This window comes from Sebastes umbrosus, chromosome 9, assembly GCF_015220745.1.
Source record: "Sebastes umbrosus isolate fSebUmb1 chromosome 9, fSebUmb1.pri, whole genome shotgun sequence".
Lineage (NCBI taxonomy): Eukaryota > Metazoa > Chordata > Actinopteri > Perciformes > Sebastidae > Sebastes > Sebastes umbrosus.
The window spans coordinates 16,389,198-16,495,464 of NC_051277.1; the positions used below are offsets into that span (position 1 = coordinate 16,389,198).

At 40.1% G+C, this 106,267-nt stretch overlaps 9 protein-coding genes across 18 annotated transcripts; 6 read left to right on the top strand and 3 right to left on the bottom strand.

Moving 5' to 3' along the window:
* Positions 1-314: 314 nt before the first annotated feature.
* On the bottom strand, positions 315-13,634 carry clcf1 (cardiotrophin-like cytokine factor 1). Its single transcript, XM_037779295.1, has 3 exons — positions 13,344-13,634; positions 4,091-4,245; positions 315-3,614 (listed from the first exon to the last, which is right to left on the bottom strand). Exons 1-3 carry the CDS (start codon positions 13,360-13,362, stop codon positions 2,310-2,312), a joined length of 1,479 nt encoding a protein of 492 aa, XP_037635223.1. The 5' UTR covers positions 13,363-13,634; the 3' UTR covers positions 315-2,309.
* Positions 13,635-17,344: 3,710 nt separating this feature from the next.
* ssrp1a (structure specific recognition protein 1a) lies at positions 17,345-33,072 on the top strand. Of its 2 annotated transcripts, XM_037780586.1 has the most exons (19): positions 17,345-17,474; positions 18,973-19,052; positions 20,683-20,868; positions 23,466-23,571; positions 24,427-24,620; positions 24,720-24,820; positions 25,068-25,197; positions 25,314-25,417; positions 25,692-25,820; positions 25,898-26,119; positions 26,478-26,550; positions 26,674-26,679; positions 28,758-28,890; positions 28,983-29,028; positions 29,130-29,262; positions 29,436-29,603; positions 30,252-30,367; positions 30,466-30,652; positions 32,509-33,072. In XM_037780586.1, the coding sequence occupies exons 2-19, from the start codon at positions 18,999-19,001 to the stop codon at positions 32,572-32,574; spliced, it is 2,154 nt and encodes a 717-aa protein (XP_037636514.1). In that variant the 5' UTR covers positions 17,345-17,474; positions 18,973-18,998; the 3' UTR covers positions 32,575-33,072. The 2 variants fall into 2 exon arrangements, with proteins under 2 accessions (XP_037636514.1, XP_037636515.1); XM_037780587.1 differs by lacking the exon at positions 26,674-26,679 and having other exon boundaries at positions 17,346-17,474.
* A 5,678-nt stretch (positions 33,073-38,750) lies between these two features.
* Positions 38,751-47,063, top strand: p2rx3a (purinergic receptor P2X, ligand-gated ion channel, 3a). Its single transcript, XM_037781254.1, is given in 16 exon segments — positions 38,751-39,113; positions 40,360-40,495; positions 40,685-40,756; positions 41,937-42,006; positions 43,459-43,552; positions 43,666-43,720; positions 43,722-43,744; positions 43,827-43,968; positions 44,219-44,312; positions 44,315-44,354; positions 44,446-44,483; positions 44,486-44,538; positions 45,989-46,054; positions 46,148-46,225; positions 46,367-46,459; positions 46,461-47,063. Coding segments are annotated over 16 exon segments (1,224 nt in total). The 5' UTR covers positions 38,751-38,979; the 3' UTR covers positions 46,497-47,063.
* A 1,686-nt stretch (positions 47,064-48,749) lies between these two features.
* Positions 48,750-58,242, bottom strand: zgc:113229 (uncharacterized protein LOC550612 homolog). 3 transcript variants are annotated; one of them, XM_037780466.1, is made up of 8 exons: positions 58,089-58,242; positions 54,617-54,934; positions 53,513-54,374; positions 53,289-53,431; positions 51,875-52,238; positions 50,951-51,062; positions 50,616-50,827; positions 48,750-49,800 (listed from the first exon to the last, which is right to left on the bottom strand). In XM_037780466.1, the coding sequence occupies exons 3-8, from the start codon at positions 53,990-53,992 to the stop codon at positions 49,504-49,506; spliced, it is 1,608 nt and encodes a 535-aa protein (XP_037636394.1). In that variant the 5' UTR covers positions 53,993-54,374; positions 54,617-54,934; positions 58,089-58,242; the 3' UTR covers positions 48,750-49,503. The 3 variants fall into 3 exon arrangements, with proteins under 3 accessions (XP_037636394.1, XP_037636392.1, XP_037636393.1); XM_037780464.1 differs by having other exon boundaries at positions 53,513-54,934; XM_037780465.1 differs by lacking the exon at positions 58,089-58,242 and adding an exon at positions 57,000-57,223 and having other exon boundaries at positions 53,513-54,934.
* On the top strand, positions 57,235-64,300 carry rad9a (RAD9 checkpoint clamp component A). 2 transcript variants are annotated; one of them, XM_037780467.1, is made up of 12 exons: positions 57,235-57,500; positions 58,096-58,166; positions 58,311-58,384; positions 58,511-58,559; positions 58,994-59,108; positions 59,279-59,378; positions 60,107-60,213; positions 60,853-60,959; positions 61,261-61,325; positions 61,420-61,518; positions 62,399-62,639; positions 63,873-64,300. In XM_037780467.1, exons 1-12 carry the CDS (start codon positions 57,467-57,469, stop codon positions 63,981-63,983), a joined length of 1,173 nt encoding a protein of 390 aa, XP_037636395.1. In that variant the 5' UTR covers positions 57,235-57,466; the 3' UTR covers positions 63,984-64,300. The 2 variants fall into 2 exon arrangements, with proteins under 2 accessions (XP_037636395.1, XP_037636396.1); XM_037780468.1 differs by lacking the exons at positions 57,235-57,500; positions 58,096-58,166 and having other exon boundaries at positions 58,320-58,403.
* Positions 64,230-74,814, bottom strand: tbc1d10c (TBC1 domain family, member 10C). Of its 3 annotated transcripts, XM_037780463.1 has the most exons (11): positions 74,669-74,814; positions 74,145-74,285; positions 71,745-71,844; positions 71,277-71,384; positions 69,839-69,945; positions 69,545-69,659; positions 69,353-69,418; positions 68,879-69,068; positions 68,039-68,196; positions 66,377-67,399; positions 64,230-66,295 (listed from the first exon to the last, which is right to left on the bottom strand). In XM_037780463.1, the coding sequence occupies exons 2-11, from the start codon at positions 74,279-74,281 to the stop codon at positions 64,469-64,471; spliced, it is 3,831 nt and encodes a 1,276-aa protein (XP_037636391.1). In that variant the 5' UTR covers positions 74,282-74,285; positions 74,669-74,814; the 3' UTR covers positions 64,230-64,468. The 3 variants fall into 3 exon arrangements, with proteins under 3 accessions (XP_037636391.1, XP_037636388.1, XP_037636389.1); XM_037780460.1 differs by having other exon boundaries at positions 64,230-67,399; XM_037780461.1 differs by having other exon boundaries at positions 64,230-67,399; positions 74,145-74,281; positions 74,669-74,773.
* Positions 74,815-75,491: 677 nt separating this feature from the next.
* On the top strand, positions 75,492-80,106 carry ndufs8b (NADH:ubiquinone oxidoreductase core subunit S8b). The gene is made up of 7 exons (XM_037781266.1): positions 75,492-75,595; positions 76,502-76,550; positions 77,317-77,382; positions 77,510-77,599; positions 77,933-78,105; positions 78,943-79,071; positions 79,584-80,106. Exons 2-7 carry the CDS (start codon positions 76,502-76,504, stop codon positions 79,713-79,715), a joined length of 639 nt encoding a protein of 212 aa, XP_037637194.1. The 5' UTR covers positions 75,492-75,595; the 3' UTR covers positions 79,716-80,106.
* Positions 80,107-81,909: 1,803 nt separating this feature from the next.
* ran (RAN, member RAS oncogene family) lies at positions 81,910-86,032 on the top strand. 2 transcript variants are annotated; one of them, XM_037780845.1, is made up of 7 exons: positions 81,910-82,009; positions 82,947-83,004; positions 83,151-83,235; positions 84,763-84,888; positions 85,013-85,200; positions 85,324-85,494; positions 85,651-86,032. In XM_037780845.1, the coding sequence occupies exons 2-7, from the start codon at positions 82,960-82,962 to the stop codon at positions 85,693-85,695; spliced, it is 660 nt and encodes a 219-aa protein (XP_037636773.1). In that variant the 5' UTR covers positions 81,910-82,009; positions 82,947-82,959; the 3' UTR covers positions 85,696-86,032. The 2 variants fall into 2 exon arrangements, with proteins under 2 accessions (XP_037636773.1, XP_037636774.1); XM_037780846.1 differs by lacking the exon at positions 81,910-82,009 and adding an exon at positions 82,086-82,109.
* Positions 86,033-88,856: 2,824 nt separating this feature from the next.
* Positions 88,857-104,779, top strand: stx3a (syntaxin 3A). Of its 3 annotated transcripts, XM_037780555.1 has the most exons (11): positions 88,860-89,251; positions 98,276-98,350; positions 98,478-98,577; positions 99,022-99,096; positions 99,278-99,348; positions 99,716-99,824; positions 99,905-99,978; positions 100,591-100,725; positions 101,360-101,470; positions 103,974-104,093; positions 104,480-104,779. In XM_037780555.1, exons 1-10 carry the CDS (start codon positions 89,222-89,224, stop codon positions 104,061-104,063), a joined length of 870 nt encoding a protein of 289 aa, XP_037636483.1. In that variant the 5' UTR covers positions 88,860-89,221; the 3' UTR covers positions 104,064-104,093; positions 104,480-104,779. The 3 variants fall into 3 exon arrangements, 2 of the variants coding, with proteins under 2 accessions (XP_037636483.1, XP_037636484.1); XR_005208242.1 differs by lacking the exons at positions 103,974-104,093; positions 104,480-104,779 and adding an exon at positions 100,904-101,147 and having other exon boundaries at positions 88,857-89,251; XM_037780556.1 differs by lacking the exon at positions 103,974-104,093 and having other exon boundaries at positions 88,864-89,251; positions 104,480-104,776.
* The last annotated feature ends 1,488 nt before the right edge of the window (positions 104,780-106,267 follow it).

Here is a 106,267-nt window from a genome sequence, read left to right on the forward strand (position 1 = left end):
AAAGAAAGCAAAGTGGAAGGAGGAGGGATGATGCAGTGGGAGGTGGGAAAGAGAGAGATGAAAGGAAAAATGAGAGATCGTAAATTTTCACCAGGACAGACAAATAAAAACTCTCTCATACCCCGCCTCTCTCTCGCTCTAGTTTTCTGTCATGAATGTGAGCCGGCCTTTGTTTTCCAGAAAACGCCCCGACCCCGAACTCCTCTCCCCTTGTGCCAATCACCCGAAACCATCCCTATAAAACTGAAACCATTGCAAACAAAAATCCCATAAGCATTTCTCCGATGGACTCCCAAAGGACCAATAACACCACGCTCTGTACAAAAGCTAGTATTTATTCTCTCTTGAGTTACAATACAGTATATTCACACTGGAGAAAAAATAAATAAACATCTTGTTCAATAAATATTATAGAGATATGATCCATAACCTTTAGCCACATCATCCAAGGCACATTGTAAAGACATAACAATAGATTTATTCTGGAAAAGAAATTAAGCTGTAAGTTGCCAAAGGAAAAAGTCTCTGATTTCATGTTTAAAAAGGCAGAAAAAAATCACATCAATGTGTGTAATGTTTGGGTTAAGGAGTGTGAAGTCATTTAAAGGAATAGTTCGACATTTTTTGAGTTTTTTCTGAGAGTTAGATGAGAAGATTGAATACCACTCTCATATATAAATAGGGATGTTAAATGTTAAATATATTTCATACACAAACAGAAATGTAAAAATGACAGTTTGCGGTGATTAGAGGGAGTTACATGCTACACCAATCTGTCCTCTACAATTAACACACATTAAAAGTTGTATGGTTTTATGTACCGGACTATTTCTGAGCTAAGAACGCCAAATTCACACCAGAGCAGCGGCAAAGTGCGGCCTTGGGAGAGCTGCAATGCAATGTCTATGATAATCTGCAGTGGTTGCTCCAAAACTCAGCGAGCTGCGGCCGTTTGATTCTGCGGCCAAGTGCAGCGAAACAAAAGTTGGGAAAAGTTGAACTTTTAGCGGCGAAGTGCGGCCAGAGAGAAGCCGCAGCCAATCATTTAACAGATCCTGTGACTCCTGTGACATGTTGACCTATGTTGCGAAGAATTTCTTCCTGCCTGAAACACATGAACAAGCCTCCCGGCCTCAGAAAAATGTAATTATAGGGCGAGCTGCACTTCGCCGCTGCCTGGTGTGAATCCGGCGCAAGCTTCCACGACTGCAACATGTTGATTTTACACTTCGGCTTTTGTCTGGATTAAACCAACAAGATTATTACGTGTTAATCAGAGAGCTTCAGAGGTGCTGAAGGTGCATTTTGTCACTTTTGGACAGACCCAACCTAGCTGTTTCCAGTCTTTATGCTAAGCTAAGCTAACCGCTCCATCTTCATATTAGTATATAAATGTGGGAATGATATTCATGTTCTCATCTTACTCTCAACAAAAAATATTTCTTTATACAGAGAACACAAAACTGTGGCATTTTTTAAGGGAAATTATTCTCTTTTAAAACATTTTTTAAGATTGTGTTAAAAATGTCTTTCTTTGCAGTGAAATCATCTAAAAAGTGGTCAAATGAGTGAAAGCAGCACAGAAGTGAATGGTTTGTTAAGGCACCAGATACCACAATAGGTGTGTGCGCTGCCCAGCTCTCTGTCTGGACAGTATGTGTAGCGCTGTTGTAGAGTTACTGTAACTGGCCAGCCGACTTCTGATTACTCAGCAGTACCCCTCTGCCCGTTATTTCCCTGACTCACGCCTCCTCCCGTCTTCCTCTCCCTTTCTTGCCTCATCCTCTCCTCCTCTTCATCCCTCTGGTCATTTCCTCCTCTCCTTTTGTCTTTCACCCATTCAGAAATGTTCTTCCTTTAGAGAAAATGAATGTTTGCTGATTCACACATCTGGGGGTCACTGAATCAGTTTTCACTCAATGGCACTGTTTGTCTCTCTGCCTGTCCTTCGGTCTGCCCCTGTGTGTGTGTGTGTGTGTGTGTGTGTGTGTAACCACCTACAGTGGTATTTCTGTTGATCTATGAGCCGTGAAGTTCGGTAACTCAGCCCAGTCTCGCTCAATGAGCTGCTATGTGCATCAGGCGGATGACGGTGCTGGTAATGTGTTGGCATTGTGTGTGTTATATTCCATTAGCGCTTCTGGTGACCTGCCAAATAGTCCTTCATTCACTTATTCCAGTCCGGTATGAATGAATGCGTTAAGCATGAATGTGTTTATGTGCTTTTGGTCTGTTTAAGCTCCCAATTTGTTTCCATTTGTGCAAATAACAGATTTCCGATATACTGCTCTTGTGTGTGTCTCAACGTCTCAGCCTCTGAGTCTCTTCTTGAGGCGGTTAAAGTCCTTCGCCGACCGCCACAACCAACTCTGCAGCTCTCGCAATATCCAAAACCCCTCCACCTTCCTGGCGAAGTCGTTCATCGTCGGCCGCACCGACAACAGCGAAGAGGAGGCGGAGGAGGTGGAGGAGAGGAGCGGAGTCAGGGCAGGCGACAGGAGGGAGGTGCCCCGTTGTAGAGACAGAGGGACGGGCTGGGAGAGGAGGGTGTGCTCCTCGCCCGCTCTGAACTGGTAGAGCAGGGAGAGAGTGGACAGAGCAGGTGGGAGGGTGGGGGAGAGGAGGGAGCGAGGAGGCCGACGCTGGTGATAGAAAGTGGAGGAGGAAGCTGCCATGTCTGTTTGCTTTTCCTCCTCCACCATTAACCTTCCCTCCACAATAAACCCATCTTCTTTTCTGAGTGTGTCTATGTGATGTAAGTTCATGTTGTAGCTGTACTGATTGTTGTTGTTGTTGTTGGTTTGGATGCTCGGTTGTCGAAGGGAGTCGTCTGAGCCCGGGAACAACACTTCTACCCTGTGTTCAGGCTGCGTCTCCTCCTCTCCATCCTCATTGATACTCAACAACCTTCTCTTCCTCCATCCCTCCTCTCGCTCCAGCTCCTCCTCTTCCTCCTCTGCCACTCTCTCTTCTTCGCTGGCGGTCCATTTCTCCGGCTCTTCCCTCCTCCCTCTCCTTCCTCTCTCTCCTCTTCCCTTCTCCCTTGATCCGCCGCTCCTTCCTCCGGCTGCGGGCGCCGCCGCTCTCCTCCCCTCTTTCCCTCTCCTTTTCTCCGCCGGGTCCACGGCGACGCCGTCCTCCCTCTCTCCTCTGACCGCCCTCGTCTCGCTTCTCCTTTGGCTGTTACGCTGACCGGACTCTGTCCTCGTCCCGGCTCTGAACCTGTAAAGGCTCTGGCTCATCAGCGGAGCAGGTCGGTCGCCTCCCCCTCCCCTCTGAGGGTACTGCAGCTCTCTGTCGTTTGCAGACGGAGGAGGAAGTGCGTAACCGAGGGTGGTCATCAGTGCGGATATGGAGCCCAGCAGCCCGTCCAGACCTGTGCAGAAGTGCAGCAGAGAGGTCTTGAGGGAGGGGCAGAGGGTGGAGCGGGCCAGCTCCCTGACGGCTGCCAGCAGGACAGAGTAGGCCTTCTGGTTCTGGGCGAGGCGAGCTTGGTTCTCCAGGCCGTGCCACAGCTCCAGGCGGGTGGCGGCGATGGGCAGGGACAGAGCGGTGCTGTTGGGCCGTGGAGGGGAGAAGTCTTTCTCATTGAATGGAGGGCCTAGGTAGGTCAGCTGGAGGAGAGAAGAAAGGATGAGAAGGTTTAATGTATAATTCTGGTTTCTTAGTTATTTTCATAGTTTGGGCCATCATTCATCACAACACTTCCTGCTACTGTGAAGTTTGCCAAGTTCGATACTGCTGCATAAGGCATCCTTTAGTGTCGGTATGAGATGCACCGGGCTTTCCATTAACTACAATGTAAACCCATCCACAGCAAAAGTAAACGCTCAAGGAAAGTGTTGTGGTGACGTAGTTTAAAGAGCGAAAGAGACACACTTGAGGTGGATGGGTCCAACAAACACAAGGTGCCTGCTGCGGCTGAAAACGACACAATGAGAGCTGAAACTCGCTATAAAGCAGAGAGGAGCTGCTGGTTCAGGTGATAATTCTCTTTAGGTTGATCATTGTCATTATAAAAATATACATTTTAACGGCTTTACAGTAATGGGAACTCAAAAAGAGATCATACTGAAACAAAATGACTCACATATATGTCTTTGATTTCCTTGAGCTGATACTCCAGATACTTGGTCAGCTCGTACGTGCTTTCTATCGAACTCCTCTCACTGGCCAGGTTGTGTGAAGGATCCAGGGCCGTCGCCATGGCAGCAGCCAATAGCAAGACGAGCTGGTGTTGATGGACTGTGGAAAAAAATAGAATAATTAAAACTCCAGACAGTGAGAGATGTTTCTTTAAGGACATCATGGGTGTCCGAGTAATAATTAACACATAGCAGAGGTATTTGTAATCATAACAATGAGGTGAAATTTATCTCAGCCGTTATTTTCTCAGCCATTTGGTGATTGTTTAACTTGGATGCCTGGTTTTTAATTAATATGACGATTTGAGAGCTCAACGGACAAAAATGACCTCCAGCAACAGCTTCGCTCCGGTCGCTGCACCATCGCACTGTTTATAGGAGTTTTTACAATATTCTGGTTTATTTCTTTGTCTCTATGGCGATGGCCTCGTCTGTTTACGTATCGCCAGGTCAGAGTCATCTGACACTGCCAATAAAGCTTTTTCCGTTTTCTAATTTTAGAGGTTTCTGGCTGTCGGAGGTTTACTCTGGCTTCAAATAAAACCTCACTTAATGGCTTCAGACAGGCAGACAAATGGCTCTTATGTTCAATGCACCAGGCTGTCAGGCAAACAGCCGCTTTCACACACACACACACGCACACACACATTCATTCCTGACCGATAGCCCAAAAACAAAGACATGTGGCTTTCTTTACAATCACAAACATTAATGTGTTTGTATCAGTTGTATGTTTGCTGTGGACTTCTTGTTTAGGTTTCAGAGTGTTTGTGTAGGTGTTATACGTTACTGTGTGAGTGTTTGTGAGAATGTTTGTAGCCGTAATTTAATATGCGGATGAAATTCACATCGCTGTGAGTATATACAATGATTTTGAGTGTGCGTGTGTGTGTGTGTGTGTTGGTAAGTGTGTGTGAGGGAGAGCGGGGGTTGTAACACTGGAAACCTTTTAGTGCCCTTGGCTCTGGTTTCAAACAGAGAAAATTGGAGCTGAAAGGTGGTTTTCAACATTAAGGGACTTCATGTACGTCCACTTCTCTTTGTCCCGTGCTCGCTGTCTCTGCACGTCTTTCACTTTCACACTCTCTCCCTCTCTCTTGACAGTTCTTCGGCCTTTCGCTCGAGCGCGACACACATTTCTCTCGTCGTCTCTGCTCTCCGTCATCCTTTTTCCTTCCTCTCTGCGCTCTCTCATCCTCCTGACACCCAGACGGAAGGCAGGTGGTGATTCATGCTTGTAATTAGGAGCAAAACATGCTGCTGTTCAACAGGTGTGAAATATGTATTTCACAATGTGTGTCAATTTTCTCTCTGACTCACCTCGGGCCTCCCGTTGCTTCACTAATTTACACCCTTCCTCCTCTCAGACTTACTGAACTCAGACTTTCCTTTTTTTCCCATCATACCTTTCTCCCCCCAACGCTCTTATCTCTTTTCCGCCTCGGGTCAAAATAACAGCAGCCAATTAACCCCGATTAGCTCCCCTGCTCTTTCTTTCTCTTTCATCTATCCATCACGACGGGCCCCACAGGATGAAAAGATAAATGACTTAAACACTCGCAAAACGTTTACCTTCGACACGTTTTCAGTGGTTCTACGAAGACAAGTTGTGACCTAAAACATTTCTTCCTCTGACTCAACCGCTTAAATCTGACGTATCGGTATGCACGCCCCCAACAAGGGTTGGGTAGAAACTTGATGATGTTACTCACTCTATAACACAAAAATGTGCAATCTGCTATTTAAAACAAGAATGTTATATAATTTAATTATATTATTTAATTTATTTATAGTTGAGAAATTTGTTGTATTTGTTTTTTTGTCTTCTGTGCCTTTACCCAAATATGTGAAGCAATCAGAAAGAAAGAAAATCATCAGATTGACAAGTAACGTTAATCCTGTTGATCATGTTACAAATTGCAATGATGACATGACAACGAGACATATTTTTAAATCAACAAGCTCATGCTCGCTGAAAAAAAAGTTGTACCCATCCGTTGAGTTTCAGTGACAGATTGAATGACAGATTGGGGAAACTGGCAGTTTCAAATTAAACCGAATTAGAAATGAGTGACACGAACAAAACCTGAACAAACAACTGCTTGATTTAAGAGGGAAAAGAGCTGTCGCCTTCGTGCCTGGTAACTCTTCCACTACCTGAGTTGTCGGCGACATCAAAGCGTCCTTTCGCACGATTATCTAAAACACTGTGGTTGGGCCCGGGCAACTCCCACATGCTCCCACACACACCTTGAAATCAGTCAACTAGTTCAAGCCCCCGTCAGCCAAGCCTTTTCCGATCCTCTCAACTGCAAAAGCCTCATCACCTGTCAGAAGCAATAAGCGTCTTTCAGCGACGCCTGAACATTTGGAGCTCATCAAGCCGCGAGCTCCTCCCACCGCACATCCTCCATTAGCATCAAAACACCCCGACATCAACACGACATTCGCCGAGTAAACAGCCCTGAAGGGAAAGGACACACAGCGAGCAAAAAGGGTCGCATTCAGTGGGAATAAACAGGTACCAAAAAAAAAAGGAGTCTGGGACGGAGAAAAAACATTCTCCTTGGCAAAAATGAACCCAAACTGTTCCAAACCGTTTCCTTTTGTCTGCGGCCACATGCTCGGAGATGATTGCCAGACGTGAAAGGCTCTTGTTGTTTTGATTGAGCGCTGACATGTCTAAAAGCATCCTTCGCTGTGGCTCAAAACAACTGCTCTTTTGTACGAGTAAACTGAGATAGCTCCAACCCAGGGCCATGTTGTTGTTATATAATATTACATTGAGCAATATGCATTATAGTCGGCGTATAGCCCGACTTCAAGGAGAGCCCTGCAGGCGTGGAGCTGTGTACCTGGCAGTGGAAGCACACTCCGCAGGGCAGGGTTGAAACCAGAACATTCTCCGTGGGAGGATTGCATTACAGCAACACAGGGGTTCCCTACAACGGCCGACCATGACCTGCCGCTGCACACTCATGTGTGTGTGAATCTCTACACATTTTGGCGCACATACCTATTAGGGTTACACACATGCACACACACAGGGGAGCTCCATTATTCACAACAGATCATATTTTTAACTACGGTTTGTTCTGCTGATGTAAAGTCAGATCTGGCACTCTGGAGTCTGGCTGCCATCTGCAGTACAGAGCTCAACATGAGGTTCGGGCGCCAGAGCTTCTGAGCTCCTAATAGGTCAAAGCCAAACATCAGCAACAGGGTCAGGGTTCGGAGTTGAATTTCGGGGCGCAACGTTGCGTTCAGGGGCGAAACGAGCCTTGTAGCACACTTGACATTTACACTCCAGACGGTGTTTTGGTAAACCAGTGACCTGGTGTTTGTGGGCGTCGCACCGCTTCCCATCCAACAGGGCTAGTATTTCATCTTTCCCAACGTGCACCACCATTTGAGGTTTTGAACAAGCACTTAAACAGAATTTGGTATTGTGGGAAAACCATGTGCAAGTTAATCTCTCCAGTCTGGTCCAGGAAAAACTAGCTCCAGTTGCCAAAAGAGGTTGCCCTTCATTGCTCTAACCACTTGAAAGAGGTCTTAAACAGAAAGGAAACATCAGTATCATGTAAGAGATGTTAGAATCCGGTCCAAATTAGATGTTTTATTTATTTATTATGTTGTTTTCAAGTGAAACATTGATCAGGGCAACTTCGACATATCGTCATGCCATGCTTTCAGCGAGCATACATTGTAAGACATTGACAAGATTTAACATTAATCAAGCCATGCAGCCGGATTTTGGAACAAAATGTTGAAACATCATCCGCGGTGAGTTTTCCAGAACCAACACAACAAGCTGCAGGCTACATCCTCTCTCATCAGAGGACAATATCAGACGACATTAGGCACAGAAGTGACTGATGTATCCAGCCATGTTTCATGCTATATGTCATGTTGTGAGTGATTTAAAAAGACAGATTTAAATTCAGTCTGAGAGTCTGCAGACACATCTCTGTTCAACTGATTTAATCTAATTCACGTTGTAATGTTTTTAATGTGGTTTTTTTTTTCTATCCAGAAAGAAATCTGATTACGATCTGATAATTTGATTTGGGCTGCAATTCTGAACAGTTCAGTTCATAACATGAGTTAATTTCCAACCTGCTACTTATACATTGTAGAAATAAAAAGTTACGGTGATGAAAACACACATAAGTAGCTAATTTAGGCTGATTAAATGATGTGACTGCTGAGCTATCGGTGGGTTTTACTGCCCTTCCCGTTCTGCCGACGTTGAGTGAATGCACCATAAACTCAACGTTTACTTACTAGCTTTTCCCAGAGTTTTTAATCATATCTCAGAGTCTTCTTCAGCAACTGAACTTGACCACTGACATCTGATGACGCCTGAGACATTTCCATTCCATGAAGAAGACTGTGGGATATGGTTGAAAGCTCCAGAAAAAGCTAGCAACTGAACCTAGAGTTCAGGATATTTTATCACAGATTTGTGTTCCCAAGATTAACAATGATTCTCTCACAGTCTTTAAATAAGTTCATCATTCAATATCACTAAAATCCACATACACTGAGTTACTTTTTGTTATCTGTTACCATTTTGTTTAACCACACAAGTGTCCCATTTCTTTCTGAGAGTGTGCTCCCGTCCTCTTGCATGTTTGTTGTCATGTAGCTGTTCCCTGTCAGAGACGGAGCTGGAGGCTCATTGTGGCTTTGTTGACAGAAAAGAATCACCGGAGCCAAACTCAAAGGAGCTGTTTGTCTCTTGCATAGTTTTTTTTATTATTCTGCAGCACTGTACCTGGTGGCAACTCTGTCTTCTGTCATAACACTTTACCCCAAACATAAACACACCTGTGCAGGATGCCAGGGGCGAAAACCAACGCACACATCAACGGGCAGATGATGTGAAGGGATGGAGCCACGGTGGACGGAGACACGCGTTGGGTGAGGTGGGGGGGTAGGGGGGTTTGACAGTCTGGGGTCAGGGTCGGTGTTGTGTGTCTGTGTACAGTTAAAGGCCAGATTTATGTGCAGTCTGTACTCAATCAAGTGTGCATTCCTTTACTAACTCAACACACACACATGCATCCAGATTGTGCACTGCAGATCCATGTACGCACAGACGTTATCCTGAATAAATACATATAAACAAACACATTTTCCCAACTCTTGTCCCATGAGGTTCCTTCCTCTGGAGCGCTGGATTTCACATTGATCCTCTTGGCACCGGACACACGCTGGGGTTGCCAAACAACATCAATGACCCAAAAACAAAGGCAAAAGAAAACAACTTAAAAAATCCAATAAAATTTTTGTTTATGCCCAGAAACTATAAAACTATGTCTCACTGGTCGTAAAATCAACGTCCTCTGTTTGGTTCCCCTTCTTACCCCGATGTCTGTCTCCCTCTTCACCTTATAAGCCAATCCATCCATGCTTCTTTTTTTTCTTTTTTAAATCTGTGGATTCCAGTCGCTCCACGCTTTATCGCCATGTTTGGTTTCAATTTCGTTGTCGCTTCATCTGTCCCCCTCTCTCCCTAAATCTTCCTGAAACATCAAACCATCCGTTTTAAAGTCTCCTTCCTTTCTCTCCCTAATTACCGTTCCCCTCTCTTCCTTTCACTAATTGGCTCCACTCGTTCCCTCCATCGACATCTTTCACTCCCTCCTTCCCCTTTTTCAGACCTTCGGGTTTTAATTTACCTCTTAAACTCCCCCTCGCGTCCCCGGCTACTCCACATCATGGTTTTCTCTTAAATAATACCTCAAAATAGAATCAGGCAAGAACGCGCTAATGAATTATAATGAAGTCTCTGCTCTGTCACTAAAGCAGCAGTGGAAAATAACAGAGTAATGTGCTGAGGTACAGCTCTGACAGCTCTGAGGTCGTACTTATAGAGCTGAAACAATTAGTCAATTAATAGAAGTTGACAGAAAGTTAACCGGCAACCAATCTGATCATGAATGCATCTTTTAAGACATTTCTTCTCTAGTTCCAGCTCCTCAAATGAGAGGATTTGCTTCTTTTTTTAATTTAAACTCAATTTGTTTTTTTTTTACTTTTGGTCGACACAAGTGATGATGTCACCTTTATTTTCTGAAATTCTAGACCAAAGAACTGATCGATCGATTGACAAAGTCATCGGCAGATGAATTGCTATTAAAAATATTTTTTAGCAGCCCTATTGTAAGTTTTTCTTTGCCCTTGTTAGTTATTAAATGTTTTAGTTATCGCCTGTTTTACTGGTCATTTTATTGAGGTGCATCACTTATGGTCTTTTTATTTATTGATTAATTGTTTCTATCAATATATTATATTCTAATTTAGTGTCTAGTTGAACTACACTAATGTCTTGTGTTTCTATTGTTGTGGCAGTTTGTCTTTCACATGCTGTCTTTCTTTGAGCTGTTTGACTTGTCTGTCTTTTGTTATTTGTTACTGTGCGTCAGCGACCAAACTAGTTTCCCCTCTGGAGATTAATAAAGTTAATAATAAAAGGACTAATTTGCCTAGTCTTTGCAGGTCTTTAGACCGCTATGGAAATGCAGACAACAGGTCTGAAGGAACCTTTTAGTTCCTTGAAAAGTAGTTCTAAAATTACCAGGAACTTATTAGTGGAAACGGGGCTTATTCAAGTATTAGCTTTGTACTTCAACTACATTTCAAAAGAAAATATTGGACGTTTTATTTCATTTTTATTTGAAAACAGTATTTGGTTACTTTGCAGATTCAAATAAAATAATAAAATATGATGCATTATTATACAGCCATTTAAACTACCCAAGAGTATCCTATATAAATCCTTAAAATTACCTCCAAATGCTGGTAACATATCGATCCATCAGTGAAAATAATTTAACTCTGACAGGAGCCATTCTTCCTGCATAATGAGTAACTTCTAATGCTTTAGGGGTATTTAGCTTATGATACAATATACTTAGAGTACAGATCTGAATGAACAGGAGTATTTCTACATTGTGGTATTGAGGATCTGAATGTGGAGAGTGAGGAGAGATATCTTGGGGTCTTGAAGGATAGAGACAGAGGTGGAGGAGGAAGAGGGGATTTGAGAGGAAGGAGAGAGAGAGAAAGAGAGAGAGAGAGAGGGAGAGTTTTCTGAAGCGAGGGGCCATGTTAATTTGGGAAAAATGTAAACAGCATGTGTAACTGTTCAAAGCGTGACCGACTCATTTTATATCATTCCCCCTACTCTCTCCTCTCTCTTTCCCTCTGGGTGCTGCTAACTTCTGTCAATCGGGAATCTGCACTGCATTAACCCCTCTACCGCCAGTTCCTCTCTCCTCCTCCCTCCCTCTCTCTCTCTATTTACTTTTATCTGTCTCTACCTCTCTTTACTCTCCCTCACCCCCAACACACACACAACCTCCCCCCAACCTCCACAAATCCTCCTGACATCCATATATATATACCGTGAATAATTGAGGATGGCGCTGAGCGAATCAAAAGATGTGAAAGGTTCACTTTTTCCTCTCTTTTCCACATCCCCTGCTCTCTCTCTTTTCACTCTTCCTTTGTTTCCTCCTATTGGCGGGTGTGTTTGAGCTCACTGGTCCAACACACACTAACGCTTTTATCTGAAACACACCGACACTAATTCAACCCTCCCAGCAATAACAGGCCTTGTCTCTGTGTGTGTGTGTGTGTGTGTGTGTGTCTGCATCTGTGTGTGTGTGAGAGAGAAAAGGTATTTAAAAGGGAGAAAAGACATGTGTGTGTGAACATGTTGTTGTGTGTCTACCTGGGGAGGTGTGTGTGTGTGTGCGTGTACATGTCAAAGGTGGCATGTTCTTCAACAGCTGAACTCTCTGGGTACTTATTTTGAGTATCAGAGGGAGCAGCAGTTTGTTCTCCTCTTCCCGTCTAGGTGGTCACATCATGTGAACCGGCCGGCCATCAGCTAATGTGACCTCACGGTGTGACCACCTAGAGGAGAGGGAGGGAGGATGGCAGGATGGGAGAGAGGGAGAGAGAGGAAAAGAGGAACTTGGTGATCTTTAGTTCAGCGCATCATTTCATCACGCAGCCGTCCTCCTGTACTGTCTGTCTTTCACCTCCTTTTCCTTCCTTTCATAGACATGGAGCAGCAGCCGCACCAGTCGTCCCAGGGGAGAAAGTGTCTGTGTGTGTGTGTGTGTGTATGTGTGTGTGCACGCATGTGTGTGCGTGTCTGTGTGCTCTCACACCCTGACTAACGTGAATCATGTACTTTCTCATATCAGTGACAGCTAACTAGACAGGGGCTTTAGCTGCCTCTGACCTCCTCAACCTCTGTCATTATTCACTGTGAATAAGAGCCCCCCCCCCCCCTCACTTTTATACACATAACACACACACACGCACACACACACACGCACATTTTCTTTCAGTCTTTTTACTCCCTCTCTCTTTTTGTGGTCTGTTAATCTCACATCCCTCTTACTTATCCCTCACATTTTTTGGCGTATACATTAAAAAATCTCTGAAATGAATTAAAGTTTGCCGCTGTGTTGGACAAGTCTGTTCGAGATATATTTTATTTTTTCTGTTTGTCATTCCTTGGTAACCTTTGAGGTTTGCTGATGAGCCAACAAACCCATCTGTTTCATCATAAATTTTCTAATGTAAAAAAAAAAAAAAAAAAGATTTGGAACCACATTTCAACTAATTTGGGATGTTTAAAAAACTTTAATGAATAAAATATTTTTTTTAATTTAAATTTGTTTTTCTTTCCAGGGTTATAAAAACAACTTGAATGCAATATGAGGGCATGTTTTATAATTACATTCTTTAGTTTTAGCTGCCAAATGCACAATTAAACTACAATAATATAAGTGTGCACAAACAGAAAACAGACAGCTTTATATTCCACACCCACATTTTTTTTTTAACTATATTACACTAGGCTGAATGAAAAAAAAAAAAAAAAATACAGATTTCTTAAGGCACTTTGTATGAGACATGATGGAAGCTGATCTCTTACACCTCATAACAAACAAATATATTGTACATGAATTAAGGAAATTAAGGTAATAAACATAATACACATTTAGCCTAATATGGATTCAACTGGATTTGCAAGAAAATCGACGAATGACAGATAAAATGCAACTGGATAATTATTAGAGCAGGAAATATTATTATAGAAAAGTAACCTTTAAGTGTTTTCCTGTTTTGTTTTAAAACTTCCATAAAAACTATTAAAATTTTACTTACCTCCGCAAAATCTTTTCATTTTCTCCTATAGTCCTTTTTATTCCCTTCAGGTCTCAGCTCTCACAAGTTCATCCACTGAAATAAACTTCTTCAATCCTCTATAGTTCGCTCTCTAAAAAAAAAAGCTTTTCATCAGTTCAATCTGCTCTTCTTCTTCCTCACGCAACTTCTGGAGAAGATGAAGGAGAAAAAAAAAAGCAGGTGATTAAAGGATGGAGTTTAAATATATTGACGCTCCTGCTGACTTGGTGTGTGTGGTCTCTCTGTGTGACAGACTGAATGACTGCGGAGTCTTTTTGTACCTCCTCTCTCTCTCTCTCTCTCTCTCTCTCTCTCTCTCTCTCCTTCCTCCTTCCTCCTCATCCCTGTCTATCTCTATCCTCCTCCTCGGTGCTGCCGGTGATTCACCAGGTTGACGCATCTCAGCTCAAAATGAACCTCGAGACTTGTCCAAACTCATCTGCGCGCTCCTCATCCTCCTCGACGCGCTCTGACTGCGGCCGTTTGATCTCTAATCCGCTTCCCTATAATAAACCGGATCAGATGAGTCCAGTACCAGCAGGACCTGGCAACCCTGCGACCCTTAAAATCATCCAGCAAAACAAGGAATAACTACACACCGTTAAGAATTTCCCAGTAAAATAACAGTAAAGAACTGGCAGCAGGGTTGCCTTTATGTTACTGTCAAATTAACATTATTATACTGTCGCTGACATTTACAGCTTTGTGCTGTTAATGAAAAATACAGTTTGAACTTTATTAATTTCACAGTATTTTACAGTTAATTTACTGTCTAAAGATACATTATATAGCTGTTTTTCACATTTATTTTACATTATCTTACTGATAATGCACTATTTAGGTTGTATTTTTTACATACATTTTAATAAACATTATTTTTTGCCTAGATGAATAGACTTAGCAGGTTACAACATAGGAATAGTCACACTAAATACAATTTAAGGCACTTGTTAGGAAAAAGGCTATAATAGACTTGTTGACACTTCCCAAAATGTCTGTCTAAAGCTGGCTACAAGCACAGAATGCAAACCAGAACAACATGTGAGTGAAGAACAATAAAGCTAATTCACTGATTTTACAATCATGTGTACAAGCCTCACATGTGCAGATCAGGCACCAGAATTAAAGAAAATACTGCATGAAACTGTTACTGATGATACTTTAGACAGTTGATCAGCAGTAAAGTGATGTTTTTTAAGAATGCATTATAGTTCAGTTAAAAAACGGTCTATGAGTGTAATTTAACAGGTTTTCCTTTGTATTGACAGTAAAGTACTGTTTTTAGCAATAACAGGTTAATACTGTTGAAATCCTGCTGTAAATTAACAGCAATTGTTTACGGTGTATCCTCCTGAGACCCAGCCCATTGACATGTGTCCTCAGTAGTGGACATTTTGTCCACATGCATATCCTCTTACTCTTTTGACCTACTCTATCAACCCCTGGTGTCTTGTAAAGAGGACATCATAGGCTTTCCAGTGATATGACATGTGTGTTTTTTTAAATCAATTATAATGTATTCTTGGTTTAATATCACTCTACAGCCATAATCTGTTCATTTTTTTTGTCTTTTCACACTGAAATAGTCCTGTAGTCCATTACAGTGGACAATAAAAATAAAGTTTAACAAGCCTAAATTGTTAAGATTTTCTTTTAACCCTATAAATAGGAAGGAAATCACAAAAAAAGTAATTGGAAGACACTTTTTTTTAACTCGGTTCCCAGGAGGATATCTTTAGCCTCTAAAGCCTTTCTTTATATATGAGCCTAATTGTTTTTAATTCTCCATTGCTTTATTAGACTATTCCTTTCTCTCTAAGTAAAAAAAACAAAATATTAAGAGCAATTAATGTTTCCTCAAGGCCCAAAGTAATCTTAAATTAATTTATAGACATGTGAATTAAAACTTTCAAATATCATGAAAACTAAAAAAAAGCCTTCAAAAAGCGAGATTTTATTGAGAAGCGTATATAATGTGAATCGACAGGAATATTTGGACACTAGGGCCTATAACTTTAGAGGCCTCCCATAAATACGACACAAGTTATCAATGGAGCATATAACACACTGAGCTCCTGTAAGGGAATATTCCTGTTTTTTCTCAGTCTGTTTCTTAGAAAGGGAGAAGTTGAAGACAAGTGTTTGCTTGCTCCACCACGGCGTTTCTTTCTTCTCTCTTCATTCCTCAGGTTTTTAGTTTTTCATTGACTCTGGGATTAAGGTGATCTTCTTCTCTCACCTCCAGCTGTCACTCAGCATACCAACCAGCTGCAGAGCGCGCACAGACACACACACACACAGCGTGGAGCGCGCGTGTTTGTGCGCGTTCACGACGGGAGCCTCGTGCACTGATGATTGTCAAATTGTCCTGGATCCAACTTAAATCGTTTTAAAAAAGAAATCTGTCAATTGGTTTTGTTTGATTTAAATGAAATTGTGTTTGGGAGTATATAGGCTATATTCACCATTTCACTTTACATTATAAGGGACTTAAATGGATCCTGATTTATTAGGCTTTATACTGAAGTTGTGATTTGAAGAGGGTTCATTTGTTTATTTCAGTTTTTTACTATATGTCACATTTTTCTTAAATTCATTTGTTTGTTCAAATTTCAATATAGCAAATCTGGGTCCTATAGTGGGAAAAAAAACTGTACACACTGCACAGATTGTGTAAGCAACAGAGGAGCCAAACTGTTCATTTTTGCTCCAATAGGAGGATGATCTGGTCATGAGTATCCTATGAGTTTTATTTGATCCAGGGCCTTCCCACAGTATTAACTCTGCTCATGCAGTTTCAAAATCTAAATAACTATTTAGACTGTGACCTAGTAAATAATAATAATAATAATAATAATAATAATAATAATAATAATAATAATAATAATAAACAATAAAATATAGGCTCCTCTTGCACTGTTGCACTCTGTGTTCAGTACTGTTTTATGTTACTGTAACATTACAATAAAATTGAATATAATACAAATAGGCCTTTTTTTATTAGCTGTGTTGTGTGCCACCCAGTGGTGATGGGTGGTCACTGCAGGGTGCTCTGCACAGCAAGGACTCTGCAACAACTTTATAGTTGAAAAACATAAAGTTTCCATCAGAGGAGCAACTCAATAGTTCAAGAACTACACAAAACAGCTGCATCGAAAACACTTTTGAGTGTGAATGCTTTGAAATGTAAGGCTTTAAGACAGAGCATTTGGAATAGCCGCCCAACTCACTCCCCAAACACATCAGAGATTGCACCAACCTGTCCACATTCAAATCACTAATCAAAACTCACCTTTTTAGAACTGCTTTTAATGTGTGATTAATACTGTGTGTTTTACATCTTTTTTTTATGATGTCCTTGTTTTATGATCTTTTTATCTATGTAAAGTGTCTTTGAGTTTTTAGAAAAGTGCTATATAAATAAAATGTATTATTATCATTATTATCAGTGAGTCTATCTTCCTGTCATAATAACAATTATAGTTTTGTTCCAGTACCTGCATGAGAGCTACCCCTTAAAATCAGTTAATAGAACACATAATGAGCACAGATATGCATCATAGTTTCCAAAGCATGCCCTGAGCAGGCTGATCAAACAGAAGTGGTCAAAACTTACACATGAATTCAACTTACAGTTTAATATTTCTTAATAATAAGATTAATATTGTGTGTTTTATATCTTTTTTTATGATGTCCTTGTTTTATGATCTTTTTATCTATGTAAAGTGTCTTTGAGTTTTTTTAGAAAGCACTATATAAATAAAATGTGTTATTATAGTGAGCCTGTCTTCCTGTCATAATAATAATTATAGTTTTGTTCCAGTATACCTGCATGAGAGCTATCCCTTAAAAATCAGCACATAATGAGCACAGATACGCATCATAGTTTTCACAGCATGCATCATTTTATCTATGTAACGTGTTTTTGAGTTTTTTAGAAAAGCATTATAATAATAAAATGTTCTATTATTATTATTATGAATGATTAAAAACAACTTCTTCTTCAAACCGGAAGTAAATACAAACACCCTCTGATCGTTTCCGGTGACGTAGGCGCTAGCTCCCGATGCTACACGCGGGAAACAGAAGAAGCTGCTCCTCACATTGACAGTAAGACATAAGAAGTTGTTCAAACTGCATTTTATCGCTTGTTTAGAAACTCATTTTGATATATTAGTAAGTAACAAGACAGTATAGCTCTCCTACGTGCTTTAAGTGGAGCTATTTCACTTCCAAATATAACTCTGAATAACCACTTTCATTTCTCTACACCGGCCTAGCAACGCTGGAGCGCTCCATTTGATGCACGCTGCTGTCTCTACTGGGGCGGTGCTTATCGCCCGCTCTGTTAAATTGAACACTCTATCGAACAACAGTGCAACAACTTTGTATAAAAGAAGCGCACCTTGTGCAGTTTGAGTTAGCCTAGCTATTGTTGGTGGCGCAGCATGGATGTTAATGGTGGTTTTTAGGCAAAAAGGGTTGGTCTGAATAGTTAAACCTTACTGTTACTGATAGATTAATGTCAGAAGACAATAAAGACTTAAGTGTGAATAAACTGAATGTCTCTGTTTGCTAATAGACAACATTAACTGTTGTGTTAGCTCACAACAGAAGCTTTAAACTGAGAGCACAGTGAGGATAACTAGCAGCAGGGAAATGAGAATATCACGAGGACAGACACAAGTTAACAGATATAAATACAATACTACATGTAGCAATGTTATTTACACCTTTACAGGATGACAGCTTTCTCTCTCTCTCTCTGTTCAGTGTGACTCAGTGCTCATACATTAAGTGTCTGACCATCATGTTTATTGTTTATTTATTTTTGCACTATTTAAGACTATACAACAAAACAAAAACAAAAAATAATAATATAAAGTGCAGGAAGAGGCAAAAAAAACACTGGGCTTATCTGAAGCCTCCACCTAGAGACAAGATTAATATAAAGAAATAATATGACTACATAATAGTGATAACAAACAATTAGGACAAGATATATGTAATAACAACAATAACAATACAGTAAATATATAAAAAAAGACAAGTGTGTGTGCATGGAAGTGTATGGTTAGTGTTTGTGAGGAGGATATTGATTTAAATATCTATAAAGACTTCTGGGTAATCATTACCAAACAACATTGTGAGTGGGAAAAAATTAAAAAACAGAAACATGGACAACATGGGGAAAAGCAATTGCAAAACAGCAATTAAATGACCCTTTAAGCGACTTTTGAAACATTTGACAGATGAGCAGTTTATTGATAGATGTGAAAAGCTACTCCATAATTTGGTTCCCCTAAATGTTATTGAAAAATTACCTCTACTAGTGAGGAATTTAGGAGGATGAAGATCTAGAGACTGACGGGTTGAGTAAGAATGGACCTGAGAATTTGTTTTAAAATAGGTCTGCTCAGGAATATGTGTATATATTATAATAATGTTTTCATCAATTAAGGAGCTCAAACTAACAGTGGAAGCAATTAAAAATGACAGTTTTAAAGATGAATGGGAACTTCATGTCCCCAAACGGACAATGATAAAAAATACAGTGCTTGTTGTAAGGATGTTTGTATCTATCTAATGCATTTTCTTCTATCTGTAGAGCATCAGTCGTCGTCTGTAGCTGAGATGGGAGACACACTGGAGTTCAGCGACATTTACCAGGAGGTGAAAGGCTCCTGGGTCAGTACATCAACCACCTTAGCTCTCTGTTATTTTTACTGTTATTTATTACACCTTTATTTAACCAGGTAAAGTCTCATTGAGATTAGAAAATCTCATTTTTAAGAGAGCCCTGAGCCCAAGACAGCAGCCATAGAGTGAACTGATGTGTAGAGAGGAACCATACTGGATACAGTTCAGAATACAGTACCATCAATACAGACTGATATCCACTTTATAAAAGTAGTAATTAGCTTAATGTTTTTTTACTCCAAATATGTGTCTATTTGTAGAGTTAAAGGGACTGTTTGTAAGAATCAGAAATGCTTGTTAACAGCGACACCTGTGGCCGGTAAGTCAACGAAAGTCAACGTCGGGCTCGCGCTTGCTCGCTCTAAATAGACATGAATGAGCATCGCTCAACACAGTGAGGCGACACACGTCAGATAAAACCACAATATCACTCTATATTTCACCTGCTTGGCAGTAATGTTAGCTGACCAGACGAAGGTCTCTCCATGAATCACTGCTGATCCTAGTGTTGGCTTTTCCTGCTTCAGCCTCTCGACCGCGGCCGGAGGGAGACAACGGCACCGGGTCGGAGACGATAACGTTTCTCACTGCGGAGCCCCGTCACTTCACAAGACACAGGAAACCTCTGTTGGTCTGGAGGAGCAGCAGCATTTTTATCTGCACAAACATCCACTGTACATTCACTAAATATTCTCAGAGCTAAACTAGCTCTTCTGCAGTGTGTAGTGTGCGCGCATGAACGTGTGAAGCGAAATAGCGAGAACGAGCGTGGTGTGTGACTGAAGGCAAGCAGGCAGAGGAGCAGAGTACAGCAGAGACTCCAGCCATGGAGATGAAAGCTACAGTCTCCCCCGCGTCCTCCGACCGCGGCCAACACTGTTTTTCAAGACGGGCTTCACTAGATATAACTTTGCAGTTTTGGTGCTTCCGTGTAGTTTGTGTTGGAGTGTGAGTCTGAACAGCGTAGCCACACGTGAGCGCGCATGGGACCCCGCCCCGGATTAATTTATACGTGTAAGAAGACACCTCTATGCTGAATTTAAAAGTTAATTTATGTTACTCTGCTTTGGGGCAAAATTGGTTTTGTATCGTAAGTTGGGATGAGGAAAAAGATCAATCATTATTTTCCTGCAAAAAAAATTCTTGTTAAGAAGTTATTTCTATGAACTAGGCCAGCAGCTAGTAGTTTTTTTTTAATTATTGTAAATTTATTTGCAGATTATGTTATTAAGTAAACTATAAAATTTCAGAAAAAGGGAAAAACGTACACACCACATTTTACCAGAGCCCAAGTTGACGACTTCATATTGCTTGTTTTGTCTGACCAACAGTCCAAAACCCAAAGATAAGTTTACTAATAATATAGAAGACATGGAAAATCTGAAAATGTTCACATTAGAGAAATTGGAACCAGTGAATTTTTGGACATTTTTGGTTAAAAAACTACTTAAACAATGAACCTATTGTCAAAACTGGCCAATTTTATTTTTTATCAGTTGACTAATCCATCTCTTTACAGCTTTAATATAGACACATTCTTTCTTGGGACTTTAAATCCCAGCATTTTAACAGTCCTGTGTCTGTTTTGTATCTGTGTCTCTTCCCTTTGTCGCTGCAGAATGACGGGCGGCTGCGTTTTAGCAAGCAAACTGTTGTTTATAAGAGCAGCAAGACGGGGAAGGTGGACAGCATCCAGGCTGGCGAGCTCAACCTGGCCCAGTGGAGACGAGTGTGTTTAGGTCACGGCATCAAGCTGGGCACCAACTCAGGACATGTCTACAAATACGACGGCTTCAGGGACACGGTGAGTGTGTTTTACTAAAGCAGTGGTTTTACCGTTTTAGAAGGCAGATCAGGCTCTCAAGCTTCTGTCTGATGCTGTCCTTAATTTTCCTGTTGGGATATGTCAACAGACTAAATCTTTCTCTCTGGTTGTATTTTTCTTTTTCTGGGAAGTAATTGTTACCTTACTCAGAGGAGAACAAGGCAACAGTGGAATATTACAGACTGACACACACTGCTGGTTTGTTCAGTGTTTATGACAAGGGATGTAACACGAGTAAGGGGACCGCCGATAAACAACTTCCATCCCGTGTCTGACATTTCCACGGAAAAACGCTGCCTTCTTGCAAAAAGGCCACCACTTGGAGTGTGTGTTTGTGTGTGTGTGTGTGTTGTTATCAAAAGTATGTGAATGAGTCGGCTCTTCTCTCCAAAGCTCCTAATGGGATTAATGAGGGAAACCAGCGCTAGCATGTGTGTTCCATAAACAGTGTAATCATCGGCTCATGTGAGTCAGTGTTTATATCAATCCACTGAAACAATTTGGCTCAGAAGACAGACAAGAAAAAAAAAAAAACTGTGGTCGTGTTTGTTTTTTATCACCCTAGTTTTTTTCCTTTCCCCCGCTGCTAGTGAGTGTATGGGGAATGTCAACACGCAAGTATAAAACTGGGATGGAGGAGCGGGTACAACCTGGAGTCTGTGGCTGCGAGCGGCGGCATCTCCTGGGGTTAATCAGTGTACTTTTTTGGAGATGGATCCTCTCGTCCTGGAGCACAGGGCGTGATGTCATTGTTTATTATCCCACAGCCAGTGTCAGTAATCGGGGAGTTGGCTGGAGGTTGAACTGCTGGCGAGCTCTACAGGAGCTTTGATGCATCTGTCCTTCTGTAGTGTCCTTGAGCAAGACAACGAAACTCTGCCAGAGAGGCTGTTATGTAGCTGACCTGTAATTGTCTACTTGAGGACCGTGGGGCTAGAGGCATGTCTTTCTCTCAAACTGATATTAAATATTCGAGCCGATACAATTAGTCGATTATGCAACAACTGTTTTGATTATCAATTAACTGCTCAAGTCATTCATCATGAAAACAGGCTAAATAATTCTCAAACGTGAGTTTCTATCTGCTGTTATATATCATCGAAAATCACTAATCTTTTTTGTTTTAGTCTTTTGTTTGGACAAAACAAGACATCACCTTGAGCTTTACAAAACAACAACTTGATTAATCAAGAAAATAACCGATAGTTTCGTTCATACTGGAACGCTCTATCAGATTGATACTCATTATCTTCTTTCAAATAAAATACATTAATATCTAGATTGAGTGCTCTTGTTCAGGGCTGGGTATCAAACCTCTATATGGTTTAGGTTACAGGACGAAAATGTTCTTTCGTACACAATCATTATAAAAAGAATGGTTGTAAAAAGCTGAATATGTTTTTCTGAGTGTCATAAAACACCCCGACATGACTCTTTGTATAATCTGAATTTGATCCATTCGGTCCAATAAAAAAGTCTTGAAGAGCCTTATCGTGAAATAATTTTATGCCATTCACGTGTGCGGGGAGGCAACAGGAAGTTGGCCGGCTCTATGGGCCCAAAAATGTGGAAGCAGGAACGTATTATTCCATTTTTCTTGATACATCCATAGTTTTTTAACAAATGCGAGGTTGAAGGTTGTTAGGAAAGCATGGTTGAAAAATGTCGTAATAAAAGACAGCCGGTTATGTTGGGTAAGACTGTGTGTGTGTGTCTGTGGTGGGTAGTGGGGGGGCCTGTGTTTATTATGATTAAATGAGCTGAGCAACAACAAATCTGCCAAAACTGTAATGAGGAGTAGAGAAACACTCAACAGCAGGCCTGATGAGGACACCGGGAATGAACACACACATCGACACAAACAGGCCACTTCTGCACAAACTCCTGATTTTTTTTTTTTTTTATGCATTTACACATCTGCTCACACATGTTCTCGTATCTAAACAATGCCTTAATCCAGGCTAACGAACACGCTGATGAACGCGCACACACACTCACACACACACACACTGACTCTCTGGGCTCTAATTGGCTGTAATAACCTTATGGACAGGCAGATATCCAGGTGCGTAAACTCTGTTTCCCACAGAGTCTCTACCCTGGCCTGCACACACTCGCACACCACAATCACTTCCACATGTGTGTGTGTGTATGTGTATGATTGAGCATGTGTTTGTCGCTGTGTGTGACTGTGTGTGTGTCCTTTCCAGTTGTAAGCGGGCCTGCAGGATAAATAAACAGGCTGATTGTCAGCGGCGGTGTGGAGGGGAGGAGGACACGGAGGGCAGATGGATTACATTCACCTCCAGTGTTCCCAAGAGGCCTCAGCGGCGGGCGCGGTTATAATTGCGTCGTGATTAATTAGCCCTCCATCCCCTCACCCTTTTTCGGAGGGTGTTTTTCTAAGCTTTGACCCATGCGGTGCCAGCGTGTTACTGCCTTACTAACATGAAGCTTTCCTCTTTTTCATTTATTTTCTCCTCCTTTTTATCGCTTCCTCTCCTGTCAACTTTGTCTCCTGCTTCACCTTGTGTCTCCCCACCTCTCTGTTCCCCCTCTTACCTTTAATCCATCAGGACCAGGAGAAGATCACTGAGTTTTTCAAGGCCAACTACAAGGTGGAGCTGACGGAGAAGGACATGTGTGTGAAGGGATGGAACTGGGGAACAGCCAAGTTCTCAGGTAAAAAATACAAACACAACAACCAAATAAAAGTTGTTGCATTGAGTGTGCGAGTTAAAATTTCACGTGGTCCCTTTCATGCGAGTGCATGGGATGGAGACATCAGCCACCGTCTATTCCATCCCCGCTGCTTGCATGACCGCAATGCTCCTGCGTGAGGATGCTCGTTCTGTTCGCTTATATGACATGTATGCGCCTGGTTTTTATGTGCGCAGTTTGAGACTAATTAAGTCCCATACGAGTGTACGTTGCGGTGCACAGCGTGTGTAGCGGCTGAAAACGAAACGATCCATTTAGCTGTTAGCGTGTTCCAAAATTGAAGAGGTCTACAGCTGATTATTTTAAAAAGCAGAGAGAGGAGGAGGCTGGTGGGGACGGAGAGATGACGACAGGTTCGGACTCACTCGCCACTGATGATGAAAGTGCAGGCAGGGAGAGACCCATTGAGCCAGTGTCATTGATTGATAGCCTACCGGTGGAGGAAGATGTAATCAGATCTTTTACTTAAGTAGAAGTACGAATACCACGATTTAGATAACAGTCTGTTACAAGTAAAAGTGTATTCAAATTCTTCCTTAAGTAAAAGTATGTAAGTAAAGAAAATGTACAAACAAGTTCAGTTTATTCTCAGTGATTCAACGTGGTTTTTTTATCAACCCTATTGACCTGAAGAACAGACCAAAAGAAAGTTTTCTTACATGCTGACAATCCTGATGATGTTTGATAGCTTTTAATTAAAATGCTCTGTAATTATTGCACCACAGTGAGCAATATAGATTTTTAAAGATTTGAAAAATAAGCTTCCACTGACATTAGGTTTTCCTGTTTCTCTCTGCCTCCCCTCTCTCACCGCAGGGCCGCTGTTGTCATTTGAAGTAAATGACAACACAGCGTTCGAGGTGCCGCTGTCCAACGTGTCCCAGTGCGCCACGGGGAAGAACGAAGTCACTCTGGAGTTTCACCAGAACGATGACACCGAGGTCTCCCTCATGGAGGTCCGATTCTACGTCCCGCCCAGCCAGGCTGATGAACGACAGGACCCTGTGGAGGTGAGGAAGGATGGGCTACTACCTTTCCTACTTCTAGTTCTTTCTTTTTAATCACCATTGATAATAGTGCTAAAAGTGTGTGTGTGTGTTTTTCCGCAGGCGTTTGCCGAGAATGTGCTGTCTAAGGCCGATGTGATCCAGGCCACAGGAGACGCCGTGTGTATCTTCAAAGAGCTGCAGTGTCTTACACCCAGAGGAAGGTAGATGATCAACACTTCAATACAAAACAAAGTCACTCACAGAGTTCCTCATTTACGTTATCCATCAATTGGAAACTAAAATGTATATAACACACATCCATTTGGTGGGCGAATTATCCAAAATGCAGTTTCATGAATGAATGCAGTGTTGGCATCGGTAGCCACACTGGTGGATAGATGATGCTGTTTCACTGTAGTTAAGACTTTAGCAAGACTGCTCTCTAATTTCTCTCTTTTCCACACTCAGATACGACATTCGTATCTACCCGACTTTCCTTCACCTCCATGGTAAGACCTTCGACTACAAGATTCCCTACACTACCGTCCTCCGTCTATTCCTGCTGCCACACAAGGATCAGAGGCAGATGTTCTTTGTGGTAAATTGAGACTTTTCTGTCAGACTTCTTTTTGTTTTGCATTTTTCCATTGCTGTTTCTCTTGTTCCTTCTCACACTCGTTCTCCCCGTTTGTCATTTTTGTGTTGTCTTAATAGATCAGTCTGGATCCTCCCATCAAGCAGGGTCAGACGCGTTATCACTTTCTCATCCTGCTCTTCTCCAAGGAGGAGGACCTCAGCCTCACCCTCAACATGAGCGAGTGAGTATGTGACCGTGAAGGACACCGTGATTTTATGGGCTGCATGTAGCCAAGTGCGATATGAGCTATAGATGCGTCGGGGAGCACACTGTTTGATGTTGTAAAGCATGTGTCCACTAGGGGGAAGCAAAGGTCTGGAGGAGTACGTTACATGCGTTTACAGTGGCACCAGCTACTTCTGTTCTTTGCATTGTTGCTTACAAATACCAGAAAGCTGTCTTAAGAGTTTGATTTCACAATAGTAAACCTGTCTTGTCCTCTTCGTGTCTAACAGGGAGGACGTGGAGCGCCGTTTTGAGGGCAAACTCAGTAAAAACATGTCAGGGTCTCTGTATGAGATGGTCAGCAGGGTGATGAAGGCCCTGGTCAACCGCAAGATCACGGTGCCCGGAAACTTCCAGGGGTAAGCACCTGATAGACACATCCAAAACACATTTTCTTATAAGTGAAATCAGCTAAACGTGCCTCATTCATCCACAGTCACTCTGGAGCTCAGTGCATTACCTGCTCCTACAAGGCGTCGTCAGGCCTCCTCTATCCTCTAGAGAGGGGCTTCATCTATGTCCACAAGCCTCCCGTGCACCTGCGCTTCGAGGAGATCTCCAACGTCAACTTCGCCCGAGGCACCACCACAACGCGATCCTTCGACTTTGAGATTGAGACCAAACAGGGAAATCAGTACACCTTCAGCAGCATTGAGAGGTGAGGACGCTACACACATAAACTCTGTCACTCAGGAAGAAGTTCAGCCAAACAATCAGACCAAAGTCCAGAATCTTAAAGTGGTTATACTGTAATGAATCTGTACAAAAAATGTTTAATTCACAGATTCGAAAGCCAATCACTGTCTAATATGCAAATGCTAAAATGCTTAAAGCTAAAGAAACCTGAAACCTCCAGCGCAGAGCGGACTTGTCAGTACAGAGAGCGAGAGTTTGCATTAGCATAGTGAACGTTTTGACAGCAAATATGGTGGAATGATTTTGGATGTAAACTGGATCCTGGAGCTTCCTTCCATGGTCTGCCAAAAATAACCCCAGTCTTTCTCCTTTCCTTTCAGAGAAGAGTATGGCAAGCTGTTTGACTTCGTTAACGCCAAGAAGCTCAACATCAAGAACAGAGGCTTCAAAGAGGTAACTCATTTGTCATTTTAATGTCTCCCAGTTTGTAATCAAAGAAATAACACGTCAGATTTCCATTCCAGATATTGATGCTTGTTGCCCTTCTCCTATGTGTCTGTCCTTGTACCCCCGTAGAAGAAGGTGGGTATGGTCATGGGCATCATGTGTGAACTAGACTCTGGATTTTATCGGTGTGGAGTGATTTCTGCTTGCATGGCGTGGCGCTGTGTGTGTGTGTTGCCGAGGATTGTTTCCTATAATCTTGATGTTGGTTGGAGGTTATCTATACGATTGCTGTTGATCTGATAAATCCTGAGTGATTTATGACTAATTGTGGGACATGGGGGTGAAGGAGTATGAGAGTGTGTGTGTGTGTGCGTTTGTTTGCATCGTGCTGACTAATGTGTGGCCCGGGGGCTTCTGGTGTGCTTTAACACTCGACTCCGCTGTCGGCATGACCACTGCTTAACACAGGCAGTGCTGATTGCATTAATGCTGTCTGTTGACATGTACAAGTTCCTGGTCTGTCCGACAACACAGTCGAAGCAGCAACTCAGTTTCTTCTGGTGACGAGGCCATCTGTTGCCATGGTGACAGGGTCAGCAGAGTAGGTCAATGAAAACGAATGGGCCTGCTCTCCATTTCCTGTTGGGTGTTTTAATCAGAGGCTCCCTGACTTGTCGTCTGTCTGTCCCCTGGCAGACACTGATATAGATGCATGGAGATGGGAAAAGACCATGTGGGAGATGAGTGAAGCTGTTTGGTTTTGGTTTAAGATAACATTACTATACAAGGCCGTGAAGTTTTTCTTTGTACTCTTGGGTCTCTTTTGTGAGAGAAACTTGGCACAAATAAAAAGAAACAGGTAGCCTTTTTATAGAAATTTGGACGCTACATTATTCTAATCTCACAAAAGTGCACCTGCTCATGAACATCAGATGTCATTCATCAGGTAGCAATTTTGTAATTTACTACAAGGTGGTGCAGTTAACAGATTTTGCTGACTCTGACTTGGACTCGGACTCCTATGAGCGAGCATCACGGAAAACAGTAAGAGATTTACTATAGGTCGAGATTATGAAAATGGTCTCACATGAGGTCCAGTGTTTGTGAAGCTTGAAATTCATGAAATCCAACCCGACATGGTGTGTTCTTGTATTTTATTAATTGGTTAATCATTTAGTCAATCGAAGGAAAATGGAGTACAATATTGATGATTCGTAAATCTAAATTTAAGTCCTATATTAAATTAATAATTGCCACTTCTCAAGTGAGTGTTTGATGATTTCTGTGATATCAGAGTAAGTTAAATATTTATGGGTTTTGGCGCTTTCACAAGCCAACACTTGGTCTGCTTTAATCAATCTCTGATGCGGTTTGTTTTGGGGGTTGTGAATGCAGTAATCGTATTCTGGTGCGGACCAAAGCAACAGTTCCGAGACCGCATGTGAGAGGGGGTCTCGGACTGTTTCCAAGTGAACCAAAACGCAGGCTGACTGATCTTTGTTGAGATGGACACAGGTAAACGACAGGTTAACATGAGTGGGAGAGGACTGACCTGGACTTCTGCAGAAGTCCGATTTTTGCTTGACATCTGGGCCAAAAAGAAACATACAGAATATGCTAAATAAAGTCCACAAAAACAGTGACGTTTATAAAGTCAAACACTGGAGGATAAGGGATTCGTGTGCAGTCGATCAGTGGTGGGTCAAAGTGAAAAAACGTTGATAGCATCAAACTGCGATTCCCTGCAGAGAAGTGGCAGATCTCGAGATGAAAAAAAGATCAGTTCGCTCCTTTGTACACGGTCCTCAGCAATTTTTTAAAAAATTTGGTCCGCTTTGATTTGAGCACTGTGAAACCAGATCAGACTAAATTGAAAATGAACCAAAACTATCAATTTAACTCTGATTCAGACTAATCAAACAGGCTATGGCTTGTGAAATCGCCCTTAGTCCGACAAAACAAGCAATTTGAAAATGTACCCCGGCCGCTGTGAAATTGTGATTGGCATTTTTTCATTTTCTTACATTTCATTGACTAAATGAATCATTGATTATGAAAGTAATGGTTACTTGCAGTCCTGACATAATTGTATCTTACTAAGATGAGCTTTGTCTGGCTGCTAATAGGTCATGGAAGACTCTCCAATGGCTGTGCTGCATTGTGGGTACTGTTTGGTTTGTTTTTTGTTTCTGACCATGCGTTTTACTTTTCAGGGCATGAAGGGTAAGATTGACGAGTACAGTGACTCAGACGAAGACCAGCACGACGCATACCTGGAGAGGATGAAGGCAGAGGGCAAGATCAGAGAGGAGGGCAACGACAGCGAAGAATCAGACGGCGAAAGCGGTGAGTAACAGTCTCTGCGTGACGGAAGTAGGCAACACATGTTGAGTTCAGAAGATCAGGGTTTGATTTTTCTGTCCTGTTTCACTCTTTAGATGAGTCGTTTAACCCCGGAGAAGAAGATGAAGACATCGCAGAGGAGTAAGTGACTTTTTCCTGAAATTGATGTGAGTCTGTTCACCCCTTTTTTTCTGTCACTCTGGTTTCTTAACTTTCCCCATTTCTCCACCTCCGTCAATCAGGTACGACAGCAATGCCTCAGCGAGCGACAGCAGCGAAGACGGGGAAGGTAGCGACAATGACAGCGCGAAGAAGAAGAAGCCCAAGAAAGCCAAAGTGGTGAAGGAGAAAAAAGAGAGAAAACCACGCAGAGAGGTGAGAGAGTAGTTGGTACAGGCACAAAACATGAGACATATTAGGTTGTAAGGGTTAAAAGAAGACGAGATTCAAACAGAGATTTTTCTTCTTCTGCCTCTAGTATTATAGTAGTATATATAAACCTGTATAAATTACCTTTCAAATCCCGTCCTTTTCTTCAATCTGAGTAGAAGAAGCAGAGAGATGCTGGCGCCCCCAAGAGGCCGATGAGTGCCTACATGCTGTGGCTCAACGCCAGCCGCGAGCGAATCAAGTCGGAGAACCCGGGCATCTCCATCACAGAGATTTCCAAGAAGGCCGGAGAGATGTGGAGACAAATTGGCAAAGAGGAGAAGGAGGTGAGGCAGGAGAACGATGAGGAGGAGAGAGGACTTGCTTTAGTTTTACTCCTCCGCTCTCACAACACTAGATGGTTAACGTTACAAGTATTAGTTTGCATTTTAGTTATGTTTTCTTTGTGACTCTCAGTGAGTGCAACAGAACGGGATGATTGTGTTAGAGTGACTGTGACCATAGAATTACATAAAAGCAAAGTATGCAAGTTGTAGGTATGATCATTTTAATTTAGATAGATTTGAATTTACTAGGAAATTTTTCTATTTCTTTTCTCCACTTGGGCAATTTAAAAAAAAAAAATTCCCTGCAGTCAGTGTTGCTCAGTGCATCATCAAGATTATAAATACTTTTTTAATGTAATTTAATTAATCCAATTAAATCTTTGTCAGAAGGGAGCCTCTGCATGTGGAACATGTCGTATATTTGGGTTACAAATGTATGCCTGTATTGATCGATCGAAATACATTTAGTTTTATAAAGTAATGAAAGAATGATGACAAACAGTTTTGAAGTGCAATATATCAAAGATCAGCCAGATGTGATACATTACATTGTGATTTCATTACATCTGTGCCACATTGAGGGTTTCAACAAACCCTGTCTGTATTCACTTGTCCCATTCATTCCTGTCCTTTACACTTTCCCTTCAGGAGTGGGACATAAAGGCAGGAGAGGCGAAGAAGCAGTATGACAAAGCAAAGAAAGAGTACAAAGAGAGCGGTGGCGGTGCCGCTGCCGGCGGAGTAGCGACCTCCAGTCCCAAGAAGTAAGGCTGGCAACACTGAAACTCCTGTTTGTTTGTTCTTTGATACAATCAGTGTTTAATATACGTGACTTTTTCTCTGCCCGCCCTTCACCTGTAAGAGAGAGCAAAAAATCTGGAGGTAAGAAGGAGGACAAGAAGAGGAAGTCGGCCGGGGGAGATAAGGACAAGGAGCGGGGAGGAGGAGGAGGCAACGACAGCTTCAAGAGTCGAGAGTTCATCGAGACCAGCGAGGACTCTGACTCAGACTCTGACCACAAGAGCAAGTCCAAGAGGAAGAAGAAGAAGGTAAAGTAATGATAAACGTCATTATCAGGCAGGCTGCAGCAGGATCCATTATCAGATTTATCCTCTGTGTGTTTGTCTCTATTCACCGCAACTTTCAGATATCACTCGCTGTAGTGAGTCAGTCTCTGGATATGTAATGTACAATTTTGTAATGATAAACACATTGATTGTTTTCCACCACTCGTAAGTTTGCATTGCAGCACAATGCAGAGATTATATTGAGTTACAGAGCGGACATGAAGTGGTGATTTATTTGCTGTTATACCATGGCCACTGAAACTTGTTGGTTCTGATTGACTGGCAGGTTTCCATTAATTTAACCAGTATAACATTATAACCGAACTCCAGTATGATGCAGGTGTCAGGGTTCCTATGTATGGAAAAATATTTATGTGTCCAGACTATTGCCCCTATTCTGTTTTCTTAAATATAAAATTCAGAATTTCTTAAAATGAATTGATCACACTAGCAGATTGTTTTCGTGGCGTTTGGAGCAGCCAGCACAACCAAAATGTTTACCACTGTGTGAGAGAGCACAGGCGAGAGCGAGCTCGATGTTGAGGTAGGCTATGGCGTGCGATTGAACACATGCTCCTCCGCTGAGCTGCCTCTACGCCTGTACATCACAGCCTGCAAAAACAGCTCTGCCCCAAATGCAAGATGTTTGACAGTGAAACGCTGTTCAACTGTCTGCGTAGGGCTGAACAGCCACAATGGGTAAATGCAAGTTTTCCAAGGGCTCGCTCGACAATCCCAAATACAAAGCCCGGTTGGTTAACAATTCCAAATGGGAAAAGAAAGCTGGATGCAAACTTAAGGTAAAATCGTTGCAGTTCTAAATAAATGTGGCGGCACTAAGCTCTAGTTAGGGAAAGCAACAGTAAGACATACTGCAGTTATTTGGGTGATTTGAAATTAAAAAAACATACATAAATAGCTGCTCATTGAGAACGAGGCAAATTTTTATGTTTGAGTGAATCTGGACGTCCAAATCAACTAATGGTAGGAGGAGGAAGAGGAGAGAGGACTTTTTAAATAAGGTAGTCGGCAGGTCTTATTGCGAGCAACAGCTGCAGAGGAAAAGGAAAAGATCAGAGAGGACTTGTGAAAGGAAGAAATGTGGAGCAGTCGCAGGTAAGAGCTAGAGTAAGAGCTAGAGAGGGGAAGAGTGACAGCGATAGAGAGATAATGTGTGTGAGAGACATAGAGAGCGCTATGTATCGCCTCTACTGTATATTATGTACAAAAATGCACTGGTGTTCTCTATTCTTGTTAGTTGAGTGCGTTTTCAGATTTAAAAGCAATTAGTGAAATGTATATTCATATGTGTGATGCAGCTATAACCAGATACTGGCCAACATATGTGTATATCCAATGACATCAGCCCGTAGTCTTTTTTTTATATTACATAAAAACAGCATTTTTGATAAGGAAGTTTGGTGGGAAATTCAGCCTGTGAATAAAGAACTCGTCAGTGCTCTCTGGTGTAAAGGAGACACAGTTTCTAACTTACCTCAAACATTGCCGTGTTCTGTTGTTTCTGTTATTGGCAAGCTGATATCCTCAGTTTAGCTCTTGCCTGATTTCAAACGTTGTCAGGATTGTAAACTCCTGGCCCCGCCATGTGAAACATACTTCTTCCTGTTTAGCCAGATGTTTTCTAGCAGCGTAAGAGGTAAAGGAAATATTTTTCATGATATTTAAAATGGGAAACCAGATCAAAATTATACAAGCAAGTGTTTATTACATCTGGCATTTTGTTAGTCTCAGATTACAGAGGGAATAAAAAGCATTTTGTCTTTATTCCACATAACACAAACATATTTAACCCCCCCTTTCTTTATATTTTTAACCAGGAGTCAGAGGAAGAGGAGGAAGAGGCTGTGTCCACACCTGCCAGCTCGGAGGAAGACTCTGACTAAACACTCACACTTTTACCCATCCGACACACAAACCAAGGACCAAGCATTTATACTCTCCATGTTGATCCTCAAACAAATGAACTCGCAGAAAAAAATCAACAGACTTGAGTTGTATTGTTTTTCTTCTACATGTTTTGTTTTAAGAGTTCAAACACACCTCGTGACTCTGAAAGCTCATGTAGTATTTGATATTTGAACTGGTTTTTCCTACTGACGGCTCAGTGTAATGGTGGTATACTGGTGTACCACTTTTCCAAGAAGTCTTGAAAGGGTTTTCCTCATCTCACCCACGGGGATGGTTGTAGTTTAATAGCACTGAGGAGTTATTAGTTGGTTTAATGTCGATAAGAGACAGAGGAGCAGATGCGACGCCGTTTTGTTCTTCCTGTGTAGAACATTTAAAAACAGCAGTGTTTTTTTGTTTGTGTTTTATCATGTCATGTTTTCAGGCTTGAGTAAATAAATGAATCATTTTTAATAAAGCCACACTTTTCAGTTTTTTTTTGTACACATCTTTTTGTATCATGCTGCTCGTTGATAAAAAGAAACCAGCAGCTTTAAGTAGTTTATTAATGGTAGCTACTAAACGAGTTCCACTTAAAAGGCCCTACAAACCCAGGGTTCACCCACATGGTTCACTTATTTGGGATGTAGATGTAGAATTTAGATTTGCCTAGAAAAAAAGACAACTTGCCCAGAAGTTGTGGAATATGACGGATCATTACAGAACAATAATCCAACTAATCAGTGAGGTTTTTGGTGAAACTGACAGCAACTAAGGGCTTACAACAGCCTTATAACTGATAAAGTGGGTGAAAATTGATAAACTAAAACGACGAAGATAAACTCAAAGTAACTTTTACTCCGGTTTTACTCAAATCCATTTCACTTATCTTTTCGACTTCATAGGGGTCAAGGAACGTCAATTTACAAAAGCATCATAACCAATAACGGAGGCAACTATTCATTGAGCTCTTTACAGCCTTCTCTGCCATTAAGTAGAATGGGACACAACAAAACTTTGAAGCTCACATGTTCACTGGATCATCATAACGCCCGAAGAGGGGTTACAAACAATCATGATGGCTCATTTTGCTCATAAGTACCAGTATTGATATGTTGATTGACGGTGAGATAAACCAACCACCTTGTGTGCAAACCTCACTTAAAACAGTGGATGGGACTGATGGGGTCAACAATGTTTAATATGCTTTTTTTTCAAGGTGGTTCTGCTTTAAAGGTGCTAAATTTGAAATTCAGATCATTAATATAGCATCAAACAACTATTTGCTATGTAAAGATAGAGAGGAGTAATGTCTACCTGAGCAGAGAATGAAGTCAACGCCGTCCCGACCCATGCAGGCGTCACGGAGCACCCAGCCTCCAGGTTCCCACCCAGGTTAACACTGTTAGCTCTTTCAGTACTACTGTCGTTGTTTGCACTGTTTGTGCTATTAGCATCATTAGCTGATAGCCCCCGGCTCGTATTGAGCACCTTTAAGGCCAGCTTTCATCACTTCAATGCATGTATGTGATGGATACAGTTGCATTAAGAAAAATATGTCAATGTTCACATGGTAACTACAGGCCCCAAAGAATGAACTTTGAACCTCTCCACAGGCCATGTTAAAACGCAGGACTAAAATCCTTTCAGCGTTAACTGTTCTCCATATTCTTCCAAACTCACTGCTCAAGGACACATTTATACATTACATACTCAGGACATTCCCTCAGGATTCCTATCCACTGTGGTGTTGTACATCAGGCCCATTTAACCAGGCAGGGTGGTTTGAGAGTATGTGTTATCAACGGGAAGTTAGATGGCGACTAGTGAATGTTGGAGAGACAGGAGTCCGATGCCTAAGTACACAGCGGTTTGTAAAAGGGCTGCTATATTAGGGTCAAACAGGGTGGTTTTTAAGAGCTAAATGGATGTGTGGTTCTCTTGGACAGGGATGGTTTTGAGGATAAGATGCTGTTCCTGCATTTCCTGCTGCAGTAACACTAACTGGATGTCCTTATAATAACCCCTCGTGTTTATTGTCAGCAACAATATCTTTTCCACTGAGTCTTTTCATTGATTTTTCTTGCCTCTGCGCCGACGACAGCCGTGACCGAAGGCATTATGTTTTCGGGTTGTCAGTACGGACATCCGTCCCATTCTCGTCAATGAAATATCTCAGGACACGCCTGGAGGGAATTTCTCAAATTTGGCACAAACATTCACTTAGACTAAAGGATGACCTGATTAGATTTGGGTGGTCAAAGGTCAAGGTCACTGTGACCTCACAAAACATGTTTTTGGCCATAACTCAAAATTCACATGCTAATTACGACAATTTCACACGCATGCAGAGGCATATAACTGCGAGGCGTTTAATTCTAGTTGCTAAAAGATCTCCTTGTGTCCTCAATTTGTGAAATCACAATATCCCTGATTCCCAATGCACATTCTTCTCTAAGTCTTATTTTGAAGCGTTCAAGGAAATGATGAGTCTAAAGCCATGCAAGTCGCTCTGTGCAGCTGGGTACAGCTGTGCTTTGAGCTAAATGCTAACATCAGCCTGCTAACATGCTCACAATGACAATGCTGACATGTTGATGTTTAGCAGATATGATATTTATCATGTTCACCATCTTAGTTTAGTATATTAGCATGCTAACATTTTCTAATTAGCAGTAAACACAAAGTACAGATGAGGCTGATGTCATTCGTTTTGCAGGAATTTGGTCAAAAACCAAAGTATTGGACAGATTAAAATGTTGACCTGATTACGATGCTTGATGAAGAGTCAGGAGATCACTAAAGTATGACAAATGTCAAGCTCATGGTGGCGCTACAAGAAAAGTCAGGTGATCAAGTCATTATTCATCATCTGGGAAACATGGATATACCAAATTTTCTGCCATTCTTGAGATATTTTATAGGTAAACTTTGACCTTATGGTGGCGCTACAGGTAAAGTCAGGTGGTCACCAAAATCTGTAAGATGCACTGGGGAACATGAATGTCTGAACAATGTTTCATGGAAATCCATCAAATAGTTGTTGAGATGTTTCAGTTTGAACCAAAGTGCCGGACCCGACCGTCATCACCATCATGATTCATGTCACTGTTCGTGTGTGAGGTTGCGTTCACGTGATCTCGGGATGTTTGTGTGCTGGCATGTCCTAAATGTAGCGGTCAAATACAGATCGAGTGTGAATGTGTTAATATAGATCCCTTCCTGTTGAATGATGATCACTTTCACGATGGTTTCCCCTTTCACGAAGAAATCAATCGGACAATCTTCCGCAAAACTCCTTACGCGTGTCCGCGTCTGCGATCTGACAAATGGCATCTCATTTTTGTAGATGTGTTTCATAGTATCATTGGCCATTACAGGAATGCTCACAGTCTTTGTAATAAACGTTACAGACACATGGAGCCTGAAAGCTTGTGCATGTGTGTTTATCCTGTCTTGTATTAGGTTACCGTTAATTGACCACAAACATAATGGACCCACTTAAGAAATGGACAAAGTCTCCAGGCACATACATCTACACACACACACACACATGCACTGTCATTGCATCATTACATTATCTCCCTGATGTGAGAGGCAATAATGCTGTTGGTGCTCGTGAGTGTATTGAGAAGTGGTCGTATCATATGTCGCAATTATAGCACACTTGTCAATAACACAGATTATAATTTATTACAGTGCATCAAGCCTCCTATAGAATCAGATTTATTTTGTCAATACTGTTGATGTACAGAAATGAACAAAATGGTTTGTTTAATGGAGACACATTGAACATTTGGATTTGTCCGAGTGGTTACCTTTTAAAGTTATGACATTTTCAGTAGTTTTCACCGCTACTTTCAAGAAACCGTAAACGTACCTCAGATGAACTCGGTACCGACCTGTCCTGTTTGTAGAGTTAAAAATAGAAGAAAAAAAAATGTGCATGTATTTGTAAAACATGGTTCTTTTTTCATGAGCCAAACTATATATGAAAACACATTTTCTCACCCCGGATGATACAGATTCTTTTGGGCCAATACCAATTAAAACTTTTTGATAAGGATCCCTTGAATTGTGACACGTATGTACTGAGCGGGACATTTTACAGATACACTTATCAGTGCTTTCTAGTGGGCAATCTAATGTAATTGACACTATTTATACATTTTTATATAATATTTAGCATTTTGTATTGTAATTTCATGTCACTTATCAGCTGACATATACAGAGAAACCACTATATCTGCAATAATATGATAGAGAGAATGAGTCCTAAAACCAGGAAATGACTTGGCATTTTTCTGGTTCCCTCGTCTGGAAGTCAATGGGTTTTTAGTTAGATGCCTGAAATAAGGTCTGTGGTTAACACAAGAGATTTTAACGTTTTGTTCTACAATGTAAAATACGTCAGTGAATATCCCACTTGTGAATTTTGAAGCCTTTACATGTCTTAAAAAAAGGCGGTTGGTAACAAGTGGCTAAATGAGACTACTAAATGTTATCATGCCGACTCGTCCGCCTTTACAGCTTTGTTGTGTATACTCACGTTCATGCGACCGTGGTTTAGTTCGTTAGATTTTTACTTCTGTCAATTGCATTTATGCTTCAAAAATCATAAGAGTGGTGTTCATTTGTGGAGATTATCTTGCTGAACAAAATGTGTTAGTTTCATAAACGTTTGTTTGCCACAGAGCTTATTTTCTGCAATAATCTAAAATCCAATGGAAAAATCCCATTGGCCTTTTTGTCGAGGGAACCAGAGCGATGCTAACTTCCTGTTTGGCCTACAAAAATACGTCACCCCTGCAGCGCTCTATATCTGCTGATAATATACTGTACAGTGTATCGGCTCGGCTGATTTAGCCGTTTAATCTGACCTCTGTGCAGATCTTCTGGTGTATCAAAAGATTAAGACCTGACTAAAAGAACAGCCTTTTTGGATATTTTAAAACTGATGAAACAATGGGGATCTTGATTTAAAAATGGCCATTAAGGCAAAATTGTACAATGAAAAATATAATTTCACTTTGTGAAGGAATACGTTAAAGTTAAGGCAGATTTTTTTTAACATCTAGAACTGAGGAGTAAAAAAAGCTGCTTGATCTCAGATGGAAACTAGATGATTGCATTTCCTGCAGAAAATGTGTGTGAATGCTGCCAGCTGAAATTAATTGCAAAGCATTGTTGAGAATAGAAATCTTAAAGCAACAGTGTGTAGGATCTGGCGGTATCTAGCGGTGAGGTTGCAGATTAGAACTTTTCCTGTGTGCTAAGTGTAGGAGAGCTACGGTGGCCAACGTGAAAACGCAAATGGCCCTCTCTAGAGCCAGTTGTTGTAAGAGTAGAGTGCATAGAGTGTGTGTGTGTATGTAGGAAGTGAGTGGTGAAGCGCGAGAAAGAGAGCGGTGGCGATGGGAGCGAGTAACGTTATTGACTCCAGCCCAAACAGGAAAAGTTAACAGTGTTTGGTTAGTCCGTACTGGGCTACTGTTGAAACATGGCGGACTCCGTGGAAAGGGGACCTGCTTGTATTCCTATTAGGAAACAGTTACTCTATGGGGCTTTTATTTTGAAGGGTCGGGGGGGCTGCTGTACAGCATTCACACAAATAAACTTGTAACTTGTCTAAATAACCATCTTTAGGAAGCCTGTGTAACATCTGACAGATGAAAACTAACCTTTTCACAAACTCTGTCCCATTTATAGTAATGCCCGTTAAATCGCTTCGCTGTGAAATAAACCAACCAAATAAACATGTGATGTATTGTAGAAGCTTAGCCCTTAAATGTGCAGGGTTGGGGGTTAGATTCCCTCTATTAGAGTCTCTCACTACCACTGAAACATGAATTAAGTGACGATAGTGTACTTCAGCTAAAAGCATCCATGAAACCTGGAAAACCCACTGAAAGGATGCCAGGAATGTGTTCGGAGCAAATGAAAATGGATGTATGGGATATTATGGGTGTGTGTATGTGTGTGTCTGGCTTATTGGTGAGAGAAAAGAGGCATGGGAGATGGGGATTTGTGGTGAAGAAAGAAAGAAAGAGAAAGAGGGAGGGACAGAAGGACACATTCTCATTTTCCTCTTGCTCATCTGAGTAAAGGAAGGGGAGGTCCAGTTTGTGTCATAAACGAAAGGAACAAAGAGGAGAGAGACAGTGAGGTTCAACCATCAAACATGCAACGAAGCAGATGAACTCAGGCCACAGCGAGTGAGTGAAAGACAGGGCCAGAGTGAAGGTTAAGACTACATTTCTCTCATTAGAATCAGGAGTGAGCTACAGTTTCACTTCCCTGAAGGCACCTGTTGAGGCTGGACAGGAGTTTCACTCAGACTCAGGAGGACCCGTCCCGTCGTCCGTCGTCCGTCGCTCTCTGACTTGCACTGACAAGCAGCCATGGGCTCCGTGGTGGGGGGCTGCGTCACTGACTTCTTCACCTACGAGACCACCAAGTCTGTGGTGGTCAAGAGCTGGTCGGTGGGCATCATCAACCGGATCGTACAGCTGTTCATCATCTCATATTTTGTTGGGTCAGTGATGTTTTTTTTTGCATGTTTCGTGGATAATTGTGATTTATTTTGTATTATCTGTCTGATTCTTTGTGAAACTGTGTAGTCAGTGGAAAGAGATTAAAGGCTCTGAGATTTCTCATGTTAAAGGATCGGTTCACCCAAATTACAAAAATAAAATATTATTATTAATTTAAATGTTAAAATTATTTTTTTTAATGACTTTTTTGAACTTGTTTGCAGTGCAATTATATTTATTATGAATACTTTTCTATCTCTATAGCACGGTGTTGATCAAATTTACTTCTATAGTAGCTCCAGTTGGTGCCTTTCATGTGTTCTCATTACATTCAAGAGTTAAGCATGCAATTTAAAAAAGAGAAAAACAAAAAAAAAGGTAATTTTTAAGGTTGTTTAACAACACTTATTGCTGTTCAGAAAGCATTGCAAGATTTCATAAAGATTTTTTGTTCTACTCTCCGGATGAAATAAATAATCCATCCACTGCAAAATTAAAAAAAAGTGTTTTAACTATTTTCTATTTTTTAACCCAAAGACGGTATAGCTGGAAATGACATATCCCCATGTGTGAACCAAAGTAATTTCTTTTACTATCACTTATATTTGTCTATATTGATGTTTTAATATTTTACTTGTGTTGTATTAAAAGAACAATGATGTTTCATTTCCGTCTTCTTGATCAGGAATTACAGTAGAAACTTGAGAAACAGGAACAGAAACTGAATATTGATTTCATCCAGATGATTAGAAGAGTTTTTCAGGTTTCTAGAAATACATTCAGAACAGCAGTAAGTGTTGTTAAACAAACTTCTGGGGTTTTTAAAGAGTGTTGGTTATATATTTTTTGGAAACTGGGATACTTAGCTCTGTGACTCGCATGTAATAGATGAGAGGCACGAAATGGGGCTACCAGTGAAAATATTGTGAGTTAGGGTTGAGTGCAATTTTGACCTGAAAGTTACTGTTTCACACAGGATGATTTTTTTTTTTTGTCTAGACTGATTATCTTCTGTCCTGCCACCTAATGGCGAGCATAAAGTTGCATAATACTGAACTAAAAATAACAAAACGTTAACTGTAATTTAGACTGGAGGTTAAATCAAAACTTCTCTTTCATTAAAACAACATTTTAAGGCTGAACTTGATATAAAGAGATAGTTAATTGTGTCCAGAAACGAGCCTCTTCATGTTCTCCACTTCTTTAACTGAACTCTTGACCTGCTGTTAAATCTTTTGTGTCTTGCAGCTGGGTCTTCATCCATGAGAAAGCTTATCAGGTGACCGACACCGGCATCGAGTCCTCTGTAATGACCAAAGTAAAAGGCATAGGTTCCCTTAACGGCCAGGTGATGGATGTGGCCGACTATGTCTCCCCACAACAGGTGTGTGTGTGACCCTGAAAACACAAGCATAAGAGTTGATAATGCCTTTGTGATCCAGAAACTGTGGTTATGTGTTTTATGATGAACAAGTTTTCTGTCCATTTTTTCTATGTGCGGCACATTTTGACCGTTGTATAGCATTATATATAAAAAAAAACAGCAAACCATAAATGTTCTGCTGTGTTTCAGGGTTCAGGTATCTTCTGCATCATGACCAAAATCATCATCACAGAAAATCAGTATCAAGATAAATGTAAAGAGGTGAGGACACATTGAAATCATGGTCACCAGTCAGCATTGTAACACTTTCTTTACGTTCATCACCAAATGTGTCTTTTCCCTGCATGATGATGTAAAGCCTACAGACTCAGGAACCTTTTTTTAAAGCCTTCTACAAAGGTTTGTCCTATTTTTTTAAATTTTTACAGTTAATGTTTTAACTTTTATACTTGTTTATTTTATTCTTCTATATTTATTGTATTTTTATTTTTTTATTTTACTTACTTACTCTTACTTTTACTTACTTTAACTGCCTCCTTAGAGGAATACTTCACCCACAAAATGATCATTTGTATACCAATTAATCACAGCGTGTCGCCTTGAATTCTTGAAGAGATCTTTGTTTTTCTTGTACGCCTCCACGGCGAACAAAAAAATCCAAAAATAGAGAAAAGTGAATTGAAGTAAATGGGTACTGCGTTTAACAACAGTTAAACTACATCAAAACATCTGTTTACAAACTCTCACACAACTCGTGCAGTATAATCCAAGTCTCATTTATCTAGTCGTATGCTCACTACTTCCCAAACACATGCATCCTCACTAAAACCTTACTATTTAAAACACTTCTGCATAAACGGTCTCACTCTTGCACAAGCGCGCTACTCGTCTGAGCGAGTCCGAAGTGTTTTAAAAAAGTAAGGTTTTAGTGGGGATGCATGTGTTTGGGAAGTACTGAGTCTACAACTGGATAAATAAGACTTATAATGCATGAGTTGTGTGAGAGTTTGTAAACGGATGTTTTGATATAGTTTTGCTGTTGTTGAACGCAGCCCCCATTTACTTCAATTCATCGAGACTTTTCTCAGTTTTTTTTAATCTTCGTTCACCGTGGAGGCATGTGAGAAAAACAAAGTTATCTTCAAGAACTCAAGGTAACACAGAGTGAGTGTTTGATATACAAATTATCGTTTTGTGGGTGGAGTATTCCTTTAAGTATAAAATCCAACAGTCAGAGCAATCATCGAAATAGTCCTTAGGAAAGCAGTGCAACAAAAAACATGGTCACATATCTTCTAACTTACTTGCTTACTTCATTATTACCATGTGTTCTATTGTTTAATAATAATGTTGTCAAAAAAAGCTCTACATCTACATTTACCGAACCAGTGAAAGAGTTTGTATGTTTGTGGACATTTTTACGTTTCTGTGTGTGTTTCAGCATGGGGATCGTTTTAAATGTACCACAGATGAAGACTGCAAAAAGCATTCAGGCAGCATCCTTTCCAACGGTGAGTCTTACTTCTGAAAGAGAAACGTCTTTATCAAAGATGTTAAGATTCTACCTCAACATGTATAAGCAAACTATTCTAAAGTACTCTCAATGTCATGCTCCTCGAAACACAAAAAGACTGCAGAATGTTCAATCAGTTAAGCTGTATGATTTTAAAAATGTTGTTGTTTAATTCCCACTCATACTGTACGAGTAAATCGTCTGTGATGTAAAGCCAAAACTCACGTTTTATGTGCTTACACTATACGGTCCGATGGTCAAGCCAACCTGATTGCTAACACTGTACGTGCAAAAAAGAAAAGGGGTGGCTCTGGCTCATTGGGTAGAGCGTGTCATCCTTTAATCACAAGGTTGGCTGTTCGATCCCCGGCTCCTACTGTCCGCATGTTGAAGTGTCTTGACCGAGACACTGAACCCTAAGTGTCTCCCCCCGGGAGCTTCACAGCAGCTCACTGCTCCTAAAAAATGCTTAGGATGAGTTAAATGCAGAGGTTAAATGTCATGAATGTATATGACGATTTTAAGTTTAAAAAAATAAAATTAAAATAAACCGGCCTGTCTGTCCCTGCAGACCGTTCTGACTATTAACAATTGCCAATAAAGATTTGTTTGAAAGCTCCGAGGCAGGTAGAAGTTTGTTTGCTAGCGGAGGTCTGTAACGTTACACCAGTACGGTTCCCCATAATGCTAAAAAAGCAACGTCTGCCAATGTTTCTCTCGTTCATATCGGTCATGATGCTTCACCTCAATTTCTGGCCACATTTTCAAACCAAAAATTGTCTGATAAGTCATATGGACCATTGTTGATTCTGATGACCAATACAAGTTAGTTTTGGCCAATCAGTGGTGGTGAAGGTGGGGTGACGTAAATGCAGAAAAAAGTGATGTGAAAGCAGAAAACAAAGAGTAAGAGTTAAGAACCAGAAGTAATCATCTTTCCAAGACTGATAACTCTTATGGCTGCTACTGTATTAATCCTAAACAGAGATAATTGTGTCTCCCTTAAAAGGTGCTATTGATAACATTGATAACAGTCAGCCACTAGATGTCACATTCTCCCTCCCCCATACCATTGCATTTACTTCACAACAAGTCGTTGCCAAGCACTAAACGTCAATCTATCCGTTTTTTTCCGCACTAACTGACAACCCAGAGACGCCACATGATACCAACGTTGTTTTACTATAGGATCACAAGCCTTGGTAGAAGTGGGAACCGAAAGTCAGATGTCTTCCACAGAGATAAAAAAAACATAATTTTGGACCTGCCAACATTTTTTAATGATTAATCACAATCATAATAATCAAAATATTTTTTTTCAGGAAAAGCCCATACTTTAGCACCTTTCTAAAAGTATTACTAAATAATAAGAATATATAAATTTGTCTACATAAAAATGTTATCAATAAGACCTTTAACTGTCCTCCTCCCTGTCTGTCTTACACACCAGGAAATATAACTGGTGTTTGCATTCCAGCCCCCAATGGCACGGGTCGGTGTGAGAGTAGAGGATGGTGTCCAGCCGAGGACGACACCGTTAAGATGTAAGATTTACACACACACACACACACATATGTTTGTGCACCAGACGACACTTCCCCATTGAAAGCCTTGATTGTCATCCTCACGTTTCCTTCTCTATCAACATCCTGCCCAGCGAACCGATGCTAGCTGTCAAAGACTTCACCATCTTCATCAAAAACAGTGTTCGCTTTCCCACTCTTCGATGTAACCAGGTAGGTCACAAACAGACATAAACTGGTACATGCTCCTTTAAGGAACCTTTCTAATCGTAAACATGAAATCATTTTCTCTCAGAGGGAACTTTCCCTCCACAATGAACTCCTCAGAGATCAAGAGCTGTACCTACCATCCGGAGACGCACCCCTTCTGCCCCATCTCCGTGTGGGGGGACGTGCTGAACCACACCGGGCAGGACGTGACTCAACTGGCAGAAAAGGTCTTATCCATTCTGTCTCCTCCTTCCTCCTCTTTATCCTCAACATTTCCTTAACTCCTCATCCTCAAGGCTAAAACGTGCAACTGCAGAGGAGTTTTCTTTCCCTATACCACTTTCTGGTGTGATCTGATGCTGATTATTTCAAGCAGGCTAACTCATGAACGCTAGCGGTTACTCTCTTATTTACCACATACTTTACAGGTGTAGAACCTCAAGGTGCATCTCTCTTTTCCTCATGCTTCTCTTTCAGGGTGGAGAAATAGGAATAAACATAGAGTGGAAGTGTAACCTGGACCTGGACATTGAATACTGTGTACCCAAGTACTCATTCACGCGACTGGACGCACGTTTGAAAAGAACGCCGTCTCCAAAGGCTACAACTTCAGGTAGCGAGGCTACATTTTTCCTCTTGATATCGACTAAAGTTTTATTCCTTTTCATTCTTTGGTCACTTTTTTCTCTTTTCTTTGAATGCAGATTTGCCAAATATTACAAGACAGAGAATGGGACTGAATTTCGACACTTCACAAAGCGTATGCCATCCGCTTTGATGTGATGGTCACTGGCAATGTGAGTTGCGTGAAATTTTGGGCGACCTGTGTGTGTGTGTGCGTGAGTTCATGTGTGTGGTGAGTGATGTGTTTGTATGTATAAATGTATAACACATTTTTAAACCTTGCTTTTGGAGACTGCACTCAACATTTATTGCAACACTGCTGAAAACTTGTTTAAATGTGTCCTTTTAAAGTTATAGAGTATTATAATATAATAGTTTCATACAGCAACATAAAAACATGACTTGCTGCAAGCGTCAGTTTGGCAGCAAGTGGTTGCCATTGAAATCGTGGATAGTGTTTATAGCGTTACTATAATTTGCCAAGAAAATTAGCCTCTTTGAAGGAGTGTCTGCACCAGTGGGGAACTCCGGGGTCTGAGAAGTGAAGCCAACGCAGAAGGTTCTTAAACTTGCATCTTTCTAATAGCCAGCAGGGGGCGACTCCTCTGGTTGCAAAAGAAGTCTGATTGTATAGAAGTCTACGAGAAAATGAGCCTACTTCTCACTTGATTTATTACCTCAGTAAACATTGTAAACATGAGTTTATGGTCTCAATTGCTAGTTTCAAGTCTTCTCAATACAGCATGATGTTCATTTAGTAAATTATGGTCCATTTAGAGTCAAATAGACCATAAAGCAGGGTATGCTTTAGGGCGTGGCTACTTTGGGATTGACAGGTCGCTACCACGGCGTTGTCCGATCTGGGAGTTATCCGTTTTTTTCGTCTTACAACTTTAACCCTTTCACAATGTTATCAGTTCATGAAAGTTAATTATAATCACCTAAAAATATCTTATTCAGCGTTCAGATATACTTAGCTTCACACCCTCTCGTGTCACTTCTGGTTGCAAAACAAGACCAAAACTGGCGACGGCAAAAAGGTCGAGGCTTCAAAACGACAGTCCACAAACCAATGGGTGACGTCACGGTGACTACATCCACCTTCTTATATATAGTCTATGGTCTGCACTCCAAATATGAAGCTGGAGCAAGCAGCCAGTTGGCTTAGCTTAGCACAAAGACTGGAAACTGGTTGAAGCACGTAGCCTAGGTACTTTTAGAACGTGTTTTTTGTTAGGAATAAATAATCAAAATGTAACGTGTTAATTAGGGAGCTTTAGAGGCTAGCTGTCTCCCCGTTTCCGGTCTTCAGGCTAAGATAAGATAACAAGTTGCTGGTGGTATCTTCATTTTTAGAGTAGGTATCGATCTTCTCATCTAACTCTCAACAAGACAGCAAATAAGTGTAATATTTCCAAAGATTTCAAACCATTTAAAATCTGTAATGAATGTAAATGTTTATTATATCGATATCATCATCTTAAGAACATATGCGCTTTTCAGCGAGCCAGTTTGTGCGGTTTTTAAAAGTGAAATACAAGTATCATTTAATTGAACTGAGATCAGTCCTGTCTTGAACTGTTTGTACATTATATCACCTTAAAGTGACTCTGTCTCTTCCAGGCAGGAAAGTTTGGCACAATCCCAACACTGATCAACTTGGTAGCTGCCTTCACCTCTGTCGGACTGGTAGGTTTCTGATCTGATCTGATTCTGATAAAAATGCATTTTTCTTGTTGTTGCCAGCTTTGATTACACTTTTTTCTTAATCTGTGTCGGCAGGGTACGGTCCTCTGTGACATTATCTTACTGAATTTCTTGAAAGGGAGAGATCAGTACAAAGCCAAGAAGTTTGAAGAGGTAATGTTTTTATAATACAGCTGCATGCATTTTGTCTACCGATACGTACAGTAAACTGTATAGACACTGATTCATTGAGTCCAGATGACCCTTTTCCTTGTAAGAGCTTCATTACACTCTCATCTTGTTGTGTCCATCCAGGTGACGGAGGCTCAGATAGAAGCAATCAGCGCTCAGAGCCCAGGCAGCCAGCTGTCGCTCAGACCAGGTATCAAGAGCTCCTACGACTCTGGAAGCCATTTCCCTCTCTGCCTCTGACCAACAGATCTGACTGACAACAACTATCTGAAGAAAAGGACTTTCCTCTTTTTTTCTCTTTCCCTTATTGCTGTATTACAATAGACTCATTATGCATTTTCTGGTTGTCAGGATCTTGCAGTCCATTTTAGTTTGGCAAGTTTATGGAAATTGGTAATGAAGGACAATGTTGCTGCCATCTTTGCAAATTCGCAAAACAAGAAGTGGGAGTCAGAAGAAAATAATTATGGCCTTTAGCTCAGAACAATAACTGTAGGCTCCTGGTTAGCAACTCTCAAGCAAAGGTCCCATGAGAAAGATTTAAGATGAAACTCAAAGAATGGCCTCTCTCTTCACCATTTAGATAAAGCTTATTAAAGCCAATAAACTCAGAGGGAAACATACAGTAGTAAACATGTTATTTTATTGTAAGCAGTTTCATTTTACAAGACGTTTAACAGCTACAATAAACTGCAACCTCCTGTTTGTCAGCCAAAAAAATATAATATATCCTCATTTCCTGTTAGCTTTGCTCGAACGAGCCAGAATTTTAAAAAACATGTTCGATACAACAACAATAAAAAACAGTGCTGAGAATAAACTATTTGCGTAACATTTTTAATGACTTCTCTTTCTTGTCACGTTCACACACTCACCATCCTTCTTCTCTGTCCTGCACAAATGAAAGCACTGAAGAGTCTCTAAATGGTGTAAAGACATGGTTAATAATGACGTGTGTGCGTGTTATGAGCGGGGGCTGCAGTGGGATATATGAGTGTGTGGTTTGAGGTTTACAAATGGGCAATTATTAGTCCACTTCTGGGCGACGACGCACAGTAGACGTTACTGATGCAGACTAATGGACTCATATTTATCCTTTTTTTCCAATCCTAAATGACATTATGATTCTCTTTTTCTCTGTTTATTTCTCTGGTTTACTCCCACAATGTTCATCTTGAACATTTACCTAAGTCTCTTTCTTGCTCTCTCTTTCATACAACCATATTATACTGTAACCCCCCCTCCTCCCTCCTCTCTCTGTGCCCCCACTGGTTCGCTATAAACGGTGACCAGGGCACTAATAGATGAGCTAAAGAGCCTCTTATGGCTCTGACAGTGATTTACGAGAGGAGATAGCTGTGAAGGGAGGCCGCAGAGGAACTGACAGCAGTTAGCCACAAGGTTTGATGTACTAATTTAATCACAAAAATCCATATAATGCATATAATGGAAATGACAGAATATGATACACAGCGCCATAAAGTACTCTCTGAGTGTTGTCTCTGGTCGCTCTTTGAAGCAAAGCTGCAACTCGCCTGTGGACACAATGAACAAATAGTTTACAGACTATTTGCACACTGTACAACATGAAAAGCAGATAATGTCACTTCTACAGACGAAGAATTGATAAATACAGTATATCTGGGATAATGATATAGCTGGAGGATGCTTTCTTTTTACATCTACAATGTAGACAAAGGCACACATTTCCCAGCACCCCCAGTCCAGGATAACAAGATGGTAGGGATGGTAACTTTAAGATAGAAGAGAAGACGGATACCACCCTCATGTCTGTATAGTAAATATGAAGCTACAGTTTAGCACAAAGAGACATCTGAACAGGGGGAAATAATGAAACTAGTGAAGATTTACAGGGTATATGCAGATTAGCATCCGGGAGAGACTCCAGATTAAGTATACACCCTCATGGTACGTGTCTACGGGATCCGTCCTTTCCACACTTCCCATTCATTGTCTATTGCTACGTTCCAAATCACATACTTTCTTTTCTTTTTACTTTTAGTACATACTGCAGCTGCTCTTACAAAGTACGTACTGTTGCATGCTATATGCATTCAATTTGGACATACTACTTTATCATAACATTGCGCCTTGAACTTTGACCCTCTTGTTCATATATCTTCTGTGCAGAGGATTGTGTGTCAGAATAGCCCAATAAGCATGCTGGCTTGAATATTGCAAAATGTGACCGAATGTACCTTTCTGATATTTTTGGCATACTGCATTTGACCAACTATATATTGGTACATACTAAATCTTTTTCTGGCATACTAAATAGTATGGTAGTATTGGGTATTGGGACGCACAGTATATAAGCATCCGTGAAATGCATTCTGGTAGCGTGGCGGCGTGATTCGAGAGACGGGGCGTCATGCTAGCCGCTCCTCATTTACATAAAGTTGAGATCTAGGCTACTTTATGCAAACTAGAGGTGTACGGCGCGACTCGCCGCCTCTGGAAAACTCCTGAGAAACTTTTAAAGTGCCTTGTGTCTAGTGGCAGCCCATCAAGCGTCCAATGCTGGGAAACGAGGCGATCCCTCGTGTCCAAAAAAAACGCCCCTGTGGACACGTACCATCACACAGACATGAGTGGTATCAATCTTCTCATCTAGCTCACAGAAAGAGACCAAGAAGGTGTATTACCCAAAATGTGGAACTATTCCTCTAATGTTTGTCTTGTAGCTCCACTGTCTCCCATGTTGCTCACACACTGTAGCTATTATTGGGCCCAGTCTGTAAAAAACTTAAACGGAGGATACAGATGATGACTAATGTGAGCCCTGACGATGATAATAGTTTCTCTCTGACTCCAGCAAGCAAATGGCTTCAAAATAGAAAAGGGTTTCAATGTTTCAAGAGCTGAACAGAGAGCAGCAGACTATCAGAAACCACCAATAGTCTCTCTTCTCCTCTGGGGGTTTAATTTCCCAGGAAGGCCGGACAGGGAGCCATTACCAAGAGACAGTCTGCTGCTGGGGAAGAGGGGGAGGAGGAGGAGGATGACAACATCTCTGATAAAAGCTGGTGGGAGAATATTTACTCCAGTTACCAAACACTTGTGCAGCTGATGCGACACTGGCAGTGTTAATCCAGTCTAGATAGACAGACACACTGGCCGTAGTTGCAAAGGCTTGAAATTCTCCCAACACCTTGAACAATTAACATTTTGAGCGATGGTGTGGAGAGGGACGAGGAGCAATAAGACACTCAGAGGTGCTTTAAGTGTCCAGAAAGAACTCAAGTCTGTGAGACTAAATGCTCAGTCTTTACAGTCCCTTCCTGAGCTTCCTCACGGTGTTCTTCCTCTTCAGAGCCTGTATCCAGGCGGGAAGAGCACTCCGGCGTGCTGCTGCTGCTGCCTGCTGCCACCACCTCTAACGCTGCGTGATCCTCGTCACTCTCCTGCTCGATCACAGAGTCCTGCTCTGATACAGTATCCTCCTCCGAGTCTGTAGCATTTGGATCCGGCGCTGGAGGATCTATGGCCAACACCTGCTCTGAAAAATGAACCCTCCGGTGCTCCTCAACTCGCCTCTGATCCAGAGTCGGATGAATGGAATAAGAGAAAAGAAAAGAAAGAGAGAGAGAGTCTTTTCAATTTTAGTCAGAACATTAACTAAACAAACTGTCTACAAACCGTAAATTCAACTTATGTGAAGTTTCTAATAAAAAAAAATAATGAGTGAATACTTAAATGGGTTTAAATTAAGAATTTCTTTTAAGGATATTCCTTTTTTTCCTTATATTTAGTACCAAATTACATAGTTCTTTCAAGAAACTTCTTGTTAAATGATTACAAAATGATTCAGAAGCTACTACTGAACTATAAAATAAAGTGTTTGTCAATATTTAAAAAATAAAAAAGACAATTTAATCAGAGAATACATGTTATTGTGCAGACAAAGATATCAACATGTTTATAAATTTATATCTGTTTTTCTGAGTTTTCTTTAAATTCGTTTAAATCTAATTTTCAAACAAAACCTTTAAGATCTATTTATCTATATACTGTATAGTATACTGATTTTTTCTAAGTTAGAATTACAATAAATCAACATACTTTACTTCTGATAATGTATATGATGTATAATAGTGTATTGTATAAAAGTAAAAAATATACTTTCACTTTTATAACTACATTTTCAGTGTAATATTAATAGTATCAGTAGCACACTCAAAAATCTTTAATTTTTTTAATTCACACAATGACTATTTTGAGTTATTTTATAACACCCTGTGTGAACACACTACAAACTCAAACCTGCCTAAACTTAGTATGTAGAATGCATTTTTACATTTTACACCACAAGGAGGCAGTGTGATACCCAATCACTTTCTTTTTAACTTACCCGTTTTGATTCTGTTTCCATTGAGTTGTGTGAATCCCGGGATATGGAGTGTTTGAGGACGCCCCGGCGTGCAGGAGCAAAAGGAGTAAATGGAGAGATAGGTGGTGGAGGAGAGTGTAGGGTGTAGAAAGGCCTGAAGTTATCACGTTGTGACTCTCCTGTCTCCTCCATCACGTGGTTGTTTGTTAGGCTGAACGGAGACATGGACCCGTCTGTGACACAAGAGACAAGAAAACTGAGTTTCCAACTTCTAACGATCATTTCAGCTACACTTACATACTGTCAACTCACATGCCTGAAACATGTGACTTTGCAGAGTATTAAGTTGTTCTGACCTCTGTCTGCCTCTATTCCAAGCCTCTCGTCTCCGCTGTGAGCTGTCTGATGCTGTCTCTTCCTGTTGAGCTGGACTCTGCTCTTCAGCGCTGAGCTGTCCACATCTGCAAGCTGCAAATAAAAACAGTTAGCACGGTAACCAACTCATGACTGAAAGACAAATTCATTAGAGTTTAGGAAATGTGCTTATCCCTTTAATGTTCTGCTCGACTGCTTGGTAGAGCACATTTGGAGTTGAACTTGACTGAGCCATCTCTACCGCTCGGTTCAGGTGTGTTATGCTAAAGAAATCCACTAGACGTCGCTGTGTTTTTCAATAGCATGTCTTTTCAGTCCACCTCCTTACAGGAAGATGGCAACAAAAAAGTAACTCCAGACATGAGCCATCATTTTCAAAGGTAGGCATATATTTTCAAAATATTCGTAGTCTCAGAGGCCTTACTGAACAGAATTATGTAACTTTATAAACTAAAATAAAAAGTCTAATAAGGGGCAAATCATTTTCTAAAAACATGCTTGACCAAACAATTCAATTGTCCTTTTATGGTAAAGGTAGTAAAGCTAATGATGTCATTCAAATTCAGTATATATCTCTCTCTCTCTCTCTCTATATATATATATATATATATATATATATGTATAGAGATATATGCAGAATATATGTGTGATTTTACCGTCTAAAAACATGCTCTACCAAACGGTTAAATCGTCCTTTACTGGTAAATGTAGGGTAGTGTGGTGCTAAGATAATAAATTTACAATTGTTATGAAATAAAAAAAACATTTTTCCATTGTTTTTTTCTCACTGAGGACATTAAAGGGTTAAGGGTGTTTTTATTTTGGTTCCATTTTTAGAGGAACACACTTCACATCAAATGATTTCTGTTAAAATAGTAAATGATGAACTATAATTTAGATCTAACCTCTACAAACAAAGGAGTTCTTCGGGTCTGTCCGTGCTCCATTGGTTCTGCAGCTTGTTTCCCTTCTGAAACGTCCATGCTGACAGGCTGGAAAGCATCAGGCGATATTTGTGCCATACTGAAATCTAAACCTGGTGACGCCTCAGTTCCCCTGAAACTCCAGTGGTTGTCCACACCTCCTTGTTGGTTCAAAATCAGAGATGATTGAGCACTATTGTGAGGTGGGATTTTGAGTTCTGATGGTCTCTGATTGGCTGAGGCGGCTGATCGGTTGGGGCTAAGGAACTTGGCCCACTCTTGACCCGTGGTGATCTCCTCCAGCAGGCTGAACGAGCCCAGGCCAAACTCAAAGTCACCGCTCGACCTGGAACAAGAGGAGAGTTTCTGTAAGTCACTGCAGCAAGTCTCACTGAAGCATCAAATGTGTATCAGTCACGCTTCAATTTTATGCATAGCACTTTTATAAGCTGTTTGTAGTTTGTTTTGTGTTTCTGCGTGTCTTTGTTTTATGTTGGACAGAATCTGTCTTTTTTTTGGGTGAATAAGTGTATTATGTGTAGGTTGTTTTATGACCAAACCTCTGCCGCAGAAAATAGTCCCCCCCAAAAATGCACTGTTTACTCATGTTTGAGTAAGTTTGCTAAAAACTAAAGTGCCCTGCTGTTTTAAGAAATTGTTGAACCTTCTAAAAAAAAAATGAAACTATATATTTGTTACCTGTTTTACCAAGTATATAAAACCCATTTTTACGGACTTACTTTGATGTGATGTTGTCCTTTTTATTGCTTTTTTCCTTTTCTTTGTATTTATTTAGTTGACATGGTTTTATTATTTTTATGTACTGTACTGTTTCATCTGTGTTTAAAGTTTACTTTAGTTTTTGTCTTGCTTTTGTTTGGCCTCACCGTTTGGCTCTCTATTGTCATATTGCTTTGTATCCCGCTTACTTTGTTTGTCAAAGCACTTTGTAAACTCTCATAGCACTTTTAAACTGTTTCTGAAATGGTTATATTTTTCTTCTTTTTCTTTGTGCAAAACAAATTACTGAGCCTCTTTAAAAAATGAAACTGTACATTTGTGACTATTTTTAAAGAGGCTAATTCTAATAAGAGTCTTATCTATCTATCTACTAAAACAACTGGCATTTATGATATGCAGTTATGACATCTCTTTTATCTCGAGACTTATTGCATCACGAAAGTGTGACTGAAGATGGATGATGACAGACGCAGTCAGTGACGGGGGTGTGTTTGGCACATCACATCACAAATATCACAGCCCAACGTCTCAGAAATATTTCACATACCTTACTCACGTTGCTAGGAGGTGAATCAACGAAACCTGACTGGGAGAACATTCAGCCTGTGTCATGTTGACATCAGTACTGTTTTGAATGATTTTGTTGTTAGATTACCTCGTATTTGTTTCGTTAGTGCCGTCTTCTGTGTGTGTAGGAGGGATGCCACTGCTGTCGAGTGAAGGGAGGGTCTTTTCTTCCTCTTTATTTGACGTGTCAATGACATATTCTGCTGTTGATAGCTGGTTTTGAGGTGAAATCTGTGAAGTAAAAAAAGTTGCACTCTTCAGTTCATACTTTTGTATTTTGACAATGTAAAATAATCAAAATGCACTACTCACTTCAGTTCCTTGCTCTACTGTCCTTCCTTCTTCTTTCCCCTTTTTGCCAAAACTCCCCGACCTGTCCCTCCACCTCTCCTTGATCTTCTGAGTCCATTTCCTCGCTTTATTCTCAGATGATTGCTGATTTCTTCTATAGCTGCTGTTTGTGTCTTTACTTTGCGCCGAAACTCCAAATCCTCCATTTCCCATATGCAACACTCCCTGACTTCCCGGGTCGACATTAGCACCTGTGGGCTTCGAGGACCACGTGTAGACTTTGGGTGCAAGACGCTGGTCCTGGTTCTGGTCCTGATTGTGTCCCATGCTTGTGACAGCATCTTTATTGCTAGGGATGTGCCTTGTATTTGCAGAACTGCCAAAAATCATCCTCGCCCCATCAGTACTCTCAAAGGAAGTGATATCAGCATCCTTAAGTGATTTAGCAGGAAACAGCTGCCCTCTTGCTGTTGCTGTTGGGGTGATCCCAGGCTGTCCCATCACCCTGTTCTCACCAGTATCACCATCAATGTTGTCTTTCTGGGAGGGGGAGGAAATAAGACCTCTGTCCACTTCACTTCCATGACCTGGTTGTTGTATTTCCCCACCTTTGAAGCCAAAGTTACCGTCCGCAGCAGAGATCCCAAACTCTGTTGAGGGGATACCATTTGTACCAAACTCAAAGCCATTTACGGGGAGTGCTGTTTACTTTCTGGAGGTTGGAGGCTCCTCTTTCTCCATCCGGCCCCCATGTGGAAGCGGCTGCGGTGGGTACAGGTGTGTGCAGGTACGGCTGGCCCTCTTTTCCCGGCTGGAGCTTCAGTCTCTGCAGCATGGACTGCAGCAAGGCCTGACCGTCTTTTGGATTAGGTGACTGAGACATCTAGGAACAGAACTGCTGTCTATCAAATCCAGGAGTCACAGAACAGCATGTCAACAATGACTGCTTGTAAACGCAACAATATAGTTCGAGACTGGACACATGACAGAAGAAATTAGCTGTGTGTGAATCACGTCACCCCTTAAGAGTCCTGTGATGGTTGTTTCCCTCTGTTTTCATATTCCAATCTTTTTCCATTATCATCTTAAGGGTTTTTCAATTAAAATATCAAGTCCATGTCTTACGGTTTAACTTCCTCAGCTGTTCTTCTTTTTCTCTGCGTATGCTGCTTCTTCTCATGGACGTTTCGCTGCCATACTGCCTTCACTCCACCATAATCCTCAAAAGTTTCAGCAGCAGTCTCTGTCTTTTTATGTTGTTTTGCCCCAAGACACAAAACTATTCCTGACTGTGGTCCACTCGTGTCTTTTCAGTGTCTCTCTTTCACCAAACGTCCGTGGTTTCAGGACACAAATGTTGTTTTAGTCACACCTCTTCTGCAACAGCCATTTATATCAGCGGTGATGGGAGGAGAGACGGTGCACGGCGGCGTTCCTCACACACTGAAGCAGACCAACGAGAAAGACCAGTGAGGTGAGATAATTTTGCATTGACAGTGACTCTCCCTCTCTCTCTCTCTCTGTCTCTGCCCATCTTTCTATTGCCCTTCCTTCCTTCCTTACTTCCTTCCTTCCTCCCTTTCCATTTCTTTCCCCAGCTCCCTCACTCACACATGTGCACACTCCCTCTGTCTTCCCACCATGACCCTTGAGTTGTAATTACAGGGCATTTTTAGTGAGCAGCTGCTATTTGTGTGTCTTCAGAATGAAAGAAATAAGAAAATGCCAACATGACCTTTGGACTTACCCCCTTTACAAGAACACTGTATACTCTATTACTTGTGAACTAAAATGTAAAAAGACAGTCTTTACTGTTGTAGGAAAAAAATATGATAGTTTTAGTAGAGTCCCATATCATGACCCTGGAGACTGGAGAGTACAAAAAAGATTTAAAAATGTGATTCAATGAGTAAAATCTCCAATGAACTATCATATTTCCAAAGAACACATAATAATAATAATAATAATAAGAAGAAGAAGAAGAAGAAGAAGAAGAAGAATGCAGCTATAAATACATGAAAATAAAATAATTTTAGCCATAAAATAATAAAGATAACTCCAAAAAGATATATATACAAAGTAAAATATTAAGTCTCTGAGGGTATTTTTTATGGTCAAAGGTGGGTGATTTGTTGAGTTAACGTGTGTTAAGTAGAAGTGGAAGAGTAGCAATACCACAATGTAAAAATACTAAAAGTCCTGCATTCAGACCTCTACATAAAGTATCATTAGTAAAATATACTTTTGAGTAAAAACAAAGTACTCATGCAGAATGGCCCCTTTCAGATTGTTATATTATTAAATATTAATATTATATTACTGGATTATCATTAAAACTGATTAATTCATGTGAAAGCAGTAGCCTATTTTAATGTTGCTGGTTGAGGTGGAGCTAATTAAGCATCATATTTTTTAACATGCAATATGTTTAGACAGTGCAATATGTTAGGACAGTGCAATATGTTAAATAGGGACAGTGCAATATGTTAGGACAGTGCAATATGTTAAATAGGGACAGTGCAATATGTTAAATAGGTGAAGTGCAATATGTTAGGACAGTGCAATATGTTAAATAGGTGAAGTGCAATATGTTAGGACAGTGCAATATGTTTGGACAGTGCAAAATGTTAAATAGGTGAAGTGCAATATGTTAAATAGGGATATTGCAATATGTTGCACCTGTGTAATATTGGGCTATTGTCTGTGCAATATGGGCAGGACGGTAGACGGTGCAGTGCATTACCTGGGTGCAATACCTGCTATGGTGTGTGTGATGGTATGTGCCATTATGTACGTGGACTGTGTATGTGTTTAAACATCTGTTTCTGTGGAACTGTTTCCCTGTCTTATGTGGAATCGTTTATTATTCTTGTTGTTGTTGTTTTAATTTAGTGTTTGTAACTGCAGTTGGACGGAGTCCAGGAAAAATGTCCCCACTGGGACAATAAAAGTATATCTTATCTTATCTTAACATGATCGTTTAGTACTATTTAAAATCTAATCTGCAAAGTAACCTGTAACTATGGTTGTCAGATAAATGAAATGGAGTAAAAAAAGTACAATATCTGCCTCTTAAATAGCCTACAGAGGGGTACAAGTATAGGCTATAGATTTGCATCAAATGGAAATACTGTAGCACATACAGAGTGAAGTACAAGTAGAGTACTTTAAACTGACATAAAATAAAATAAGATAAGATAAGATAAGGTAAGATATTAATTTATTAGTCCCGCAGTGGGGAAATTTGCAGTGTACAGCAGCAAAGGGGATAGTGCAAAAAACAAGATGCATCAGCTAACACAGTAAAAAAGAGCTAAACAAAGTGTAACAAAATATGAACCATTTAAATAGAAGGAAGTATAAAAAAATAGGAGCAGTATATACAGTATTTACAATAAACAGACTATTAACAAAATTGCACAAGTGGAAAATGATATTGCACAGTGAGAATGAAATGAAAATATAGACTACTTCAATATAATCATTTAATAATAATAATAATAATTACCCTGCATTTAATTTGTCCTCCACAATAATCCCATATCAAATATTTTCGAACCAAGCCCAATTGTGTTTATGTAACCACATGTTAAACCATTACATGGTGTTAAACCTGTGTGTTAAACATGCAGCTGTAAAATATGTCAACTTGGAAACACACTGCGCATGCGTATAAGTAAACCACGCCCCCTTTGAGTTTCCGCCTCTCTGATTGGTCGACAGTACGGAAGTGGATAATGGCGGTGTAAACAACGTGAAGCTCTTTGCAGGACACCGCTTAGTCAAACCTCTATTGACAATAACACGTAAAAAACAAAGCTTTTAAGTTAACGGAATATGTTTTCAGCACTAGGAGGACTTCTGCTCGGTGTGCCAACTATTAAAACCCCACTGATTCACTGCTTGGTGGTGTTTAGAGGCTAGTTTCACTAACTCTTTCAGCCCAGTTTGCTAACTTAGAGTTAGTGTGTAGAGATGGACTGCGTCGTGACAGGAGGAAACGTGAAAGGTAGAACACATTTCCTGCCTTTTAGTATAGAATAGAATAGAAAGCTTTATTATCATTGTATTAAATACAACGAGATTCACAGTTGCCACTTCTGATCAGTGCTTTAAAACAAATACTTGACAAGACTAAACAAGGCAGATAAAACATATAACAGGTCAAACACACACACAGTTATAAAGCAAAGTAGATGTAATCAATAAATATAAACAGAAGTGTTACATCAGAGGTATGAAATAGATGTAATAAATAAATATAAACAGAAGTGTTACATCAGAGGTATGAAATATAAAGTAGATATAATGTAAACAGAGGTAATTGCACTTGTTAAATAGGCAAGGGTAGATGTAATAAATAAAATGTAAACAAAGGTAGTTGCACTTGAGGTGTATATTGCATCAAGGTATAAATTGCTCAGACAAATATATTTCACATTCAGTGTATTAATATTGCACAGATGTATTGTTTGTTCGGTGTCAGTAAAGAAACTGTTCACGAACCCATCTTTAACTAGAACACCAGTATACTGCAATTATAAGCTGCTAATCATGTTGTGTATGTGTGTGTGTGTGTGTGTGTGTGTGTGTGTACCGTCCAGTGCTGGCCAAAGCCATCCATTCTCTGTCCAGGATCGGTGATGAGCTCTATGTGGAGCCTCAGGAGGATGGGGTAAGCTGCTCTGATACTGTCTAACAAACACCCAACACTTCCTCCACTTGTCATGCATGTAGTCTTGTTGCTTCCTGTTGGTGCACACTTTGCGTCAATGAGTGGTGCTGATTTGAGCCTTTTTTTTCTCTCTCTCTCTTGTAGCTGGCCCTGCGGTCTGTGAACTCCTCTCGGTCGGCATATGCTTGCTTCCTGTTCGCACCACTCTTCTTCAGCAGGTGCAGACTGTGTGTGTGTGTGTGTGTGTGTGTGTGTGTGTGTGTGTGTGTGAGTCACTGAACATCACATTTTTATGTGTCATTTTATTATAGGAGCTTTAAAGCCAACTCCCATTTTTTGTGCAGGTACACCATCCCCAGTGGGCACGCCTTCCGCTGCAAGATGGCAATAAAGGTGTGGTGAGAGAAAGAGATGAGCTTTTTAAATGCTTTATACAGTTTGTGTGTTCATATTCAATACATTTACATGGACTGTCTGTTATCATCTATGTCAGTGATTCCCCACCTTCTTTTGTATGACGTACACCCCATCTACAAAAGCCCTGTCAGATGAGCTTAAGTACTCCTTCATCAACACCTGATACTCCTTTGATGTTACTACATTTTTTTTCATACAAGACAAAGTGATCATAGAGTACATGGCATGTGTCACCCAGCAGTTGCATTGTCACATGTAGAAAAAACGTTGAGCAACTTTACATTTTACATTACAACGTTTTAGAGATTAAAGGAAGGTGAACACGTCTAAAATGTCCTTAAATGTGACCAACTTGTTTGTTTGTTTATCTATTTTCCCCCCCTTCTTATGTTCCTCTATGTGTGAGTCAGAGCGTGCAGGCCGTGTTCAGGTCTCTAGCGACTATGGAGAAGACGGTGGAAAAGTGTCACATCGAGCTGGACGAGCAGAAAAACCGCCTCACCTTCACCCTTCACTGCAAACACGGTATCCGTGCTTTTACTTCCTGCTCAGATGATTCACAACGTGGATGATTTCAAAATGACTACAACTGATTTATACTGACACATATTTTAGCCGTTGAAGCACATCATGCATTCATTACATTGTATTCTACCTGATCGTGTTCTCAATGTGTGTTGGTATTTTCTCTGCAGGTCTCATGAAGACACATAACCTGTCTTTCCAGGACAGTGAAAGCTTACAGGCTGTGTTTGATAAAGACAGCTATGCCAACGTATTCAGATCCCACCCGAGGTCTGTAAAGTTCTACACAGTTACAGCTTAGTCGAACTACTTCAAAAATGACGAGACGAGACTCTGGACTTAAAATCAGACATTCTCCTTTAGTGAATGAAAAAGAGGTTTACACATTAGCTTTTGATAATAAAGGGTACACATCTTGGCTGCTAACAACAAGAGCTAACTAATATCTCAGAAACGTTTACCTATTTGTTCTGCTCCCACAGCATTCTGGGTAGTGACCTTTGGCCTCCAGATTATCTTCACAATTCAAATAATCAAATGAAATCTACAGTCTTCTTTTAACTCAACATTAACTGTTTTTTATGAATTATTTACTTTATAACTACTCGTATGAAATATACACCAGTTTCATTAAAATAAAGTCAAAACATACATTTGTTGCTATAAAAATAATAGCGATCTTTCTTTCTCTTTCTACCTTTAATTTTTCTTGTATGTGGTTTTCCTATTGCCTTGTAATTGTTGTTTGACAAATATGGGTTTTTTAAGGCTGATACAGATACTTCTTGACTACAATTGATTGATTAAATCAATGAACAATATTTCTAAATAAAGGGAAATTATGTAGCTGTTGTCAGAGAGGAACCTGCATTGAGGCCGACTCACCACATCCCAACCACTGTTACGTTAGTCCAATACCATAAGTAGTGTGTTTTTTGTTGTTGTTTTGTTTGCCTTTCCTCACTCACAGCTCACTTTTTGTCTTCCCTTACTCTCAGGCTGCTGGTGGACACAGTCGTCCTCTTCCCTCCGTCTCTGGAAGAAGTGACCGTGTCCGTGAGTGATGAACGGATGTGGTTCAGGAACCATGTGGAGGAAGAAGCAGGTGACTCTATTTATTTCACCCAGATGTTACAAATTTACTTAATAAAATTTGAAAAATTTGTGTTTCACAAAGTCATACACCGTTTATTTATACAAATCTTACTAATCTTACATCAGACATTCAAGTAATTTAGAATTAAGGAGATCAACATTTTAGTGTGACAGAACTTAACCCAGGTTTGTTTTTATAGAGTAGGTTGTATTCAGTGAATATAACACTAAACCAGAATCTTTCCATAATAAAAGAAAAAAGGAGAATAAACATATCTTGATGATTCATAATGAGTAACTGCGTTTTTTAAAGGAGCGTTGTATAACAAAAATAAAGAAGTTGCTATTATGTTGCCATGAATGACATGTAGATGATAATGCAAAAAGAGGAAAGAGGATGGATTTGAACCCAGTGGTGCCCTTGTGTGGTAGAAAGGCAGAACAGCAGATTTGCACTGTGTAGTCTTGGCTGTCATTAGCCAATAGAGTTAGTCTTCTCAACTCTGCAAGTCAACAGCAATAGAATATAAAATAATATTAAGTAGTTTATTCAAAAATAAGTCTTTTTTTTGTTTTCTTGTTTCTGCGTTTGTCCTCCATTCACTCCTACTTTTCTGTCTGTTTCTCTCGCTGCCTGTTTCCCTCTCAGACCAGTCCAAGGCCATGCTGACGGAGCTGTGTCTGGCTTCAGACGAGTTTGACCATTTTGCCGTCCAGGCTCACAACAGCGTCACCTTTTGTCTAAAGGAGTTGCGGGTGAGACAGAGGACAAAGGGAGGGGTGACGGATCAACAGAATAGGAGGATTAGTCAGGAGGGAGAAGATTGGGGAAATTTACCAGAGAGAGAGAAAGGACACTGAGGACAATTTGCAGACAGTTTTACATTACATTCATTTAGCTGACGCTATTATCCAAAGCAACTTACAATGAGTGCCGTGTGGATACAACCAAAACCAAAACTATGCTGTGGTTACATTTTTTTTAAATAAAGACTTCTAGCATTGATTTACTCATCAAGGCGGTTCGCTAAGTGACGTTTTTTCATCTCTCCTCCAGGGCTTGTTAGTGTTTGCAGAGTCCACTGGTCTCCCTATTTCTATGTACTTTGATGAACCGGGCAGGTAAACATACTCAAATACATATATGTTAGTTAATCACTTGTGTAACTACGATGTCCTGACGTTTACATTGTGTGTGTGTGTTTGTGTGTGTTAGCCCTGTAGTGCTTTCAGTAACGGACAGTGTACTGGAGGGGAACTTTGTGCTGGCCACGCTTTCTGATGACCCCAACCACCGTAAAACCAACACTAGACGGTAACGCTCAAACAAAACTGAATGCATAAAATGATGTTGGTGGGAAATCGTTACAGGTTGCAATTTTCCTTGTTCGTCAGTCTTCGAAAAAGGGCAGAAAAGTGAAAGTGAAGTAAAAATAAAACAGTTTTGTCATTCATCCAGTGGTTTCTTCACTTCTAATGACAGGCAGGAAACCCTCAGCATTTACTCTGCACCGATGTTACGACAACTGTTTCAAAAGACGCTTTACTGTTGTCTTCCTCTGAGTGGAGGAGTCAGCTGACTACAAGCTGCAGGTGTTCCAGCCAACACATCTGTCCAGCTGTAGCTCATAGTCTAATTAAAGTTTGGAAGTAAAGTCTCATAGAATTGACACAAACGGCAACGTATTCCCTGAAAATGTATAATAAGATGAAATCTTACAATGTGTCATAAATGTAGCATGTGAGATGCATCGGACATGAGTGAGGGAATTTTCAACACTGCCACAATCTTCACTTGTCAGAAATGCAGCACTGGTTAGGTAATAGACATGTCAGACTGGGCTGATCAGCGTTTTTAGTTAGGATTTCATTAACTTGGCATTTTTAAGGCCTCTGATCTCTGTCGAAAATGTGTACAACAAATTTCTCCAACTTGTCAGCCCATTCTGGGTAGAGAGGGACATTTCTTTTTCACCTTAGAAAAAGTCTGTATTTGTGTCTTCATCCACCAGCTGTTGTGACTTCTCCACACGATAAATACTAAAGATTTCATGCTTGCTATCAGGACTAAAGAAGAGGAATAGTAAAACCTTCATCTTCACAATACAGTAAATTATTATTATGTCAGTAAAGGTCAGACATGTTTTTCCTCTTACTCATTCATGTCACATTTCTCTTCCTGTCTGTCTCCTCAGAGCAAGCACACCGCCACCGCCGCCCCCTCCTGATGACTTCATGAATGACGACATAGACTGCTACCTCATCGCCATGGATACCAGTATTGCGCCAGGCCCCTCGGCTACAGGTCCGCCCACACCTCCATTAGCTGAACCCATATGTTCAAAACAGACAGCCAATCACAGGACAAGGCTACACAGTGATGAGGAGGACGAGGAAGATGAAACAGCCGATTCAGCCAGACCGCCTAATAAGAAGGTATGGTTTAGTTTTCACATTCATGAATTAACTGTTTGTTTGTTTCTTTATTTACACATAAAACAAATTAAGAAAGATACAATATATAATTTGCAAGGGAATGTGAAGGAGGATTGCCTAAAAACCCTCCAGGGGCTTGAGAAGTGTCATTCTCCAGGTGGCACATTACAGGAAATAATTACAGTAATGTAATATACACAATTTGTATGTATCTATCAATAATTTTAGACATTGTAAAAAACACACATAGTATAGTACACATAGTAACAACACATAGTAATTAAAAGGCTCAAAATGGAAAAAGCTGGTAGATAAATGTGTAACGGAGGGAGATGAGACAAAATGTATTTCTAGATTAACAGCTGTTTCTTTGCATATGGCATTTTGTTTTTATAGTAATTGATTTAATCACCAACCGAATTTACTTTCAAACCATCAAAACAATAAATTACAAAAGGCATCATCTAGTCTTAGACTGCCCTGAGTTTCCATGCACACGATTACTGAAGCCTACTGCAGACTGCAAGACTTGAAAATCCCTCTTTTTTTTTCTCATGGGAGTTCACAAAGTACACAACTAATCTCAGACAAAGTGTACATAATTTCAAGATTAATCCAGTTATAGACTGGAAGCAAATGATTGTCATATTCATCCAAATCACGCTAGGACTAGGCACTAGGGGTGGGAGAAAAATATAAATTTTGCGTGGCAATATTGTATCGATACATCGACGTCAAGTATCGATCTTTTATTATATAATCTATTAACCTCTTAACAATCCTACTGTCCGATGGCAGGCCCGGACACTTTTCTGTCTTTCAGAGGTTGTAGCGGGCTGAGTTTTAAAGATAGGGTGAATATAAGGTATCATATTAACTAGAAAACCTAAGAAATCCATTGGTACCAACCATGTTACTTTGTCGGGAGGAACGCTAAATCAATAAAGTTCTGCTAAATTTTGGTGAGGAAAAACTGGCCTGGCCATTTTCAAAGGGTTCACAAAGGGGACATGTAAACTCTGAGATGAACAGAATGAAAACTGTATCTTATTAGATAAAACAGATGTTGACAAACTGCATAATTTGCAGTTGAATTTTTTTTAATAAATAGCAATATATCGCAATATATCTTAATAGGCTCTAGGTAACAATTGGCTGGACATAACTTGCGAAAATTATTATTTAAAATAAAACACATTCTCATAAAAGTCTTCTCTATTTTTCCTCTCACAGTTCTGTTCCTTGTTCTTTGGATCGGTGCTTCCCCCGTCTTCTCAGATGACCACTCAACCAGTGACGAGTCAGGAAGTGTTGGCCAGTGACAGTGAGGACGACACACAGTGAAGCAGAGTGACAGTTGGATGAGAGGTGGACTTTTACTTTTGGACACCTTGAACCCTTATTTCCCATCTTCTCCTGCCTATGCAGAGATTTTTTTCTTTTTTACATGGGCAAAAATATGCAAAGACAGTGCACAGCACAGAACAGGATGGACACTGCTGAATGTTTTATTGGACTATAATGTTAATGGAAAGTATGGGATTATGTGAACCTGGACTTGAAGCACTTCCTGTTTATTTTCATTCAAAGTCTGTTCAGTTTGTGAATCGAGATGCAACAAAAAAGCTCCTCTAAATAAAAGAAACCTATTTTTCAAAGTATGAAACCATTATTTATTATTTATTTACATGTAAAAAAAGATTCAAGTATGACAAAGGTTTAGGATGAGGGACATGAGGGAACAAAAAGACCAGTGAGATGTGGAGGCCTGAAACACTCAGTAAAACACCTCTCGTTCCTCCAGATCCCACAGCAAAGACATATTTTGGTCAAAAGTAAGATTCAGCAAAAGAAGCAGAATATCTCTGCGACCGTGATGCAGTCTTTGCAGGTTGAGTCACATCACTGCTCCCTTTCTTACTTGGCACCTGGAAACTTTTCCCCCTCGTCTGCGGTTTCCTCCTCTCTCGCTCTTTCTCCTTCCCCAGCTCCTTCTCTCTCTTCTTCCTCACCCTCTCCTCCTCTTTCTCCCTTCTCTCTCTGTCCCTCCGCCTCTTCCTCCTCTCCCTGGAGCTCAGTTTCTCCTCCTCCTCCTCCTCCTCCTTCTCCTCCTCCTCTACCTCAACAGGTTTCCCCATCCCTGTCCCATCACTGAAGTCCTGGATCAAGATTTGGGGGACTTGCATTTTGGGTGTCCCCTTTGCCTTTTTGGGCTGCTCTCCTCTCAGTCTGCGGAAGAGACCGAAACGTTTAGGGGGGTCGGGCGGCGGCTGCTCCTGCTGCGCCGCTATCCTCTCAGTCGCGTCTGCAGACAGTGACGAGGACTGTGACTCACTGTGTTTAACTTCTGGGTGATTAGCAGTAGATTGTGATTGGCTAGTTTTCTCTGGCATGGTGAAGAGATCCTCAGAAAGCCTACGTGCTAACTTGGACCCACGGGAGTTGGGTGACTTGCGGACGCAGACATCACCAGAAGTACGGTTGCTGCGATGCCCGGATGCTTGTGTCAGGCCGCTGCTATCCGGCTTCACAAGGTGAGAATCTTTGTCTTGGACTTGTGGGTTACTTTCAGTATTTGGAGAGTCTGTTGGTTCAGTAGAAACAAAGACGTCGTCCTCTGCTACAGTGTTTTCTTGAACATTTTCTGTGCTTTCTTCCTCCTCCACAGACACATGGCTCGTTGGTTGTTCAGGTGCAGGTTCCTCAGAGGTTTCTATTGAACTCGTCTTCCCATCAGGCTCGGCGGCGGTGAGAGTCTCCTGTGGAGGTGCTATGGAGTCAGTAGTCTCCGTTTCTTTTGGTGTTTCTTCTGATTGTGTTTGATTATGGTCAACCTGTACCTCTGGTTGTGCAGTCAAACTTCTTTCTTCTTCCTCCTGCGTAGCTGCAGATGCTACTGCGTCACACTCGTTCTCAAATGCTTCACTTGACTCCGCCACTATGTCGTTTGCAACTGGTATTTCTGCTCCAGTCTCAGTATCAGCTGCTAAGTCAGTGCCTTCTTTTGGTTGGATGCATTCAGGGGAACACGGTATTAATGTTTCTTCTTCTGTCTTTGGATCTATGTGTTGTTCCGAATCTATTTGTACTATTTCAACCTTCAATTCCGGTGTGTCTGCATCTTCCTCTACCTTTTCTTGAGTCTGTGCCAGTTCATCAGTTTCTGTTTGGGTGTGGGACTCTTCTTTCATGACTGTTTCTGCTAATGACTCACTGCTGTGGAATTTTCCTTCAGTGTCATCTCCCTGTGAGCTCCTGTCTGTCTCTGTGATCACTTGTTGCTGTTGTGTCTCTGTCTCTGTTGTAGGATCGTTGACAGTTGGAGCTTCGGCTTTACTGTCTGTCTCTGTGATCACTTGTTGCTGTTGTGTCTCTGTCTCTGTTGTAGGATCGTTGACAGTTGGAGCTTCGGCTTTACTGTCTGTCTCTGTGATCACTTCTTGCTGTTGTGTCTCTGTCTCTGTTGTAGGATCGTTGACAGTTGGAGCTTCGGCTTTACTGTCTGTCTCTGTGATCACTTGTTGCTGTTGTGTCTCTGTCTCTGTTGTAGGATCGTTGACAGTTGGTGCTTCGACTTTACTGTCTGTCTCTGTGATCACTTCTTGCTGTTGTGTCTCTGTCTCTGTTGTAGGATCGTTGACAGTTGGAGCTTCGACTTTACTGTCTGTCTCTGTGATCACTTCTTGCTGTTGTGTCTCTGTCTCTGTTGTAGGATCTTTGACAGTTGGAGCTTCGACTTTACTGTCTGTCTCTGAGGCTGGGTTTGTCACAGTTGTGACTCTGTCCACCACCGTCTGTTGCACATTTTCAGTTCCTGTGCCCTCCTCTGGTTTCATGTCGGCCTGAATTATCTGTTCCTCACTGGGGTATACACTTTCCTGCGTCTCTACCTCTGTTTTTTTATCTGCATCGGCATCTTTCTGTATCTCAGTCTGATTTTCCTCTACAGCTGCTGTATGTTCACTTTCTGCCACTTGTTTTTCTGCCTCTTTATTTGTGTCTTTCACCTCAATTTCCAGATGCTTGCTTTTGTCCAGCTCATCTCCCTGTTTGTGTTCAACAGTCTGATCTTTGGCTGGACTTTTGGTTTGTTCTGTCTCCACATTTGTTTCTTCCGTCTGTTCTGGAAGCATTTTACTTTCCTCTGTCTCTTTGAGTTGGCTTTCCTCCTCTCCAGTGATTCTTGTTTCAACTTCTTCAATCTCTTCTTCTGTGATGACTCTTTCTTCTACGTGCTCTGCTGGCATGTTTTGGATCTCCATCTTTTTAGGTTCTTCTAAAAATTCTTTCTGTTCAGTCTGTCCTGTTAGTTTCGGTTCACTCTGTTTTTTATGTTCCTCTATAACTACGTCTTCCTCCTCCTGAACGCCCTGCACCTTCTTAAAGTTGAACTCGGTCCAGCTCCTACAGTCCTCCTTCGCTCCCATTGAGAGATGCCTCACGACTCTGCCGCCGCCGCTGCCTTCCCATTCGCGCGTGGTGTTCGCCTTTCCCCCTTTCTTCCCCCACTTGTGAAGGAGGGAGGGAGACAGCGAGAGAGTGGAGGCCGAGCGAGCAAGAGGGACAGACAGGTTTCCTTTCTCTCTCTCTTTCCGGTCCCGCTCTTCCTCGCTCTGGCGAGCCCTCTCCCACGCCATCCGGTATCCCTGGCAGCGTCCTCTGGGGTCAAAGGTGGACGAGGGTCTGTCTTTCCTCCACTTTTGTAACTCCTTCTCCATCTGCTTTTCAAGATCTCTGGCTGACAGCTGCACCGAGCACACCTGAGAAAGGAAGAAAATCAATGGTCTCACGTTCGTTTTATTGTAATTTTCTAATAAGATATTGCCTCATTTGGTGTTTTGAGCATAGTGGTATAGAGTGCTATCTAACACGTCAGTACAAAATTCTCCACAGGTGTTGAAATCAGGTTACAAAGGTCATAATATAAGATTCACGCCATTTTCATCCTCATCAAACCATTCAGTGACCCCTTGTACATTGTCACCACTCCCGTCAGAATAGAGATGTTTCATTATAGGATAAAGATGACGATTACAGAGAATAACTTTGTATTGATTTTCAGTGATGTTTCACTCCGAGGGGATAAGTGAACCAAAAGATGCCAGGAAAATGCCTCCCACCTGTACAGAAGCATCTAAATTTGTTATGTTTATCTACTCATTTGTTCAAGTTTTCCTTGAATTTCGATTGTGTTTGGTGCAGTTTAAAGCTTCAGAAAAAGCTAGTAAGTGTGAATCCTGAGTTGGGTTTGTTTTTGTAACACTAATGTACATGTGGTCATGTTTTAAAAAGCAGTTAAATACATTTTCTCAGTAACATTAGTAAGGAAAGCTGTTTGGCTAACTAACTAACTAGTAAACCAGATGTTCGCAGTGGCTGCCCATGTGTTTCATTCTTACCTCTGCTATAAAGGTGTCGTCCTCCTCTTGGACCTGCTCCCTGACACCCCTCAGCCTCTCCAGAGTCTCCATCTGGCCCTGACACTGCTTCCTCTGCTCGGCCCGGCCCAGCACCCGACGCACCAGCACCACCGCCACCTGGAGCAGCACCCGCACCCCTGCACAGACGAGACGAAACGAGACGAGAGGAGAGGAGAGGTAAGAGTGAAATGGGTGCCACAACAATCACATCAGATGCTGTAAATAATTCCACAAATCACTTCTGAAGTGACGACAGATGCAGTGTGTAGGATTTGGGGGGTATCTAGCGGTGAGGTTGCAGATTGCAATCGACTGAAACCTCTCCTGTGTGCCAAGCGTGTCGGAAAACTACGGTGGCCGACGCAAAAACGTGAAAACACGAAGGGCCCTATCTAGAGCCAGCGTTTGGTTTGTCTGTTCTGGGCTACTGTAGAAACATGGCAGCCGGCTCCGTGAAGAGGACCCGCTCCGTATGTAGATAGAAACGGCTCGTTCTAAGGTTATTTTTAGGTGATTATACACTTAAGAAAACATACTTATTAATATTATATTCCATTTCTGCTAATAGATCCCCCTAAATGCTACACACTTTTCCTTTAAGTTCCTCATGTTTTGAAAAGTTGTGCATTTTTAGACATAAAAGATTAGCTAATAAGAATATAAATCATAGTACAACAAATAAGGCAATATAACTAATGTCATTCTTAAGTCAAATAAAATGATATACAGATTATTGTGTCTGAGAAAATACATATTTTTTCCCCTTTCACAAGATGATTTAGTTGTTATGACCCACAGCAGCCTCTATGTTGGACGTACCATAGCAGAAGAAGAGGTCCCAGACTCGGAGCAGTGTGTTGAAGGGCAGGTGACGTGTGAAGAGACACATCAGCCAGTCGGTGGCGAACATGAGGGGCTCCACTTCGTGGTGCTGCAGGTGTTTGTGTGCAGCTGGACTCGTCCTTTTCAAGACCCAGGTCAGCATGGACGCATCAAACAGGACTCCCTCCTACAGAGGTACACATGCTTAGATTAGTTTGGGAAAACAGAGATCCAAGTAATCATTTGTTTTATGGGTTTGTAATTTCATAATAATTGGAAGATTTCTTGGAAAACTATGTACAGTAACCTCAGACTCAGTATGAAAGAACATATCCTAAATTGTGGTTAATTCATAGTACAAAGGAACAAAAATCATCTTTCAAGTTCAATTTACTGATCTACATGTAAATTATCTGTGTTTATTATAAATAAATGCAGTGTCAGGTACATTAAGTGTGCATGTGTTCTCACCAGCAGAGGGCTGTAGTATCCAGGCAGGTACTGCTCACTAATCTGCACCAGACACCAGAAGGCTTCCTGCCAAGGTTACATGATGGCACATAAAGTGAGTCAACATCCGAAGCTCCTTCATGATTTGGACAATAATACAGAATTGTGTCCATTATCCTTATTATTGTGTGTTTGTGGGGTATTGATGGCTACCTCAGCAGGCATGTTCATCAGCAGCACTGCAGCCACAGGCCCCTGTGCCTGGCAGTAACCCTCCTCTGGCTGGTACTGAGTGTACGCTTTCAAAACCCGGAACAAACCCCGCTGCCTGCACACAGACAAACCACAGCAGTCAGTCACACAAACCACAAGTTTAAATCACATGTTTAGCTACAAATCATCTTTGAACAGAGAGGGGAATTAACAAGGAGGACCAATAGCAGCTGAGGCACAATGAAAACTATCAGCGTGTCAACAGAAACAAATAGAAGAAGAGATGTTTCTTACCCATGTCCGTCTTTGGAAAGGAACATTTCGTGGAAAGGAAACTGTCGGTCCAGGTCTCTCTCGATCACGTCCACCCAGCTCTGCAGAGCGGGCTGCGAGTCCAGACACTAACACACAGACAAAAGATAGTTTAAGTTACAAACACTCGACTATTTGTCTTTAAGATTAGTCACGAAAGGAAATGGACTTCCATTTACTGTAACAATAGAAAAATAGTGCAATATATGAACTATTTTCTATGATGAGCCTGATTTACGTTTAGTGCTGAAACTAACGACTGTTTTAACTGATTTATTGTTTAGTCTGTAGAAAGTCGATAGAAAATGTTGTACATAAAGTAGGGCTGAACGATTTTGAAAAAAATATTTAAATGCGATTATTATGACTGATATTGCAATTGCGATATGATTTGCGATATTAGAGGGAATGATCATTTTTATATAATGAAAGTGAAAATGATTATGGTGTAATTTTCTCTGGGATCTACCAAATAAAGATGTTTACTTAAGTCTGTAGAATACGATGTGTAGGCCAGGACATCTCTGCAGCATGACAATATTTATTTAAAAATGTTTTTTTGACAAACATTTTGCCTTTCAAAAATATTGTGCCTCCTGCGATTTGAAAATTACAGTAGGCCATATTGTGATTTTGATAAATTTCGATTAATTGTGCAGCCCTAATACAAAAGTCAGGAAATAGTGATTGCCTATGACAAGATCCCACAGGCCAATATAATGTGCTCAAACAGTCGAAACCTGAAAATTTTTCCATTTACAAAGATATAAAAACAGTGAATAGCAACTTAAATAATCAATTTCACAGAGCCCAATGAAAATTGCTTGTTTTGTCAGTACAAATACATTCAATTTACAGTGATATAAAACTGAGAATAACAGGAAATGTTCACATTTGAGAAGCTGGAACCAGAAAAAATATTTGTCATTAGAGCTGCAACTATTAAATTAATCACCAACTATTTTGATAATCAATATTTTTTTTTTGCAAGAAAAAAGTAAAAATTCTCTGATTCCAGCTTCTTAAATGTGAATATTTTTTCTGGTTTCTTTACTCCTCTATGACAGTAAACTGAATATCTTTGAGTTGTGGACAAAACAAGACATCTGAGGACGTCATCTTGAGCTTTGGGAGAAACACTGATCGACATTTTTCACCATTTTCTGACATTTTATAAACCAAAAAACAAATTGATTAATCTGGAAAATAATCAACAGATTAATTGACAATGAAAATAATTGTTAGTTGCAGCCCTGTTTGTCACATTTGCTTGATAAATTACACAAACGAGCACTAGTAACACTGCATCCTTTACCTATCAGATGCTGAAACAATATATTGTTGCATCTTACCATCTGTGGTTGTTGCTGCTGTTTTGAAAGCATTAACCAGACTGAGTGAGAGTGTTTAGTTTTCTTGCCTGGTAGCGGTTTTCGTTGGTCTTCATCCTGTCAGTAGCTCCACACAGCAGAGGCCAACACTTGGCTCTGAGTGAGGCGGGGATGCCTTTCTGACACTGCACTTTGACCTGAAGGGACGTTGGTAACAGACACCAGATCAGCTCAGTGCAGTCAGAAACAAATGACTGCATTTCATTGTTGTCAGTGTGAATGCTAACAGCCTGTTTCACAGCAGATCTTTTTGACTCATAGCAGGAAAAGCACAGTTTTTACATACTAGTAACGTTAACAATGGCTCTGTTCTATTCAAGTGTCCCAGTAAGCAAGCATGCAATACCAGGACCTTGAAACTGAAGCAGCTAAATGGCATTCAGCCATCATTCATTTTATTATTTACTGTGTTTTGTCTTTCATGGAAAAGGCCTCATCATCATCATCCTTCATTCACACTACATTTAGTGACTTTAGGTGTCTAAGACGGGACACACCTTACTGGTCTTCTTCAACAGCATGCGATCCCATTGGCTGATGATATTTATCCACTTGGTCTCCCTCTGTCTGACCAACTCAGGGGGTGGACCCACACACCTGACGCAAAACACCACACAAAAAACACCAGGTAAGTATTTTAAACATGAAATATTCAACAGAAGAATAAGAGTCTTTTTATGTGTCTCGTCCATTGACTGTGCTACGGTATTTAGGCTCATTAAACTGGAGACCTTTTCAGTGTGCAGAGTTGCTGCATGCACTTTTGTGTGTTGTCATTGTAGAAAGACAGCGCACCGAATAACAAGACAGGAAACAGGAAAACCACACGGTTAGCAGTGTGATGTCTCCATGGCAACAGGTCAGGATGTTATCAATGGGGAAAGCGTGAAGACGGCAGGTAGCAATTTGTTCGGCTGGTCTTATCCACTGCTTCATCTGGTCCTCCGCCAAGATTTTTGGTTTCATTGTTGATTTAAATGTTATGTAAATGTGTATTCTGCAAAGAGTTTGCTGGTATCTGAAAGTAAAAATGCTGAGTATTTTTCATGTACACTTAACTCTAGTTTGCACTCTTTCTGGCATGGATTTTTTGCCTTTTTACAGAATTATAGTTATTGCAGCAGCATCAGCTCCCCCATATTGTCTTGTAATGTTACAGAAGGTTTTGTCTCTTACAATTTCTGAAGTGTTTCCCAAAATGTGACGACTGTAGCTTAGGACTCCTTGCACTTCAAACAGGCCTGACACAGCTTTGTGTTAAAGGTCTCTGTCCTGCTTCAAAATGGGGCTTGGTGGTGTGGCCAAAATCTTCTATCCCGATATAGGTAATTTCATATCTCGATAACGATATACACTCACCGGCCACTTTATTAGGCACACCGGTTCAATTGTTTGTTAACACAAATAGCTAATCAGCCAATCACATGGCAGCAGCTCAATGCATTTAGGCATCTAGAAGTGGTGAAGATGACTTGCTGAAGCTCAAACCGAGCATCAGCATGGGGAAGAAAGGGGATTTAAGTGACTTTGAACGTGGCATGGTTGTTGGTGCCAGATGGGCTGGTCTGAGTATTTAAAAAACTGCTGATCTCCTGGGATTTTCACGCACAACCATCTCTAGGGTTTACAGAGAATGGTCCGAAAAAGAGAAAATATCCAGTGAGCGGCAGTTGTGTGGACGAAAATGCCTTGTTGATGTCAGAGGTCAGAGGAGAATAGGCAGAATGGTTCAAGATGATAGAAAGGCAACAGTAACTCAAAGAACCACTCGTTACAACCAAGATATGCAGAATACCATCTCTGAACGCACAACACGTCGAACCTTGAAGCAGATGGGCTACAGCAGCAGAAGACCATCGGTACTAGCAAGGTGTACCTAATAAAGTGGCCGGTGAGTGTATATTACAATACAGCATGTTTTCTGGTAATTCATTAAATAGTCTATATGATATAACCACATGGTAAAGCCTATTTGTGTATGTGTCCTGTGTGAATTAAATACTTGACACATGAAAAGTATTTTCTCATTCAATTAAGAACTTTAGTGCAAAATGAACATAACAGTTTCAAGTGAAATTATGAAGCAAAAGAAATAATATTTCCATTTATGCAGTACACATTTGTTAATTGCATTGAAACTGAGTGGTGAAACTGAGATTTTCTGAGAAATTTAAGTTAGCATGTGCTTGTTATTATCAATTTAGACGACATAATTGTGTATCACGATATCTCGATAGATGATACTTCAGAATGAAACTTAAAGCCACCATGGATGGCGCTCCTCTGCAGAACAGAGTAGTAGTTTTGTAGATGATCCTATAAAAATAACCACTCATGAATATTTCTGCCAACATATTTAACTGTAGCTTTTATGCGCTGGTTTATTGTCCCTTCATGTGGCTGTCTCCTCGTTCAAGCTCCCTGTGAAGTTTCAAACTTCACTTTCTGTGTGAACAAGGCTTTCTTTCACTCTTTAGCAGAAACATGTTTGCTCTTGTTTGGCCCAACCTGTTCATTTATTCTCAAATAAATGGTTTGCAGCTTTCTTATTAGGACCTGTTTACTGTCTTTTGACTGCATTTTACTAATCAGAGCAGTGTGTTATTTGCCCACTTGGCTCTGTTTTTTGGATGCAGACGCTGTTCTGTCTCATAAAAGCGTTGGATCTTCAGATACGTGGTCTCTGTAGAAATACACAGGCCCCTTAGAAACTCAATTAACCTTCAATCTGCTAATGGGATAGCTTTTCAGCATTTCATCATTTCTTTGAATCTTAAACTGTTTAAAGGTCTTTTTGAAACAAGAATTAAAACTACAGAACCAGTATACCTACTTTTAGTAACAGTGCCGAGCTCAATGACAGTACAGTAACGGTACACAGATGTGGAGCTGCTCACCCAGCTGTGGATCCATTTGTCAGGATGAAGCCAAAGCGGTCTGTCTCAGGCTCCAGACCGACCTCTGACCCTTCATCAGATCCAGAGCTGTCCTCTTCACTGAGCTTCTTCGGGATTGGGCTCGTTGGACTTAACATCTTACTGACAGAGAAGATTATTCAGCATGTGACTGTACTCTGTCGTCATGATTATGTGACTTTACAATGCCTTCTTCGTGTAGATTCATCTAAGATGTTCAATACCTTAATCCCTAAAAAACACTGTTCTGACTGGAGTATGTTTAGGTTGACATTGTTAGTAGTTGTATGAATAAAAATGTTCTGCTACACTTCACAACATCTTAAAAGTAGGCTACACGCTACAGTATGCTGCCTCTCTTCAATTCAAACCATGCTTATGACATCTGGCTCACTTCTGTTTTTAGCATTAGTGTAAAGCGGTTTAAATCAACTTTCTTCCCTCCAACCAAACAACCACAACAAGAAGACAGTTGTTAAATATGTTGAAATAGTAAATGAAATTACCTTTTTACATTTCCGTCATGTTTGATCACTCGGTTGTTGAAGGGGTGAAGTGTGACACCCTCCACTGATGAGGAAGACAAACTTCCTCTCTCTCTCTCTCTCTCTTTCTCTCTCTCTCTCTCTCTCTGAAGAACAACTGTATGACTTCCCTATTGGCTATTATAACAATAACATTGAATATTTATGGAATATAGTCATTTTTTCTTTAACTAACATGGAAGTGATACTCATGTGATTAATCAAACATGACATCAGAGTGAGTGATAAATGTGTATAATATGATGATTATGACCTTTTTAAAGTTGCTTCCTCTTGTCTGCACAAGTACATGTGTGCTGCCTTTGCTTGCTGTAGGAAATACTGTAATTATACGTGCTCAAAAAAGCAATTGTTTTGTCCACAACCAGCACTGCTCCCAGTAGACCACATACACTTACAATTGCACACCAAATACTGACAATAACTGCACTATACTGTATAATGACTGTGCAATATCATTATTACTAATCTATTCATACTGTGCAATATTTTCAGGTGGAATTTCATTTCATTCTCACTGTGCAATACAATTTTCTACTTGTGCAATTTTGTTAATAGTCTTTTTATTGTCAATACTGTATATACTGCTCCTATTTTTATACTTCCTATTTAAATGGTTCATATTTTGATACACTTTGTTTAGATCTTTTTTTACTGTGTTAGCTGATGCATCTTGTTTTTTGCACTATCCCCTTTACTGCTGTACACTGCAATTTCCCCACTGTGGGACTAATAAAGGAATATCTTATCTTATCTTATCTTTTTTCGATTTCCTAACCGATAATCAGAAATGAACGAGGAGCGCCTGAACGCAACATAAATACTAATGCGCAGTTCAGGGACCACTCACTACTGCCTGTTGTTGTTTATCAAACACTTGTGACAGAGGTAAGTCTAGTAAAAGGTTATTATTATTAATGCAAACTTGTTACTGTTGATGATTATTTTCTAGGCTTCAGGAATATATACTATGTTGAGTTATTTGAGCTGTTATTAGTGAACTATTATGACAGTAGAAATGGTGATGCGACGTAGTTACAGTGTATTATCAAATCAGGGGTCACATTTTGGTATGTAACTTTTGAACAAATTAAAGTAAATAACCAAATGAACGTTTTTAAAGAAACTGCGTTGTCATGCAACATGGGCCAAATGATGCTATTTAATCTAACGTTAATGAGGAGTTCAAGTCATATCGTACAGACCATAAATGTGCTAAATTGACCTTTTTAGAGAAAAGGATATGCCCACATGTTTACAAAGCGGTTGCAAAATGTGGGGGAAAATGATGTCGTATGCAGTACATAGTTATATAAACATTTTTACAGTCAAGTCAGCTAATTAAAATAGGCTTTAGGCTAACATATATGCTACAGTTTGTTTATATTTGATTTCAATTGTGAACTATTAATATTTGACACGATAAAAACATGTTTGATTTATGTTACTTTTCCGGTTATTTGTTGTGACTGCTGGTCTAGCAACAGGAGTAACAATCTTGAGTGCTTTAAACCATATATACTGGATGAGTTCCCGATCGTCCCATTCTGCCGGCATGCGCCTGAACGCGACACACCGCTGACGTAACAACAGGATTTGGGGAGCAAGATTAGAGGAAGCATCATGGATGCATGTGCTCAGCTCAGTCTCCTCCCTCACTCTCCTCCTTTGTTTTCCATTGAGAGGCTTTTCTCTGGGTTGCATCAATGGAAGTTTCCACTATCTATCTACTGTGTACATTTGTTGTTCCTCTTAGAGTTTAAACTGTTTCAATAAACTGTCCTCTCTGCTCAGATGTCTACTGCAATGAGTCTGCGTCTTCTCCACTGCTACTCAAAGCCAGGTGAAGCAGGTGTCACTAAAACCATAATATATAACACAGGGGTCAGCAACCTTTACTATCAAAAGAGCCATTTTTAGTCAAAATAAAAAATAAAAAAAATTCCGTCTGGAGCTGCAAAACATTTGAGCATTGTGATGAAGGTAACACAGTTTATAGTCTAAGTATATAGTATATAAGTCTAATGCAGTGAGGGCCAAAGTGCAAATGTGCGATGGAGTATTAGGGCCACATTGAGGTAAAAAAAAATCTGCATTTTCTGAAAATAAAGTCATAGTTTTACGAGAAAAAAGTCGTAATATTACGAGAATAAAGTCATAACTTTACGAGAAAAAAGTCGTAATGTTACGAGAATAAAGTCATAACTTTATGGGAAAAAAATTAATATAACTCGTAAAATTACTACTTTATATATATTGACTTTATCCTCATAATACTACAACTTTTTTTCTCATAAACTTGTGACTTTATTCTCATAATATTACAACTTTTTTGCTCATGAACTTCTGACTTTTTTCTCGTTATATTATGACTTTATTCTCGAAATCTCAGATTTATTTATTTTTTCCTCAATGTGGCCTAATACCCCGTCGGATGAAAATGTAAACAATAAAAAGTTATTCATTTCCATTTTAAAAAATCCACAGGGAGCCACTGGAGAGGGGCTAAAGAGTCGCATGTGGCTCCGGAGCCGCAGGTTGCTGACCCCTGGTGTAACACATACACACAAAATGAGGCATCATCTCATCACATTTCTATGTATCTCCAGGCACTTATGGATATGGTCTTGGTGTCATTCGCCCATTCAGTCTCAGTGTGCAGAGAGAGGGCTTCAGTAAGTACTGCTACAAACCAAGAGCTATTCATATAGATGACGTCCATCCTCAGTGGAGTGACCACATGAGTGTTGTTTGAAATGATCTAACCATATACCCTCCTCTCTCCCTCTCTTCTCCTTGTAGAGTATGTAAATGCTCAGGAGCTGTCAACAGACCTGAGGTCCGTCACTGACCGGGCTGCCACAACCCTCCTCTGGACCGAGCTCTTTAGAGGTCACACATACTGTGATTGCTATGCAGATAGCTTATGTTGTGCATAGGGTTAAAGGCTTAGTGTTATTCTATATTTTTGTTTTTGTGAACCAACAATTAATTTATCCAAGCGTTGTCTGTGTAGTCAAAGCCTGATATAGTTCAATCAAAAATACATAAATGAGTCAAACCATTGGGTGACGTTTTGCATCACCCAATGAACACAGCCACTGCAGCGAGTCACATACACACATACATCAGCCTTCTTTTTCATGCATTGATGGTTTTGGTCCTTTTAATGGAGTTTCTTGACAATAAGAAAAATTATAACTCTTTTTGAACACCTTCCTGAAGGTTTGGCGATGACCATGAGTTACCTGTTCCGTGAACCTGCCACCATCAACTACCCGTTTGAGAAGGGCCCTCTGTCACCACGCTTCCGTGGAGAGCACGCCCTCCGCCGCTACCCTAACGGAGAGGAGCGCTGCATTGCCTGTAAGCTGTGTGAGGCCATCTGTCCTGCTCAGGTGAACACGGACACACAGTCATATCCTTCTAGAAAGATTGTAGTGTTACTGTAGTGCACTTTTTAAGGACCATCATTCATTATCAGCAGCTCATTTCATTTTTGTTTTCATTCTTATAGTGGATGTATATTCTGAGCTGTCCTCACTCAAGGGCAACCTTGTTTACTATAACATGTTTGAGATTATATATTGAGAACTATAGTCTCAGATTCACAACAACTTTGTAGGGTTGTCACGATACTGTAATTCCTAACTTTGATTCAATACCTTGAAATATCGATATCCGATACCACTGGGAAAAACTGACACAACATTGAGGGCATACATTTTTAGATTTTTATTAAAAGATAAATAGCAGTGTGTGAGTCAACTCGCTGTCGGAAAGAAGAGAGAGCAGAAAGCGCAGCTGGTACCCTGTATCATTACTGTGGAAAATGAGTATTGAAACTATTTCAAACATTCAGTAACGATATGTATCGATACTTCTATATTTTGAATTTATAACATTACAACTTTGTTTTATCTGGTGGCCCATGCAGAAAATGATCTCTCCCACACACACAAAAAAAATCATCCTTTACGCACAAAAGTTAAGAAAATCTTCTTAAGTGTGTGGCTAATTCATGTTGCTAATACTTGAACACTATTCACATATAGTACATCCTGTATTCTGTTAATGCTATGATTTGATTTCTACAGATTAATATGTTCATCCCCACCGACTGTACTCAATTAATCTCACAGTACCTGCTGCTGATTAAGTCAATGCTGAAATACACGTCTGTCCCATCTGACTTTGGTTTTGTCTCCTCACTTTCCTCCCTATGTGGAGCCCAGGCCATCACCATTGAAGCTGAGACTCGAGCCGACGGCAGCAGGAGAACTACACGCTATGACATCGATATGACCAAATGTATCTACTGCGGCTTCTGCCAGGAAGCCTGTCCCGTTGATGCCATTGTTGAGGTAAGAATAAGCATATCCTGTATACTGAATTGGACATTCTATGGAGCTGAACCAAGGTGGCTATTGGCAGAGTAAAACTGTATTTCTCTCACCTGAAATATGTATTTAATAAAAAGGATTCTTTCTAGTTTTGTGCCATGGGATCTTTTTCACAAACAGTTTTCCATCTACATGCCCAGTATTTATTTACTCTGCATGCCAACACATACTCTGGTATAGATACTCTAGTCTTCAGTATGCTTCAACCAAAGTGCTTATAGGATCATTTAACAGTATGTGAAACCTCCTTTTTGACAGCAGTAACTTTCTATGCAATAGGGTGATCATACAGATTGCTTACCTAAAGTCAATTCCCACCTTCCACCAAGGGTAACATTATTTATTTAATGTTCTCAAATGGGGCATTATGCACTCAACCCACCATCAAATCCTAAAAGTAGAACATGAAATGTTATATCATCTGTGTGGCTTTAAACCTGTAGATGATTAATGTGTATTTTTCCCTCCGTCAGGGACCAAACTTTGAGTACGCCACTGAGACCCACGAGGAGCTGCTGTACAACAAAGAGAAACTGCTCAACAATGGAGACCGATGGGAAGCTGAGATAGCAGCCAACATACAGGCAGACTACCTGTACAGATAAATCTGTACACAAGATGTGTCATACATGAAAATGATAAAGTCCTCCAATGCAGTAAAGAGATTATTTGTAGCTTTAAAGATATTCCATGGAGTAACAAATGAGCAGTGAAGCCTTGCAGCCTCAGATTCTGTTGTCAGAACTGAGAAAAAAAAATATATACGCACAAATCATACGTCTTGTGTTATAAAGACAGATGAAATTATACTTTATGATGTTTACCTTATAGTCTGTAACCCATGTAGCCTATGCACAGTCTGTGATGGACTATTTTCTGCTGCACTTTAAAAGCATTTTTTTTAATCAGATGTGATTGCTAGCTAACATTTCTGAAAGAGTATATTTATGCAATGTAATTTAAGAGACTGAAATAAATCATGTTTTAAAACTTTAACTGTTCATTCGCTTGTTGCAATAAAACTGGTGCTTTTAGTAGATTTTGTTAAGTAATTTATCACTCAAACAAACAAACAATCCCTGGATCCAGCTGTAGAAATGTGCTTTTCTCTGTTTTATATCACAGTAAATATCTTCGGGTTGACTGTTGGTGAACAAAATAAGCATTATATCAACTTTACAGTTTTTCCCTGTCTTATATGATAGAACAAATCAGAATCAGGTTTATTTCACCAAGTATATATACATACATGGAATTTGACTCCGGTCTTTATGCAGCTCTCTCAGTGTATTTACACAGAATAGAATAAAGTAAAGAATACAATAATACAAATAAAATAAAAATCAATTGTATATATACAAGTCAAATGCTCGGGAGTTGTAAACAATACAAATAGTGCAAAGAAATAAATGCTGGATGGAGATGATTATGTACAGCATGTACATGTAGAAATGTCTATATAGTGTATGTACACTGAGTAATAAGATATACTTTTATTGACTCCGTCCAACTGCAGTTACAAACACTAAATAAAAACAGCATCAACAACAATAATAAACGATTCCACATAAGACAGGGAAACAGTTCTGCAGGAACAAATGTTTCAACACATACACAGTCCACGTACATAATGGAACATACTATCACACACACCATGGCAGGTATTGCACCCAGGTAGTGCACTGCACCGTCTACCGTCTTGCCCATATTGCACAGACAATAGCCCAATATTACACAGATGCAACATATTGCACTGTCCCAATGGGTAGGATTTATATTTACAGTGACAGGTATGTACATATTATATGTACATAAAATATGTACATAAGGTTACAAATGATATGTACATATTACAGAAAAATGCGCATTAAAAATACTGTAAATTATAATCTAAAAATATGCAAAGTTTGGGATATTGGGTTGATGAGCATTTTTCACTATTTTCTGATATCTAGACACAAGTGATTAATTGATTTATCGAGAAAATAATCAGCAGATTAATGAATAACGACAATATTCATTAATTACAGACTTTAAAATGACTCTTAAAAAAATAATAAGCAACTAGCAATTGCATTTGCTTTTAGTTTGTCATAGCGACAGGTGTAAAAGGATACTTTACTAGATGCAATGCTGGTTGAACTAGGGCTAGATTTGGGTTAATTCTCCAGATGTAAGGGTCTGTTTAATAGACATGCTGAATCATGGAGTACACCATGGTGCTGCACTTTATATTTTTTTATATTTATATTGCACTATCTCTTTTTTTTATTGTATTATCTTTTATATTTTTTATATTTATATTGCACTATCTCTTTTTTTTATTGTATTATCTTTTATATTTTTTATATTTATATTGCACTATCTCTTTTTTTTATTGTATTATCTTTTATATTTTTTATATTTATATTGCACTATCTCTTTTTTTATTGTATTATCTTTTATATTTTTTATATTTATATTGCACTATCTCTTTTTTTTATTGTATTATCTTTTATATTTTTTATATTTATATTGCACTATCTCTTTTTTTTATTGTATTATCTTTTCATTAGCACCTATGGGATTCTCACAATCTAATTTCGTTGTACTACACAATGACAATAAAGGGCTTGAATCTTGAATCTTTTAGTTTGTCATAGCGATAGGTATAAAACGGTACTTTATTAGATGTAACGCTGGGTGTACAGGGGCTAGATTTCTGTTGATTTCTAGATGTAAGGGTCTGTTTACCAGACATGCTGAATCATGGAGTAAACCGTGGTGCCGCACTAGAACTCAAATGCGTGTTTTACCGCTGCGGTGATCACATGATATGGGCGGAAACTGACTCATAGTCCACGCTGAATCTCCCGCGAACGCAGCCATTTACCTCTCTTCTCTCTAGGCAGTGACACCGGTGAGTCTCCTTCTCCTCTCATTACGGGGCCATCCTATATATATTTACAAGTTTGTTGTATATGCGGGAAAGTCAGTTAAAAGAACAGGGAACTTTAAAGGCAGGATTTAGCTTCATGTGTGTGTTGAGAGTGTAAAACACCCAGCAGCGAGGCTTCAGCAGCCACACTAGGCCGCTGGTTTATCATGTGCTAGTTAACGTTAGCTCGGTGCTAACGTTAGCCGTTAGCTCAGTGCTAACGTTAGCTCGATGTAAAGTAATGGTTTCCATGCCTCCATGCTAACAGGTTAGCTAGCAGCAGCTCATTTCACTGCTTTGTTCTCGCTTTTATTTCTCTAGTTAATTGTATTCACTAATTCCACTCAATCTGAACGCGTTAAATCAGCGTGACGTCATTATGTTGTGTTTTAAGTTGCCCACTAACTGCTACGTGGATCACATTAGTGTGCTTCTTACCGTCCGATTGTTCCAGTCGAACAAGAGAAAAAGTGCGGTCTCTGGTCGGGATGGCGCACTCAACACATTAGCTTTGTTAGCATCCATCCTGCGTTGTAATAACGAGCCCAGGAGTGATGTTAATGTCGTGGTTTCATTCATATTTACAGTGTTTTCCCGTCTAACTGTTATTTCTTCCATAATACGACGGTGCAGTTTTTTGAACATAACCGTCCACACGTTAGCGTCAACGGTTACGTTGCATGGTAACGTGTCCCGACGGTTAGCTTTGATAGAACATGCTAGAATTGGGGGGAACGTTATTATTGCTAGGTAACAGCTCGGCCGTTAGAGCCGTTGGCTATAAAGTGCGTCAAAATAACTAGCTTTAAGCTAACAAACGTAGTTATTCTCCCCACATTTAACGTCAGGATATTGCTAACATCGCTAGCTCAACTGATCAGCGTGCTAACCATCCCGCCTTGTTTTGTTTAACTTGTAGATAAATCGGAAACATGGCGGACTCGATGGCACAGTGTGTACCGGTGGCGGTGTTCAAGGTACGTGTTTTCTCTGTTTCATTTATCTGTCTTGTACATGTGTAGATATAATGATACTGTGGTTGTATTAATGCTAGTGGTGCTAGTGGTCAGTGTGTGTAGAACCAGTACCAACCAGTCAGAACTAACTGTCTCTTTTCTCACAGCTTGTCCTGGTAGGAGATGGAGGCACTGGCAAAACGACTTTTGTGAAGAGGCACATTACAGGAGAGTTTGAGAAGAAATATGTTGGTGAGTATCAGTGAATGACAACACCAGTATGTTTCAAATCTTAACTTTAATTATTTGTCTTTGTAGTAAACGATTACGCATCAATCACCCAGACAACATTTGTATGTGGGGCCCATGTGGGTAGTAAATGGACTGAAAAAATGGGCCCTATATGGGATTGTCCATAATGGCCCCGTGCCAATTGCCCTTGTGGGTTTCATGCAGGAGTACACTGGGTGTTATATTGGCCCAATCTGGGCAACATAAACCAAAACCCATCTCGGCCACAGGTTTAAGTTCTATGTGGAAACTACATGGAGACTACATGGCCTAAAATATGGATTGTAAGTGGGTTTGTCAACAGTTTCCATGTTGGCGCCATGCACTAATTTCCCAGTAGTGACCCAACTAGGACCCACACGGGTAGCCCACATGGGGAGCCCATGTGGGACCAGCTTAGTTGACCCAAGTGGGCCCCAGATAAGATGCCCATTCCCACTTGGTACCCCCAGCATAACCCATGTGGGGCCCACATAACCATGTTGGCTGGGTAGAAGGGTGCACTTCATTGTTCTAATAATCTATATGATGTTGCACCTTTATGGAAAAGAAAAACTAATTAAAAACAGTGTTGCCTCAGATTGACGGTTTCCAGCCCAATCACAATTTAAAACCTGCCCAATCCAATAAAAGCAAGCCCAAATCATAACCTTGCCAGAAACTTGTGTAAAACCATTACACGCACAATAGAAAACACATCATAAGCATACAAAGCTTCATATCTGCATCAAATAACCATTAGATAAATAGGCTACCGCAGCCCACAAAGAGTGCAGTCAGACATCCAATTACTGTGTAATTTCTGCAGGTTGTTTTTAATTGTACAAGTGCTTATCAAGCAACTAAACATCCTGTCCACACTTCAATCCTTAACCCCATGAGACCCACAATAGAATTTAGTCTTGTTTTAGGAGGGGCGGCAGGGGGTCTTTAGGGGGAGATAGCAGGTCAGCACTAGACGTCACATAGACGTGGTGTACATCATCTGAAAGCTGGGAACATGAAGATCAATTTGAGATGCAGCTCAACACTGTCAAGTTGTTCTCGTCACAAATAGAAATAAACATTAATTAATTATTTAAAATTAATTGTAAAAGTTTATTAGGGCTTGGAACATTTTGATCGAAGTATATAATGGTAATCCCCATGCTCTATTATATAAAATGATCAATAATCCCTCCAAAATACCACATTAAGACACAAAGACCCTGAGGAACACTATAGAAAAAGCCATGTTGTGATTTGGTATCAAAATCTTTTGAGGTTTGGAGATTTCTGCTAGAATTGCATTTTTCTGCAATTAGATAGCGAGCACTTCTGTTCTGGAAACTGCAGAAACCCCCTTATTGTGAATCTACCTAGGAAAGCCATCCATCCTCTGAATGCCACTATAACACTTCCCTTGACTCCACCCCCTAAAAGAATAGTCTGCAACATATTTTTCATCTTTCTTGCTCTCATACATCTTGTCTTTGCTTGTAATTCTAGCTACTCTGGGAGTAGAGGTGCACCCGCTGATGTTCCACACCAACAGGGGACCTATCAAGTACAATGTGTGGGACACAGCTGGTCAGGAGAAGTTTGGAGGCCTGAGAGACGGATACTACATTCAAGGTGCTTGTCACAATCCTCAACATGCTGTTTGGTTATTAAACCTTGAACAGTCTGCCCAATCACTGTAGATTTTAATTTAAAACCCTCTTTATTGAATAGTGTGTTAAAACTTCTATCTCCACAGCTCAGTGTGCTATCATCATGTTTGACGTCACCTCTCGAGTTACCTATAAGAATGTGCCCAACTGGCATCGTGACCTGGTTCGTGTCTGTGAGAACATTCCCATCGTACTTTGCGGCAACAAGGTAGACATCAAAGACAGGAAAGTCAAAGCCAAGAGCATCGTGTTTCACCGCAAGAAGAATCTGCAGGTAATAACTGGCCTCACAAAATGATCAACATGTGTCCATCCTCATGCACACACCGTCAATGGTTTCAGTGTTTGTTTGGTCTGAACTATTATTTCTAACTGCCATAATCTGCTTTTTCCCCAGTACTATGACATTTCTGCCAAGAGTAACTACAACTTCGAGAAGCCTTTCCTGTGGCTAGCAAGGAAGTTGATCGGCGACCCCAACCTGGAGTTTGTGGCCATGCCTGCCCTCGCTCCCCCAGAGGTCCAAATGGACCCATCCCTTGCTGCGAAGTATGAAGAAGAGCTTCAAGTGAGTATGACCACACATGTGCAATGTCTGTTTAGGTGACTGAAGTATATTTTAATCCAGCAGTTTCTTTACCCAAGCAATGTATAAAAAAAAAACTCAGCAGGGCACTAATTTACATTGGAAATCTAAAAATGTACTTTGTCTCCTCCTGTCCAGGTTGCATCGAACACAGCACTCCCAGACGAAGAAGATGACCTCTAACCTGTTACCTGAATTTTCCCTCTCACCCCCCCAAACGTGGACAGGAAGTTGTTGGAGTTTTGCCCTCCCTTTACTGTAAAATCCCTTTTCAGATTTTTTATTTTTGAATTTTTTTGTTTGTTTTAAAAACTAAGAAGAAAAAACTTGGTGGAAAAGTTGTGGTTCTAATTTCACTGTATAAGACACACCCCACCCTAGTGTTGTCGTTGGCATGGCAACGTGCTACTCTTCATCGAGCACCCTCCGCTGCACTCAACGCAGCCCACATAATGCTGTTGTACGGTGTACTGGAAGCACTAAGGGGAGTAAACTTTGAATAAAAACATTCTCAATATAACATGTCTGTTTGTTGTTTAATTCCCCTGGACAGCATTGCCCACAGGGACACTAAAACAAACTACAAAGTATTTCCAAGAGGCCTTTTTCATGGACATCTAACATGTCCTAGTAGCAAAACACTTTTGTTGTTAATAAAGATAATGACTCCTATGATCCAGTGTTTAAGTAAGCTGTGACGGTGAGCTAGCAAGCACTAGGGCTGGGCAATATAACGAAATATACAGACAAAACGGTAATAAAGTGTCTATTGTATATTTTCTATATTGCGATATAGGCTAGGCCTATATTTCTTTTTTCTCTATAATTTCACTTCAAATTTTTGTTCATTTTGAACTCAAGTTCTTAAAATACTCTACTTTTATTTTTTTCAGGTATTTAATTCACAGGAGTACACACAAATAGGCTTTACCGTGTGGTTATTTCATATAGACTATTTATTGACTTACTAGAAAACGTGCTATATTGTGTTATACATTGTTGTAGAGATATGAAGAAACCTATATCATGATAGAAGATTTCGGCCCTAGCAAGCACGACACCAGCCCAAAACCCTGAAACTGAAGCAATGAAATGGAATTTATCAATCACAATTATTTACACCTATGATTTTCTGATTAAATGTCTCCTGTGTAAAAGGCCTATTCCCATGCATTAATCTAGATACTATCACAAAGTAACTGACAAAAACCTTGATGGTAGATAGTATCATTCTAACATAGGAGTAGGCCAACTGGTTATAAGGCATATAATGAAGTAATGTGCTGTGTGCCACTGTACTTGGATGGAGATTGGCAAAGACAGGGTGGGGCCGGTCTAACAGGTCATAGCTTTTATATAGCAACATGAAAATATTTACAAAGGTGTTTCAAATCATAGAAGAGACTGTTTAACCCACTGATGGCCACCAGGTGTCAGTGACGTACTTTCATTCAGTGCACAGTGGGCGACGTCAAGAGGATCACGTAATAGTTTTACTCTGCACGTTCATTGTGACGTGTGCCTTGTGTGATTCCCATACTGAAACTATTGTCCATCTGTTCTGAAAATGTACACATACTATACCTGTAAACTGTTGTAAGATATTTGTTGGGTTATCTTGGAAAATATTATCTGTGACTTTGATTTTTTTGAGTATTTTCTAATCAATCTCATTATCATTGTCACAAAATTTTACTTTCATAAATGTAAATTTGCGAGAGTTAAACCTCACTTTAATGTTTTCAAGAAAGAAATGGAACTATAAATTAAGACAATAACTTAAGCATAAAACAAAAAAGGCTAGTAAAACGGTGAGATTGTGCTCTCATTTTAATGTTTTCACTTAAGGTGCTATTTATTTATATTAACCCCTGCCATGTTTTATTTTACTTTTTTTAATTAAATTTTTTTGTTTTTATTTATCCCTTTAATTCCTTTATATGTATTATTTACCTATGTATCAGTTTGTTTATTGTATTGTTCACAGATTTAAAATAAAGTCTTTAAAAAAAAAAGTATTACACAAAGGTACACTTCCATTATTTTTAACCAATTACTGGTGTCAACTGGAAAATAAATATCAAAACGTTTCTTTATGGAGCAAGGCCCTTCATTATAGCACAGACAATTAAAATGATACCTATATATATATGTATATATATATATAAAAGGTCAATTATTTATCTTACCCGTTAGCACAATGAGTTTGCCCAACTTTATGAGGTCAGGTTGCTCTCCTCTGATTGGAGTTTAAAGCGACAACACCATGGTGTAGTTGATGTTGTTTATTTAAATTAAGACTAAAATGTATTAGTTCGCCCTTGCTTTTACGACACTGCATTACAAACACACTATCAGCCTGGTTTCACCACATCACTGCTAGTATGATAACCCTATGTGCTGCATTCAGGTAACATTACAAAAGCAGAAATACGATATTTCTACCTGACAAAAGTGCTTACTTTAGCTTTTTTAATAGGGTACAAATTGGGGTCTTGTATGGAGGACCACAAGAGTCACGTAAATAGTAATAAAGCCTTTCATTGATTAATAACTTACTGTACAGTACAAATAATGAATTTATTTACAAAATGATTTATTCATCTATGAATAAATGCACTAAATTACAAACTAATTCATTATTTGACATTTTAATGGGCAATAAAAAGAAGAATTATAAAAAATAATTTACAAATTTAAATATTAATCCATCAATAAATAGTTCAAATTAAAAAGGGATTAACAAAAACACCATAAAACATTCAATTAATACATCATCAGCCCCACAGCTGTGGAACTCCTTTCCGGAGGAACTCAGGCTAGTAAACGCTCTTTCTTCTTTTAAATCACGCCTCAAAACCTACCTTTACAGGAAGGCCTTTTTCATTGCAATCCCTTGTTTTAAATTTCATTATTGTTGACTTTTTGTACAGAAGTCTTATGTTCAACATTTTATTTTGGCCTATGTTTTTATTCTGTATTGTTTTTATCTTGATGTTTGCAGTACTTTAACTTATGTAAAGCACTTTGTAACTATGTTTGGAAAGATGCTATACAAATAAAGTTTATTATTATTATTATTATCATTTAGAATACATTAATGAATTCATAAATAAATTGTGGAATATGAAACTGCAGTTAAATGTAATTACTACATATACAAGCCTACAGGCAACCTACTAATTGACAGCATGTTGAAAGTGCCAAGTTAAATGACTTTATCATCTGGCAAGTCGATGTTAACGTTGTTTTTTAAGCAGTAGAGTCGGGATCATTCCTACAACACCTGAACGCATCACCGGTTGCAGGTGGCTCATGGGCGTAGCTTCATCTCAGAGGACACGGACTCCTCTGCGCATGCGTGAGCGTCAGAGAAGTGCGTTTTAGAATGATTACTGGCCAACGGACAGCAGATTAAACGGCTCCACACAACTGTTGTTTTAATCCTCTGGGCGAGGAGATTTACGAAGAAAAAACACTGGTTTATAAACCCCAGCAGCCATATTGTATGGAAAAACGACGGAAAGACGTCTCTTTTGAGAAAAAAGTAGTTTTCTCCAGATAACTCTGTCAAGACTTCTTCTGGGGACTTTAAGTGTTTTTCTTACCGGCGGAGGAATTCACACACTGGGACTAGTTTTTGAGCCATTTTCACACAACATTGTGGTCATCTCTTTGGTTTAAAGGTGTTAAATTCACCGTGTGAACCATGAAGGACCGATTGGAGCAACTTAAAGCGGTAAGTAGTGTCCAGGAAATGTCAAGTTTCCTTATACTGTCTGAAGAAATGAGACTTAATGAAACATTTCTACTATTTCCACTAGAACATGACACATAATCATTTGGAACAGTATGTGTAACCATGTGATGACATAACTGGTGGATGTAGTAACACTGCAGGTTGGTAAAGTGATTTAAAATGGGGATGTTATAGGTAAAAGTCATTCAGTCATACAGACAATCATGTTTCTTTACATGCAGCCATATTGGTAAGGTGGGACAATCAAGTGTCAGAGATCTATTGTAATGTATAATTATAATATTGGTATTAGTTGTATCACTAAATATCATTTTACAAGTTGTATGTCTAAATTAGTGCTCTTAATTCCTTTAATATGATGTAGACCTGTGTATGAGAGGTTAAGATGAGTAAAAACATTTCTACTATTTCCACTACACATAACATACTAATCATTTGAACCAGTATGTGTAACCATGTGATGACATAACTGGTGAATGTAGTAACACTGCAGGTTGGTAAAGTGATTTAAAATGGGGATGTTATCGGGAAAAGTGATTCAGTCATACAGACATCATTGTTTCTTTACATGCAGGCAGCCATATTGGTAAGGTTTGACAATCAAGTGTCAGAGATCTATTGTAATGTATAACCAATATTGTAATTGGTAGGTTATTAGTTGTATCACTAGATATTTGTTTATTTGTTTTGCACAATTTAAGACTATACAACATAACAACAAAATAAATGAATAATATACAGTGCAGGAAGAGGCAAAAAACCCACTGGGCTTATCTGAAGCCTCCACCTAGAGACAAGATTAATATAAAGAAAGAATATGACTACATAATAGTGATAAAAAAACAATTAGGACAAGATATATATATATATATATATATATATATATAATAACAACAATGACAGTACAGTAAATATATCATTTTACATTTATATTTAAATTAGTGCTCTTAATTCCTTTTAAAATTATGTGTAGACCTGTGTATATGAGAGCTACAACGATTAATCGATTAGTTGTCAACTATTAAATTAATCGCCAACTATTTTGATAATCGATTTGAGACATTTTTCAAGGAAAAAAGTCAAAAATCTCTGACTCTACTCTTCTTAAATGTGAATATTTTCTGGTTTCTTTACTCCTCTATGACCTTAAATTGAATATCTTTGAATTGTGAACAAAACAAGACATTTGAGGATGTTATCTTGGGCTTTGGGAAACAATGATTGACATTTTTCACCATTTTCTGACATTTTATTAACCAAACAACTAATCGATAGATAATCTACAGATTAATCGACAATGAAAATAATCGTTAGTTGCAACCCTATTGTAAATACACATTGATACTTGGCCTTAGCATTGGGCAATCTGACCATAGTCTGTTTTCATTGTCAATGAAGATGCAATTATAGATGAAAAAGATTAGTTGTTTATTCAGTTAGTTGATTGGCAGGTAATTAATCGACTAAGATCGTTGAAGTCATGCAAAACCGTCAAAATACTCAGATTTTCTCTGTTTTATATCAGTGTTCATTGAAAATCGTTAGGTTTGGGGCTGTTTGTGAGACAAAAACAAGCATTTGAAGACGTCACCTTGGACATCTTTAAGTATTAAATACCATTACTAGCTAAGGTGTTAAAATTATATTAATTATGGTCAAAGTAGAGAGTTGTAGATGGGCACAGGATCTCCGGTTGGGATGGATTGAATCAAAATCCTCTATACCTTTTGTATTTAACCATCACAGCCAGATTACAAATCTTACACAGCACCAAACATCCATTGTATTTATATTTTACTCATTCAAAATTGAGTTAATGACATGAATACAGTTGAGGCCTTGATCCAACTGTAACCCAAGTCGCCATGTGTTGCCATAGCTACCTGAAACTGCAGGCCAAATATTTGCTGTGTTAAACGTTGCGGTATCCCCCGCAGGCGTCTGTAATCTCACACAGCTGGCTTCTTTTCAAGGAAAGGAAGTACAGATAGGAGGTGAAGTGGGCAGGTCATTTGTTGGGAAGTTAACAGTATAGGCCGACTGTATACTTTATGTGTGTACAGGTGTAAAACTATATGTTCTCTTGTGCCTCCATCCTACTGGTGTTTTTCCAATCTTTACTCCTCTCTTTCTTTATCTTTCCTCTTTATCTTCATTCACCCACCACCTTTATTTACGTCCTGGAGTTTTCTATCTAATGTGTAACTTGCTGGCAGTAATCTAGGCAGTATATTAGTGTGCGTGTGTCACCTGATAGACTTTAGGAAAAGAGGAGCAGCAGGAAATGCTGAATTGTAGTTTCACCTGGAGCTATATGGTCACATGTGTCTTATACTGCACGCTGTTATGAAGCTTTGTGCTTGCTCAGACCATTTAAATAAAATACCAGTAACATAAGTTGATAAAGTAGCCATGTTTGCAATATTTCATTGAAGGCTGGCGTTGACTTGACAGCTGTTTTCTGTATTTCAGGGTCCTTTTTCTAATTCCCTCGTGGTATTTTTATGTAAATGTGCTTTCAGTAGAAGTCTCTTCAGGTCTGTGTGCTCAGTGTTTCCCGACACCGTCCTTCAGGCCTGCTGAGTTACTGTTGTTACACTGCTTCTCAGATATCAGCTCAATGAATGGGGGAAGCCGTAACTGAACCAACATGGCTTCTTGTGTGGCACGTGGAGTTTTTAAATCCCCTGTCAGATATTAGAGTTGCATTAACACAAGTCCTGATGGAGTATTTTGCCTTCTGTCACCCTGCTGCTGTCAATCTGACCCGGCTGCTGTTGTGGTTAGTGGCTCATTTCCTAAATCATCCCGTGGGAAAATCTAGTGCACTGGGCTTCTAATAGGCCTAACTTGTTATTATTGATAAATCTAAATAGATTTTAAAGGTTGGTCCATAAAAAAATTATAGGAAAATAAAGGCTGCAACTAACGATTACTTTCATTGTCATTTAATCTGTCGAATATTTTCTTGATTAATCGATTAGTTGTTTGTAGGGCTGAACGATTTTGAAAACATATCTTATTGCGAATATTTTGACCAATATTACAATTGCAATATGATTTGTGATATTAGAGGGAGTGATCATTTTTTGCATCATTATTCTCATTTTCATTGAAAAACATATTAAAATGATTATGGTGTGATTTCTGCGGGGATCTGAACCAAACAAAGATGTTTTCTTAAATCTATAGAATATGATGTGTATGCCAGGACATCTCTGCAGATCCACAATAATTCAGTTAAAATAGTATTCTGACAAACATTTAGCTATTAACAAATAATTATGCCTCGATTAATTGTGCAGCCCTAGCTGTTTGGTCTATACAATGGTGAAACATGTCGATCAGTGTTTCCCAAAGCCGAAGATGACGTCCTCAAATGTCTTGTTTTGTCCACAACTCAAAGATATTCAGTTTACTGTCATAGAGGAGTAAAGAAACCAGAAAATATTCATATTTAAGAAGCTGGAATCAGAGAATTTTTTTTTTTTTTTTTTAATTACTCAAACTGTTTAATGGATTATCAAAATAGTTGGCGATTAATTTAATAGTTGACAGCTAATCATTAATTGTTGCAGCTCTAAAAATGTCTGATGTATTAAAATGACAAGTTTTATTTGATCAACCCAATAAGACACCAGGGAACATTGTAACTCCATTTGAAAGTTAAAGAATAATATTTATTTTACTGAAATTATGACATCTTTCTCAAGTTATTGTCCGGTAGTGTTTCGTCATTTATGATCCTAAGAGACAAAGTCTGACCGTTAATCACCTCCCAGTTTCTTTCCGATGACGGAATCACAGGAAAGATAGTGAGGGAGGAGGTTGGACATTCAATGTGTCCATGATTGGAGTCACACTTGCTGGGTTGTGTTTTTCTTTTTTACATGATAATAAATCAAACAGGTAGCAGGTCACTTTAGGCTTTTTTTCATTTAGTTATTATGCTTGTATGAATATATGTTCAACATGTATTTTGCCATAGCAGTGTGTAGAGGCTGATAGGATGAGCTCAGTTTGTGTACTCCCCAGTGCATAGTCATAGCCATGTGTCTGTTGCACATTTAATCTGACTTTCCAGATAGACCAGGACAACACAGTCTTATAATTCAGGCTCCAATAAAACTTTGTGTTCATATAAGAGAGCTATAGTCAGTCTGTTGTGTTCGAGAGGATCACCATGTCTGCTTCAGTGTAAAACCGTCTAGTCGTTGCCTTATTGAGGCGAGTTATGCAACATGACATATGGTGCTTTGTATTCAGAACAAGCGTAATTAAGTGATTTGAATAAAAGGAACAAACCAGCATACAAGCCAACATATCAATCGCTAGTGCGCTGATGTGCAGCGCGTGCTCTCTTTTTCTTACTTTTATTTGACGATTACACAATCTGCATGTAACTAAGCTTGAGATTATAGCATTTTTGGCGACTTTGGTAAAGAGAGAGAGAGAGAAAATCAAATTTGCTGCTTCATGGTTCACACATTTTGGCACAGCTGCACAGTGTGGCATTAAATCTACTTTGTTCACAATTTATTTATTTATTTTTCTAAAAAAATAATGATTAGAGGATGAGTGTTATTGTCCATTAGCGTTGCAAAAAAAATGCTGTCAAAATGCTGGTTAATGTAAATCTATTTCCACAGCACACACATGGCTTTTCAACATTAGATAATCTCACACTGCTTTTTCAAAACTAATCATAACGGGGTTGAACTGACTGCACATTAAGCAACTTCCAACCCCCATGTTGTGGTAAGAAACATCAAAAAGTTAACGTATTATGAGTAACATTTTGATCCGAAATGATAAAGCAGGTCTCACGGCTTCTGACAGTAATAGGTTGAGTCATGTGATGAGCAGGCGAGATTAATGAGGAAGGTTGTAAAAGTTGACTTCTTTCTGACTGTTCCTGTCACTATCAAACTGTTGTTATATAGAAGTAAGTTCCTGTGTGGCCTTTTGTCTGTTTGGTTTGTTAAAGCATTTTGTTGCACCCTTTCCCCTTAGTTTTGCTGATTGAGAGACACTGGAAGGAAGTGAGCGCTTGTTCTTATCTCGCTGCTGCAGAAATGCTGTGTGAGGGAGCATAATGTTGAGGCCAGAGGGCTGCAGCTGTGTGTTCGATGAATAACTCACAGAGAGGTCTAAAAACAAGCACAGTGCGTCTGTCCAGGGAACTCTGTGTTACTTCACAACTGTTGTTAGTTACAGCAGCCTGAACCAAATAGCTACATTTGCAATTCAAATTTGAGATGAGGGCCTGAAGGTTAAAGAGCGTCTAAAACTCAGCATTTGAACAGAAAGACCGACATGCTGTTGCATTAAGTTCCCCGCAGAGCTGCGACTGACAATTATTTTCATTATCGATTAATCTGCTATATTATTTTCTCGATTAATCATTTTGTTTATAAAATGTCTAGGGCAGCAACTAACGATTATTTTTTTCTCGATTAATCGATTAGTTGTTTGCTCTATAAAATGTCAGAAAATGGTGAAAAATGGCGATCAGTGTTTCCCAAAACCCGAGATGACGTCCTCAAAATGTCTTGTTTTGTCCCCGACTCAAAGACATTCAGTTTACTGTCATAGAGGAGTAAAGAAACCAGAAAATATTCATAATAAAGAAGCTGGAATCAGAGAGTTTGAACTATTTTTTTCTTAAAAAAATACTCAAACTGATTAATCGACAGTGGTGGAAGAAGTGCACAGACCTTATACTTCAGTAAAAGTAGCAATACTACCGTGTATAAATACGCGTTAGAAGTAAGAGTCCTGCATTCAAAATCATACTTATCTTTATTAGTATCTAAATACACTTAAAAGTACCGACGTAAAAGTACTCATTATGCAGAATAATGTATATTATTGGATTATGCTTATTGATGCATTAATGTGTTCATCACTTTAATGTTGCAGCTGGTAAAGGTGGAGCTCATTTTAATTACTTTATATACTGCTGGGTAGCTTAATCTATGATAATACATCATCATTTATTAGTTGATTATATTTTGTATTAATAATCTGAATCTGCAAAGTAACTAAAGATGTCCACAAGGTACAAGGTACATTGTTTCCCTCTGAGATGTAGTGGAGTAGCAGAAAATGGAAATACTCAAGTAAAGCACAAGTACCTTACAATTGTACTTAAGTACAGTACTTTAGTTACTTTCCACCACTGTTAATCAACTATCAAAATAGTTGGTGATTCATTTTAAAGTTGACAACTGACCGATTAATCATTAGCAAAAATGTGTCATGTATTAAAATTGCTTGTTTTATTTGATCAACCCAATAAGAAACCAGTTTCTTTTGGAAGTTAAGGAATAATTATGTTAGCTTTATTCTAGTGCAGCGTAAGATAGATATCTATTCAGATGACTAGTTTAGAGACTGAGGCTGAGTCAGGTGATATGAGAGAGAGCAGAGAAGCCGACAGGTGTGTCGGCTAACATTTTCCAGGCCTTGACTTTGATCCAGGCTGACTTTCTCCAGGAAAGTCAAGTGTCCAGACTCTCCGTCACCCCCGTTACAAAACAGAAACACAAACTACTATGTGTTCAGAGTTTAGTCGGCCAGCAACACTCTGTAGGAGCTCAGTGGAAACACATTTGCTGTAAAATGCAGAAGTAGCTAAAGGGGAGGGAACACAGTGAGCTTAGTGTCCCTTTCCACTCATTGTTTCACTCATAACAGCGTCCCAGCATGCTATGACGTCTGTTTACACTGTGCCTCAGCTGTGGTTTCTTTAAGTCGGTTAAAAACAGGTTGAGTTCCTGCATCCCGGCCCTTCACCGTGTCAATATTCACCAGCACTGCCCCGTGTTTACTGACTGTACCTTGTGACGTGTTTATGACTGCAGTAGAGTGAAACTCTCTGATAGAATTTATTAGGTGTAGGCTGATTAGGGTCAGACTGATGTAGCACGCTGAGCTGCTAACCAGGAAGCAATTTCATTAGTGAGGGTTTGTTCACGGTCTAAATGCTGTTCAGGGGCTTTCCTAACCTGAACAGAAATAACATTTTTGGAGAATCACAGTATTTTTGGACATGAAAATAGTCAAAACAATGTTGATCCTTTTGAGCATAACATTGATTGTGGTTATGTTTTTAAGAGCCGGGTATCAAATCACAATACGAGTGCTCACCTAAATCTATTGAGCGATGGCATTGAATGCTTGGTCAGATTCTTCGTTTTATTTACTTGTTCTTTGACTTATTCTTGTTCTTTGATTCTTTAATTTCCTGCTTTTAAATACTAATCGCTCATTTTTGTCTGTATTTTATATGGGCGAAGTTCTTGCTCAGTGTTGAGACAGAATTAAAGGAATGGTTACGATTATTTGATGAGTGATATGAGAAGATCTCTCATGCCTGTACTGTAAATATGAAGCCACAGCCAGCAGCTGGTTAGCTTAGCATAAAGAGGGGGAAACAGATAGCCTGGCTCTCCTCCCGCCCTCTCTCCTCTCCTCCCGCCCTCTCTCTCCCCTCCTCTGGTCCTATCTTGTCCTCTCCATCCCTCTCTCCTCCTCTCCTCTGGTCTTATCTCCTCCTCTCCCGCCCTCTCTCTCCTCCTCTCCTCTGGTCCTATCTTCTCCTCTCCAGCCCTCTGTCCTCCTCTCCTTTGATCCTATCTTCTCCTCTCCAGCCCTCTGTCCTCCTCTCCTCTGGTCCTATCTCCTCCTCTCCAGCCGTCTCTCTCCTCCTCTCCTCTGGTCCTATCTTCTCCTCTCCAGACCTCTCTCTCTCTCTCTCTCTTCCTCTCTGGTGCTATCTTCTCCTCTCCAAGCCTCTCTTCCTCCTCTCCTCTGGTCCTATATTCTCCTCTCCATCCCTCTCTCTCCTCATCTCCTCTGGTCCTATCTTCTCCTCTCCAGCCCTCTCTCTCCTCCTCTCCTCTGGTCCTATCTCCTCCTCTCCTCTGGTCCTATCTCCTCCTCTCTCCTCCTTTCCTCTGGTCCTATCTCCTCCTCTCCATCCCTCTCTCTCCTCCTCTCCTCTGGTCCTATCTTCTCCTCTCCAGCCAGTGCTGCCAAAGAGTACCCACAGCCAATCAGTAAACAGATCCTGTGACTCCTTTGACATGTTGACCTGTGTTACAAAGAATTTCTTCCCACCTGAAACACATGAACACGTCTCCCGGCTGCAGAAAAATGTATTTATTGCTGCACTTCACTGCTGCCTGGTGTGAATTTGTCATAAAGCTAACAGCCATTAGATCTGGTAAAAGTAATTTAATTAGTGTTGATGCCCTCCGCATTGATTTTATATTCATTTGGCTTATGTGCTGCGCCTAAGCCTTATATCGGTAGGGAAAATCCTGCTACGTAACACCCATTTAACATTCTAGTTTTCCACTTTTCAATACATTTGAATGTATTGAAATAGAGAGACAGTATTTGGCATTGCTTGTACCTGCACAGCAGTCGAGCAACAGCTTCTGCTCGGCTCATTTTTTATTTATTTATTTTTTTTATCAATATATTGGGGGAACATTCGAAATAATGGGAGGATGTGTTACTGCCTTGGAAAAAAAATATTGTTTTGGTACCTTAACTGAAACTCAGGGATTGTATTGGCACCGGTATCAAAACTTTAACTGACACAGAAAAGACCCAGAAAGCATCAGGATCACATGCTGTCTGATGTAGACAAACAGGGAGGTGAATGAGTTTCAAACAGAAATGGCTTGGAGTCATGTTTTGGTTAGTTTGTTTAACAGGATGTCTCTGTAATTGTTAACAACAAAGGGTGTATTTATTCTGCATATTTATCTGGGCTAAGCACTGACAGTAAAAATGTCAGTACAGCTGTTGGATTGTTATGTGTTTTTCTCTAAAGGCAAGTTTGTTTGTAGAGCACCTTTCAAACAACCAGGCGATTTAAGTGCTGCACATAAAAACTAAAAAGGCTTTGAAACAAGAAACTCGATGTGATATAAAAAAAGACACATATTGAGAAGACTTTACTTACTTACTTTGCCTTTACTCTGTTAGACGTGTGATCAAGATGATGAGGAGGTGGAGATCTCTATGGACAACGCAGCCTTCATGGACGAATTCTTCCTTCAGGTCAGTGTGTTACTATCAGCGTATTAGTGTGTGGGGGGTTGTTTTATCATGAGGGAATACATGGTTGAAGGTCAACATTTTTGTCATTTGCTAACATTTTAACATTCATGGTGTGTGTTTGTTTCAGATTGAGGACATCAGGAACAGTATTGATAAAATTGATGATAACGTGGCTGAAGTCAAAAAGCTTTTCTCCGTCATCCTGTCTGCTCCCACATCGGATCAGAGTAAGAAGAGACCAGCTTTTCTTCCTGTGTACCTGCCTCTTTTTTCTCTCCTCTGCAAATGTGTTCACCCCAAACTACTCCCTCAGGGTCATAATAAGGATATTTTTCTAACCTTACCCTAATGTTATTTACAAAGCTGCATTTGCTTGATTTTTTTGTGTCCCAAATTGAATTAAATCAGACTTTTGCTCAGAGGAACTAAAAAAAAAAAAAGCCACAGATGATTTTCATTTAAAAGTGAATCAGTATGTTATGTATTTAAAAATTCTTTATTTGAATCCCCATTAGCCTCCACAGAGTGGTTGCTAGTCTTCTTGGGGTCCACACAAAAAACATTAACAATACAAATTGAGAGCATTATCAGTTTATTAGTACTTGCAATAAGTGTGTTCCTCTCACCCCATTGCTAACACTGTCTATTGCCACATGTCTCTTCCTTTCTAGAAACACAGGATGACTTGGAGGCAATCACCAACGACATAAAGAAGATGGCCAACAATGCAAGAAACAAACTCAAGAGTGAGTCTGCCTACCGCACACACACACACACACGCACACATACACACTCAGCTCGTCAGTGAGAGTTATGGGGATGTTTAATGGACTTATTATGAAATGTTGCTTGAGAATCAAACAATGATGTGACGTGTAGATGATTTTAAAGCTGAATCATAAATCAGTAGTTTGGATTTCTTCGCAGCCATCGAGAGGAATCTGGAGTCAGAGGAGCAGGAGAGGGTGTCGGCTGACATTCGGATACGTAAATCACAGGTAAATGATGTCCAGAAGTTTCTTCCTTTTTTTTCCCAAATTTAAATTCAAAAGGCTTATGGGTATGATCATATTCAGATTCAGCACTGAATGAATGCTAAAAATGTACAATGTATTCAGAACATTGTTAAGGTAAAGAAAAGGGGAAGAGAAGAAAAAACAGTTTCAATATTCAGAAATTGCAACAGCACATTTTAATCATTTTACTTATTATTATTAATTATTATTATTATTATTATTATTATTATGTAAAACATAAGCAAAAATGTGTTTCTCTTTGACATAAAAATGGATGTTTTACATTTGTCAGAGATGTGTCTCAGGCCTGACTTCTGCGCTAATTCATTTTTATCTTGTTGTCTCCCAGCATGCAGTGCTGTCCAGGAAGTTTGTGGAGGTAATGACAAAGTATAATGAAGCCCAGGTGGACTTCAGGGAGAGGAGTAAAGGACGTATTCAGAGACAACTAGAGATCAGTGAGTGACGGCCATGAAGTCATGTGATGGTCCCACACGATCTTCTTTAAAGTCATTAACTTGTTTCCTTTCCTTTCCAGCCGGAAAAGCAACAACAGATGAGGAACTGGAGGAGATGCTGGAGAGCGGCAATTCTGCTGTGTTTACTGCAGGGGTAAGTGCGTGTGTACAGCATCCTAACATCCACTTTGCCTCGACACTGATCGTGATGTGGTAGAACTGAGAAAAAGCCAATCGGTCAGTTGCTCAGTAAAACTCAAAGTGCCTCGTATCAACTGGTTAAAGATTAGCTGTGCTTGTGATTTGGCCTGTTGGACTCAAAGTCAGTTTGCTCTCCTGTGCCTTCTTAAGTGCTCCAAACCTCCTTTGACATAGTAACTAACAGACAAGCTTATTTTGAGCTGTTTGAAACAGCTGAGAAACTGAGCACCAGAGGAGCCGGGAATCGAACCACCAACCATGCAATTATTGGATTCTACCTACTGAGACACAGCTGGCCCATTATATCTACAAATTATTCTGGAGCTTACACTGGTTACCAGCTTTAATAAAATTCACTGTCATTGCCGTTTTAAAGCAACGGTGACACATTTCACCATGAGACGGAATCATTTTCAGTTCTTCTTGTTTTAGCAAACTAAACCGAAACTCATCAGAAGAAATAAAGATGAAATATTAAATGTGACACATTTAGACTTTTTTTGTTGTTGTGCGTGTTTGTCTGACCTGGTCCTGAGTGGCAACATTAAACCTCTCCTCTCCACAGATTGTGGACGCTGGGATCTCTAAACAAGCCCTGAGTGAGATCGAAGCCAGACACAAAGACATTGTCCGTCTGGAAAGCAGCATCAAGGAGCTGCACGATATGTTTGTAGACATCGCCATGCTGGTGGAGAGCCAGGTATGCTCCTCCTTGTCCATCTGCCCATTACTTCATCTACTTCATTCATTTATTCACTCATTCTAAACCTTTTCCCATGACTTTGTGTTCAATCCTGTCTCTTCTTCTCTTGTTTGTCTCTCTTCCTGTCTCCGCTGTGGTCTGACTACCTATCTGCATCTGTTTCCTCTTTTTCCAGCTCCATGCTTTTCTTACACCTCTCTTTATTCTCACCGCCACCTCCATCTCATCACCCCAACACTGATGGAACCAACACAAATGCATTTAGTAAGATGTATGAATAATGCGTCATTGCAGACATCACACTAGAATGAATACAAGTCACATATTGTTGATCAGTCAGTCACTGTATGCACACATAAGTCTAATCACATATTTCTTACTGCTTGAACCATGCTTTCTGAGGGAAAAGCTTGTTTGAGGTAAGGGCTGTTTATGTTGTGTGATTTCCCCGCAAAACTCTTTGTTTTCTTAACCCTTATTATTTCCAGCTTTTAGTTTGAAAATGTTTGTTCCAAAATAAATTTTCAGATTTAACGTAAATTAATGTTTCTCCCAGAAAAGCTGTCACTTTAAACCAAGGTTCTTCTGCTTGTGTTGCTCTGTATCTTATTGATTGTTGTGTGTTTTTCAGGGTGACATAGTTGACAACATAGAGCAGAATGTATCCAAGTCAGTGGACCATGTAACAGAGGCTAAGGAGCAGACCAAAAAAGCTATAAAGCATCAGTCCAAAGCACGCAAGGTAATGTAATTTAGCCAACTGCTGCACCAGTCTGCTTGTGACTTCTTCCTGTTGTGTGTATGCCTATTTTCTAGACACAGTTTGACACATTTAAAGCTACAGTGGATAAAATTGGAGCAAATATGATTTTAAAAAAGTTATTTTTATAAAATGGTCACTATATCCTGACAGTAGTGCATGAGACAGGCATGAAAAGCATGTGCCTCTGTGACCTCCAGTTGTCCTAATGGCATCTGCAAGATTTCACAGACCGGATGAAAACAACCAATCAGAGCTGAGCTGGAGTTTGCCGTCCAGCTGCCGTCTATGAGAGCCGGCTGTCAATCACTCGTGGACTCTGATCAAACGGTCAAACTAGGCAGCGCCGATCAAATATGAATCAATATTATGTTACTGTAATGCCTATTTCTCACCTCAAATGTTTCCAGAATCATCTTGTAGTGTACTGTTTAGCTGTAAAAAGAGAAAGTCTGTGACCATGCAGCCATGTTGAGATCATTTGAAGAAATACTTACTTACTCTCTCTGAAATGACCTGTGATTGGTCAAAGTCTTCCGTCACGGACCAGATTTTTTAAAGCCTGAAAACAGAGTCATGAGGAGGTGCAGAAGTCATCTCTCAGAAACACTTGAATTACAATATGCTGAAAGGTTATTATGGATTTTTGCCCAATGATACCAAAAGCGTTCTGCCTACTGGAGCTTTAAACAACACAGTGTGCATACAGATCCTCGCCCTGCAGACACATCGCCAGTCACACACAACTGTTGCACTCTGTGTGCTTCGCTTTGTGTTTCGCTCTCTCTCTTGTTGTTGTTTTTATTTATCTCCTTTCGTTGCTCTTCGTCACCTCCGACACCGTGCCCCATGTTAGGGTGGAATGATTGACAGGATTGAGAGCAACATGGACCAGTCGGTGGGATTTGTGGAGCGTGCCGTAGCAGACACTAAGAAAGCTGCAAAGTTTCAGCAAGAGGCTCGCCGTGTGAGTTACCACAGTCAGGAGGAGCGGTCCGGTTTCCCAAAAGCAACAGAAAGGGTTTTATTTTATCTTTTAAAATAGAACAGCGATGACCCTGAGATCAATGCTGGTCAAATTTAAATACAATCTTAGGGATTAAATAGCAAAAAGAATTAAATAGAACAAAATAAAATGCAATGAATTTGGTGCCACAGGACAAAGATTGAGTCAGATTCAAGTTCACAAGCCTGGCCTTATATCAGAATATGATTAAGTATCTCAGTCCATGTTATTCTGGTGACCTTGAGCCAATGTCAAAGTCAAAGATGCCCCCTGCTTCCTGACAGTATTGAGCAGCAGTTAATTGTTATTGCTGAGACTGGAGCCGATCCCAGCTGACATTGGGCGAAGGCGAGCTACACCCTGGACAGGTCGCCAGACTATCACAGGGCTGACACATAGAGACAGACAACCATTCACGCTCACATTCACACCCACGGGCAATTTAGAGTCAACAATTAACCTAACCTGCATGTATTTGGACTGTGGGAGGAAACCGGAGGAAACCGGAGAACCCGGGAAAAAAAAACACGCTAACACTGGGAGAACATGCAAACTCCACACAGAAGGGCCCCAAGCCGGGTTTGAATCTGTGCTAACCACCTCACCACCGTGCCGCCCTATAAATAGTTTTAAACAGTGGTAAATTTCTGTCCTGCTGTGTAGCGTCTGATTACCCTTCAAACTCATGGATCTGTTACTTAAACTGGCCATCATAGTGTCGCCGGTACCTAAAACAACACGCCTCCACCAATTTTTTAAAGACAGGGCTGTTTTCGATCTAAACGCTCAGTTAGTTTATGAAAGTTGGAAAAAAATTCCTCTTTAACACAAAGATGCTTTTGGGAAACCTGCCTGACAACGTGACGACCATCCCCACCATCAAGACCCTGATCTTCACCTTGATCCCACCTGTGATGACCCCTAACCCTCCTACAGTACCTGCTCTGTTCCTGAGCCCCCACCACCCTTTGGCCTGTGATCCCTGTGCTTTGAAAACCAGTGACCTACCCAGCACCCAGAACCAGAAGCAAGACCACCCTCTCCCACCTGCTTACACACACATACACTCTTCTCTCTCTGTTCTTTCTCTGCAGCTTTAACCTTAACTTTGTCTTTGTTTACAGCTGGCTCATGGCTGCAGCGTTATTCTTTGGTTTTACCTGTGTTTTAAGATATTGCTCGTTCGCTTCAGGCTGTCAAACCACGTGTGTGAAAATATTTTTCACATAAAGTTCACATAAAGTCAACACTGGTGCACCGAGACAAAACTGGTTTATCAGACTTTATGGTCCACTGAGTGTGTGGTTACCAAGCTACAAGGACAATTCATGATATTTCATACAGCAATTGTTGCCATACAGTATAATGTACATATTCCCTCATTCAAAAACTACCATATAACTCACAGTAGTAGATTCTATAATTGTTGTACTGAGAATGGTCCTGATGGTACTGTGTGTAATTGGTTGTTCCCAACAGAAAATGGTGATAATAGTGGTGGTTGTGCTGGTCTTGGTGGGCTTACTAGCCCTCATAATCGGGTTATCAGTTGGATTGAAGAAAAGCTGATGAGCTATTTGAATAAGAGGAGAGCGGAGGGTGAGTAACTCTGGAGCAAATACGCTCTGTAGCACCAAAATGGGTGTGGGTATGAAGCATGTTTTGCAAAAGGGTTTGCTCGCTAGCTCTTTTCCTCAGGTGCTCTCTGTGAGTGTGTGTGTGTTTTCTTTCTATCCACAGGGCTTACATGAGGTGTGTTTGTGTGCATTTGAAGTTCTTGGGTGTGTGTGTTTTTCTCCTATTCTGCAGCACTTGCCTCTGGTTACTGCTGAACAAACAAAGCAGTGGTAGGAGTGAGATACAGTTTCGGCTGATGTTTGGTCTGTGGGCTCGTTTCAACGCTCATGTTCCCCCGTCATTAATCTCCCTTTGTCTCTCTCTCTCTCTCTCTCTCTCTCTCTGTCTCTCTCTCTCTCTCTCTGTAGAAGATGATCATAATCGGTGTAGTCTGTGCTGTGCTTGCTGTCATCATCCTCATCATCATCCTCACCCAGACACTATAACAGGACTGCTGTTTTGCTACCATCATCATCATCATCCACTCCATCCTATCCTCCGTCAGCCCGCCAAAGAGTGATCACTCCATATGGATATGATCATATTTAACCTGCAGATATTCAACAAAAAAAAAACCCTGAAGGACAAGTGTTACATTTGACCTCTGGAAAAAAAGAAGAACTACGAGACTTGTGATAATTATAAACAACTTTTTTGTCCAATCAGAACCGTCCTTCCTGGTCTGTGAGGGTCCTGTTTCACTCCGTCAGGTGGCTTAGGACAGTTTGAGGATGCTGCAAATGAGGAAATGAGACTGAAGCTGACCCGAGGTACAATACCTATTGTAAAAAGGGAATTGAAGAATAACTGATCATAACGTCACTCCAGTGTCACTAAACATTTCATTCGATGCCAAAGAATCAACCTAGAAGAGTTTAAATTAGGGCTGTCAAAGTTAATCTGATAATAGCGAGTTAACGCAAAATCGTTTTAACGTCACTAATTTCTTTAACGCATTAGTGCAATCGATCTTTCGGAGGTCATATCGGGCTCAGTTTTAAAGCTAGAAGAAGTTACTGGCATCATATGAAACTAGAAAACCTAAGGAATTCATTGGTACCAACCATGTCATAATAGTTTGTCGCTAAGGTTAAGTAATGCTCCAAACTTGCGCTACATTTTGGTGAGGAAAAGCTTTCATGGCCCTTTTCAAAGGAGTCCCTTGACCTCTGACCTCAAGATATGTGAATGAAAATGGGTTCTATGGGTACCCACGAGTCTCCCCTTTACAGACATGCCCACTTTATGATAACCACATGCAGTTTGGGGCAAGTCATAGTCAAGACAACACACTGACACACTGACAGCTGTTGTTGCCTGTTGGGCTGCAGTTTGCCATGTTATGATTTACCATATTTTATGCTAAATGCAGTACCTGTGAGGGTTTCTGGACATTAGTTGTCATTGTTTTGTGTATATACATACATTTGCATAAAGCAGCACTGCCATGTTGATAGGAGTATTAAATACTTGACAAATCTCCCTTTAAGGTACATTTTGAACAGATAAAGATTGTGTGATTAATCATGGACAATCGTGCGATTCATCGCGATCAAATATTTTAATCGATTGACAGCCCTAGTTTAAATTGATCTTAATGTCTCGTACAGTAAATCGGACCCTTGTGAAGCCTTGTAGAAGCACATCCCCTTCTTCATTATTTCTTGCCTTTTATGAGCCGCGACACATTTTGTGATTGAAAAGCTAGCTACTGTATATTCACTGTATTTGGGATTTTGTTGGTTTTGGGGAGTTCCAGCACTTTCACATGTCTGTAAACATGTCTTTATTTCTGTAATTAAGCTCAGATGATCATGTGAATAATATAATTATTATTGTTATAGTATATCAAGCCCTGAATGTGGCTCAGTACTTTAACCTGAAGAGGATCGGTGTGCTCACTTATGATTCTTCAGGTTGTAGAGTTTTAAACGTGAAGGATGGTTGCTCATGGGTACACATTTCATGGACAGGTGGAGCAAAAGACACAGGCTGGCATCCACCTAAACACTGCAACATCTTGGAGAAATGCCTGCATATGTGTTTTGTATCTTTGCTAACCTGCTACAATGTCCGCCATCCTGACCTTCTACAAAGATAGACATGATTGTCTCCCCTGTTAAAATGCTGTAAAAACATAATGTTTTAATGCCAAA

Bases quoted from the DNA above. Each gene is read 5' to 3' on its own strand.
- ssrp1a (XM_037780586.1), top strand. From the start codon at position 18,999: ATGGGAGACACACTGGAGTTCAGCGACATTTACCAGGAGGTGAAAGGC. The intron at 24,621-24,719 runs GTGAGGAAGGAT...GTTTTTCCGCAG, and splicing joins AACGACAGGACCCTGTGGAG to GCGTTTGCCGAGAATGTGCT. The intron at 30,653-32,508 runs GTAAAGTAATGA...ATTTTTAACCAG, and splicing joins CCAAGAGGAAGAAGAAGAAG to GAGTCAGAGGAAGAGGAGGA.
- tbc1d10c (XM_037780460.1), bottom strand. From the start codon at position 74,281: ATGTTAAGTCCAACGAGCCCAATCCCGAAGAAGCTCAGTGAAGAGGAC. The intron at 69,419-69,544 runs GTAGCCATCAAT...TAACCTTGGCAG, and splicing joins TGATGAACATGCCTGCTGAG to GAAGCCTTCTGGTGTCTGGT. The intron at 68,197-68,878 runs GTACGTCCAACA...TCGTCTGTGCAG, and splicing joins GGACCTCTTCTTCTGCTATG to GGGTGCGGGTGCTGCTCCAG.
- ndufs8b (XM_037781266.1), top strand. From the start codon at position 76,502: ATGTCTACTGCAATGAGTCTGCGTCTTCTCCACTGCTACTCAAAGCCA. The intron at 76,551-77,316 runs GTGAAGCAGGTG...ATGTATCTCCAG, and splicing joins CCACTGCTACTCAAAGCCAG to GCACTTATGGATATGGTCTT. The intron at 77,600-77,932 runs GTCACACATACT...ACCTTCCTGAAG, and splicing joins CTGGACCGAGCTCTTTAGAG to GTTTGGCGATGACCATGAGT.
- clcf1 (XM_037779295.1), bottom strand. The intron at 3,615-4,090 runs GTGAGTCATTTT...TCTCTCCTCCAG, and splicing joins AGGAAATCAAAGACATATAT to CTGACCTACCTAGGCCCTCC.
- zgc:113229 (XM_037780466.1), bottom strand. From the start codon at position 53,992: ATGGGACAGCCTGGGATCACCCCAACAGCAACAGCAAGAGGGCAGCTG. The intron at 53,432-53,512 runs GTGAGTAGTGCA...TTTACTTCACAG, and splicing joins CAGTAGAGCAAGGAACTGAA to ATTTCACCTCAAAACCAGCT. The intron at 49,801-50,615 runs GTAAGTTAAAAA...ACTCTGGATCAG, and splicing joins TGGAAACAGAATCAAAACGG to AGGCGAGTTGAGGAGCACCG.
- stx3a (XM_037780555.1), top strand. From the start codon at position 89,222: ATGAAGGACCGATTGGAGCAACTTAAAGCG. The intron at 99,097-99,277 runs GTGAGTCTGCCT...ATTTCTTCGCAG, and splicing joins TGCAAGAAACAAACTCAAGA to CCATCGAGAGGAATCTGGAG. The intron at 100,726-101,359 runs GTATGCTCCTCC...TGTGTTTTTCAG, and splicing joins CCATGCTGGTGGAGAGCCAG to GGTGACATAGTTGACAACAT.
- rad9a (XM_037780467.1), top strand. From the start codon at position 57,467: ATGGACTGCGTCGTGACAGGAGGAAACGTGAAAG. The intron at 59,379-60,106 runs GTCTGTAAAGTT...CCTTACTCTCAG, and splicing joins GTATTCAGATCCCACCCGAG to GCTGCTGGTGGACACAGTCG. The intron at 60,214-60,852 runs GTGACTCTATTT...TTTCCCTCTCAG, and splicing joins CCATGTGGAGGAAGAAGCAG to ACCAGTCCAAGGCCATGCTG.
- ran (XM_037780845.1), top strand. From the start codon at position 82,960: ATGGCGGACTCGATGGCACAGTGTGTACCGGTGGCGGTGTTCAAG. The intron at 83,005-83,150 runs GTACGTGTTTTC...CTTTTCTCACAG, and splicing joins TACCGGTGGCGGTGTTCAAG to CTTGTCCTGGTAGGAGATGG. The intron at 83,236-84,762 runs GTGAGTATCAGT...TTGTAATTCTAG, and splicing joins GTTTGAGAAGAAATATGTTG to CTACTCTGGGAGTAGAGGTG.